The 141,236-nt window shown below is 40.9% G+C and overlaps 13 protein-coding genes and 2 pseudogenes across 16 annotated transcripts; 5 read left to right on the forward strand and 10 right to left on the reverse strand.

The window, feature by feature from the left end:
* The first annotated feature begins 401 nt into the window (after positions 1 to 401).
* On the forward strand, positions 402 to 2,685 carry LOC115669710 (linamarin synthase 2-like). Its single transcript, XM_056305092.1, has 2 exons — positions 402 to 1,121; positions 1,574 to 2,685. The coding sequence occupies exons 1-2, from the start codon at positions 605 to 607 to the stop codon at positions 2,518 to 2,520; spliced, it is 1,464 nt and encodes a 487-aa protein (XP_056161067.1). The 5' UTR covers positions 402 to 604; the 3' UTR covers positions 2,521 to 2,685.
* Positions 2,686 to 6,268: 3,583 nt separating this feature from the next.
* LOC130135579 (uncharacterized) lies at positions 6,269 to 9,384 on the forward strand. The gene is made up of 3 exons (XM_056305094.1): positions 6,269 to 6,572; positions 8,726 to 8,836; positions 8,985 to 9,384. The coding sequence occupies exons 1-3, from the start codon at positions 6,552 to 6,554 to the stop codon at positions 9,168 to 9,170; spliced, it is 318 nt and encodes a 105-aa protein (XP_056161069.1). The 5' UTR covers positions 6,269 to 6,551; the 3' UTR covers positions 9,171 to 9,384.
* An 814-nt stretch (positions 9,385 to 10,198) lies between these two features.
* Positions 10,199 to 12,793, forward strand: LOC115669185 (linamarin synthase 2-like). Its single transcript, XM_056305095.1, has 2 exons — positions 10,199 to 11,225; positions 11,680 to 12,793. The coding sequence occupies exons 1-2, from the start codon at positions 10,709 to 10,711 to the stop codon at positions 12,624 to 12,626; spliced, it is 1,464 nt and encodes a 487-aa protein (XP_056161070.1). The 5' UTR covers positions 10,199 to 10,708; the 3' UTR covers positions 12,627 to 12,793.
* Positions 12,794 to 13,614: 821 nt separating this feature from the next.
* Positions 13,615 to 18,422, forward strand: LOC115676879 (uncharacterized). Of its 3 annotated transcripts, none has more exons than XM_030599900.2 (3): positions 13,615 to 13,787; positions 13,973 to 14,842; positions 17,284 to 18,422. In XM_030599900.2, the coding sequence occupies exons 1-3, from the start codon at positions 13,647 to 13,649 to the stop codon at positions 18,028 to 18,030; spliced, it is 1,758 nt and encodes a 585-aa protein (XP_030455760.1). In that variant the 5' UTR covers positions 13,615 to 13,646; the 3' UTR covers positions 18,031 to 18,422. The 3 variants fall into 3 exon arrangements, with proteins under 3 accessions (XP_030455760.1, XP_030455763.1, XP_056161207.1); XM_030599903.2 differs by having other exon boundaries at positions 13,659 to 13,787; positions 13,942 to 14,842; XM_056305232.1 differs by having other exon boundaries at positions 13,660 to 13,787; positions 13,917 to 14,842.
* Positions 18,423 to 19,552: 1,130 nt separating this feature from the next.
* Positions 19,553 to 20,964, forward strand: LOC115676881 (wall-associated receptor kinase-like 20). The gene is made up of 2 exons (XM_030599905.2): positions 19,553 to 20,569; positions 20,673 to 20,964. Exons 1-2 carry the CDS (start codon positions 19,711 to 19,713, stop codon positions 20,795 to 20,797), a joined length of 984 nt encoding a protein of 327 aa, XP_030455765.2. The 5' UTR covers positions 19,553 to 19,710; the 3' UTR covers positions 20,798 to 20,964.
* Positions 20,965 to 24,850: 3,886 nt separating this feature from the next.
* LOC115676862 (uncharacterized) lies at positions 24,851 to 27,842 on the reverse strand. 2 transcript variants are annotated; one of them, XM_056305216.1, is made up of 6 exons: positions 27,342 to 27,842; positions 27,088 to 27,257; positions 26,795 to 26,926; positions 25,642 to 25,758; positions 25,445 to 25,512; positions 24,851 to 25,175 (listed from the first exon to the last, which is right to left on the reverse strand). In XM_056305216.1, the coding sequence occupies exons 1-6, from the start codon at positions 27,661 to 27,663 to the stop codon at positions 25,013 to 25,015; spliced, it is 972 nt and encodes a 323-aa protein (XP_056161191.1). In that variant the 5' UTR covers positions 27,664 to 27,842; the 3' UTR covers positions 24,851 to 25,012. The 2 variants fall into 2 exon arrangements, with proteins under 2 accessions (XP_056161191.1, XP_030455735.1); XM_030599875.2 differs by having other exon boundaries at positions 25,642 to 25,734; positions 27,342 to 27,837.
* Positions 27,843 to 32,264: 4,422 nt separating this feature from the next.
* On the reverse strand, positions 32,265 to 35,596 carry LOC115676858 (uncharacterized). Its single transcript, XM_056305217.1, has 7 exons — positions 35,121 to 35,596; positions 34,865 to 35,034; positions 34,577 to 34,708; positions 33,678 to 33,770; positions 33,477 to 33,544; positions 32,971 to 33,212; positions 32,265 to 32,485 (listed from the first exon to the last, which is right to left on the reverse strand). The coding sequence occupies exons 1-6, from the start codon at positions 35,440 to 35,442 to the stop codon at positions 33,050 to 33,052; spliced, it is 948 nt and encodes a 315-aa protein (XP_056161192.1). The 5' UTR covers positions 35,443 to 35,596; the 3' UTR covers positions 32,265 to 32,485; positions 32,971 to 33,049.
* A 1,757-nt stretch (positions 35,597 to 37,353) lies between these two features.
* LOC115676857 (uncharacterized) lies at positions 37,354 to 40,355 on the reverse strand. Its single transcript, XM_030599870.2, has 6 exons — positions 39,737 to 40,355; positions 39,483 to 39,652; positions 39,182 to 39,313; positions 38,264 to 38,356; positions 38,067 to 38,134; positions 37,354 to 37,813 (listed from the first exon to the last, which is right to left on the reverse strand). Exons 1-6 carry the CDS (start codon positions 40,056 to 40,058, stop codon positions 37,630 to 37,632), a joined length of 969 nt encoding a protein of 322 aa, XP_030455730.1. The 5' UTR covers positions 40,059 to 40,355; the 3' UTR covers positions 37,354 to 37,629.
* A 3,113-nt stretch (positions 40,356 to 43,468) lies between these two features.
* LOC115676863 (uncharacterized) lies at positions 43,469 to 46,322 on the reverse strand. Its single transcript, XM_030599879.2, has 6 exons — positions 45,776 to 46,322; positions 45,523 to 45,692; positions 45,216 to 45,347; positions 44,262 to 44,354; positions 44,060 to 44,127; positions 43,469 to 43,792 (listed from the first exon to the last, which is right to left on the reverse strand). Exons 1-6 carry the CDS (start codon positions 46,095 to 46,097, stop codon positions 43,630 to 43,632), a joined length of 948 nt encoding a protein of 315 aa, XP_030455739.2. The 5' UTR covers positions 46,098 to 46,322; the 3' UTR covers positions 43,469 to 43,629.
* Positions 46,323 to 50,361: 4,039 nt separating this feature from the next.
* LOC115676860 (uncharacterized) lies at positions 50,362 to 53,382 on the reverse strand. The gene is made up of 6 exons (XM_030599874.2): positions 52,726 to 53,382; positions 52,471 to 52,640; positions 52,171 to 52,302; positions 51,180 to 51,272; positions 50,979 to 51,046; positions 50,362 to 50,713 (listed from the first exon to the last, which is right to left on the reverse strand). Exons 1-6 carry the CDS (start codon positions 53,045 to 53,047, stop codon positions 50,551 to 50,553), a joined length of 948 nt encoding a protein of 315 aa, XP_030455734.1. The 5' UTR covers positions 53,048 to 53,382; the 3' UTR covers positions 50,362 to 50,550.
* A 5,162-nt stretch (positions 53,383 to 58,544) lies between these two features.
* On the reverse strand, positions 58,545 to 59,361 carry LOC115668756 (importin subunit alpha-9-like; annotated as a pseudogene).
* A 6,727-nt stretch (positions 59,362 to 66,088) lies between these two features.
* Positions 66,089 to 69,216, reverse strand: LOC115676859 (uncharacterized). Its single transcript, XM_030599873.2, has 6 exons — positions 68,575 to 69,216; positions 68,319 to 68,488; positions 68,045 to 68,176; positions 66,993 to 67,085; positions 66,794 to 66,861; positions 66,089 to 66,534 (listed from the first exon to the last, which is right to left on the reverse strand). The coding sequence occupies exons 1-6, from the start codon at positions 68,894 to 68,896 to the stop codon at positions 66,372 to 66,374; spliced, it is 948 nt and encodes a 315-aa protein (XP_030455733.1). The 5' UTR covers positions 68,897 to 69,216; the 3' UTR covers positions 66,089 to 66,371.
* Positions 69,217 to 97,754: 28,538 nt separating this feature from the next.
* LOC115669362 (scopoletin glucosyltransferase-like) lies at positions 97,755 to 99,594 on the reverse strand. Its single transcript, XM_030590585.2, has one exon. It carries the CDS (start codon positions 99,538 to 99,540, stop codon positions 98,038 to 98,040), a length of 1,503 nt encoding a protein of 500 aa, XP_030446445.2. The 5' UTR covers positions 99,541 to 99,594; the 3' UTR covers positions 97,755 to 98,037.
* A 1,703-nt stretch (positions 99,595 to 101,297) lies between these two features.
* LOC115669115 (scopoletin glucosyltransferase-like) lies at positions 101,298 to 103,231 on the reverse strand. The gene has a single exon (XM_030590427.2). The coding sequence runs from the start codon at positions 103,082 to 103,084 to the stop codon at positions 101,582 to 101,584; it is 1,503 nt and encodes a 500-aa protein (XP_030446287.2). The 5' UTR covers positions 103,085 to 103,231; the 3' UTR covers positions 101,298 to 101,581.
* Positions 103,232 to 105,732: 2,501 nt separating this feature from the next.
* On the reverse strand, positions 105,733 to 136,932 carry LOC130135603 (UDP-glucosyl transferase 73B2-like; annotated as a pseudogene).
* Positions 136,933 to 141,236: the final 4,304 nt, after the last annotated feature.

The raw sequence follows: 141,236 nt of genomic DNA on the forward strand, positions 1-141,236 counted from the left end.
TTGATGATTCGTCTGACATAGTGATCGAACAATCAAAGGGAAAGACCAGAAAAAAAAAAATCGCCCGAGGTAAATAGATAAAGGACCTTTGGGCTTTGATACCATGTTGAAGAAAAAATACTGACGAATGTATTCATTTTTTTTTTATTGTTACAATAAGTCTCTATTTATATACATCGGAAACCCAATTAGAGATAAAACCTATTTAATAGGTAGTTGGAAACTAATAAATAGCTGATAGCAGGATAACAACTAATACTAATTAATAGCTATGACAGCTAACTCTACAGCTAGCAAGTAACACATTCCAACAGTTTTGTCACGCCAGTGTCATCAATTCACAGAAAGAATCATTAGATGTAACTCAGGCTAATAAAGTGGTAAAGTCTCGCTGTCTCGTCTTTGCAAAGCTCCATATACGTTTCACTCTTAATCATCATCAACTTCCATCTATTTTGTTCTAAGACGGCTGTCTAGAGCTCTAAAATTCGACTCTCCAATCTCTCGCGATCGAAAAAGAAGGAAGACTGTCGGTATTAGTGATCCAATCGATATCAGACAATACTCGAGTCCTTTTGGCAAGAAATCAGAATAACCGAGCAATATGGAGTTGAATTATGCTTCAGCAAGAAAAAGGCCTCATGCAGTGTGTGTTCCATACCCATCTCAAGGCCATGTCACACCCATCATGCACCTCGCCAAGCTCCTCCACTCTAGGGGATTCCACGTCACCGTCGTCAACACTGAGCACAACCACCGGCGCTTGATCCGGTCCCATGGACCGGACTCCATGAAGGGCCTGCCCAACTTCAGCTTCGAGGCCATCCCCGACGGGTTGCCGCCGTCCGACAGCGATGCCACCCAGGACGTCCCCTCTCTTTGCGACTCTGTGAGGAAGAACTGCCTGGGCCCTTTCCGGGAACTCCTGGCAAGGTTGAACTCGTCTGAGGATGTCCCTAGAGTGAGCTGCGTTGTCTCGGATGGCCTCATGAGCTTCGCCATCAACGCAGCCCAGGAAATAGGAGTTCCTGAGGTTCAGTTCTGGACTGCCTCTGCTTGCAGCTTCATGGCGTATTTGCACTATAGAGAACTTGTCAGGAGAGGGATATTCCCATTCAAAGGTAGGTACTTTTGATTACCCTGCTCTCAATTTTTTCAAATTTTGTATATGAGAGTAGTTATTGTACTGTTTGATTTAATTTCTCTGCAATCTTGTCTTGTTTGGCCCATTTGATTGCTGAATAGTAAGGACTCGAGAGAAAGAATATCACGAACCTTTTGTACCTTTTGTGTCTGTGCTCAAACTTGAAAGTCAAGACTCATATTGGTATTTAGTACTTCGTGTTCCTTATATGAAAAGTGACAATCTGACTTGTTCAGCCCTGATTGCTCAACACAAGCAAGGATTGAGAGAATCAAAAAGCTCTTCTCCTGAGATTGAAACCAAAGTTGTAACTGAATATACAAGGACGCCAGATGTTAAACATTGCTCACTTTTCAACGAAACCTGTTGTTGGCATTTTGTACCTTGTGTACTTCATGTGAACGTGACAATCATGTTGTGAATTTCCAGATGAGAAATTCCTCAGCGATGGCACACTGGACACGCCTATAGATTGGATACCCGGCATGAGAAACATTTGCCTCAAAGACATCCCCAGTCACATCAGGACAACCGACCCTAAAAGCATCATGTTCGATTTCATGGGAGAAGAATCGCAGAACTGCCTAAGATCCTCGGCGATCGCTTTCAATACATTTGACGCCTTCGAGCGTGAGGTCCTAGATGCAATCGCCGTCAAATTCCCCTCCATATACACCATAGGCCCGCTTCCCTTGCTGGCAACTTGCCAGGAGAAGGAGGCTGAATCCGAATCTATAAAGTCAAGCCTGTGGAAGGAGGACACGGAATGCTTGCAATGGCTCGACAAAAGAGAACCCAATTCAGTCGTATACGTGAACTACGGCAGCATCACGGTGATGTCGAGGAAGCATTTGGAGGAGTTCGCTTGGGGGCTCGCGAACAGCAGCCACCCGTTTATCTGGATTGTCCGGCCCGACATCGTGAGGGGCGAGTCGGCGACCCTGCCACGTGAGTTCCTCAACAGAATCAGAGGCAGAGGAACGCTGGCAAGTTGGTGCCCGCAAAATGAGGTGCTGAATCACCCATCAGTAGGTGCATTTTTGACGCACTGCGGGTGGAATTCAATGATGGAGAGTGTGAGTGCAGGAGTGCCTGTGATATGTTGGCCATTTTTTTCAGATCAGCAGACGAATTGCAGGTATGCCTGCACAGAGTGGGGGATTGGAGTGGAGGTTGATCATGATGTGAGGAGGGAGGAGATTGAGGGCTTGGTGAGGCTAGTGATGGAAGGTGAAGAAGGGAAGAGGATGAGGGAGAGAGCTCAGTACTGGAAGAGGGAAGCTGAAGCTGCAACTTCCGTTGGTGGGTCATCATATGACAACTTTGAGAGGTTTCTTCAAGAAGCTCTTGCGTTCAAGAAAGTAGATTGTCCTTAAATCAAAGATCCTCTTGGATGTTGTAATTTAGTTCATGCTTAAGCTTACTTCTTTAGTTAACAATCTACATCTTATTAGTTTCCAATCTTTTGAAGTTAGAGATGTGTCAAAGGGTATGTACTCAATGTAATATTACAATTTATTATGGGGTGTAGTTAAATTATTGACCTGTCTTTTTAAATTTTCATTTATGAAAAAAATTATGTGCTAATTTATAGGCCGATATTGTATGTTTTATAAGATCATATATACATTGCGTAAGATTGAAGTCTAAGCGCATGACCTGGAAAATTTAAGAATGGTAGCGGGACGGGTTTGGGACGGCTGATCTTGCCTCAAAGTCGTCCCACTAACATTTAAGTATATCCTAAACCCGTACCATTTAAGTTCTCGAGTACTCTTCAGGTAATTGAAACCGCTATGATTATTATTTCCCTCTAATAGCGATTATGCTATTGGTGTAATGCAAATCTAGATTATGCGACACCTTTAATTTTAAATTCATGAAGAAATTCTATGAATCATAAAAAATAAAGTAGAAACGATGAATATTGCTAAAGGGATGTACATTGCATAAGTCGATTTCTATTTTGAGGTGCACACAGTTACTTAAGTGACTTTGTATATTTCGGAGAACTATGTTGGTGACATAGGCCTTGGGTTTGGGTTCCGGGTTACCCGCAAGACGAATCCCAAACCTGACCCCAAAAAATATGTGTGGAAATATCCTCGCCTTTTTTTTTTGGTCCGGCAAAAAAAAAAGCATACAAAATTACGAATTATTTGGGAAAAAAAGGGATAATGACTCAAACAGTTTCTGATTTTGACCTAATATGCAATATAATCCATCAACTTTTAATTTGTTCAATGTCGTCCTTAGACTTTTGGTACATGTACAATTTAACCCCTGAACTATATGAAAATATTCAATGTAATCCTTGAAATTGAATGAATAGAATGACTATATTAGATATTTTCATATAGTTCAGAAATTAAATTATACATGTACTAAAAGTTTAGGGATGGCATTGAACAAATTAAAAGTTCATGGACCACATTACACATTGAGTTAAATTTTATGGATCGCATTGAACAAATTAAAAGTTTAGAGACTATATTGCATTTGAAGGAGTAGGACGATCCCTCCACTCTATATTCTCAATGTCACACTAAAGGCTTCTTCAAATCCACCCATACTTATAGTTTTTCAACTTTTTCGTATGATATTTAATTTTATCTGCATAGTGATGTCATGGGACATGACGGTGTATTTGTGGAAGAGCAGACTTCTTCAATTGGTAATGTTGTACATGATGAATTCATAGTAGCATCCTGAGGTGTATACCTGGACTGTTCTAGTTTCCTGTTTGGGTTTCTCTTGGTCAACAAACTCGCTGAGGCAGCCTAATGTGGAGAAATTCTGAGGGAGTTGGAGACTTGGAAATTACTTTACATCTATGTGTGCTCGTTCTCTCTCTCTCTCTCTCTCTCTCTCTCTCTCTCTCTCTCTCTAGGGGCGGACGGGTTGCACACACAAACTCATGTGAAAAATCTATTTGATGCCCCTGGTAACATGTTTTCAACCTCTGTGAGTGTAATTTCGGTTGGAGGCATCTAGTAGAAGGTTCATTTTCCTCCCAATTTCTCGCTGTGTGTGTGGAAGTAATGTTGGGGAGGAGCGAATGATTGTATAGGTCCATAAAGAGGAGCCGTGGAGGACATAAGCCTGTAGGTGTTGATCACTTAAGTTTCCTTAAAATGGGGAATGGCATTGCCTCAGTTGTTTGCTGCTAGTTGTACTTTCCTCTCTTCTGCTGTCAATCAACTCGTTCTCATCTTAGATTCCCTTAGGACTTATCCTTTTATTATTGTTTTTTTTTTCACATTGCAACTTATTCTTGTTTTTTTCTCCTTTCTGTAATCCCTGTGAAGTTGAAATTTTAGATTTTTTACCATTCTTTCCGTTGGTAGGAAATAGAACTGATGGCATAGCAGTCCACTATTGGGATGAGGCTTGGTTAGCATTGTTGTTATTCCATCCTTGAGAGAGACCGACAATGCCTTCTTGGTGCCAAGTTCCTGCAACTTAAGTCTTGACTGAGTTGCAGAGGAGAAAGGGGAGAAATAATTACCGTTTTCCTTTTCATACGTGATGATTATCAGTAATGCTTAGTCTTAAAGCGGGGTCCCCAATCCTGCTACAACCTCATATATCGTTTCAAGTTAAATAAAATGTTCCATCTTGTACATAGTTCTCAATGGTAATCAGTGACACTTTGGTCTAATCTGAGCTAAAACCTCTTTATGTAAGTTTCACCATGGTTTTCGCATCAAGGACAACTCGGATACCCTGAGCATTGCAATTGATCCTCTGTTCCTATATCTCCAAGAGAGACAAATTAGAAATTTCATGCTAATTAAAAACGGTTATGTGAAAAGCTTTTCCTTTAGATGTTCATCTTTATCTAGTCAAATTGAGCTTGTCTTCCCACCTTGAAACTACTCCATCATTGAGCATGTGACATTCTATGAGGCAAAGCATCGGATGAATAAGGACATTCAAAAGTTGGGTAATCTCTGATCTCAGGTAACTGATCTCAAAGAACACATCTGTATGATACTAACGTCTTCCATTTCTTCAATCTATCTTTCATATGAAGCCAATTTAATACTTTACACGAAGAGCCTTTGTAAATAGATCGTCAAACTGACCGATAGACTTTACAAAGTCTGTTGCAATTTCTCCACAAATTAACTACTCCCTTATAAGGTGACAATCAACTTTGATTTGTTTAGTTCTCTCATGGAACCCTGGATTAGAGGCTATATGTACTGCAGCCTAATTGTCACGAATTAATTGGAGGAGTGTTGATCAGTGTTTAGTTTATTATGGATTTGGATTAGGGTTCAGGTTGGTGTATTTATGGTTTATGATTAGGCTTTCAGATTAGGTTTTCAGATTCTCGTGGCTCTGCCACCATGACAATGTTAAAGAACACAATTTTTTAGACTGAAAGAGTGTATACGTTAGACATGCAGCTGCTTCAGGTTGCTTCTCTATTTCAACAGCTTAGAGCTCGATATATATAGCAGAAAGTGGCCAACAAATCCATCTCTTCTCACTTAAGAGACACACCTTTCTTTCCCCATTCAGAGAAGTTCTTTCCCTCTTCCTCTCCCTCTGATAGTTCTTCTTCCCACCATCCTGAAACCATCCCCCTCTACCTTTGTATCCCAATTATTTTGTAATTTTTTCTTTGTCACTTTAATCACTTTTCTTTATTACATGTAAGGTTACCAACCCTTTCATGGTTGGTTAATCACTTAGTAGTCTTCAGATCACACTTCCCTTGAGTGCGGATTACCGCCCTTGTTGATGGTTTTCAGCTTAATATAACTTTCAATTACGCTATAACTTTCTTATCATTTCAATATCAGTACATATCACCTACATGGTTGGTTTTATCATTCTGCATATTATTTTATATATCGCTTTCGCCTTTTATAGAAAAGTGATTAAAGTGACTAAGAAAACTTACAAAGTAATTGGGATACAAAGGTAGAAGAGGATGATTTAAGGATGGGAGGAAGAAGAACTATCAGAGGGAGAGGAAGAGAAAAACTTCTCTAAATGGGGAAAGAAAGGCGTGTCTTTTAAGTGAAGAGATGGACTTTTATAGAGTGATGAACAGTAAAATTGCTACAGTGATTAATGGTGATGTGTTGGTCTCTTTCTGCTATAGTGTCAGCACCACTTCGGTCATGTGATCTTTTTAGTGATTTTATTCTTCATCTTCGCTAATCCCATAGCAGATGATAGTGAAGAAGATGAAAAATAAAATCACTCAAAAGAAGATCACATGACCGAAGCGGCGCCGATACTATAGCAGAAAGAGGCCGACAAATCACTATTCATCGCTGTAGCACTTTACTGTTCATCACTGTAGCACTTCGCTGTTCATTACTGGAGCACTTTCACTGTTCGTCACTGTAGCACCTGCTGAAATAGAGAGGCAACCTGAAGCAGCTGCATGTCTAACGCATTGATATTGGTAACATTTATATCATTCGACAATGGTTGTTGAATCTGCGTTCACTCTACCTTTCTGGAAGACCTCAAATTCCACCTGTTGCCATGAGGATGCTCACAAACTTTAATCTATAGATTTAAACCAGAAGCAAGTACAACACTCCTCGAATATGTAAGCAAGAGTGGCCTATGAGGCTGCCAATTATCTAACCAAAAGAATGTGGTCAAGAGTCTTACCTGATGGTTCATGTGAAACCGAAGAACCTCTAGTGTTGAAGATTTTCCTGCAGCGTGCGTTCATTTACCAGGGAGGCTAAAAGATCAAACACTTAGAGACTTCAGCTTCAACTATCTAATTATTTATGGATTTATTATTTGACCGGTGTAATTAGGGAAATGAGCCATGCTTCGGATCCAAGCATGTTACCTGTTGATCTAGTGAAAAGTTAATGCAGAATGGATAGGTTTTCCTTTGCTTTCTACAGGTGAAGTTAATGTAGAACATAGGAGTACAGGCCCAAGAATGCAAAGTAATGAGAGACAAATGGCATGAGAGCATAAAGATGATATTATTGAAGGCAGGACGCTAACTAAAATACACTCAAAGTCATCAATGTCCCTGTATCCCTCAACTCCAAGAAATCAACTATCCTTCAACAAACAGAAATAAAAGTCTTTCCTCCTGCCCATTCAACTATCCTTTTCCGCCACTGGTTCCTTCCCATTATTGATGTCAGTATCACCCGGTCAGACTTAAGTGATGCGCTTGAACTTAGTCCTATTGCTCCACATAATGCATGTGACTACTAAGTCTACATGTACAGCATCGTAAAGCTTGTAACTGCAAATGCGGTTTCATGCAGCGGGGTACTAGACCCCAGACTTTGGGAGTAATTGTTACCAAATTTGAGATGGCGGGCACTATAGGTTCTCACTAATTTACTTCTGCAGAAAGAGGCTAAGAAAATCATCTCATAATTGATGAAAGCAGCATATAGGAAATTGGACAGTAATCATTTGACAGAGATCGTCCTTTTGTTGTTCCAGAGAAGAGAATGTCAATCTTTACAGATAATGTGGATCTAGAATGTTAATAATTGAGCCAATCAACATTGGTGGGAGCTTGACATGCCTGATTATGTGTAAGAAGATGCACGCATCATAGTGGAATGAAGGGAATTTATACTTGATGTCATGGTATGGTGACTTATGAATCAATTTGGCAAAATTATGTGAGGGCATGAAGGGTGTAAATTAGGGCATGCAGATTTGAAAGAGTGACTATCTTGGGAATTGTATCTGTAATCTAGATACTGTAACCATTTTTACCAGCTCTCTCCAGTCTGAACTCGTCAAAGTCAGTCCTTCTGGTTGGAGGTATCTAGGAAACCCTGCAGTTGGGCCAATAACTATGCGTCCTCATTCAAATTTTGGAATTATATCGTCCGTCAATAGAAATCCATGAGATCACTTACAATAAGTACCTGGAATAGTGGATCAACTATGATTAGTAAAGTAAATGAGGCTCTGTCAATTTTATGACGAACACATGCTGTTATGTTTTTCTTTTTTTGTTGCTCTTATTTGACCAAGAGATTAGAAGAAGATTATATGTATCATTTTCTCACTTGGAAACATGCATATGGTTGCATTGTCTTAAGGAACTGATTTGGAGCACATCTATCCATACTTCTCCATAATTGATCCTGCTTTGATTCAAAGGCCAGGAAACATTCATTCTCACCAGGCAAATGCGGGGTGTTCAAAAGTGAGAAATGCACCCGCATCATATGGAGTCACTATAATATAAGACAATTGCTGAGTAGAACTTCTTGAGGATTTCTATTTACTTGTAAATGACCAGATAGGAAAATAAAAAATGCCCAAGGGTGAATTGGGCATTTTTAATCCATCAAATGGTCCAGGAATTGACAAAAAAAAAGCTGTTTTGGCATAGAGAGAACCCATGGTAGGCCACCTGGTGCCACAGACTCTATAGTGGAAATGCCTACAAGATAGAAAAGGGACGAGATGGAGTGTTTAAAGTCGAACTATTTACTAAAATTACTTTCCAGTTAATTAAAGTTCTTGCATCTCCCTTAGGAAGTAACTTTGCTTCCAAAATCATTAGAAAGGGTCGCATCTGCTCTAACGATATATTTTTTTTGTCTTAAGACTGCAGTTCTGGCTCAAAAGAATTCAGAGGCTACTCGTGCATTAGCAATGCCAGAAGACATTCTTGAAAAGGAGCTTGGTGAAATGCAGAAGGTTTTGCTGGAAATGCAGGTTTTTAATGACTTTCCAGACCTCGACTTAGTGTGAAAGATAAAATTATTCATCTCAGGACAATTCGATAGCAGTGGAATCGCGCATTTAGAAAATGACATGCTCTCTTCTAAGTTTACTGCTAATGTTCTTCTTTGACTTCCGGCAGGATCAGCAGCAGAAACAACTCGAGCTGATTCTTGCAATTGGGAAGACAGGGAAACTATGGGAAAGCCGACGGGGACCTAATCAAGAACACACAAATGAATCCACAAGTTTGCCTGAGGAAGGGTCGAAGCAGTTAGAAATCAACCAAACTAAAGCCCCTATGATGAGCAAGGGAACTGAATCGTGAACATCAGAGGATTGTGCAAGCAGCCAATGTAGGATGTTATGATCCTCTTGCGAATTAGCTATCATGGCCACGCTCCACAATTCAGGTCTATGAGGAAGGAACCGAAAAGATCTGGTTCTTTTCAAATGTGCATTTCTTGGTAAATTCCTGCATCATCATTCTTACGATAAGACAAATGATTGGGTTCGTGTTGAAAGTTGCATGTTTTTGTGAAGTCGTAACTCATTGTGATTCGATTATCATTGGATGCGGATCCGTAGAACCCTGCTATGGTTGTACAGGAATAAAGGGTTTAACGAATCATTTCCCTTGAGAAGTTTCTTGAATGTCTCAATGTCAATATACCCTGTTTTCAAGTTTGTCTTTTGAAAAGTTGCCATCCCAAAAATCCTGGTACAATCAAATTGACCGAAGACACTTGATGTTAGTTCAAATAATTGGAATGATTGATATGATAGTCATCCATTTGCTTTATGGAAAATTATTAATTCAGAATTTTTTTTTTTCAATTTTGGTTTCTTATCGTCCAAAAAACAAGTCAACGCAAAATATTTTCATAACCAACAACAATCTTTATCAAGACAATTATTCTTGTTAACGATAAAGATATTTTCGTCTGTTTAATTTTAAAAGCGATATCGACGATTAAAATTAAGAAAATAATTTTCAAATTACCGTAGTTTGCATAATAAAGAAAATAAGACATTTACCAGATAGCGGATCTTCCCTATAAGGAGAGAGGGAATAAAAAAAATGACAAGCCCTTCCAAGTATGCTAGAGCTGTTAAATTAACTTGTCTTTTTAAACAAATTGAGCCCGTCACATTGAACAAAACAATAGGTACACTACCTATAATGTATAGTACAAGGGAAGTTCCTGTGGTTTCCACTGAATTTTCGCTGTTCTTGGATTTTCTGCTGTAGTTGATTCCCTTTCTACCGTCTGTTCCTACGTTGTGGTCCCCAAATTTTTGGCCCGTCTTGTTCGAAAATCTTTAAAACAGGAGAACCCTTCTTGAAATCTCAATCTTCTGCCAAAGTTCTTCTGGGGTTTTGTTCACAGTTGTTTTATTTTTGGTTCTTGTTATCCTCAGCTAAGCAAAGTTGTCGTTTTCAAAATGACACCAAGCGTCAAGCGATCATGGAGCGGCGGCCCTTTCTCACCCCTCAGTCTAGGAGAAAATGCCAGGTAGAGAAAGGAACCCCATTTCAAGTATCTCCACAAATTGAGGCATAAAAGGTTGACTGTTTGGTATTAGTTTTGTCACATCAGTGTCATCAATTCACAGAAAGAATCATTAGGCTAATAAAGTGGTAAAGTCTCACTGTCTCGTCTTTGCAAAGCTCCATATACGTTTCACTGTTAATCATCATCGACTTCCATCTTTTTTGTTCTAAGACGGCTGTCTAGAGCTCTAAAATTCGATTCTCCAATCTCTCGCGATCGAAAAAGAAGGAAGACTGTCGGTATTAGTGATCCAATCGACATCAGACAATACTCGAGTCCTTTTGGCAAGAAATCAGAGTAACCGAGCAATATGGGCTTGGATTATGCTTCAGCAAGAAAAAGACCTCATGCAGTGTGCGTTCCATACCCATCTCAAGGCCATGTCACACCCATCATGCACCTCGCCAAGCTCCTCCACTCAAGGGGCTTCCACGTCACCGTCGTCAACACTGAGCACAACCACCGGCGGTTGATCCGGTCCCACGGGCCGGACTCCGTGAAGGGCCTGCCCGACTTCCGCTTCGAGGCCATCCCAGACGGGTTGCCGCCGTCCGACAGCGATGCCACCCAGGACGTCCCCTCGCTCTGCGACTCTGTAAGGAAGAACTGCCTCGGACCTTTCCGGGAACTCCTGGCAAGGTTGAACTCGTCTGAGGATGTCCCTAGAGTGAGCTGCGTGGTCTCGGATGGCGTCATGAGCTTCGCCATTGATGCAGCCCAGGAAATAGGAGTTCCTGAGGTTCAGTTCTGGACTGCCTCTGCTTGCAGCTTCATGGCGTATTTGCACTATAGAGAACTTGTCAGGAGAGGGATATTCCCATTCAAAGGTAGGTACTTTTGATTACCCTGCTCTCATTTTTTTCAAATTTTGTATACGAGAGTAGTTATTGTACTGTTTGATTTAACTTCTCTGCAATCTTGTCCTTTTTGGCCCATTTGATTGCTGAATAGTAAGGACTCGAGAGAAAGAATATCACGAACCTTTTGTACCTTTTGTGTCTGTGCTCAAACTTGAAAGTGAAAACTCTAATTGGTATTTAGTACTTCGTGTTCCTTATATGAAAAGTGACAATCTGACTTGTTCAGCCCTGATTGCTCAACACAAGTAAGGATTGAGAGAATCAAGAAGCTCTTCTTCTGAGATTGAAACCAAAGTTGTAAATGAGTATACAAGGACGCCAGATGTTAAACATTGCTCACTTTTCAACGAAACCTGTTGTTGGCATTTAGTACCTTGTGTGCTTCATGTGAATGTGACAATCATGTTGTTGTGAATTTCAGATGAGAAATTCATCAGCGATGGCACACTGGACACGCCTATAGATTGGATACCCGGCATGAGAAACATTCGCCTCAAAGACATCCCCAGTCACATCAGGACAACCGACCCCAAAAGCATCATGTTCGATTTCATGGGAGAAGAATCTCAGAACTGCCTAAGATCCTCGGCGATTGCTTTCAATACATTTGACACCTTCGAGCGTGAGGTCCTAGATGCAATCGCCATCAAATTCCCCTCCATATACACCATAGGCCCGCTTCCCTTGCTGGCAACTTGCCACGAGAAGGAGGCTGACTCCAAATCTATAAAGTCGAGCCTATGGAAGGAGGACACGGAATGCTTGCAATGGCTCGACAAAAGAGAACCCAATTCAGTGGTATACGTGAACTATGGCAGCGTGACGGTGATGTCGGGGAAGCATTTGGAGGAGTTCGCTTGGGGGCTCGTGAACAGCAACCACCCGTTTATCTGGATTGTCCGGCCCGACATCGTGAGGGGCGAGTCGGCGACCCTGCCACGTGAGTTCCTCGACGGAATCAGAGGCAGAGGAATGCTGGCAAGTTGGTGCCCGCAAAATGAGGTGCTGAATCACCCATCGGTAGGTGCATTTTTGACACACTGCGGGTGGAATTCAATGATGGAGAGTGTCAGTGCAGGAGTGCCCGTGATATGTTGGCCATTTTTTGCAGATCAGCAGACGAATTGCAGGTATGCCTGCACAGAGTGGGGGATTGGAGTGGAGGTTGATCATGATGTGAGGAGGGAGGAGATTGAGGGCTTGGTGAGGCTAGTGATGGAAGGTGAAGAAGGGAAGAGGATGAGGGAGAGAGCTCAGTACTGGAAGAGGGAAGCTGAAGCTGCAACTTCCGTTGGTGGCTCATCATATGACAACCTTGAGAGGTTTCTTCAAGAAGCTCTTGCGTTCAAGAAAGTAGATTGTCCTTAAATCAAATATCCTCTTGGGTGTTGTAATTTAGTTCATGCTTAAGCTTACTTCTTTAGTGAACAATCTACATCTTATTAGTTTCCAATCTTTTGAAGTTAGAAATGTTTCAAAGGGTATGTACTCAATGTAATATTGCAATTTATTATGGGGTGTAGTTAAAATATTAACCTCAAGTCTTTTTAAATTTTCATTTATGAAAAAAATTATGTGCTAATTTATAGGTCAATATTGTATGTTTTATAAGATCATAGATATATTGCGTAAGATTGAAGTCTAAGCGCATGACCTGGAAAATTTAAGAATGGTAGCGCGACGGGTTTGGGACGGCTAATCTTGCCTCAAAGTCGCCCCACTAACGTTTAAGTATATCCTAAACCTGTACCATTTAAGTTCTCGAGTACTCTTCAGATTATTGAAACCGCTATGATTATTATTTCCCTCTAATAGCGATTATGCTCTTGGTGTAATGCAAATCTAGATTATGCAACCACTTTAATTTAAAATTCTTGAAGAAATTCTATGAATCATAAAAAATAAAGTAGAAACGATGAATATTGCTAAAGGGATGTACATTGCATAAGTCGATTTCTATTTTGAGGTGTACACAGTTACTCAAGTGACTTTGTATATTTCAGAGAAACTATGTTGGTGACATAAGCCTTGGGTTTGGGTTCCGGGTTACCCGCAGGACGAATCCCAAACCCGACCCCAAAATATATGTGTGGAAATATCCTTGCCTTTTTTTTGTTGGTTCGGCAAAATAGAAAAGCGTGCAAAATTACGAATTATTTGAGGGAAAAAAAGTGGATAATGACTCAAACAGTTTCTAATTTTGACCTAATATGCAATGTAATTCATAAACTTTTAATTTGTTCAATGTTGTCCCTGGACTTTTGGTACATGTACAATTTAATCCCTGAACTATATGAAAATATTCAATGTAGTCCCTGGGATTACATTGAATTCACCCGATGGGCCCCCATTTCTTTTTCCCAGATAACGAAGCCCATCAAATTCAAAATGCCATCTTTCCCTCCAATCGTGCTCTTGCTCGTCTCTCTCGTTCGGATTTCTGATGTAGCAGCCGCCGGAACCAGTCACCCTGCCGCCCCCACGAGCCGCCGCGCGATCCGCTTTCCGGCGACCGCCGCCATCAAGCAGGTAGAAGTTCCGTTTATGTTGTTGGGTATGTTGGTTTTACCGGGAAAACTGCACTCCATACTGTACATTTGAAGGTTCATCCCAGCAAATTGCGCCCTCCATTTTTGTGATGTCTTCTCTGTTTGTCAGCGCGTTATTGGGTTTTTTGTAGCAGAGCCCCTCTCAAGCCTTCGCGCTGAAAACAGGTTATGTGCCGAGTGCTTGTTGAAATGCCGAACAGAAGGGGTGCCGCCGTGTGTGGGCAGTCCCCTCCCCTGAGACGATCTCCGAGGTTTCTCAGTCCGAAAAGCTCCACGGGATCTCGATGTACGAAGATTGGCGGGCTGAAGTCCGATGACGACCGGGTTGACCATTTGGATACGCCCGTTGGCTCGAAGCGAAAACGTTCTGAGGTGAATAGCCTGGTAAAAGACGACCCACGAAGAGTTTCAAGGAAAGCGACAGATCTCAGTGATGGTTTGAGGAAAAGCACGATTCCATGTAGTGGGTTGAGAAGATCTCCGAGATTTAATGGCGGGCTTAGGGAACAAGAACATTCTATGCTGATTACTCGGGTAAAAGATTACCCTGAAAGAAATTCAAGTGATGGCTTGGGGAGAAGTACAACTCCATGTGCTGGGTTGAGAAGGTCTCCTAGACTGAATTGTGGGGTTCAGGAGTTTCGCAGCTTTGATCAATCGTTGAGGAATTCTAATCAGCAGAATATAGCCGGGCAAGTTGAGAGGACTGACCATAGGCCAAAGAGAGAAAGTAGGTGCTTGTTGGGTAGAAAGACTGACGATGAGGATAAGAAGGATCCAATAGAAGATGGAGTTGTTAATAAATGTGAAGTATTTGTAGCAGAAACACAAAGAGGCACTAGACAATGTGTGCTTAGTCTACCCGTCCTTAAAAAAGAAGAAAATGGAAAATTTAAGACACTAACTGAGAGCAAACAAGGAGACGAAGGCAATAAGAATTGCCAGGGTTGGACTGAAGAACAAGAGGATGCATTACAGAGAGCTTACTTTTCTGCAAAGCCAACTCCACATTTTTGGAAGAAGGTTTCTAGATTTGTGAGTTTCTATATGCCAACTCTCATGGACTATTTTCTAGTAATTGTTTCTTTATGTTTTTACATAAATATTTATGTGCGTTTATGGTGGTGCTTATGATGTGATTTCTTTGCACATCTGCAAGGGCATGTGGCAAGCTCGTGTCTCTCATATCCAACTAGGTTTTTCTATTGCAAGGTTACATATTTTTTGGGGTTGGTTCACGAATCTTGTTATGATAGGATAGCGCTTCCTCATTCGAATAATCATTGTGGAATTTGTTAATACTACAGACTTGTCAAGGACGTTGCATGATCTTGATCTGTTTGGCATGACTTTGCTTGAAGTTGAGTGGCAAACCTTGGAAAATTTAGAACTTCTTCGCTTTTAAAATAAAAAGTCAGGCTATAGATTATAAGTGTAGCACTTATTTTTGACCAAAGATTAGGAGGTTATTTCAAAGATAAGTCACATGGATCTAACACCCCCTTATAGTTTGTTGAAATTGAGTGGATACCATACATTTTTCCTATAATAGGTTACATCCTATGTTATTTGGTTGTGTCTCCTAGCATTCTCAGTTGAAAAGAGTTTTAGCATTACTTGGCATGCTATGTGGAACATACCGCTCCTCCAATGTCATCTGGGGAAAGTAAATAGCTGTTAATGATTAATGGGGTCTATGGCGGGTAAATAAGGAACTTGTATGTAGGGAGTTTGTAATTAACTAAGGCATATCCACGCTTGTTGAGGTAATTCACTCCTGCAGATGTACATACGATAGAAGTTTCTGGAACTTATGTCAAGTTACTTCATGCAGAGGAAAGAAGATCATGCAATTGTTTAATTTTGGTGGAAGTTTAACATGCCAAGACAGCTGAAGTGAAAAATTAAGATCAATTTTGTACAAATTCAAGTTGATTTTGATATTTTGCAGTTTATGATACCTTACAAGTTCATATAATATGCTCTTGCAGCTATGCATAGAATGTCTAGCCTAGATTTTTGGCGCAATATGCAGGAAAGATCCACTCAGAAGGCACTACACTTAAAAGCTATTTTGTTAGGCGGCACCTCTTATGGGACGGTGATCTCAGAGATTTTTGAAAACTTCACCGTTAATTTGCAAAATATCCTTGTTATCTACTTTTCCAATAATTTGAGAGATTGTAGAAAAACTTTAAATATATATGTTGATGAAAACCGTAATGGCCCCAGTCACAAAACAGCATAACTACAGCACCAGTAGTCACAGGTAGAAGCAACAGCACTGGTAATATATAGTAATCAATCAAAATGCCTTCCTTGGTCTAAAATTTTGGAAAAATAAGGAAATTCTAAAGAGTAAGGAGTATACTTACAGCACTGCCATACGAGCTCTTAATAATTATTATCTAAATACTATCCCTTCAAGAACGAGTGTGGATTTTGCTTTTTAATTTATTTACATGAAAACCCTTTAGCTTGTTTTTACTTCGCTGTCAACTTCTTTATGAATGAGCCACTCCAGTCAAAAGGTAGGAGCTAGAATATGATGCTTAATGGACATGATGAGCTGACTAGCTCTGCCATCATTATGATCTTGCTCCAGAATAGATTAAGCATTGTACCAGTTTTGTGTGATTTTGTTGCGAGTTATATGGTTTTTCATTCTGCCATTATTGAATTCTGGACCTGGGTGCAAAAAAAAATTTATTTTTCTCTATTAAAAAGCATGTCTATGAGTTTTTCAAGTGACTATTATCATAAATAATATGAGTAGGTGATAAATATCCTTTCTGAGGCATCCACACAAATAGAAAGAGAACCCAAAAGATAACCAAGGACTCTGGATTGAGAATTCTTCGGATGTTAATCTATAACGAGTTAAAAATTTAATCATTTGAAATCAAATTGGATTTGAGAGGGATTTTCACTATTTTGAGGATGAGAAGCCGCAGGCCCATGGCTTCGATATACCAACTTAGTATCTTGTTTAGATTACACAAAAAATTTTTTTGTTAATTGTTGGGATTAATTCGGATTAACAGTCATGCTAACACATATGTTGCTCTAGTACTTTGAGTGTTCCTTCTTTTCGTCTCTTCGTTTGCATGTGAAAAGGGATACAAAAAGTCTGAATTTCATTCCCAGCAGGAATTTTGAGCATCATACATTATGATGACACCACCTTCATGTTTAAAATCTAGAGATTATGATGTTGCCTGTGCTGAATAGTGCTTTTCATAAATTGGCGTAAAGTTGCACCTGTTTACTTTTGCTGAGTGGTAATAGAGTTCACTTCGCTATATCGACGACATTATATCATCAGAGCAGCCATTTAGTGCAGATGTCTTGTTGGAATCTTTTTTTAAAAGCATTAATCATGGTGCTACCTGTATTTCTGCGGTATATTTTCTAGTAGTTCCTTGTGCGATACTTAAGTATGAAGATAATGCGATTAACAAGTAAAATGCTCACAGGTACCGGGAAAGTCAGCACAGGAATGTTTTGATAAGATTCATTCGGATCATCTAACCCCGACTCAACCTCGTCTCCGGTCCAGAGCAAACAGAAGGGTTGAATCTTACATCAAACGCTCTCCACTGTCAGCAAGCAAGATTCTTAAATCCCCTAAACCATTGATCAAGAGGCTCAGTTCTAAAAAGAAAAGTCTTCTTGCACACAAAACTGTCAGGCAGCTATTACAAAAGCAAAATCACTCGGACCAAACATGTGAAGCAGATTTTTTCTCTGTACTTGAGCCCAATGCGGATCCATCTACTAAAGAGTTGACTTCTGTACTTGTGACCCCAGATAATTTACAGAAAATGCAAGGATCTCTTCTGAAATGCCGTGAAAGGTCTTCTTCAGGCAATAAGAAGCCAGTCTCCAGATTTTGTAGCTCAAGTAGGATACCTCTGATGAGTCCTCCGGTACTAAAGCAGGTTAAAAACAGAGCATTGCATGAGAAATACCTTGATCAATTACATAGCAGGGAAGTGAAGAGAAACTCGGCTCTTGAAGTAAAAGTTACTTCCAGGGAAGCAAACAAAATAGAAGTCGATGCAAAGAAGATGGGTGCAGTTAAAGCTGCTAAGCATGCCTTACTTTCTGATGTGAATGATGCTATTAATCAGCTTCAACATCTACAAGGCAATGTAGCAACAGATTCTGATGAGGACATTCTGGATAGAGGGGATGATGACGATGACGACGAGGATGGATGAACATGTTCTAGTTATCTTCCCCTTATTCTTAAAGACATTAACTCCAAGCACTCGAGTATAAAAATAATTCTTGCTTCTGTTTGTTTTTCGTCTTAACAGATGCATCTGTCCGGCTAGATTTTCCTTCTGCTGTCAGGTTTAGACTCCTCAAAGATAAAGTTGACTGATTGAGTAAGGTCACTAGATTCTTGACGCACTAATATAGCTCAAGTGTTCCTCTTAGTATATTCACTTCCATCCTCTGTTACGACATCTTGAAAGAAGATGTTGCAATATCTTTCCATAAATGCACACATGCTCTAGAGTACTACTTCACGAGTTTAGGGTGCATCTGGTCAACACTGTTGTATATATTTTTGAACTAATAATTTTCACGTGATTGTTCAAACTCATACCTAAGAGCATGCTATTGGCATTTTTAAGGATGAGTTAGACTGGGGCAGTCTCATACACGTCCTTCTATGACATCCAGGATATGGATTTTGCTTTGTATTTCTTAATGTAGATTACCACAAATTAATGTTTACTGTGGTTGTTACAACTAGCAAGAGAGCATACAATTGGCATCTATACAGATGAGTCATAATAAGACTGTCTCATGCACTTGTCTGAGAGCACACAATTGGCAACATTCAGGATATGCATTTTTCTCTGCATATATGGGACGTTGACTCTTATTGCTGCTTAAGTTTTAGTCATGAACATTAGTCAGTAAATTGTTCTTAGCATATATATTGCGATCCGGTTTGTAAAATCAAGACCCTGGCTCGGAGGGCATGAGCATTTGGTTCTTCAAAGAAGCCCATGGTGACAGACATGGTAATCTGAATTACTTCTCTTGGTCATCTAGCTCTCTTGCCTAGAATTTGCATCAATTCATATAGCAATTGTCCTTTAAGACAGGAGGTTGAGTTCGTTCTTTTTCCAGAGGAGCAGTTCCGTTCCGCCGACTCCAGTGGGCCGCAAATTGGTTGCATTCGGTTGCGAAATTCAAGTTCTAGCCCTGTTCAAACCATGATTGAGACCCTAATTGTAAAATTCTATATGAAGCATTCGGCCAGAGAATGTTTTCATTGTCTCCGACAAGCCACGAATTGAACTACGTTTGTTAATACCGTTTGTGATATCCTCAGATTGTCCTTTTCATCTCTTTCTTTCCCATTGTTAGTATTTCTTTAGAAAAAATCAACTACTGTTGTCCTCTGGTTTGTGATATTGTCTATTGGAATTAGACACCAAATGGGAAAGTGCAAAACGAGACAACAATATTCGAAATCGTCTATGCACCAAAAATTTAGGGTAAATTAGTTTGACACCTCATTTGAAGCTTCTTACAACCTCTTGTAAGGAACTGACATGCAATAAAGCACTGATATGTCCACCCTATCAGTAGTTATGAAACCTTGAAATGACTGATTTATGCGAACATTAGCTTAATTAACCCTTTCAATTCTACATTGTTGGTGCTAAAACAATGTAGTCCACGTGTAATCTCATCGCCTAATTCATTTTACTAATTTTCGTGCTAAATATATTCTCCAAAAGGTTGATCCTGTCATTATGTAATGCTTAATTAGAACACGCCACGTGGCATCCCCACTGAGAAAACCTTGGATCCCACATGCCAAATAGTCCATCTAAGTATATGAGGACAGACGCCCACCTAATAGATCAAACCCAATGGAAAATGCTCTACTTCCCTTCCTCATCCTCACTCTCCTCCTCAATCTCCGGCCGGCAGAATCCCCCGATCCGGCATGTCAGAACACCTGTGGCTCGTTGACGGTCAAGTACCCCTTTGGCACCGGCTACGGATGCGGCTCTCCACGGTTCCACCCTTATGTGACTTGTGTCCACGTGCAAGACCACGACGAGCTGGTCCTCGCCACCCACACCGGTTCATACCTGGTAACCTCCATATCCTACACAACCTCCACCCTAATCATCTCCCCACCCTACATGTCCACTTGTACCTCCATGAAGCCCTCGCCCAACCTGGGTCTCGACTGGTCCGGTCCGTTCGAGCTCGGCTCCTCGACATTCGTCCTCCTCCATTGCAATCCCCCTGCTACTTCCCTCACCATCAAGGGCTCACCCATATGCGATAGCAGCTCCTCCAATCTGTGCGCTTCGATGTACGCATGCCCGGCCGTTCTCACCCTCGGGTTGCCACTGTTTTCCCCGACCAACACGTGCTGCGTCTATTCCCCGGCGAACTTCGATAGCAAGGGTGAGTTGGACCTTCAGGCCTTGAAATGTAGCGGGTACGCCCCGGTAGTGTCGCTTGGGGACTACCCGACCGACCCGACGCAGTGGGAGTACGGGGTGGAGCTGAAGTACACACAAGGGGCATTCGAAAGTAACCACATGGACACCAAGTGCCCAACTTGTGAGAACAGTGGTGGGGTGTGCGGGTATGATAACTCTCCAAGCCTTGCCTTTGTTTGTGTTTGTGGTGGTGGCTATAACACCACCACGGATTGCTACACATATAATCAGCTGGAGGGGATATTCTGGAGTTCAGCTTCTTCTCCAAGCAGTAAGATCATTATTTTTCTTTTTGAAAATTTGTTTTTCGGGTCATATTATTTTACCCTAATAACGGGAAAAAAATTATTTATGCACGTATGTCTCATACTCAGGGAAGGATCGTTGGAGCAGTTTGTTCTACAGTGGCCTGGTTTTGTTTGCTGCGGCCTGTTCGATGAACCAAAGCTTGAGAAGCTTCTTCTTGCAAGTTGGAATCAATCCACGAACGAATCTGTAAAGACGCAAAGATCATGTCAAAGTGGAGAATAAAGGCTTACTGTCGATTCTTCACATATGAGCGGGCATCTTCTCTACTTTTGCATGCATGGGTTAGGTTCTATTCTTTTGCTGTTGGACATGACATTTGCTAAGGATTTACTTAGTTAACCTTTTGCTTTGATTATCTACCTTAAACCTTATTTAATTAAATTTGTCTATTAGTTTATCACTGGTGTCAAAGCATCCCATGCATTCAAGTAAAGTCAGGGCTTTGTTTGTTTCGTGAATAACATTTTCTGGGAAAATATTTTCCTCATATTCCGGAGAATGGTTTGCTTAGGAAAATAAGTAAACGGAAAATATTTTCTTCGTAACGGAAAATGTTTTCCGTAAATTCAGAAAAATAATATCCTTTTTAAAAAATTGGAAAATATTTTTCAAAATATGGCTAGGTATTAATGCTTGGACCCGAAACTCTATACTTGGGCACGAAAATCCTAATGTTGATTCTCGGATCCTGGCGTTAAGGACCAGGTCTTCAACGGCGAGCCCCAGGACCCCATTGCCCACGCCCGGTCCATCGAGGCCAGCCCCGAAGCATTGTACCCCTTGTCTATTGTCTCGGCACCCGAGCACGGGTCCATAAAAGCAATGCTTGGGTCCTCGACACTCGAACTCTGATTCTCGGTACTCAGGCCTAGACCCACAAAGGCCATGCGTGAATTCTTGGCGCTTGGGCTCGGGTCCTTAGTTAATGAAATGTTCGTTCTTATAAAAATTTTAATAAAAAAATCAAATATTGATTTATTTATTTTTCTTTTTTTCTTTTCTCTCCTTTTCTTTTTCCTTCTTCTTAGGCCAATCACCGGGCAAGCTCGAGCCTCGCCGGCCGGTGGTGAGGCTTGTACCTCACCTGTGGCTAGTCGCCGGCCGTTGCCGTAACACTTGCTGAAAGAACACATGTTTTGTGTTTGAAAAAAAATTAATGTTTTTTAAAATAATTATTCAATGATTTAGTCTGTTTAAGGAGATGAATCTAAATTTTCATGAAAAACATTTAGTTTTTAAAAGATAAGAGTTAAGGACTCATTGTGATTTGAAGTGTCATATATTCAATTTACTTCTGAATTTTAATATTCTTCACTTGGCTATAATATAATTTACTGTGCTTTTCATTGAATTTTTCGGAAAAATGTGAGGTGGAAATCATTTTGGGTTTGTTTTATGATATAGAGAGAAATACAAAAAGCTAGGATAAGCTTAAAAATAACAAAGATGAAACTTTTGTTATTATAAATATCAAACAAGTAAGGAAACATTGGAATCGGGAACCATAAAAATCTTAATATAGTTATGTTATCCTAAAATATCCAAAACTTATTAAGTCAAGTAATCTAATGATACCATATAAATTAGCCTGTATTGGTAATTTGATAGTTTGTACATAATGCACTTCAACTTCTTTACAAATTTAATCTATTTGCAAAGAAAAGAACGCCTTAAAAATAGCTTAACCATATCATTTTCTCTAAGAAATATTGAATAGTCTTTTAAATACTCTTCTCATATAACTTTATTTGCATGCATTTGATGCATAGTAAAGAACGCATAAAAATAATACTACTATATCAAACTCATGAATTTCTTCTTATAAGTTGCTCCAGACTTAATACACAATTTTCTCATCTAATGATGCATTCATTTGATTGTTTCTTATGTTGAAATATTTTTTTAATTAATTTTTTTAGTTAACTTCCATCATAATTTGAATACCAACTCCTCAAAGTACCATCTTGGCAATTGGCCTAGTCGTAAAGGCATACTCCGAATTTCCTATGTGGTCCGGACAAACCTTGGTCCCAGGTTTGGATCCTACTTGCTCTTCATCTCGGAAAATTTCAGTTCAATTATGGAGGGCAAGTGGGCCTAGAAGAGCGCTCGACTTTGTACGTGTTTGCATCGTAGTCTACGATGATAGATTCGCCTTTCTAAGTGATAGTTATCCCTCAAACTGAACATTTCAATGGCTACTTCTCATGCATCTTGATAGCACCTTTTGATTACAACCCAATACTCGCCTCCTTTACCTCAGCCTCCTGCTACAGGAACTAACATCTTGACCTTCTCTACACCATCATCTGATGAAGTTCAGCAGGCCGGGCAAGTTAAATTGAAGCAAAGTCAATCTATATTAATCATGAGATCAGCTGTGTCTCCGTGGATGGGAGCAGAGCAATTATCCCATTAATATCATCACACGACTCTCAATGTCACGAGCGGTCCTCGAGCTTGCGAAAGGTTATCGAAATCTCCTCCAAAGTGGCTATGCCAATCACCGGCTTCATGTTTCAGCTCCATCAGCGACCGGTTCTCAGAATATTGAGAACCAATATGCCACAGAATTCATGTTGAACTCAACTGGAACGGGAGACAATGTTCATCACAATGGCATAAATTTGCTTCGTGTACCGTGAAAACAGCATTACAAGCAAACGTTGCAACACTAATCTGGAAAAATTCATGATGAACCAGAAAAATTCTTCTGTACTGAAATATCTCAAGGAAACAAGGAAATATTCCCCGTACTATCAGCCTTACTCTGCATAAATTCAATTTTGTTGAACTATGTTTCTTCTGATTACACAGCTTAAATTGATCACATATATGTAGATCCTATATAAAATTTGGACAAGCAAGCTGCAGAAGACTGATTCAACTACAAATTCATTGCCGACTCTCAGCCCACCTTCTGGCCACTAGTTTGATTTTCCTTCTTAGGTGAAAGGAATGGATTGACAAGGTACGCCTCGATGTGTTTGTACATCTCTTTTGCTTGGCGTGCACAAGTAAAGCTGTACATATACCTGGTTTCGTAGAAAATGAAATGCATCACGAGAGTAGGAAAGCCAAAATCTTTTTATACAATGAAAGCTATTAAAATCAAGTAACGAGACATTTTATACCTTTTTCTGCTATCCTACTTAGTAAACAACACTAGCACTCTCGTCTCTCATCTCGACTGTACCTATTTACTTCCCCTCCTTCTCTTCCCCTTTATGTAACTCTTATAATTAGAAAGAATATGTATGAGTTCACAAATACTTTTACTAAAACAAAAATAATGAGTTGCTATATCAAACTTATGAATTTATTCGTATAAGTTGCTCCAAACTTGTATAACGATTTTCTAATGTAATAATGCATTCGTTTGATTGTTTCTTATGCTAAGATGTTTTTCACTTAACTTCAATTATAATTCAAATAATAACTCCTCAAAAGTACCATCGTGGTTATTGGCCTAGTCGTACAAGGCATACTCTTAATTTGCTAAGTGAGCCAGAAAAACCTTGGTCGAGGTTTGGGTCTTAAACGCTCTTGGTCTCGGAAAACCTTTTTAGGAAGGGCACTTGGGCTTGGGAGAACCTCTGACTTTGTACCTGCTTGCATCTTGGTGGACTATAACGGTGGATTCGCCTTTCTAGGCAGTAGCTATTGCTTAAACTGGAGATTTCAAATTGGGTGTTAGAATTCCTATGGTAATGCCCAATGGAATCACCGATATTGGTTGCTCATTCCCAACCTGTTTGGTTATCAGACAAAATGACCCTCCGAAAATTCAGGGCAACGTCTAGTTCTTAAAAATATCCAGATTTACAATGGAACTTCTAATGGCTACTTCTCATGCATCTTGATAACACCTTTTGGGTCGAACCCCAACTCGCCTCACTACCTCAGCCTCCTGCTACAGGAACTAATATCTTGACTGACTCCGCACCATGATCTGATGAAGTTTAGCATCTATATTAATCATGTTAAGGGGTGGGTGCGAAAAGTTATCAATTTCTCCCTCGGTAGAGCGGTGACGCCAAGCACCTGCTTCATGATTTCAGCTCCGTCAGTGAGCGGTTCTCGGAATATGCCCCTGCTGAACTGGAATGGAAGACAATGTTCACCGCAATGGCATAAATTTGTTCCGTGTACTGTGAAATCAGTATTACAAGCAACCATTACAACAATAATCTAGCAGAATTCACAATGAACCCAAAAATATACGTCTGTAACGCAATATCTCGAGGAGAAAAAGGAAATATTCCCCATTCTATCGGCCTTGCTCTTCATCGGTTCAATATGTTGAACTATGTTTCTTCTAATTACATAGCTTATATTAATATGTATATAACTTGGACAAGCATGCTGCCGAAGGCTGATTCGACTACAAATTCATTGCTGACTCTCAGTGCACCTTCTGGCCTTTGGTTTTATTTGCCTTCTCAGGTGAAAGGAGTGGATCTATGAGGAACGACTTCATGTGTTTGTACATCTCTTTCAGCTCCTTTCCATTCATCGCATGACCACAATCCTTTATAACCACTAATTGTGCATGTTCATCCAAATGCCTGGCCAAAGTCATTCGAATGACAAAAAAAAGAAGCAGGAGGTTATTCCATCAAGAAAGTTTACCAAGAGCCATTCAGCAAAAACTGATCCTCCTGGAATTGGATGCACATTAACATTGAAAGTTCAAACTGAAGGGGTCTCAGTGATTAAGAACACTTCGGTTCTGAAGATTTGTTTTTATCCAATTATGTTGTCTATATAAGTGCTTGCTAGAGAGTCGAGCTTCTAAAGAAAGTAGAAAAACCAAAGCAAAGCGTGGAAGGGAAACCTCTTTAATCTGTGACCCAATTCCAATGGAAAGACTTTATCATATTCCCCCCAGATTATCAGTGTTGGCTGCATCAGGAAAGATCCATGGCTTGAGAGGATGTCCAAAGAAAAGAGAAGAACTTGGCAAAATCAATGTGAATAACTGAGTCAATTGCTTGAGTCCGATCGAGAGGACAGATTTCGAGAGAAAGAAACCTGAGTTATCTTGGGAAGATTAGACATCTTCCTATCTTTGTGTAAGGAAATGATCAGCCCTGTCCAATCTTGAACGTAATCTGTGCCCAGAAACTGCAAACAATCATGGGGACCTTTCTTGAAATGCCACAAAGCTTAAGCGACCGAGATAAACTTTTCCAAGATTAGCCCGTCAGAAACACCATCAAATAAAATCTAAATATTTAGCTTTTCATTAGTTTGTTGAAACAGCACAGCTGATATGAGAATGATGAAAGTGAGAGTCAGCACTTTGTATCACAACCCACCGTTTTATTTCTGCTAGCCTTCATAACTAGACATCTTGTGTAGTCTACGTTCACAAGAAACAAACTACTTGTTTTTTTTTTTTTTTGGTAACCGAGGTGTCCGGGCCAACTTGCGCGCACCTCGACTATTCGTCGGGGGAGACTAGCACAGCAACCCACCGCCATGGCCCCTCACTTAAATCACAAGTGCTCAGCTGGGGAATCGAACCTGGGACCAGTGCGCCTAACCACACAATCCCAAGTACGCCCTAACCAACTAAGCTACCCATGGGTGGGTAACAAACTACTTGTTCATTTTGTCTAGTGTCTGAAATGTTCCGTATAGTCGAGATTCGGGGACTAAACGACACCAATGCATTAATTCTAGACCTCAATTATGGGTTAGAGCAAACAAAGCTGCGATAGTCGAGGGTAGAATGCTGAATGGTGACTTTAGTTCGACCAAAACGTTCACGTCCTTGCACTTGTACAAACTCCCATAGTATCGACAAATAACATGGTGTTTACTCTGTTCTCTGATAGCAGAGGCCGTTCTATTTACAATGTAATCAGCCCGATACCTCCTAATCTTGAGCAATAAAATGTGAAGAAGACTACTAAGTATGGTCAAGAAGTCGCATACATGATAACATAAAAAGACAGGAGAGCTATGTAAAGATTCTACTTCCCCATTCAATGTAGCTATTACCTGACAATTAACTGTACAAACTTCATTATGAATCAGGAGAAGGAAGGGCGAGAATTTCGCTAGCAATGGAAATGAAAACTGAACACTTGGCATCAATTAAACTAAGATTCGTAGGCAATGTGCGAAAACACAAACATGCAGCTAAGATATTTGTAAGTGGGAATTTTCGTCGACTTACATCAATGAAATCCTGCATAAAGCAAGTGGGAATTTTTGTCACCGGCTTGTAAAAGAGGACCTTGAGCATCTCCTTCATCTTCTCCGGCGTCTGTGGTACCATGATACTCACGGCCTCGTCTATGCTCTTCACCTGCCAGACGAGATTGCCCAAAGACAGACTCAGTTCCATTATCACGAGTATCAAGAAACAGTAAGACCCGCACTGAACCCCACACAAGAAATACACACAAGTAGTTTCTGCAACGTTATCACCATTCAGGAAACGAGTCTATCTAATGTTTTTTCTCCCACCTGAAACATCCCATCTTCCATGTCCTTCTCGTCCAAACAAACCCCTGCACCGCACAGAACCAACTTCTCCACCATCTCCGGGAACTGCGCCGCCAAGCTATACGCCACGAACCCGCCGTAACTTCCCCCCACCACATTCGTCTTTCTCACTCCCTGAGCCTTCAAGACTCCTGCAAAACGGGTCAAATGCTGATCCGAGTCAGTCTTGCTGGAGTCATGTGCTATCCTGTCTATCAGAAAGTCGACGGTCCTACCTGCGACGCACTGAGCCTGAAGCTGTTCGGTCCGCTCCGGCCGGATCGTGTAGGAGTCGCCGAAGAACAAGAGATCAGGCACGTACACGTTGAATCTCTCGATGAAACGCGAGACGAACATGTTCCACTGCCACATTCCGCTGGCTCCAAGGCCGTGCAAGAGGAGCAAGTTGGGCTTGTTGGGGTTGTACGTCTTGGGGACCCAACAGTGCATGACGGTGCCGTCGCCGAGGTCGGTGATGGTCGATTTCAGGCCAGCCCGGGAAAAGGAGAAGCGCAACCATCGGTCATATGTGGCTGAAAAGCTGAAGCACTTTCCCATCGAGTTTTGGTTATCTTGTTTGCTCTTTTGTGGGTATGTTCTTGAGGTTTTCTGAGGAGTGGGTCGCTTTTGGAGGGCGGAAACGGGGTGGGTTTGATCAAGAAATGAAGAGGCTGTTTCCTTTTCTTCTCTATTAAGAATGTGATACCATTGGACTGTGCAGAGATGGCGATTAAGTCAATCTGCTAATGGCGGTATATCCTTTTGTCTGCTAATTTTTGGTGTTTACTGGGAAGAAGATTCAAAGGAGCTTCCTTGATGAAGCCGTCAAAAGTCAAAAACAGACAGAGATTTTGGAACAGCCAATGACAGGAGGACTTTGAAGCTCTTGGTTAGAACAGAGGTCATCAAAAGCAGGGGAAGGCAATAGCACTTTCTATAGAGATTATGATAAAATAGTAAATGTCTATTCATTAAATAGATTAAGCCAATCTCAATGGTCGATAACGTGGGTCACACAATGAGACTTACATTATTAACGGTTGAGATGATATTGGTCCATATGATCAATAAACCATACGGTAACTTCCAATCAAATTGTGGGCTTTTGTGCTTTTTTGCAAAGCATAATGGAACATTTTATTTTTCCGCTAAGATTCAAAATTACATGAAAAGGTTTTGTATAAAAAAAAATTATATGAGAATTTACATGTCCGATTATGTATATTGTAAAAATTTCAGATATTTTGAGTTATCAAAAAGTCAATGCGCATCCGCTACAAGATTTAAATTAAGCTAACAACAACAGTCTATTTGGGTGTGCAATTTAATAATAGTTTAGAAGTGTCAACTTCAAGAGTGCTCCGTAGATCAAGCATAGGTAGCAAGAAAGTTTGACTTTAATTGCTCATATGGCAAAAGAAAATTATTATATTAAAAAGAAAATCTTAGCATTTTCTCTTAATATTTAATAGAACTCCACTTAATAAGATGAGAAAAGACAAGACAAAGCAGGACCGAGCATCGGTCTAGGATTGACCTTAGATCGACCCTAGACCGGCCCAACCTGGCCGATCTTTGTCCGGTTCGTAAGGGGGCTAGGTCAATCCCGATCCTGAGATCGTTGGAACGTGAACTGTGCGGATTGGTTATTGATCTCGAGATTCACAAACCTTGTAATTTTTTTTTTCCAAACCCTAGATATATTACCTAAAGTGCACAACCCCTCTTTATCTTTTGCCTTCTCCTCTCCATCTCTCTAAGTCTCACTCTGACTCTCTTCCTCAATTTCAGATTCTTCTCGACCTTCGGCTCGATCTATCTTTCTCTCTCTCACTCTAGCAACGACTCTCTCCCTTTCTCTCCCTGCTCATTTATTCTTCGCTTGTGTAAATCATCACTGACAAAGGCTCTAAGATCTTAGCAATTTAGATTGATCATCATTCGCGGTCAACGTATGCGTCTTAAAGTTATATAATTCATGATTTATGCTACATATTTTGAACTTTTTATTGTTTAATTTTATTTCACGTATTCGTTTTCTATGGTTTGTTACTTTTGGCAAGTAGAGATTCATGTCGTTGCATTATCTTAGATTTGTATTTGATTTGTACTGGTGTTCACAGTTTGGTTGCTTACTCTTGTATTAACGAAGTAATTTCAAAGAATATTTTTTTTTTTGGTAACCGAGGTGTCGAGAGCTTACTTGCGCGTACCTCGACTATTCTTCGGGGAGACTAGCCAGAACCCACCACCATGGCCCCCACTTAAATCACAAGGCTGCTCTGGAGAATCGAACCAGGACCAAAGGCGCTTAACCATACAATTCAAGTACGCCTATAACCAATGAGCTACCCATGGATGGGTTTAAGAAAAGAAAGAAGAATACTTTTGTCCTTTTAAAAAACACAAAAAATGAAAAAAGAAGAAGAATTGGTTGGTCTCGGGTTGACCTTAGAACCGGATCAGGCCCCATAGGGTCGGTCCAATCCTCAATCCCAGGCTCAATAGGGTCGGTCCTCGGTCCCAAAAATTGGGAACCAATATTGTGTGGGTTGGTCTTTGAGTTAGGTGTTGGATCAGCTCAATTTGGACCATGCTCACCTCTAATACAAAGGGATTTAGTGTGGCAATATATTTTTTTTGGCCATTTACTAAATTAATTTGGAAATTATTTCGGGGTAAACGTGGCACAATCTACCAATTTAGGATTTTTATGACATGAAAATAAATTTGAGATAAATGTAATATGAGTATATTAGTTTGGGATTTTTTGTGATATTAGCCCCTTTAAATTTGGGAACAATTTAACAATACTCCTTACATTTGACATCTCATACAAATTATGTTAATGCAGTCCATAAAGTTTTTACTGAATGTGGCCAAGTAGATGATTAAACATTCATGGCACTTTGATGCCAGAAAACTCATATTGTGGGTTACCCATTTCACATTTCTTGAGCTTTTTATATGCACTTTACATCTATCTCTCGAGCTTGTGAGCCAATCTTACTGATTCTCTAAAACTTGTTTCTACTTTATCACTTATATTAAAAGAGCCCTTTGGGCAAGGACGAAGTTCCACGTCGCTTAATATGCACAAATTAGGATGCATGTGTACCTGGTTTCGCAAAAGGAAAGGCTATCTAGACCTATCATTTTGGCGTCCTGTGGGCCTCTATATGCACTTCACCTATATTCCTCAAGCCTGTAAACTAGTCTTATCAGTTACTTAGGCTCGTTCTTAGTTTATCACCTATCTTAAATATTAAAAAACAAAAAAGGAGAGGCTTCTAGACAAGGATGAAAAGATTTATAACGACAAAAGATTGATCATTTTTGAGCTTATTCTAGCAGTTTGAATCTCTCTCTGTATAATGAAACAAGAACTTAAAAGTCAAATAATCTGTTGATACTAAATATTGGATAGTTTTTTTAAACTCATGAAATTCGTATAAGTTGCTCCAAACTTGTATAACAATTTTTAAATGTAACAATGCGTTCGTTTTGATGTTTCTTATGTTAAGATGTTTTTTTACTTAACTTTGATTATTATTTGAATATTAAAAGCACCATTGTGGTGATTCGCTTAGTCGTGCAATGTATATACTCTTAATTTCCTAGGTGGTCCGGAAAAACCTTGGTCCAGGTTTGGATCTTAGTCGCTCTTGGTCTGGGAAAACCTTAGTTCATTTATGGAGGGCTCTTGGGCTTGGGAGACCGTCTGGCTTTGTACGCGCTTGCATTATGGTGGACTATAATGGTGGATTCGCCTTTCTTGACAGTAGCTATTGCTTAAATTAGACATTTCAAAATGGGTGTTAGAATCCCCATGGTAATGCCCAATGGGAATCACTAATGTTGATCGCTCCTTCCGAGCCCGTTTGTTTATCAGAGAAAACGACCCTTCGAAAATTCTCCAACTTTCAGAATGGACATTCTAATGGCTATTCATGCAATTTGATAACACTTTTTGGTAGTCATGGCCACGGTTCGGAACCGGCGGTTCCGGTTCGTGGTCATGTGTGAACCGGAACCGGCCGGTTCCGGTTCCGGTTCCGAACCGGCCGGTTCCGGTTCGTAATTTAAAAATTTAAAAAATAAATTATGAAATAAAAAAATAATGAATTATAAAAATATGAAATAATGAATTATTCAATATAAATTATAATCAAAATGAAAATTATAGGGGTAACCGACCGGTAAGACCGGTCCTTTAATTTTAGAACTAGGAACCGGACCGGCAAATTATGGAACCGGGAACCGGACCATTGGTTCGGTCCGGTTCTAGGCGATCCAATGGAACCCTTTGCTCTTAACTAGCAAAGGATCGTAACCACAAAAGGCATACAACTTCACATGCTCATGGCTTGGCTTGGGTTTTATAAACAACCCTTTTGATGGTCTCTTCATTTCCATTCGATGTAGGACTCTTGGCATTTGCATGAAGACAAGCCAAGAGTCTCACATTAAAGGTGTTCAAGGCAAGCCGAGAGTCCCACATCGAATGGGAATGAAGAGACCATCAAAGGGGTTGTTTATAAAACCCAAGCCAAGCTTTGTAATTAGAGTTCAATACACTTAAGCCAAGCATTGTAATTGGAGATCAATGCACTTACAATGCATGGCAATTAGATTTCAATTTTTTTTATAAAAAAAATTAAATAATGAATTTTTTTAAAAAAATATTCATTATTATTTTTTTAAAAAAAATAAATTGGAAGGTTCCGGTTCCGAACCGCGGGCCCGGGTTTGACCGGGCCTGTTCCGGGCCGGTTCCGAGCCAAAACCAGCCCGTGGCCATGACTACTTTTTGGGCTGAACCAAAACTCGCCTCACTACCTCAGCCTCCTGCTACAGGAACTAACATCTTGACCGTCTCTGCACCACCATCTGATGAAGTTCAGCAGCCCGGGCAAGTTAAATTGAAGCCAACCCATTCTGTATTAATCACGAGATCCGCTGTATCTCAGTGGATTGGAGCAGAGCAAGTGGCCCAGTAATATCATCACGACGAGGGTGCAAAAAGTTATCGAAATCTCCTCCAAAGTGGCAATGCCAATCACCTACTTCATGTTTTCAGCTCCATCAGCGAACGGTTCTCAGAATATTGAGTACCAATATGCCACAGAATTCATGCTGAACTGAAACGGGAGACAATGTTCATCATAATGGCATAAATTTGCTTCGTGTACCGTGAAAACAGCATTACAAGCAAACGTTGCAACACTTATCTGGAAAAATTCATGATGAACCAGAAAAATTGGTCTGTACCACAATATCTCAAGGAAACAAGAAGATTTCCCCATACTATCGACCCTACTCTTCATAAATTCAATTTTGTTGAACTATTTTTCTTCTGATTACACAGCTTAAATTAATCATATATGTTGATGTTGATGTCTTGTATTCTGCTATCCAAGAGATTATGAGGCGATTCCGAAAGGCCCCCTGACGACTGGACAGCAAGGGGGTCCCGCTCCCCGGTGAGCGGGCGGGGGTCCGAGGGGGCCGTCCCGGCGGGGGTCGCGGTGGCAGCGCCCCCGGGCTGCCAGAGGCGTTTTATGTTGAGTCATAGAAGGATTTATATGGGAAAGCTAAATATTTTAGACTATGTGGGCAACTTTGTAATTTGTGCCATGTGGGGTTTATATATATATTTAGGACGAAACGGGTCTCTAGAAGAGAGGCAGGGGGTGAGAAAGAGTGGATGTATACTTTTCTACGTTATTAGTGAAACGGATCTTTTCTCCCTGTGCACGTAGGTAGGTGGAACATCTTCCCTGCTAAACCACGTAAATTCTTGTGTTGTGCGAATTTTCATTACTCTCTTGCATCGTTGATAGAATCGAATTTAGATATTCGACAATATATATGTACATCCTATATAAAATTTGGACAAGCAAGCTGCAGAAGCCTGATTCAATCATGAATTCATTGCCGACTCTCAGTCCACCTTCTGGCCACTGGTTTGATTTTCCTTCTTAGGTGAAAGGAGTGGATCGATGAGGAATGCCTTGATGTGTTTGTACATCTGTTTTGGCTTCTCTTTATTTATCGCATGACCACAATCCTTTATAACCACTAACTGCCCGTTATCATCCATATGCCTGGCCAAATTCATTCGAACGATTAAAAAAAAGAGCAGGTTATTCCATAAGAAAATCTACCAAGAGCCATTCAGCAAAAATAGATCCTCCTGATATATGATGCCCATGAACATTGAATTTTCAATTGAAGTGGTCTTAGGTGATTAAGAATATTTTGGTTTTGAAGATTGGTTTTCATCCCAGATGTTGTTTATACAAGTTCTTGTTAGAGAATCAAGCTTCTGAAGATAGTAGAAAAACCAAAGCAAAGCGTAGAAGGGGAACCTCTTTAATCTGTGACCCAATTCCAATGGAAAGACTTTATCATATTCCCCCCAGATTATCAGTGCTGGCTGCATCCGAAAAGACCAATGGCTTGAGAGGATGCCAAAGAAGAGAGAAGATATAGACAAAATCAATGTGAATATGTAATGAGTAAATTGCGCGAGTCCGATAGAGAGGACAGAGATTTCAAGAGAAAGAAACCTGAGTTATTTTGGGAAGATTAGACATCTTCCTATCTTTGTACAAGGCATTGACCAGCCCTGTCCTTTCTTGAAGGTACTCCTTCCACATAACCTGCAGAAAATCATGGTGACCTTTCTTCAAATGCCATAGAACTCGAGTGATCGAGATAAACTTTTCCTAGATTGCCCGTGAGAAACATTATCAAATAAAATCTAAATATTTAGCTTTTCATAAGTTAGTTGAAACAGCACAGCTAATGCAAGATCGATGACAGTGAGAGTTAGCACTTTGTATGACAAGCAGCTGTTTAATCTCTAGGGTCTTCATAACTAGATATCTTGTGTAGTCTCAGCTCACAAGGAACAAGCTACTTGTTCATTTTGTCTAGTGTCCGGAATGTTCCATACAGTCGGGATTCGTGGATTAAATGCACCAATGCAATATTCCTCAACCTCAAATATGGACAAGAGGGAACAAAGCTGCGATAGTCCAGGGCAGAACGCTGAATGGTAATGACTCTGTATCTATAAGCAGAGGTGTTATTATTTACGCACATTTTTTTTTTCACTAAACATCACCATATGCATAGCCAACACTCCAGAGCTGCTAAAACAAGCCAAGAAGCATTCTTCAGTTATAGAATGTAATCCGCCCGATAACTCGTAATCTTGAGCAATAAAAATGTGAAACAAGTCTCCAATGAGCATGGTCAAGAAGTGGCTTTGTCAATAACATAAAAACACAGGAGAGCCGCGTAATGAATCTACTTTCCCACTCAATGTAGCTTTTAAAGGAAGTGAGCGAATTAGCAAAGTAAACGAAAACTGAACACTTGGAATCAACTGAACTAGATTCAGAGGCAATGTGCAAAACCACAAACGTGCAGCTGAGAGATTTAAAACTTTTTGTCAACTTACATCAATGAAATCCTTCATAATCCAAGTGGGCATTTTCGTTGCCGGTTTGTAAAAGACGACCTCGAACATCTCCTTCATCTTCTCCGGCGTCTGCGGTAACAGGAAACTCAGGGCCTCGTCCAGACTCTTCACCTGCTGAGACGACATTGCGCCAAGACTCACTCAGTTCCACTATCACATGCATGAAGAAACAGTAAGACGCACTGGACTCCAAAAGAAATGCATATAAGTTCCAAAGCAGTTTTTGCAATGTGATTGTCATTCATAAAACGAGACTATCTTGCTCACCTGAAACATACCATCCTCCATGTCCTTCTCCTCCATACAAACCCCTGCACAGCACAGAACCAACTTCTCCACCATCTCCGGGAACTGCGCCGCCAAGCTATACGCCACGAACCCGCCGTAACTTATCCCCACCACGTTCGTCTTCCTCACTGCCTGAGCCTCCAAGACTCCTGCAAAACGGGTCAAATGATGATGATGATTCGGTCTTGCTTGAGTCATGTGCTATCATGTTCTGTCAAAAAATCCACGGTCCCACCTGCGACGCACTGAGCCTGAAACTGCTCGGTCCGCTCGGGCCGGGCCGTGTAGGAGTCGCCGAAGAACAAGAGATCAGGCACGTACACGTTGAATCTAGCGATGAAGGGCGAGATGAACTCGTTCCACTGCCACATCGCGTTGGCTCCGAGGCCGTGCAAGAGGAGCGAGTTGGGCTTGTTGGGCTTGTACGTCTTGGGGACCCAGCAGTGCATGACGGTGCCGTCGCCGAGGTCGGTGGTGGTCGATTTCAGGCCGGCCCGGGAAAAGGAGAAGCGAAACCATCGGTTCCATATCGCTGCAAGGCTGAAGCACTTCACCATCAAGATCTGGTTCTCTTGTTTGCTCTTTTGTTGTTATATTCTTGAGGTTTTCTGAGGAGTGGCTCGCTTTTGGAGGACGGATTACATTGAGGAAATGGTGGGTTTGATCGAACAATGAAAGAGGGTGCTTTTTTTTATTGCTCATGAATGCGATGCCATTGGATTTAGCAGATATGGAGATTAAGACAATCTACTAACTAGGCATCTTCTTAGCCTGATAATTTTGGTGTTTACTGGGATGAGGACTAAAAGGAGCTTTCATGATTAAGACTTCAAAAGTTAAAAATAGATAAGAGTGGGTGCTTTAGCTTTTCCAAAGGAAAAATTAGGGTATTCAGCAAATTTGATTTGATCTGCATTGAGTTTTTAGTTTTTCCGGAGGGCAAGTTTGAGGGTTAATAAACTTTTTTTCCTCTTCCAAAATCGCCTTCACTAATATTGTCATTTTGTAGTCTCGCAATCATAAGTTTACTATTCATCTTCTCCGAGTTGCAAATGTGGGTCGCCAATGAAGCTCCGCTGAGGGTCAGCGAGGGTCACTGAGGTCGATGGTTGCGAGGCTCCGGCAAGCTGCAAATCTATTCGTGGAGAACTTCAAATCTGTTCCACTTGTCGAGATACATGAATCTATTCATCCACCCTAGCTCTGGGATTTGTTCTGTTGCAAGCTTACCGAGGTTGCGCATAGATTTGTTTATCGCGAGGCTCGCCAAAGTCGAGCGACCTCGGCGCGGTGTCGCCTGAGGTCACGCGACCTCAAAGCCCTCACCTAGGCTCGCAACAGTCCTCGTCTGAAACTTACTTTTGTTGCTTCTTGGTCGCTGAAGCTTCACGGGTCTCTTTTTTTCTTCAATGCTAAAAGCTTACTCTTGTTGCTTCTTTGCTTGAGTATCCTTTTTTTGTTTTATACAAATCTCTACTTTAAAGTTGTTTTACAAAAATTGCACCAGAACTCAATTATCCAAACGCTATTTGCCTTCAGTGAATACACATTGAGCCAAGGACAGGAGGATTTTGAAGCTTTTAGTTAGACAGGAAATAACACTTTCTATATTGATTACGAGAAAATAATGCATGGTCTATTCATTATATAAATTAAGCCCATCTCAATCATTGATAATGTGGGTCACACAAAATGAGATTCACATTACTAATGATTGAAACGATATTAATTCATGTGGGCCTTTTTGTTTGTGCTTTTTAAAAAGCAAATAGTACCATTGCGTTGATTGGCCTAGTCATACAAGGCATATTACTAATTTCCTAAGTGGTCCAGAAAAAACTTTGGTCCCATGTTTGGATCTTATTGCTCTCGGTCTCGGAATACCTTAGATCATATATGGAGGACAGTTGGGCCTGGGAGAGCCTCTGCCTTTTTACCTGCTTTCGTTGTGGTGGTTTACAACGATGGATTCACCTTTTTAGGCAGTAGCTATCACTCAAATTGGACATTTCAAAGTGGGTGTCAAGATACTGACGTTCAAGAAGAATTTCCAATGTGGGTCGCTCCTTTCCAACCCGTTCGGGTGTCAGAAAAAAACGACCCTCCGTGAACTTGGATCAACTTCAAGTTCTTATAAATATCCAGATTTCACAATGGAACTTCTTATGGCTACTTTCATGCATCTTGATAACACCTTTTGGGTCGAGCCCCTATTCGCCTCACTACCTCAGCCTCCTGCTACAGGAACTAACATCTCGACTGACTCTGCACCATGACCTGATGAAGTTTAGCATGCGTATCAATCATGTTAAAGGTTCAAAAAGTTATCGATTTCTCCTTCTACAAAGCAGCGCTGCCAATCACCTACTTCATGTTTTCAGCTCCATCCGAGAGCGGTTCTCAGAATAATGATATTCTGAGTACCAATGTGCCCCAGAATTCACGCTGAACTGCAAAGGAAGATAATGTTGATCGCAATGGCATTAATTTGCTTCGTGCATCGTGAAACCAGTATTACAAGCAAACATTACAACACTAATCCAGAAAAATTCGCAATGAACCCGAAATATGCGTCTGCAATGCAATGTCTCGCGAAAACAAGGAAATATTCCCCATACTATGGGCCTCGCTCTTCATGGGTTCGGTATGTTGAACTATGTTTCTTCAAATTACATAGCTTAAATTAATGCACATATATTGTATGGATATAACTTGGACAAGCATGCTGCAGGAGGCTGAGTCGACTATAAATTCATTGCTGATGCTCGGTCCACCTTCTGGCCTTTGGTTTGATTTGCCTTCTTAGGTGAAAGGAGTGGATCTACGAGGAACGACTTGATGTGTTTGTACATCTCTTTCAGCTTCTCTACATTCATCGCATGACCACAATCCTTTATAACCACTAATCGCACGTTGTCATCCAAATGCCTGGCCGAAGTCATTCCAACAATATAAAGAAAAGAAGAAGAAGGTTATTCCATCAAGAAAGTTTACCAAAGGCCTCCTGGAATTTGATGCACATGAACAATGAATGTTCAAACTGAAGGGGTCTTAGATGATTAAGAACACTTCAGTTCTGAAGATTTGTTTTTGTCCAATTATGTTGTTTATTTAAGTGCTTGTTAGAGAATCAAGCTTCTAAAGAAAGTAGAAAAACCAAAGCAAAGCGTGGAAGGGAAACCTCTTTAATCTGTGACCCAGTTCCAATGGAAACAGTTTATCATATTCCCCCCAGATTATCAATGTCGGCTGCATCAGAAAAGATCCATGGCTTGAGAGGATGTACAAAGAAGAGAGAAGATATCGACAAATCAATGTGAATAACTAAGTCAATTGCTTGGTCCGATCGAGAGGATAGAGATTTCGAGAGACAGAAACCTGAGTTATCTTGGGAAGATTAGACGTCTTCCTGTCTTTAAGTAAGGCATTGACCAGCCCTGTCCTTTCTTGGTGGTACTCCGTGCACATAACCTGCGGACAATCATGGTGACCTTTCTTGAAATGCCGCAGAACTTGAGCTATCGAGATAAACTTTCCCGCAAGAAACATCATCAACTAAAATCTAGATATTTATCTTTTCATAAGTTTGTTGAAACACCACAGCCGATGCGAGATTGATGACAGTGAGAGTTAGCACTTTGCATCACAAGCCACCGTTTAATCTCTACTGGCCTTCATAACTAGACATCTTGTGTAGTCTCAGTTCACAAGGAACAAAACTACTTGTTCATTTTGTCTAGTGTCCAAAGTGTTCCATGTAGTCGAGATTCGGGGACTAAACGACACCAATGCAATATTCTTAGACCTCAAATATAGGTTAGAGGGACAAAGCCGCGATAGTCGAGGGCAGATTGCTGAATGGTGATCATGGTCCGACCAAAAGTTCACAAGTCCTTGCACGTGTACAAACTCTCATAGACTCGACAAATAACATGGTGTTTACTCTATTCTCTAAAGCAGAGGCCTTTCTATTTAGAACCTAAGCGCCCGATACCTCGTAATCTTGAGCAATAAATTGTGAACAAGACTCCTACGAGTGTGGTCAAGAAATGGCTTACACGATCACATAAAAACAGAGGAGAGCCATGTAAAGATTCTGCTTCCCCATTCAATGGAGCTATTAGTCGACATTTACATGTACAAACTTCCATTATGAATCAGGAAAAGGAAGGGTAAGAATTTCACTAGCAAAGGAAACGAAAACTGAACACTAGGCATCAACTAAACTCAGATTCGTAGGCAATGTGCGAAAACACAAACTTGCAGCTGAGAGATTGTAACTTTTTGTCGACTTACATCAATGAAATCCTGCATAAAGCAAGTGGGCATTTTCGTCACCGGCTTGTGAAAGACGACCTTGAGCATCTCCCTCATCTTCTCTGGCGTCTGCGGTAACAGGATAGTCACGGCCTCGTCCATGCTCTTCACCTACCAGACGACATTGCCCAAAGACAGACTCAGTTCCATTATCACGAGTATCAAGAAACAGTAAGACCCGCACTGAACTCCACACAAGAAATACACGCAAGTTCCAGAGCAGTTTCTGCAACGTGATTACCACTCAGGAAACGAGTCTATCAAATGTTTTTTGGCCCACCTGAAACATCCCATCCTCCATGTCCTTCTCCTCCATACAAACCCCTGCACCGTATATAACCAATTTCTCCACCATCTCCGGGAACTGCGCCGCCAAGCTATACGCCACGAACCCGCCGTAGCTTGCCCCCACCACGTTCGTCTTTCTCACTCCCTGAGCCTCCAAGACTCCTGCAAAACAGATCAAATGCTGATCCGAGTCAGTCTTGCTGAAGTCATGTGGTATGCTGTCTGTCAGAAAATCGACCGTCCTACCTGCGACGCACTGAGCCTGAAACTGCTCGGTCCGATCGGGCCGGGTCGTGTAGGAGTCGCCGAAGAACAAGAGATCAGGCACGTACACGTTGAATCTCGCGATGAAGCGCGAGATCAACACGTACCACTGCCACATTGCGTTGGCTCCGAGGCCGTGCAGGAGGAGCAAGTTGGGCTTGTTGGGCTTGCACGTCTTGGGGACCCAACAGTGCATGACCGTGCCGTCGCCGAGGTCGGTGGTGGTCGATTTCAGGCCGGCCCGGGAAAAGGAGAAGCGAAACCATCGGTCCCACGTCGCCACAAAGCTGAAGCACTTTGCCATCAAGAGTCGGTTCTCTTGTTTGCTCTTTTGAGGGTATATTCTTGAGGTTTCCTGAGGAGCTGGTCGAGTCTGGAGGACGGATTAGATCGAAAGAAATGGTGGGTTCGATCAAGAACTGAAGAGGGTGTCTTCTCTCTCAAGAACGTGACGTTTTTGGATTGAGCAGAGGTGGAGATTGAGGCAATCTGCCAATTGGGTATCATCTATAGTCTGCCAATTTTGGTTTTTACTGGGATGAAGATTCGAAGGAGCTTCCTTGGCAAAGACTTCAAAAGTAAACAAGAGACAAGACTGGCCTCAGAGAGACAAATCCACGGGCCGGTCCCCCCCGCCCCCCCCCCCCCCCCCCCCCCCCCCCCCCCCCCCCCCCCCCCCCCCCCCCCCCCCCCCCCCCCCCCCCCCCCCCCCCCCCCCCCCCCCCCCCCCCCCCCCCCCCCCCCCCCCCCCCCCCCCCCCCCCCCCCAAAAAAAAAAAAAAAAAAAAAAAAAAAAAAAAAAAAAAAAAAAAAAAAAAAAAAAAAAAAAAAAAAAAAAAAAAAAAAAAAAGATGGCCTCAGAGAGACAAATGTCGAGGAAGAGCCAATGACAGGAGGACTTTGAAGCTCTTAGTTAGATCAGAGGTCATCAAAAAGTAGGGGCGGCAAGAGCATTTTCTACATTGATTATGATAAGTGTATGTGGTCTATGCAGTAGATAGATCAAGCGAATCTCAATCATTAATAACGTGGATCGCACGGTGAGACTTTCATTATTAACTGTTGAGATGATATTGGTCCATATAATTTGTAAGTCATATAGTAACTTTTGATTAATTGTGGGCTTTTAGTTTGTGCTTTTTAAAAAGCAAAAGGTAACATTTTATTTTCCTTTTTAAAATTTAAAATTATATGAAAAATCTCTGTACAAAAAAATTATATGAGAACTTACGTGCCAATTTATGTATATTGTAAAAGTTTCAGGTATTTCGAGTTATGAAAAAGTTAATGTGTGTCCATTGTGAGATTTAGATTAAGCTAATGGTAAAAGTTTATCCAGACGTGCAATTTAGTGATAGTTTAGAAGTGTCAATTTCACTAGTGCTCCATAGATCAAGCATATCTAGCAAGAAATTTTTTATTTTCCTAAATACTAATTGTTCATATGGCAAAAGAAAATCATTATATTAAAAAAAGCGTAGCATTTCCTTTCATTATTTAAGCTCCGTTTGTTTCAATGAAAATAAATGATTTGAAAAATATTTTCTTAAAAATGATCACCTGTATCGCTTACAAAAACGAATGAACAAATTTTTTTCATCGTTTATAAAAGTATTTAGACATAAATACCGCTGGTTTGAGCCCTAACTCGCCGGCCGCGCGGACACCTCGATTATAAAAAAAAAAATTATTATCAATGATGAAAATATTTTTCATTAAATAATTATTTCAAGCGATGCGAGTGATAATTTTTTGAAAAATATTTTAGAAAATAATTAATTTTCTGTAAAACAAACAGAGCCTTAATATAACTCCATTTAATAAGATGACGGAAGGCAAGACAGAAGGGAAATAGTGTGGGGAATTTTTATTTTTTATTTTTGGCCAATCATTAAATTAATTTGGAAAATCTCTAGGAAGTATTTACAATGATGAGGGTAAGGTTTGGAAAACATAGCAATCCCCATTTTCTATAAATGGTTTGGAACATATTCTAGTCAGGTTGCACTAAACCTCTTAGAAATTCCATAGATTTTTGCCTAAATATGTCGGAACCGACAAATATTCTGTGCAATGAACTCTGGGCAAAGAAAAACTCTATCTAACAATGGAGAGATAGATCATCAATTGGTCATGATAGCGACACTTAAAATTTGGGAAAAATTTAATCGTACATTCATGTTACATTTATCCAAAACTAATTTTTGTGTCACAAATATTCCAAACTTGAGCAACTTGTGCCATAATTGCCTCAGACTAATTTTTGCATCATAAAAATTATGGTTTTTAGCATATTTTGAAACTTGAGGAAGCTCTTAAGGCAAAATTAGCATATCTTAGCAGATTTCTCAATATAAGATTTTGATGATTTGTGACACGAAAGATAATTTCGGGTAAATATGACACAAATATTTTGTTTTCAGTCAGTTACTTGTATAAAAAGATGCCTTTGAGCAAGGACAAAGTTCCATGTCGCTTGGCGTGCACAAGTGAGGCTGTATATATACCTGGCTTCGCAGAAGGTGAGGTGCATCACGAGAGTATGAAAGCCAATAGCTATTTATTCAATGAAAGCTATTAAAATCAAGTAATGAGAGTTTTTCTACCTTTTCTGCTATGCTACTTAGTAAACAACACTAGCACTCTCGTCTCTCATCTTGACTGTCCCTATTTACTTCCCCTCCTTCTCTTCCCCTTTATGTAACTCTTCTAATTAGAATGAATTTGTATGAGTTCATAGATATTTATACCAAAACAAAATTGCTTCATTTACATGCATTTGTTGCATAGCAAAGAACCCACAATTCGTGTAAGTTGCTCCAAACTTGTATAATGATTTTCTAATGTAATAATGCGTTCGTTTGGGTTGTTTCTTATGCTAAGATGTTTTTCACTTAACTTTGATTATAATTCGAATAAAAACTCCTCAAAAGTACCACAAGGCATACTCTTAATTTCCTAAATGATCCAGAAAAACCTTGGTCCAGGTTTGGGGCTTAGGTGCACTTGGTCTGGGAAAACCTTAGCTCATTTATGAAGGGCACTTGGGTTTGGGAGAACCTCCAGCTTTGTACCCGCTTGCATCATGGTGGACTAGAACGGCGGATTCGCCTTTTGAGGCAGTAGCTATTGCTTAAAGTGGAGATGTCAAATTGGATGTTAGAATTCCTATGGTAATGCCCAATGGAATCACAGATGATGGTTGCTCATTCCCAACCTATTTGGTTATCAGACAAAACGACCCTCCGAAAATTCAGGGCAACGTCCAGTTCTTATAAATCTCCAGATTTTAAAATGGAACTTCTAATGGCTACTTCTCATGCATCTTGATAACACCTTTTGGGTCGAACCCCAACTCGCCTCACTACCTCAGCCTCCTACTACAGGAACTAACACCTTGACTGACTCTGCACCATGATGAAGTTTAGCATCTGTATTAATCAAGTTAAGGGTGGGTGCAAAAAGTTGTCGACTTCTCCTTTGGTGGAGCGGTGATGCCAATCACCTGCTTCATGTTTTCAGCCCCATCAGTGAGCGGTTCTCAGAATATGGACATTCAGAGTACCGATATGCCCCAGAATTCATGCTGAACTGGAATGGAAGACAATGTTCATAGCAATGGCATAAGTTGGCTTCGTGAACTGTGAAAGTAGTATTACAAGCAAACATTACAATACAATGAACCCAAAAATATACATCTGTAACGCAATATCTCGAGGAGAAAAAGGAAATATTCCCCATACTGGGCCTTGCTCTTCATCGGTTCAATATGTTGAACTGTGTTTCCTCTAACTACATAGCTTATATTAATGAGTATATAACTCGAACAATCATGCTGCAGAAGGCTGAATGCGACTATAAATTCATTGCTGACTCTCAGTGCACCTTCTGGCCTTTGGTTTGATTTGCCTTCTCAGGTGAAAGGGGTCGATCTACGAGGAACGACTTCATGCGTTTGTTCATCTCTTTCATCTCCCCTCCAGTCATTGCATGACCACAATCCTTGATAACAACTAATTGCGCATTTTCATCCAAATGCCTGGCCAAAGTCAGTAGAACAATAAAAAGAAAAAAGCAGGTTATTCCATCAAGAAAGTTTACCAACAGCCATTCAGCAAAAAGAGATCCTCCTGGAATTTAACGCCCATGAACATTGAAAGTTCAAACTGAAGGGGTCTCAGTAATTAAGAACAATTCGGTTCTGACGATTTGTTTTTATCCAATTATGCTGTTTATACAGGTGCTTGTTAGAGAATCAAGCTTCTAAATAAAGTAGAAAAGCCAAAGCAAAACGTGGAAGGGAAACCTCTTTAATCTGTGACCCAATTCCAATGGAAAGACTTTGTCATATTCCCCCCAGATTATCAGTGTCGGCTGCATCAAGAAAGATCCATGGCTTGAGAGGATGTCCAAAGAAGAGAGAAGATGTCGACAAAAACAATGTGAATATATACTGAGTCAATTGCGTGAGTCCGATGGAGAGGACAGAGATTTCGAGAGAAAGAAACCTGAGTTATCTTGGGAAGATTAGACATCTTCCTATCTTTGAGTAAGGCATTAAGCAGCCCTGTCCATTCTTGAGTGTACTCCGTGCACATAACCTGCAGACAATCATGGTGACCTTTCTTGAAATGCAACAGAACTTGAGTGATCAAGATAAACTTTTCCGAGATTGCCTAACCGACCCCCCGCATGCGCAAGAAACATCATTAAATAAAATCTAGAAATTTAGCTTTTCATAAGTTTGTTGAAACAGCACAACTAATGCAAGATTGATGACAGTGAGAGTTAGCATTTTGTATCACAAGTTGCCGTTTAATCTCTACTGGCCTTCACAACTAGACATCTCACTGTCATCAATCTAAGTTCACAAGGAACAAACTACTTGCTCATTTTGTCTTGAGTAAAAATAGTTCCTTATAGTCGAGATTTGGGGACTAAACAACACCAATGCAATATTCCTAGACCTCAAATATAGGTTAGAGGAAAAAAGCTGCGATAGTTGAGTGCAGAATGCTGAATGGTGATTTTTGTTCTACCAGAAGTTCACAACTCCTTGCACGTGTACAAACTCTCATAGAATCGACAAATAATATGGTGTTTACTCTGTTCTCTAAAAGCAGAGGCCTTTCTATTCGGAATGTAATCGACCCGATACCTCGTAATCTTGAGCAATAAAATCTGAACAAGACTTCTATGAGTATGGTCAAGAAGTCGCTTACACGATGACATAAAAAAGACAGGAGAGCCATGTAAAGATTGTTCTTCCCCAATCAATGTAGCTATTAGCTAATAACTAACTGTACAAACTTCCATTATGAATCAGGAAAAGTAAGGGCGAAGATTTTGCTAGCAAAGGAAACGAAAACTGAACACTTGGCATCAACTAAACTCAGATTCGTAGGCAATGTGCGAAAAAACAAATGTGCAGCGGAGAGATTTTTAACTTTTCGTCAACTTACATCAAGGAAATCCTGCAGAATGCAATTGGGCACGTTCCACACAGGCTTGTAAAAGACAACCTTGAGCATTTCCTTCATCTTCTCTGGCGTCTGCGGTAACAGCAAACTCACGGCCTCGTCCACGCTCTTCAACTGCGGAAGACATTGCCCAAAGACTCACTCAGTTCCATTATCACAAGTATCAAGAAACACTATGACAGGCGCTGAACTGCACACAAAAATTACACACAAGTTCGAAAGTAGTTTCTGCATCGTGATTAGTGATTACCACTCAGGAAACGAGTCTATCTAATGTTTTTTGGCCCACCTGAAACATCCCATCCTCTATGTCCTTCTCCTCCATACAAACCCCTGCACAGCACAGAACCAACTTCTCCACCATCTCCGGGAACTGCGCCGCCAAGCTATACGCCACGAATCCACCGTAACTTGGCCCCACCACTTTCGTCTTTCTCACTCCCTGAGCCTTCAAGACTCCTGCAAAACGGGTCAATGCTGATCCGAGTCAGTCTTGCTCGAGTCATGTGGTATCCTGTCTGTCAGAAAGTCGACGGTCCTACCTGCGACGCACTGAGCCTGAAACTGCTCGGTCCGCTCGGGCTGGGTTGTGTAGGATTCGCCGAAGAACAAGAGATCAGGCACGTACAAGTTGAATGTCTCGATGAAGCGCGAGATGAACATGCTCCACTGCCACATTCCTTTGGCTCCGAGGCCGTGCAAGAGGAGCAAGTTGGGCTTGTTGGGGTTGTACGTCTTGGGGACCCAACAGTGCATGACCGTGCCTTCGCCGAGGTCGGTGGTGGTCGATTTCAGGCCCGCTCGGGAAAAGCTGAAGCGACACCATCGGTCATATGCTGCTGCAAAGCTGAAGCACTTTGGCATCAATTTTTGGTTCTCTTGTTCGCCCTTTTGCGGGTATGTTCTTGAGGTTTTCCGAGGAGTGGGTCGCCTTTGGAGGACAGATTAGATCGAAAGAAATGGCGGTTTGATCAAGAAATGAAGAGGGTGTTTTCTTTGCTCTCTCAAAAATGTGGTACTATTGAATTGAGCAGAGATGGAGGTTAAGACAATCTGCTAGTTGGTTCCTTAGTCTGCTAATCTTGGTGCTGACTGGGATGAACATTCAAAGCAGCTTTGCTTGGTTACGACTTCAAAAGTCAAAAACAGACGAAGTGGCGCCAGAGAGACAATGGTTTTCGAAGAGCCAACGACAGGAGGACTTTGAAGCTCTTAGTTAGAACAGAGGTCATCAAAAAGCAGGGGAGGCAATAGCACTTTCTATATTGATTATGATAAAATGGAGCATGGTCTATGCATTAAATAGACTAAGCCAACCTCAATCGTTGATAACGTGGGCAATATGGTGAGACTTTGGTTTTTAACAATTGAGATGATATTAGTCCATACGGTCTATAAACCGTACAGTAACTTCCAATCAAATTGTGGGCCTTTTGTTTGTGCCTTACAAAAAAGCAAAATGTAACGTTTCATTTTCCCACTAAATTTTAAAATTAGATGAAATGCTTTTATAAGAAATATTATATGAGAATTTACGTGTCAGTTTATACATATCGTAAAATTTTCGGGTATTTCGAGTTATAAAAAAGCTAATGTGCATCCACCGTGAGATTTAGATTACACTTATGGTAAAAGTCTATCCAAACGTGTAATTTAGTTATAGTTTAGAAGTGTCGACTTCACGAGTGCTCCGTGGATCAAGCATAGGTAGCAAGAAATATTTTGATTTTCGTAAACATTAATTGCTCATATGGCAAAAGAGAATCGGTTTAATACGTTAAAAAACCTCAAACTTTGACTTCTGTCCCAATTTTACCTTTTGTCTCGTAAAAAACCTCAAACTTTAGGTTATATCCCAATTCTATCCTAATTTTTTTTTGTCCCATAAAAAACCTCTAACTTTAGGTCTAGTCCCAATTCTACAATAAACTTTTTTTGTCTTATAAAAAACCCTCAACTTTGGGTATTATATCAATTCTACCCTAAATTTTTTTTGTTTCATAAAAAATTCCATTTTTAGGTTCAATTTCAATTTCACTCGAAATTTTTTTGTCTCATAAAAGATCACCAACTTTTACTTGAGTCTCAAATCTACTCTCCATTAACCTTCCGTCAAAATCGTTCTTATGATTTTGCGCTCGTCGATCTCTCGTACTTTGGAGTGTTCCATCTCTTGCGGTCTAAGAGCTCGAGCTCGGACTCTCGAATAGCTCATGCCTGGGAGTTTTCCATCTCTCGGTTGTCAACGGCAGAGGATTAATGGGGACAGAGTTTAAGACTTAAGTAAAATTTTATGATTTTTTATGAGACTATAAAAATTTTATGGTAAAATTGAGACTAGAGCTAAAGTTTGGGGTTTTTTGTAGGATAAAAAATAGTTTAGGCTAAAATTGGGACATGTCCTAAAGTTGAGGGTTTTTTATGGGACAAAAAAAAGTTTATGGTAGAATTAAAACTGCACCTAAAGCTAATGGTTTTTTATGAGACAAAAGGTAAAATTGGGACAAAAGTTAAAGTTGAAGGTTTTTTAGGGTATTAGGCCTAAGAGAATCATTATATAAAAAAAATTGTAGCATTTTCTTTTATTATCCACTTAATAGTGTGGCAATTTTTTTTTCTTTTTGCCATTCGCTAAATTAATTTGGAAAATCTGTGGGAAGTATTTGTAATGATGCGGTCGAGGTTAGGAAAACACAGAGATCCCCATTTTCTAGAATTTTTTTGGAACATATTCTAGACAGGCTGTATCTAACATCCTAGAAATTCCATAGATTTTTGCCTAACTATGTGGGAAACTCCGGCGAATATTATGTGCAATGAACCGTGGGCAAAGAAAAACTCTATTTAACGATAGAGAGATAGATCATCAAGTGGTCATGATAGAGACACTTTTGAGAACATTTCAATCGTGCACTCTTGTCACATTTATCTCAAAATAATTTTCGTGTCAAAAAAATCTCAAACTTTGTAAGCCGTGCTACATTTACCCCAAACTAATTTTCGTGTTACAAAAATTAGGAATTTTAGTAGATTTTGCAACTTGAGGAAGCCTTTAGGGCAAAATTAGCAGATTTTAGCAAATTTCCCAATATAAGATTTTGGTGATTTGGGATTTTTTGTGATATGAAACTTAGTTTGGAGTAACTATGGCATATGCATACCGGCTTGGGATTTTTTGTGATTCATGATTAGTTTATTGTACATGCGGTTGGGTGTACCAATATGGGATTTTTGTAACAAGAAAATTATTTTTGAGGTAAATATGGTACCAGTCTATCAGTTTGAGGTTTTTTATGGTATTCACTCCTTCAATTCGAGAACAATTCAATTGTACTCCTCACATTTGACAGCTCCTACAAATTATGTTAATGCACTCTAATTAGTCTTTTCCCGAATGTGGCCAAGTAGATGATCAATTATTCATGGCACTTCAATGCCAAAGAACTTACTTATACAGTGACTTACTCATTTTGCATTTCTTGAACTTTTTATATTAACTTTCTATCTGTCGAAGCTCGTGAGCTAGTCTCACCGATTTTCTAAGACTTGTTTCTAGTTTATCACTTATATAAAAAGAGGCCTTCAAGCAAGGACGAAGTTCCACGTTGCTTGGTGTGCACCAGGGGTGAGCATTGATCTAAAGTCAACCCTAGACCGACCTTGGACCGGCCTAACCCGGCCGATCCTGGTCCAGTTCCTAGGGGGATTAGGTCGATCCTTGGTCCTGGGACTCCTGAACCCTGCACTATGTGGATTGATTCTCGGTCCTAGGAATTTAGGATTAGTCCAACACATACCAACCCTGTATATTTTATTTATCAAATGCTTTTGTCTACTCTAAACCTGGGGCCTCCTCATCTATTCTCTTCTTTTTTATGCAATTCAGTTTATTGTGTAAATTAGAAAGTAGAAAGAAATCTAGTTCTAATTAAAAAAAAAAAAAAAGAAACCCTCTTCGCTCGCCCACCTCAGCCTCGCTCGCCTCACGAGCGCAGCTCCGCTAGACAAACATACTAAGTATTAATTATGTGTGTTATTTGTTTTGTTTTCAGGTGTTCGAAAGGTGAAGCACTCATTTAAGAATGAACAAAATATGAAGTTGTATAATTCATGGATTATATTACGTATTTTGAACTTCTCATGGTTTAATTGTAAATAGCGAAGAACCCACAAAAATAATGAGTTTCGATATCAGACTCATGAATTTATTCGTAAAAGTCGCTCCAAACTTGTATAACGATTTTCTAATGTAATCATCCGTTCGTTTTGATTGCTTCTTATGTCACGATATGTTTTCTACTTAACTTTGATTATAATTCGAATAATAACTCCTTAAAAGTACCATCGTGGTGATTGGCCTAGTCGTATAATGCGTTCTCTTAATTTCATAAGTGGTTTGGCAAAACCTTGGTCCAAGTTTGGATCTTAGTTGCTCTTGGTCTCGGAAAACCTTCGTTCATTTATGAAAGGCACTTGGGCTTGGGAGAGTCTCTGGCTTTGTACCCGCTTGCATCATGGCGGACTACAGCGGCGGATTCGCTTTTCTAGACAATAACTATCGCTTAAAGTCTTTCAAAATGGCTGTCGAAATCTCTATAGTAAAGCCCAATGAAATCACCGATGTTGATCGCTCCTTCCCAACCCGATCGGTTATCAAACGACTCCGAAATTCTAACTTTTAGAATGGAAATTCTAATGGCTAATTTTCATGCATCTTGAGAACACCTCTTGGGCCGAACCAATCAGTACTCGCCTCACTACCTCAGCCTCCTTCTACAGGAACTAACGACTTGACTGACTCTGCACAATGATCAGATGAAGTTTATCAGCCCGGGCAACTTGAATTGAAGCAAAGTCATCTGTTTTAATCATGAGACTAAAGGTGAGAAAAGTTATCGAAATCTCCTTCTGCAAAGCCTGCTGCAAAGCGGCGATGCCAATCGCCTATTTCATGTTTCAGCTCGATCGGCAAACGGTTCTCGGAATATTGATATTCTGATTCCCAATATGCCCCAGAATTCATGCTGAACTGGAAAGGAAGACAATGTTCATCGCAACAGCATCCATTTGATTCGCGTACCGCGAAAGCAGCATTACAAGCAAACATTGCAACACTAATAAAGCAGAATTGACAATGAACCCAAAAAATGCATCTGTAATGATATATCTCGAGAATAAAAAGGAAGCACTTCCCATAGTATGGCCATCACTCTTCATAGGTTCAGTATGTTGAATAATGTTTCTTCTAATTACATAGCTTAAATCAATGTGTGCATGCTGCAGAAGGCTGATTCGACTATAAAGTCATTGCCGAATCTTAGTCCACCTTCTGGCCATTGGTTTGATTTGTCCTCTTAGGTGAAAGTTGTGGATCGACAAGGAACGACTTGATGTGTTTGTACATCTCTTTCGGCTTCTCTGCATTCATTGCATGACCGCAATCCTTTATAACCACTAATTGCGCGTTTTCATCCAAATGCCTGGCCATAGTCATTCAAACGATTAAAACAAAGAAGCAGATTATTCAGCAAGAACACCTACCAAGAGCCATTCGGCAAAAATAGATTCTTCTGGAAATTAATGCTCATGAGCGTTGAATGTTCAAACTAAGGGGTCTTAGATGCTTAGAAGCGTTTTGGTTCTGAAGAGTTGATTTTATCCCAGGATGTTGTTTAGACACATTCTAGTAGAGAATCAAGCTTGTTAAGAAAGTGGAAAAACCAAAGCAAAGCATAGAAGGAAAACCTCTTTAATCTGTGACCCAATTCCAATGGAAAGACTTTATCATATTCCCCCCAGATTATCAGTGTGGACTGCATCAGAAAAGATCAATGGCTTGAGAGGATGCGAAGGAAGAGAGAAGAGATCGACAAAATCAATGTGAATATATAATGAGTCAATTGCGTGAGTCCGATTGAGAGGACAGAGATTTCGAGAGAAAGAAACCTGGTTTATTTTGGGGAGATTAGACATCTTCCTATCTTTGTGTAAGGCAGTGACCAGCTCTGTCCTTTCTTGAAGGTACTCCGTGCACATAACCTGCAGAATCATGGTGACATTTCTTGAAATGCCACAGAACTTGAGTGATCGAGATAAACGTATCCTAGATTCCCCACGAGAAACATCATCAAATAAAATCTAAATATTTAGCATTTCCTAAGTTAGTTGAAACAGCACAGCTAATGTGAGATTGATGACAGTGATAGTTAGCACTCTGCATCACAAGCTGCAGTTTAATCTCTACCAGCCTTCACAACTAAACATCTCGTGTAGTAGTAGTTCACAAGGAACAAGCTACTTAATCGTTTCGTGGACTAAATGACACAATGCAACATTCCTCGACCTTAATATAGGTTAGAGGGAACAAAGCTGCAATAACCGAGGGCAAAACGCCGAACGGTGATTTTTCTTCGACCAAAAGTTCAGAGTCTTCACACGTGCATCAATTTTCATAGAATGGAAAAGTAACATGGTGTCGACCTCTGTTCTTTAAAAGCAGTGGTCTTTCTATTTACACACATTTGTTTTTTTTTTTATTCATTAAACATCCACGTAAACATAACAAACAACACAGAGCTGCTAAAGCAAGGAAAGAAGCTTTGTTCAACTAAAAAATGTAATCTGCCTGAGACCGAGTTATCTTGAGCAATAAAAATGTGAAACAAGACTGCCATGAGTATGGTCATGAGGAGGCTTAGTCAATAACATAAAAACACACGAGAGCCATGTAAAGATTCTACTGAGCCGTCCAATGTAGCTATTAGCTTATAAGTAGCTGTACAAACTTCCATTACTAATCAGGAAAAGGAAGTGCGAGAATTTCGCTAGCAAAGGAAACAAACACTGAACACTTGGCGTCAACTAAACTCAGATTCTTAGGCAATGTGCGAAAACGCAAACGTTCAGCTGAGAGATTTGTTACTTTTTGTCAACTTACATCGATGAAATCCTGCATAAAGCAAGAGGGCACTTTCACCACCGGCTTGTAAAACACGACCTTGAGCATCTCCTTTACCTTCTCCGGCGTCTGCGGAAACAGGAAACTCACGGCCTCGTCCACGCTCTTCACCTGCCGAGATGACATTGCGCCAAGACCCACTTAGTTCCACTATCACAAGTATCAAGTAACAGTAACACGTGCGCTGGACTCCATAAGAAATACACACAAGTTCCAAAGCAGTTTCTGCAACGCGATTATAATTCACAGAACGAGTCTATCCACTGTTTTTTGGCTCACCGGAAACATCCCATCCTCCATGTCCTTCTCCTCCATACACACCCCTGCACAGCACAGAACCAACTTCTCCACCATCTCCGGGAACTGCACGGCCAAGCTGTATGCCACGAACCCGCCGTAACTTATCCCCACCACATTCGTCTTCCTCACTCCCTGAGCCTTCAAGACTCCTGCAAAACGGGGTCAAATGCTGATTCGAGTTAGTCTTGTCGAGCCACGTGCTATCCTGTCGTTTCGGAAAATCGACAGTCCTACCTGCGACGCACTGAGCCTGAAACTGCTCGGTCCGCTCGGGCCGGCTCGTGTAGGAGTCGCCGAAGAACAAGAGATCAGGCACGTACACGTTGAATCTGGCGATGAAGGGCGAGATGAACTCGTTCCACTGCCACATTGCGTTGGCCCCGACGCCGTGCAAGAGGAGCAAGTTGGGCTTGCTGGGCTTGTACGTCTTGGGGACCCAACAGTGCATGACCGTGCCGTCGCCGAGGTCGGTGGTGGTCGATTTCAGGCCCGCCCGGGCAAAGGAGAAGCGGAAGCATCGGTTCCTGCTCTCTGCAAAGCTGAAGCACTTTGCCATCAAGATTTGGTTTCTCCTGCTTGCTCTTTCGTCGGTATATTCTCGAAATCTTTTGAGGATGGGGTTGCTTCTGGAGGACGGATTAGATCAAGAAAAATGGCGGGTCTGATCGAGAATTTAAGAGAGTGTTCTTTGTATGGTCAAGAATCTGACATTATTGGATTGAGCAGAGATGGGAGATTAAGGGAATCTGCTAATTAGGTATCTTCTTTCGTCTGCTAATTCTGTCGTTTACTGGGATGAAGATTCAAGGGAGCTTCTTCAAAAGTCGAAAAAAAGACGAGGGTCAGAGGAGGACATGAACATAAAACAGAGGTCATCAAAAGTAGATGAGGCAACAGCACTTTCTACATTGATCATCTACAAACAAATTGAATGTATTATAAATCGTGTACATCGAGCCCGTCTCGTTCATTGATCATACAACTCGCACGGCGAGACTTATATCATTGACGGTTAAAATAATAGGGATCCGTATAGTCTGTAGACCATATGATAACTTCTCACTAATTGTGGGCCTTTCACTTGTGCTTTTTGAAAAGCAAAAGCTGACTTTTTATTTTCCCACTAACATTTAGAATTTTACGAAAAAAAAATTCATATGAAAAAATTATATGTGAACTTATGTGTGTCAATGTTTATATATTATAATAGTTTGTGTTTTGAGTTATAGAAAAGTTAACGTGCCGTCCAGCGCAAGATTTAGATTAAGTTAAAAGTAAAATTCTGCCTAGAAATCCATTTTAATAATAGAAGTATCATTTTCACAAGTGCTCCATAGATACTTATTGTCAAGCATGGTTTACAAGAAAGTTTTCGTTCTCCTAGATATTAATTGCTCATTTGGCCAAGAAAATGTCAATATGTTAAAAAAGTCACGGCATTTCCTTTTATTATTTAAGGTTTGATACCATTAATTTTCAAACCGGTACTCCATGATACATTGATGACAAATTGATTTTCATCTCACCAAAAATCCGAAACTGATCTCATGATACATTCACCTCAAATTAGTTTTTATCTCATTAAAAATTCAAAACAGGTACTCTTGACCCAAATTTATCATTCGTTAAATTGAATAAGGTCAAGGCACGTGAATTTTCCATGTCGAATCTCTCTTGCAGTCGTTCGCCACAACATGTGTCATGAGGCATCAATATGGGATTTTTCGAGCAAGGGAAATCAGTTTGAGGACCTTTTCCTAGTATGAGAGGACTAGGAAGGAAAGACCTCTGGTGCACTAATTATTGTGCCCAATTTGAAATTTTTTGTAAGATGAAAATTACTTTCGAATAAGTCAATTATGAAGTATCGATTTAAGATTTTTAAAGATAATGACCCATTATTTAAAATAACTCAATTTAGAAAGGCGCCACAAGACAAGACAGAAGGGAAACAGTTTAAAAACTGGCTAAATTAATTTGGAGAATCTCTAGAAAGCACTCGTGTCGCTGTCGTCGGAGACAAAAGCTGTTGGGAAGCAAGTCCGGGAGTAATGATGCAATTAAGGTTGGGAAAACGTAGCAGTCCCCATTTTTTATTGTTGTTTTGGAACACATCCTAGACATGTTGCAGTTAATATATTGGTGATTCCATAGATTTATGCCCAAACATGTTGGTAGCTCCGAGGAATATTTTGTACAATGAACTCTCGGGAACAATCATCTGTTCACCTCGTACAAATCATGTGAAGCTTATTTATACTGTGACTTGCCCTTTTGGTGTGTCTAGTGCTTTTTATATCCATCTAGTGTCTGTCCCTCAAGCCCACGTACTAGTCTCGGTAATTCTCTTGAACTTGTTCTTAGCTTATCGCATATGTAAAAAGAGGTCTTTAGGCAAGGACAAACTCCCACGTAGCTTGTATCACACATCAATTTTGCAAGTATAGAGGAAATGGCACAATCATCTTCGTACCCAAAAGACTCAGCCTCAAAATATATAACCAATGTTAACCTATTATCAAAATATATATCTATTTGTATTTCTCATAAAACAGCAAGCTGATTGCAAGAGTAGAGTTCTAAAGTCCACAGAAAAGAATAGATACATCTCCGATTACTAACAAAGTAAACCTAATATATATCATTTCAAACATATACAACTATATCTATTTTAACCAAAATCTAAACTCCCAAAAATCCCCCGCTAATATCATTCTCGTTCTATTCGCCTATAGTTGAAGTGCCTGAAAGTGAATTGCATGAGCAAACCATTCCTCGATGATTAGTATAAATCTCTTCTAAGAAGATTGAACATCCACTATACACATTTATAAAATGGTACCGGAAACACATTTGTCCAAATCCTATTTATAATATGCACACAACATAAAAGATGAGTTATATCACTTTACTAAAGTTTTATACATGAAATATTCATTCGATCAACAATATCAAAGCACACTTCAATAGTCTATTTCATTGATCAATATAGTGCTCAATATCAAACTATGGCCACGCTTAACACATCGTCACAAGGCCTATCAAGTTCCCCCTTGGCATAGGTTTCCACCTATATCAATAGGTGGCTTTACCCAAATAGGACGTCTTAAGACAGTATACATGCACAGCCCCTTAATGGATTCAAAATATAGCGATAATCAGTACAAAAACCATTAACTCATCCTCCTCATCCCACAAAATCAATTCAAAATCCATTTCATAAATCGGGTTCACAAACCAAAACTTATGGCCTTTCACAATTGAAAATAATCAAGCAAAAATACATTTTTTATAACATTTTTCTAACCAATTCACAAATAATCAACTCGCCAACTATTTCAAAAATCTTTTAATGTGTCATTTTAAATAACCAAAAGAATTGTAAATGCCCATTTAGCAATAGGTAACGAATATGCTCTAAACACCACTTTTTTTTGTTTTAATAAATATCATATTGTGCGATGCCTCTTTCATAGCTTATACCATTTCTAATACCGATCATTTTCAAGACATGAGTTCATGTATCGTAGAAGCGATAAACAATGAAAGCTACCTTGAGCACAAAAACTCGAAATCCTATCAATTAAGTAAGAAACAAATATCAAAATCAAGTAGATGACTACTTTAACTAAGACTCTCAACTAGACTACGCTTATTCGATAATAAAACGACTTCGATGCGCCAACAAAAGCTCGCCCAAATTGATGTTCGCTATTGTCACACCCAAAAACCTACCAAGATGAGGGGTGACACGGCCGTCCTTCCACTCGAAGGACGCAGCCTCAAACTACAAGGAATCCGACTCCCAAAAAGTCCCAACGACATCGCTCTCGCTCTATTGGCTACTAACAAAGGAACCTGAAAAGATTGGGAAAAGAGAGAGGTGAGCAATCACAGCTCAGTAAACAGTGCGTATCTCTTCTAAGCAGATCGAGCAACCACTATGCATGTATACATAAAGCCATACCAGAAACTCGTACTTCAATCCAAAGATATAATATATATATATATATATATATATATATATATATATATATATCAATCAAATACGAGTTGTTTTATTTCATCAAAGCTTTATACAAGTCCCAAAATACACGTTTAAATCCATCATCACAATTCAAACTATCAATTGTCAAGTCCATTGATCAATCTCTATAAAAACCACATCAATGGTCCATTCCATTGACTAATATCAAATCACACATCAATGGTCTATTCTATTGATAAATCTCATATAACATCACACGTCGATAGTCCATTCCATCGACCAATCTATTGCTCAATATCAAACCATGGTCACGACACAAAACCTTGTGACAAGGCTACCAAGATTCCTCCCTTGGCAAGGTCTCCACCTACAAAGCCGGTGACTCGGCCCAGAAGGATATCCTAAACTCGGTATGCATACCCCAAAACCCCTCAATGGGTTCACAGTCATATTGAGCATCAAACAATCATCATCCAATATCAGAATTCCAATCCATAATACATTTCACAAACCAAACAAGTAACTTTCTCACAATACGGCTCATCCGCCAGAAATACATTTCGGCATTTCTTGAATCATTTCCGAAGTCATTTCATAAACTAGTTCATAACGTAATATACATATGTATTCTTTCATAATACATTTCCAAAACGATTCTCAAATCATTTCACGATAATCGATATATAAGCCATTTCCAGAAATGCTTTACCATGCCATTTTCAAATAATCAACAGGGTAGTAAATGCCCGATCCGAGCTTTTATGCAATAACAATGCTATTTAACTCATAACATATCTGATTCATATCGCTTTCGAAATATGAGTTTACAAACTCAAAGAAGAGATAGCACCACTCACCTGGAAACCCCAAAAATCATACAACGACGCTCACTCGAACCGACGATCTTGTAACCCTAACAATTAAACGAGAATTGATGTCAAAACCAAGTAAAATACTATGATAATTACGAAACGGCCAAACGACGCTTAAACGTTAACAGGACAACTCAAAAGCGCCCACAAATTGCTCATCCAAAACGATTATCCAAATCGTCCGCAACGCGAAACTTGAACGCGAAACTTGAACGCGAAACTTGATCGCCCTATAACTTCCTCCATCGAGCTTCGATCCTAGCAAACTTATAGTCAAAAGAAAGCCTGTTCCGAGTATTACAAAAGCCCCAGCTTGGCCATCTCAAAATCGAGCCGAAAACCGACGAAAATTGGCCTAAGAGCTTCTGGTCGCGCACTGTTCACTTTGCGCGGCCAACTTCAAAAATTCATATCCGGTAAACCGTAAGTCCAAATCAGGTTCCGTAAAATCCCACGGCTCCATAGCACCCTAATCTATCAATTCTATATATATGAGCAGCTCAACGACTCAAAAAAATCGGACTTCGCAGCTCTAATTTCCCAAAATACAGAATTTAAACCCTAAATCGAAAAACTTTCCGATCGGACGAACGAGGGGCGCAAGTACGTATCGGGCGTTGCTAATCGAAGTCGAATCGGCTTGGCGAGATCCCCGTAGCGCAAAACCCCCTTCTCTTTTCTCTTCTTCTTCTTCCTTCTCTTTTCCTCTCTTTCTCTCTTTCCCTTTTCCGGTGAGAGCTCTCGGTCTGCTCTCTCTTCCTTTTTAAGGAGCAGAACGTGCCCCTTTCTTTTCTCTTTCATTTCTATTCCTTTGACTTTTCAACCTTTTGCTTTTCTTTTCTTTTCTTTTCTTTTTTTTAAATCCAAATATTACATTCTCCCCTCCTTACAAAAATTTCGTCGTCGAAATTTGCACTTACCTCAATTAACAAACAAATAAGGATATTTGCGTGTTTTCTCGTCCTAAAAATTCCCAAGAAGCCCTTTCCGATTTTGTCATTGGATCTTTATATATATTCTCAATAAACTCCTCTGCTTCTTTAAGCTACCAGCACATCCCAAAGGTCCACCACGCTTCCGCTGCGCCTCTGATCAAAAATCAGTTTTGCTTTCTTTTCTATTTCAGGTTTATCATGCAAGCCTCATGTACACAATTGCAAGCTCAAAAGCCAAGAATTAGGGTCATTCTTGAATTAACTGGCCAATTTACCATTCTCATAATCCTCCCTGAAGTACTTGTCGACCAAACCTTTTGCCATATTTCGCAAGTCCTCATTTTCATGAAACTGGAACCTCTACATGGCTTCAATCCCGTCTTCTCGCTCTACAAGCTTCGACCCTTCACCATTAGGCATTCCCTTCAAAACCAGCTCTATAAAAAGTCCCACTCTTGCCACCTCAATATCAGCAGACCTTACTAGAACAATAAACCCTGAGAGGCATCCACCACCCACAAGTGAAATTAAGTGTTCCTGAGTGAGATAGGGCCTTGTATCCCTTCTGTTGGGCCAACACAAAGATTTCCCAGGACATATGCCACCTCCTTTCTTACATCAAATGGGGCTGATAAAACGAGGCGTAATGATCATGGCAATGCCTCACTCGAATATATTAACCTTTTGTGTTAACCATTGCCTATATTAAATGACACCCATGCTACTTCCTTCTTCAAGACTTGGTGCTCACTCTTTTTTGCATTGCACCTTTTCCCTAGTATGTAATAGCAGCCTTCAACTCTTTGACAACTGAGGAAGTTTGAGTTTGCAAAAGAGATTGCACCTCATTGACCACCATATCATTGCCAGGGGAGACATCACCTTCACCATCACCATCACCATCACCATTAGCACTGCCACTAACCCCAATCCTGCATAACCGCTTCGCACAAACTAATGATTCTCTTCTTTCTTTCCCCACAGCCGCAACTTGTCACCACCTCCTTTGTGCTGCAACATTGCCAACTGAAGACTTGATAGGATCTGTCCAGAGAGGCGAGACGTCATTGGCCATTGTTGAACACCAATGAGAAGCAAGAGAATTTAATCGATCGAGAGAGAGGGAGGTTGAAGAATGGCGCAACATGTGAACCTTTCACTGCCTTGTCGCTAGGTTTAGATCAAGCCTTCAGTAAGACGTAAGCACCTCGCTGTCATGTGATTTCAACTGTCTACAAGCATAAGCCCAACTTTACCATTTTCATCACCAAAATTCTGAAATTCCTTTTTCCGTCCACTTCTACTAATTATCACCAAATTTCACATCTATTGCTTACTCTTCCCATTTCGCATTGCTATCCTCAAATCAATACACTTGAAGATTCGCGCAAATCAACTCTTATTTATTGCCCGAAAACTTTCAAATACTTTTCTTGTCTTTACTAACACCTCAAGAAGAGATTATTGATAAAATTATCTCAAAATTTGTCAATCTAATATCATGGGATAATTAACTCTTAATACTCTCAAGACAAGATCCACTTATTCAAATTTCCAATCTCAACTATCTCCCCAAACAATTTATCCATAAATCTCATCTAAAAAATATTACCACCTAAGAGATCATCACTTACGATTGAATGTTTACAACTTCCCAAATCACTGAGATAAGAACATATCTAGTTTCCATTATATTCAATGGTCTCAAGTTCTCAACTTAAAGAATCATCACTTAAAATTATCTCTTCTTAATTCAAAGACTAAAACACTCGCCTCGTGTTACCATTTTACCGAAAACCACAACTGAAACTGATAGCCTCCACTAGTTCCACAAAAAAAATTTTAGAGTAAGATCATAACCTGCTATTCAGAAGTTCATAAGTTGATCGCACCTATTTACCATAAGTAAATCTCTGTCTCACATGTCAATTCAAGCTTATAACTTCTAAGATCAATTCTTATCATACCAAATATCGCCACATATCAAGACTTCCAATATAAATTCTCCTTTTCTAACTAAGAAAAATAACCTATCTCGACCAGCAACTTTTGCTCTTCATCCCTGTTCTTTGTCAGCGATTTCTTTAATTGTCCATACCTCGTCCAAAATATGCTCTAGAGGCAATTTGTCAAGTTGGGAAAGTATATGCTGTCTTGTGATCTCACCTTCCCGCCTGACTTCCGCATCAATTTGAATGAGCCCTGAACACTTGATAAAATGTTGTCTTCAACCTTCCAATTTCATCTATCAGCATTTCCCTTTTTACCGGCTGCTCAAGATTTTCACTCTCCAGTTCATTAATCAACTTATTGGATAATTTGGAGGCTCCAACATGTTTATCACATTCTAATTAAAGGGATAAATTCTTTACTTCCAAATCTCCAACAAACTTTTGCAAAATGAATATTTCAACTTGTGCATTTACATCTTTCTCCACTTCTTCCTCATTTGAATTTCTTCTTGCAAAAAGTGTACATAATTTTCCGAACCCGCCAAGCGTGCCCCACTTGATTGTACGTAAGTTGCACGTTCTTGTTTTGTAACTCATTCACTGTTTATCTGGAACATGTAGGGTCGAGACTTGCCTACTCCACTAGGGAGAGAACACTCTATAGCACCCATTAAAGCCCTTAATTTCTTCCCACAAAGACTTTACATCTCTCTCCAACTCCCTATTTTTGCCGGCCGACGCATCACGATTGCCTTCAGCTTTCAGATTTTCATCAACGGGTCTGCAAATGCCATCTACAAAAACTTCAGAATCCGTAACCTCGACTATTATATCATCTCCATTACTAAACGCACCCTCATCTACAACAATTTCCACAGTAAGAGATTCCTCCCTCTAACCTTGACCACCACAATCCCTAGCTCTAGCTAGATTTTCTTCCCGACCACCACTAATTCCATCTTCACCTATTGACACTACACTTTCTGATGCACTAGAGACTCAAAACTCCTTGTATTTTTGCTTATCCATGGTCGATGACAACAGATCCTATTCAAGAGTACACATCTTGAGTTGTGACTGGCCAAATATCTCCCCCTTTATTTTCTTACCAAAACCGCACATTGAAAACCTTAAGATACATTCATGGTATCAAAAGTAACAACTCGCTTGCCTTTGTTATCTCTTACAAGGCAAAGCACATTTCTCTAAATCAGAATTGACGGTCACCTAGATTCCAAAAGAAACATACACCATAGTATTCAATAAAAGACTAACACACTATAAACTAACACACAAGCTCACAACGTCCCAAAGACTTTATGTCCCAAAAATCATATCCTAAGCTCTGATACCAACAAATGTCACACCCCAAAACCTACCAAGATGAGGGGTGACACGGCCGTCCTTCCACCCTAAGGATGCAGCCTCAAACTACAAGGAATCCGACTCTCAAAAAGTCCTAACGACATCGCTCTCGCTCTATTGGCTACTAACAAAGGAACCTGAAAAGATTGGAGAAAGAGAGGGGTGAGCAACTACAGCTCAGTAAGCAGTGCGTATCTCTTCTAAGCAGATCGAGCAACCACTATGCATGTATACATAAAGCCATACCAGAAACTCGTACTTCAATCCAAAGATATAATATATATATCAATCAAATACGAGTTATTTTATTTCATCAAAGCTTTATACAAGTCCCAAATACACGTTTAAATCCATCATCACAATTCAAACTATCAATGGTCAAGTCCATTGATCAATCTCTATAAAAACCACATCAATGGTCCATTCCATTGACTAATCTCAAATCACACATCAATGGTCTATTCCATTGATAAATCTCATATAACATCACACGTCGATAGTCCATTCCATCGACCAATCTATTGCTCAATATCAAACCATGGTCACGACATAAAGCCTTGTGACAAGGCTACCAAGATTCCCCCCTTGGCAAGGTCTCTACCTACAAAGCCGGTGGCTCGGCCCAGAAGGATATCCTAAACCCGGTATGCATACCCCAAAACCCCTCAATGGGTTCACAGTCATATTGAGCATCAAACAATCATCATCCAATATCAGAATTCCAATCCATAATACATTTCATAAACCAAACAAATAACTTTCTCACAATACAGTTCATCCGCCAGAAATACATTTCGGCATTTCTTGAATCATTTCCGAAGTCATTTCATAAACTAGTTCATAACGCAATATACATATGTATCCTTTCACAATACATTTCCAAAACGATTCTCAAATCATTTCACGATAATCGATATATAAGCCATTTCCAGAAATGCTTTACCATGCCATTTTCAAATAATCAACATGGTAGTAAATGCCCGATCCGAGCTTTTATGCAATAACAATGCTATTTAACTCATAACATATCTGATTCATATCGTTTTCGAAATATGAGTTTACAAACTCAAAGAAGAGATAGCACCACTCACCTGAAAACCCCAAAAATTACACAACGACGCTCACTCGAATCGACGATCTCGTAACCCTAACAATTAAACGAGAATCGATGTCAAAACCAAGTAAAATATTATGATAATTACGAAACGGCCAAACGATGCTTAAACGTTAACAGGACAACTAAAAAGCGCACACAAATTGCTCATCCAAAACGATTATCCAAATCGTCCGCAACGCGAAACTTGAACGCGAAACTTGATTGCCCCATAACTTCCTCCATCGAGCTTCGATCCTAGCAAACTTATAGTCAAAAGAAAGCCCGTTCCGAGTATTACAAAAGCCTCAGCTTGGCCATCTCAAAATCGAGCCGAAAACCAACGAAAATTGGCCTAAGAGCCTCTGGTCGCGCACTGTTCACATTGCCCGGCCAACTTTAAAAATTCATATCCGGTAAACCGTAAGTTCAAATCAGGTTCCGTAAAATCCCACGGCTCCATGGCACCCTAAACTATCAATTCTATATATATGCGCAGCTCAACGACTCAAAAAATCGGACTTCGCAGCTCTAATTTCCCAAAATACCGAATTTAAACCCTAAATCCGAAAACTTTTCCGATTGGATGAACGAGGGGCGCGAGTACGTACCAGGCGTTGCTAATCGAAGTCAAATCGGCTTGGCGAGATCCCTGCAGCGCAAAATCCCCTTCTCTTTTCTCTTCTTCTTCTTCTTCCTTCTCTTTTCCTCTCTTTCTCTCTTTCCCTTTTCCCGGCGAGAGCTCACGGTCTGCGAACGTGCCCCTTTCTTTTCTCTTTCATTTTTATTCCTTCGACTTTTCAACCTTTTGCTTTTCTTTTCTTTTCTTTTAAATCCAAATATTACAGCTATACTGCAGTAGCTTGCAGGCCGAGCTTTGCTACCAACGCCGCGTTTCAAGTGGGTCTAGAGTCATAGCAAAGCTAACTTGGCATATATAAAAGGAAAACTCACCTCCAACCCAAAAGATGGACAAAGTCGAATGAAAAATGATGCCCAACAGAATGGTTCGAATCTGGTTCCAATAGTGCACCACAAACTTCAAAATTTCATCCAACCCAACCTTAACCCCAAATTGACTTTTGTAAAATCCCACGATTTAATGACAGCCTAAACTTTCTTTACAATATTATTTCACTGCTCAATAACCTCTAAAATTAACCCGACAACTCGTAATTTAACAAAGTTCGAAATTACAGCTTCAGTAAGGAATTCTCTCTTATTGAAGGAATCGAAGCTTAGATTTCTTAACGAGTGCTTCAAAACGACGTTAGTCCGGCACGTCAAGATGTTTGTGCCTTGTACTGAAGAAACCTCGCTTTTCTCTCTAGCAGTTCCCCTCTCTTTTCGGTTTTTCGTTTTCCCGACTCTCTTCTCTCTCTTTTCTTGTCTTTCATTTTCCTTTGAGAAATGGGCTGTAAAAGAAATAAAGAGGAGCTAAAGTAATAGCTTCATGGACTTAACTGAGATATAGGCTTGAGTCTCTTGGGCTTACATATATATTTTTTTCAAAAGAGGCCCATTTGTTATATTTTTTTTTTGGTCGAACATTTGTTATAGTTTAGGTGTGCACAGGTGATGCTGCATATATACTTGGATCTGCAGAAGGTAAGGCTGTCTAGATCCACCTTTTTGGCGTGCAGGGGGCTTTCATCTGTACTTCACCTATGTCCCTCAAATCTGTGAGCTAGTCTCACCAATTCTCAAGGCCTTGTTCTTAATTTATTACGTATAAATAAATAAAAAGAGGCTTATAGGCAACGACAGAGTCTGATATTGCTTGGGTGTGCACAAGCGAGCCTGCATATATGTTTGGTTCCCATGAAGGAGAGGCTATCTAGACCTACCATTTTGGCATGCCTTGAGCCTCAAATCTGCAAGCTATTCTCACCGAGAAGCAGTCAATCTTCCGTATCCTTCGAAGAAGATTTACAATGAAAGAGCCATTATAACCTAAGAAAATGGGAAAACTAAGCGAGTCTTTTCATGCTCCACTTCAGAAACCGCCATCAGAGGCATGGGGAAGTTACCCACTTCCAGCTACATAGATAATTTCTTTTCAAGAAAGTACGGTTACTGTTGCGGGATTGGATCTCTTATTCTAGGAAAAGAGATATTGTCAATATTGTATTTTTTATCTTACTACCTATTTAGGAGTGTTTTCCTATTTCAGGTTGCTTGTTACCTTTGTTGTAGCAACCTAATTCTGTATAAAAAGAAAGAATAATGGCAAAGCAAAACTCACGAAAAAAAGGAGAGAAACACCGTGAGAGATTTGTCCGAGGACGTAAGTTTATTGCTGAACCTCGTTAATTCTTGTGTGTTATTTCTTTTGTGATTATCTAAAATTCAACAGTTACCTACAGAGCTTCATGTGGGCTTTTGCACTAATATATCATATCAAGAGCCAGCGTTCCACTAACCTATTGAGCATTAACCCACCATAACTATTACAATATTATTCATTGGATTCTAGCACTCTCTTGAATGAATCATTGGTGGTATTTTTAATGGATGTTAGTACTTTTATGTATTCGATGTGCGTAATATCCCTACTGTCAATGCCCTTTGTTGGGATCTTATTGATATGCTGAATGCAAATAATTTAGCTAAGGAAGAAAGCATTTCAATACTCTTTAAAAAGCTTAATTAGATAATGAGTTTTGCTTTAATTGAGGGATTTCTAAACAAGAAGCTGAATGTAAGTCAAACTCGACAACTCAACATAATCATTCAACACTGCTTTAATTAAGGAATTTTTAAACAAGCACAGATTCACATAATGATTAACATCGCCATGCTGAACAATGAACTTTCCCCGGGCTGGACAAGCTTCGCTTAGACGAGACAGTCTTGTGCTTCTCAGGGCCAACCCTGATTTTGGTAAGAGCTCCTAATATTCAAATACTGAGATGAGCATCTCATCATTGTTTCGATTTCATTACCGGAACGTGGGAAGGAGAAGAAGAATAATCTACTTCCGGAAGAAATTGAAAAATTTCCTCGGGAATCCATGGGTAGGCAATCTGGTAAACTGAATTGGAACATCTCTGTAGCAAAAGTAAGAGAACGGAAAAGACTCCAAATCTGGTAGGTTCTACACGAAGGACTTGGTTCTCTCATGCGTCACAGTCCTAAGCTTCCTAGCAAAGCTTCTTGGCCAAGGACGAGCCCTTGCTGCGCTTGGTGAGTTGGAACACCAAGCCAACCTTCTTTCAATAGATTGTTTCCAAGGATTATATGGCGGATCGCGTCATTATAATTTAACGTACCACGCCAAATTTTGCTCGAACATCTAGTTCCTCGAACGAGACAATGTTTACTTTAGCACAACAGCTAGTTTTGGCCTCACGTGACCATCATCAGGAGAGCGACATCAACTCCCGATGAAATTGCACGCACAATGCCAACCCCACCTTCAGAGATTCCTTAATACGATAATCATTCCAGTAATGGATTTCTAGCACAAACACCCCGACGCCCACTCCCAGTAACAAGTTGTACCAGCCCTTTTGCACCTTCAAAGATCCTCTAAGATGATATTATTTCGAAGACGATAATCATCACAATATGTTGAACTGTGTTTCTTCTAATTATATCAATACGCATGTGTACAAAAAATTTGGACAAGCATGCTGCAGAAGGCTGACTTGACTATAAATTTACTGCCAACTCTCAGTCCACCTTCTGGCCACTGCTTTGATTTGCCTTCTTAGGATAATGGAGTGGATCAATGAGGAATGCCTCGATGTGTTCGTACATCTCTTTCGGCTTCTCTTTATTTATCCCATGACCACAATCCTTTACAACCACTAATTGCCCGTTTTCATCCAAATGCCTGGCCAAAGTCATTCAAAGGATAAACAAAGACACAGGTTATTCCATAAGAAAATCTACCAAGAGCCATAGAGCAAAAATAGATCCTCCTGATATTTGATGCACGTGAACATTGAATTTTCAAATGGTCTTAGATCATTAAGAACATTTCAGTTCTGAAGATTTGTTTTCCTCTCATGATGTTGTTTATCTAAATTCTTGTTACAGAATCAAGCTTCTGAAGATAGTTGAAAAACCAAAGCAAAGAGTAGAAGGGGAACCTCTTTAATCTGTGACCCAATTCCAATGGAAAGACTTTATCATATTCCGCCCAGATTATCAGTGTCGGCTGCATCAGAAAAGATCAATGGCTTGAAAGGATGCCAAGGAAGAGAGAAGATATCAACAAAATCAATGTGAATATGTAATGAGTAAATTGCGTGAGTCCAATAGAGAGGATAGAGATTTTAAGAGAGAAACCTGAGTTATTTTGGGAAGATTAGACATCTTCCTATCTCTGTACAAGGCATTGACCAGCCCTATCCTTTCTTGAAGGTTATCCTTCCACATAACCTGCAGACAATCATGGTGACCTTTCTTGAAATGCCACAAAACTTGAGTGATCGAGATAAACTTTTCCTAGATTGCCCGTGAGAAACATCATCAAATAAAATCTAAATATTTAGCTTTTCATAAGTCAGTTGAAATATCAACCAGAATAAAAATAAAAGTAAGTCAGTTGAAATGGCACAGCTAAGATTGATGACAGTGGGAGTTATCACTTTGCATCACAATCCGCAGTTTAATCTCCAGCGGCCTTCATGACTAGACATCTTGTGTAGTCTCAGCTCACAAGGAACAAGCTACTTATTCATTTTGTCTAGCATCCGAAATGTTCCATATAGTCGAGAGCATGGACTAGACAATGCCAATGCAATATTCCTTGGCCTCAAATATGGGTTAGAGGGAAGAAAGCTGCAATAGTCGATGGCACAATGCTGAATCCTAATTTTTGTTCAAACAAAAGTTCAAAAGTCCTTGCACGAGTATTGATTTTCATAGAATGGAAAAGTAACACTGTATTTACTCTGTTCTCTAAAAGCAAAGGACTTTCTATTTACGTACCTCCGTGTATTAAGCATCCACATAAACATAACAAACACTCCAGAGCTGCTAAAAACAAGGAAAGAAGCTTTGTTCAACTATAGAATCTAATCCTCCTGATACATCGTAAACTAGAGCAATAACAATTGTGACGCTAGACCACTATGAGCATGGTCAAGATTGGCGTAGTCATAACATGAAAACAGAGGAGAGCCTTGTAAAGATTCTACTTCACCATTCAATGTAGCTATTAGCTGATAATTAACTGTACAAACTTCCATTAGAAATCAGGAAAAGGAAGTGCGCCAATTTCGTTAGCAAAGCACACAAACTTTGAACCCTTGGCATCAACTTAACTCTGATTTCTTAAGCAATGTTCAAAAACACAATCGTTCAGCTGAGAGATTTGTAGCTTTTCATCAACTTACATCAATATAATCCTGAATAAAGTAAGTGGGCACTTTCTTCACCGGCTTGTAAAAGACGAAATCGAACATCTCATACGCTTTCTCTGCTGTCTGCGGGAACAGCAAAGTCACGGCTTCATCCACGGTCTTCACCTGCCGAAACGACATTGCACCAAGACTCACTTAGTTCCTCTATCACAAGCATCAAGAAACGGTAAGACACGCAGTGAACTCCACAGGAAATACACACAAGTATCATCAATAGAACTAGTCCGTCTAATGTTTATAGGCTCACCTGAAACATCCCCTCCTCCATGTCCTTCTCCTCCAAACACACCCCTGCACAGCACAGAACCAAGTTCTCCACCATCTCCGGGAACTGCGCCGCCAAGCTATAGGCCACAAACCCGCCGTAACTCAACCCTACCACGTTCAGTTTCTTCACTCCCTGAGCTTCCAAGACTCCTGCAAAAAGAGTCAATGTGCTGATTCCAGTCAGTCTTGCTCGGGTCATGTGCTGCGCTGTCGCGTCAGAAAATCGACAGGCCCACCTGCGACGCATTGAGCCTGAAACTGCTCGGTCCGCTCGGGCCGGGTCGTGTAGGAATCGCCGAAGAACACGAGGTCAGGCACGTACACGTTGAATCTGGCGATGAAGGGCGAGAGAAACTCGTTCCACTGCCACATTGCGTTGGCTCCGATGCCGTGCAAGAGGAGCAAGTTGGGCTTGCTGGGCTCGCGCGTCTTGGGGACCCAACAGTGCATGACCGTGCCGTCGCCGAGGTCGGTGGTGGTCGACTTCAGGCCCGCCAGATAAAAGGAGAGGCGGAACCATCTGTCCCTTATCGCTGTAAGGCTGAAGCACTTCGCCATCAAGATTTGGTTCTCTTGTTGGGTCTTCTGCGGGTTTACACCCCTTGAGGTATTTTGAGGAGTGGGTCACTTTCGGAGGACGGGTTAGGTCGAAAGATATGGTGGGTTTGATCAAGAAACGAAGAGGGTTTTTGCTTTTTTCTCAAGAATCTAATATTATTGGATTGAGCAGAGGTGGAGATTGAGGCAATCTGCTAACTGGGTATCTTCTTCAGTACGCAAATTCTGGCGTTTACTGGGATAAAGATTCATCGAAAGGAGACAAAAAGTTGGCCTCAAGAGACGGAGGTGGAGGAAGAGCCAATGACCGGAGAGGACTTTGAAGCTTTTAGTTAGAAGGGATAGGTCGACAAAAGTAAGTGAGACGGTCGCACTTTTCCATGGTGATTATCGAATAATATTGCACGGTCTACTAAAACAACATATCAAAGCCATCTCAATCGTTAATCATTTGAGTCACTATTGTTCATATCCAGCTTAATCGTGCATATCCTTATCGGTTTAATTACCTTAAAAAGCATCAATTTTAACTCGGATCCTAATTTTGATCCAAATTTTTTTATCTCCTAAAAATTCAAAGTTAGCTATAGTCCCAATTCTAATTCAAACTTTTTTTTTTGTTTCATTGAAAAGAACCCATTTTTAATTGGTACTTAAGTTTGGCCTCGTCAAATTTTTGTCCAATGATGCTGTTAAAGATGCGACGTGTCATTTCACGTGTCAATGAATGACACGTTTAATCATTAATGACACCATTGGGCTGAACTTGATGGGGTCCAAATTTGGGTACCGATTGAAGTTAGTGCTTTTTTAAGAGATAAAAGAAAATTTGGACCACAATTGAGGCCCGAGTTAAAGTTAGTGCTTTTTTATAAGTTCAAAAACAAAGTTTCGGCCAAAATTGGGACCTGAGCCAAAGTTTATGTTTTTCTATGAGACGAAAAAAGTTAAGGCCAAAATTAAAATCTGAGCTAAAGTTGATGCATTTTAGGGAATTGGGCCTATCATTGATTAATTGTATTTGATTGTAATTGATATTATAATTATCTTGTTACATTAGATAGTCATTCTAAGAAATCTATTAATAACTCTCTCTTCTGCCTATTCTCACCTTGGTATCTTAGCCAAGTTCTACCCTAGATTATTTTCACTCGTGCGACCTCTCGTTCGTCAAATTCCACATGTTGTTTCTAATCTGGCTTACACGTGAGAGGAGATATTAAAAATATCCCACATCGCTTGTTTACGAGTTTATATACTTTTTATATGCATGTGGTCTCCCTCCAATAAGTAGTTTAAGCTTTTGAGACAGATATAAAATTCTAACTTCGTGTCTTAGTTTGTAGAAGATGACCAAAACAAGCATTGCCTAAACACTCAAAAAATATTGTAATTAGAACCACTCTCATATAGGGACTCATCGGGATAATTGTATCTATAGTTCTTTACCAATCCTTTAGTGGTTTTTAAACCTTCATCTGGATCATCCAAGGATTCTCCACTCTTGGTTATTCTCCATTCTTCAGTTTGTCATTCCACCATTATGAGTCAACCTTCTTTTTACCTTCATGATTTTCATTATTACTCTACCATTGGTTTTTTTTTTTGTGAGCCTCGCTCTTATAGAGAAGCCATTGCTAATCCACTTTAACAGTGAGTAATGGCAAATGAGTTATAGGCTTTAATTCATACTTGGGATTTGATTGGTTTGCCCACTGAAAAGTTTATTGTAAGTTGTAAATGGGTATATAAGATTAGACCAAAGACATATGGTACTGTGGAACCCTACAAAACTTGACTTGTAGTAAAAGGCTTTACTTGAGAGTATGAAATTGACTATGATGAGACTTTTGCCCATGCTATACACCTTCTTCAAATTTTTCTTTCCATTACTTCTATTAAGCGATAGTCTCTATTCAAGATGAAGGTTAAAAATGCATTTCTCAATGGTAACCTTATTGAAAAAGTCTATGTCAAGTCTCCTCCTAGATATACTCATACTCCTCACGAAGCGTGTCAATTACGTCAAGAATTATTTAGACTAAAATAGACTCATCGTGCATGATATTTCAAGTTTAGCTTGACCAAAAAATGCCGTGGCTTTACTTTTAGTCCATATGACCATGTTCTCTATATTTGGCAAACATCTCATGAGCATATTCTGTTGCTTTTATATGTATACGATATGGTTATTACTAGTGATGATCATATTGGCATTACAAAGCCTAGTTTCTCAAGCAAAACATTTCACTATACTTCTTTCTCAAGTAGGATTTACCGATGGCAAGATTGCTATAACTCTACTTGAGACTAATGTCAAATTGATGACAAAGAAGGCACTCCTCTTCCAAATTATGCACTCTATCGACAAGTGGTTGGTAGGTTGGTATATCCCCTTTTTGCTTGTCCTGATATTGCTTATGTTGTTCATATTGTCAATCAGTTCATGATTACACCATGTATGACTCACTTTGTTGCAGTTCTTATTAATGCATAATTATATGTATTATGGGGTATTTATGTAATTATGTTTATATGTGTACCCTTTCTGTAATTAGTCACTCCTATAAATACATATCATACAACCCTAATTACGGTTGAGCCACCATAAACACTTTGTCGTTGTTTTCTCTCTGACTCTAAACATCAACATGGTATCAAAGCAGGAAAACAAATCGAATTCTTCAACATCCCTACCCCAAATCAACACTTCCTTTGCTCCAATTACTATCTCAACAATGTCCAATACATCTCTAAATTTTTCTTCTTCTCTACCATCTCTTTACCCACCATCTTCTTTTTCGTTAATCCCAATTTCCCATCGCCTCCCGATAATATTGCGCCCACTTTCCCCTCTTCTTCACTCTTCACCGTCGCTCCGATCTCTCGTGCTACTCAAATTACGGCTGTGCAATCATCCTCGTTGTCGCTTGTTCTTCCCAACATCACAAGTCTCGTCTCCATCAAACTCGATGCAGACAATTATCTTCTGTGGAAATCTCAGTTTGAATCTATTTTAATATGTAACGATCTGCTGGGCTATGTGGATGGTTCTTTTCCATGTCCGCGAAGCTTATCAATGATCGACCGGCACGTAGTGGTCAATACTTCCTATTCCACCGGTGAAGACAGATCAATGCGTTCGTAGTTTGATCAATTCGACCACAGCGAAATTTTCCGTGAAGTTCACGACCTTCGGACATCTCGGGATATTTGGCTTGCTCTAGGACAACGTTTTACCGATATTGCGGCCAAGGAAATTGGACTAAAATTGGATTTTCGAATACGTGAAGAAACCCGATCGTCAATGTCGATTATCTCCAACATCGAAGTCAATTGCGGACTCTCTCACCGCAATCAATTGCTCCGTCTCGACAAGGACTTGGTGATTCAAGCCCTCAATGGGCTCCCATCCGAGTATGATCCTTTTGTCACTATGGTCACAAACGGCCCTACAATTCTCTCCTTCGGTGATCCGCGGTCACGTCTCCTCATCCAAGAAGAACGATTTCTCCGAAAATCCAATGCATCATCTTCATCGATATTCATCATGCTTTGATTGGTCACACCACTTTCATACCCACCGTTTCGAGGATCTCGAGGTGGACGTAATTCTAAAGGTCGTAGATCCGGTGGGGACAAGGTGGACAATTCTCGCGTGATAAATCGAATTGGCAATCTTCCTATGATCGGTTTGGTTCGCAATCATTATCGGCTCCCTATGCCTCCTCCACCTCCTCCGGTCGGTCTCGTGGTGGTTCGAAGCCCTATGTTCCCCCTTTCACACCGGGAGGTATTCTCGGATCTAGGCCTCATCTTACTTGTCGGATATGTAACGGAGTTGGGCATACCGCACTACAATGTCGACAACGATTCAACCATGCTTTTACCACTACCGATCCGTCGGACTCGTTCTCGCCTCTCTCGGTTGGTGAGACCTCGATTCATCTTGGTATCTTGACAGTGGAGCGTCGGCACACATGACTAGTGATATTGGTAACATCCTAAATCCTAGACCTTTTTACGATTTGACAAAAGTCTCGGTTGGTGATGGTTGTTTATTGCCTGTTAAGCAAGTCGGTAAAGCCTTTTTACATACCGGTTCTCGATCTTTATTATTATCTCCCGTCTATCATGTTCCTAATCTTGCTCGCAATCTTCTCTCCGTTGCTCAACTTTGCCATAAAAATTCTTGTGCCATTGATTTTAATGGTTCATCCTTTTCTTTGAAGGACAAACAAACCGGGAAAGTTCTCCTCCAAGCTGATTCTTCTCATGGTCTTTATCCGATTTCCAACTCAATGGTGTCATCTCAGTCGCATCCTATCGTGGCTTCCTCTGCTTCACTCACTCGCTGGCATGCTCGTCTTGGCCATCCAAATAAACAAGTTTTGAGTCGTGTTTGCAATTCTAGTTCTAAGTTGATATCATGTGAGTCCTGTCTTGTAGGCAAGTCTCATCGATTGCCTTTTGAGTCTGTTAGTCATCGTGCATCTTTTCCTTTAGTTGTAATTCATTCTGATGTATGGACGAGTCTAATTTTCTCTAATTCTGGTTTCAAATATTTTGTGTTATTCATTGATGATTATTCTCGGTTCACTTGGGCATTTCCCATGAAAAATAAATCTGAAGTGCCTACACACTTTCATCGCTTTCATTGTTTTATCGAAAATCTGTGCAATGCCAAAATTAAATTTTTACAAACTGATGGGGGAGGTGAATATACCAGCAATGCGTTTCAAACATACCTACGTGAAAATGGTATTATTCAACGTTTTTCTTGTCCACAAACCCCATCTCAAAATGGTTTATCCGAACGCAAAATCAGACACTTAGTTGAAATGTCTCGAACCTTATTAATCCATGCTCATATGCCTTCTTCATATTGGGTCGATGCTCTTCTCACTGCTGTTTACACCATTAATCGACTTCCCACTCCTGTCATATCTAATATTTCTCCTTTCCACTGTTTATTTGAGTTCAAGTTTGATTACTCGTTCTTTCAGGTTTTTGGGTGTGCTTGTTATCCTTTTCTTCCGTCTCGTGTCTCTCATAAGTGGCACCTCATTACGTGCCATGTGTATTTCTTGGGTACGCGTCAAATCACAAAGGCTATCGTTGCCTTGATCGGTCAAGTGGTCGTGTTTTTATCAGTCGTCATGTTCGGTTTGATGAGGAGAATTTTCCCTTTTCAACAAAATCTTCAAATCATAGTCCCGTACCCCACTGTTCTACATCACCTTCTTCACTTTTTGTTTACTCCAATCAATCTATTCTTCCTTCTACTTCCTTTGGCCCTCAAATTTCTCATCCGCCTCCTTTTTCTTCTCAAGCCCAACCTCTTAATTTGCCTCTCTCCTCCTCTCGAACTACCGAATCTACTTCCAATTCTTTTTCACCTCCACCTCCCTCTCTCCGAACTCGGTCACTATGTCTCAACCTCACTCCTCTCCCGACAAAATTCCTCCCGTAATGCGACCCGCAAATCCCCTCTACATCTCTATCCAGCTCTACCACTTCCATTTCCTCTCTTCCGACTCATCCTATGCGACTCGTGCCAAATCTGGAATTTCTAAACAGAGGAAAATTTTTAATCTCTCTCATTCTTTTCATGACGAGACACCGACTTGCTATTCTAAGGCTATTCTTGACCCTCGTTGGAAAGCGGCCATGGCAGATGAATTTAATGCCTTGGTCACCAATCACACGTGGGATCTTGTACCACCCGATCCTTCTAAGAATTTAGTCGGTTGTAAATGGGTTTTTAAGATTAAGGAAAAATCGATGGAATGTGGAACGCTTCAAAGCTCGGCTCGTTGCACAGGATTTAAGCAACAATCGGACTGGACTATGACGAGACTTTTAGCCCAGTCGTTAAACCCACTACAATTCGGGTTGTTCTCTCTATTGCAATTTGCTCGGGATGGGCCATACGTCAACTTGATGTCAAGAATGCCTTCTTACATGGCATCCTTTGTGAGGAAGTTTACATGCGCCAACCTCCCGGTTTCTCTCATCCTGAATTCCCGAATCATGTGTGCCGTCTCCAGAAAGCCATCTACGGTTTAAAACAAGCTCCACGTGCATGGTTTCATCGCTTTAGTAGTTTTTTATTATCTTTGGGCTTCATGGCGAGTAAGGCCGATCCTTCATTATTCGTCTATGCTTCTTCTCGGGGCCGTGTGTATCTCCTGCTGTATGTTGATGATATCCTTGTCACCGGTGATACTCCTGAGTTATTACGGTCTTTGATTACTCGACTCTCACAGGAATTTGCTATGAAGGATCTTGGACCACTTCACTTTTCCTAGGCATTGAGGCTCATCACCGCTCCGACGGTGCGCTTTATCTCAAGCCAAGTATGTTGATAGTCTTTTGCGCAAGTTTGACCTTGTTAAGGTCAAGCCCGTATCTACTCCTCTAGCCTCGAAGACTCTATTGTCTCGCTAATGATGGTGAGGTTCTCGCTTCTCCGACGTTGTATCGACAAATGGTTGGTGCTCTACAGTATGTATCTATGACCAGACCAGATATTAGTTTTGCTGTTAATTTGGTTAGTCAATTCATGCATCAACCACGATTACCTCATCTCTAGGCCGTCAAACGTATATACCGATATTTAGCTGGCACCTCCACCCATGGCTTGCTCATTGAGCGGGGTTCTCCCACTTCCTTGACTGCTTATGCGGATGCGATTGGGCTGGATGCTCCGATACTAGACGGTCCACCTCCGGGTTTTGTGTTTTTCTAGGCACCAATCTTGTTTCATGGAGTGCCAAGAAGCAACCCACCGTGGCCCGTTCTAGTACAGAGGCGAGTATCGTCTTGTCGCTCACTTGTGTTGCTTGAGACTATTTGGATTCGTCATTTACTTCGTGAGCTTGGGGTCCCCCTTTATAATCCTCTCACCGTTTATTGTGACAACATCTCTGCCACCTATCTTGCTATCAACCCCTGTGTTTCATGCTCGCACCAAACACATTGAGTTGGATTACCATTTTGTTCGAGAACGGGTTGCTTCCGGAGATCTCCATGTTCGCTATGTGCCTACAACAGATCAATTGGCAGATATCTTCACCAAGGGACTACCTAGTCCGCGTCACGCGTTATTAAGATCCAATCTCTCAGTTGTTACACCTACTTCGGATTGAGGGGGAGTATTAATGTATAATTATATGTATTATGGGGTATTTATGTAATTATGTTTATATGTGTACCCTTTCTGTAATTAGTCACTCCTATAAATACATATCATATAACCCTAATTAGGGTTGAGCCACCATAAACACTTTGTCGTTGTTTTCTCTCTGACTCTAAACATCAACAGTTCTTCGGATTCTTCATTCCATTAAGTGTACCTTATTTCCAGGCCTACACTTTTTTTTACTTAGTTTACCTTAGAGTTGCAGTCTTATTTTGATGTTGGCTAGGCAAGTGTCCCTTTAGATCGTTGCTCCACTAGATACTATTGCTTTTTTCTGACTAAGTCACTTATTTCTTAACGTAGTAAAAAAAATCATCACAACTCAGATTCAGTACGGAAGTAGAATATCATGCTCTTGCTGGTACGAGATCAGAATTATTGTGGTTGTGATGGTACTATAAGATATGGAAATCCATCACAGTGGTGGGATAGTCATTTATAGAGACAACTGAAGTGTATTCAAATAGCACATACTAATATTTTCCATGAGCTCTCTAAGCATACTAAAATAGACTATCATTTTATACGGTGTCACATGCTTGGTGGAATTGTTCATCTCGTTTCTACTGCATCGGTCAATTAGATTGCTAACATCTTCACTAAGGCACATCAACGCAAGCATATTTTGGATTTTTTTTCTCAAAATTCTAGTTGATTTCTTCTACATCAAGTTGAGTTTGCGAGGGCACGGTAGAGATAATTAAGAGATTCTCCATATCTCCCTAGATTGTGCATATACTTCTTTGATTGTAATTGATATTGTAATATCATGTTACCTTACATAGCCATCCTATAACACCTATAAATACCTTGAGTACTCTTTTTTTGTGCTTTTAAAAAAGCAAAAAGCAACCTTAATTTCCCACTAAAATTTAAAATTATATTGAAAAAATTATTCGAAAAATCATATGTCATTTTACATGTCAATGTCTGTATATTTTACAAGGTTTTGGCGCTTTGAGCTATAAAAAGATAATGCGTGTCCACTGCAAGATTTAAATTAAGCTAAAAGTATAAATCTATCCGGACATTCATTTTGGCAATAGTTTAGAAGCGTCACCTTCAGGAGTGCTCCATAGATACTTATTATTAAGCATAGTTAACAAGAAAATTTTCATTTTCCTAAATGCTAATTGCACGTATGTGTCACTACCCTCCTACGTGCACGACCCTCCCTAAGTTTTCGTCGGAGGAAAATGGAAGAGGTTTAGGTGTATTGCCCAAAGGCGAGCCAACGGTCTCGATTAGGCGTTGGCTCTCTCAAGCCTATATACCTCACATGACGTTGGGTTCATATTAAGTTTGGATTAACCCAAGGGATTCGAGGAGTCGCCATTAGCCTATTGGGTCAGCTATAAACCAATTAAGATACAAGAGTTTTGTCTCATTTTCTATGTAACTAGAGATTTTCTAAGTTCGGGACCTAATTACACTAATCGTCTAATTAGCACCCTTTGGGTATTTATAACTCGGTGGGATTGTTTAGATCACACGTTTTTTTATCCTAAAGGTCGTTGAGTCGCTACGTGTTCATGCATATGTTCTTCTCCTAATCTTCTCTTTTTTTTAGGAGTTTATTATAAGCTTAAGGCTTATCCTAACCATACTAAAAAGGAAAAGAACAACCAGAGTATTAAAAGTGTGAGAACTAAACACCAAAGTATTTAAAAGCTCAAAGTAGAAGTGTGGAACTGAAAACCCGATACTTGTGGGCAAATAACATACATAGCCATCTTATAAAGCCCTATGACAGCAACCCCTATGAGCTAATTTCAAATTAAGTCCAATTTCTTGCCTAAAAGATCAACCTATCTAAACCTAAGCAATATCAAAGGTAACTACTAAAGCCCCTAAACTAAGATTATGTTAACTAAATAAAACTAAGCTACACTTAGCATTAAGACAAAAATAACCTTAATCAAGACTTCTATTTCTAGCCATTTTCTGATTTTTTGATGCTCTCCCTCACATGTTTCTATGTATCTCGCCTTGAACGTTCGAACCTTCGAAATAGAGACCCTTTTTTCCAACGCTCAAAAAACCCTTCTGTAATAAAAGAGCCACTTTTCTTTTTGCCTTCAGCCACCTGTCCCTTGTCCATCAGCCGAGAATATGAGGCCGAAAAAAATGGGTGAGGGTTTTCCTTCAGGGTTTTAGGTCATGGCGCAATCATGAAGAGTGTGAGCTAAAGTGAATAGATTGTGGGGTGCCAAGTGTCATGCTCTAGATGGTTAATCGGCTTCATAGGATGAAACTCTTTTAAACTGATCCGAGGTCTCTAAATTTTACTGTCTCTATATCGAATATCTAAAAGAGATTACAAACTAATGAAGTTTTAATTAGTCAATCAAAGGTTAAATTCTTTCGTTTGACAAAGAAGCCAACCCTTGGTCATTTTATGAAAATTTGAAATCTAAAGGCCTAATTCTACACGCCTATGCTAAATTATTACCTATATGCGGTTAAGGCACTAAGGACACCAATATAAAATTTTTTGGTCAAGAAACGAAGCTCACCACGATCGGGGATCTCGAATATCGTATTTTCTTACTTTAACCGTTGGGAAAATTTGGTAGGGTCAATATATTGAAAAAGCCACATCATCTTCTTTCATTTTGTCCTATTGCAAGAAGTTTGGTAGGGCAAAACTTTTGAAATGCGTATCTCATCGCTTTGATTTTTTGGATGATATTTCTTTTGATTCTACATAACATTTCGAGAGGAATCTCATGGAAAACATGAAATTTCTAGAAAATAGGAGGAATCAAGTTAATAGAAAGTGTCTCTATTATTTGTCCTATTGCTAGAAGTTTCATAGGGCAAAACTTTTGGAGTGCGTATCTTATCGCTCCGCCAACTTTTTTGGGAGATATTTCTTTGATTCTGCATAATTTTTCAATAGGAATCTCATGAAAAATGCAAAGTCCGTAGAAAATAGGAGGAATTAAGCTGTTAGAGCGTTTCTCTTGTTATTTTTCCTCAGAACACAATTTGGAAAGATGACGGACGGCAAGAGAGAAGGGAAATAGCTTGGCGATTATTGTATTTGTGTCGTTGTCAAGGGACTACAATGTTGTTGTGAAGTAAGTTCGGGAGTAATGATGCAGTTGAGGTTAGGAAAACATAGCAATCTCCATTTTTCATAATTGTTTTGGAACATAATCTATTGAGGTTATATTCAATAGAGAAATGCTTATGTAACTGTCCTAAATTTACTGTGAGAATAACAGTTTGTTTTGGGCCATAAATAAATAAATAAAAAATAATTAGAAAATATTATGAGGTCCACTCCTTCAAGAATTGGTTGCTCACAACATACTGTTAGAATAACAGTAACCCAAAAACTGTTATGGTAGCATAGCCATATTCAATATATTGGGGATTGCATAGATTTTTGCCCAAAAATTTTCGAAGCTCCGACCAATATTTGGGAAAAGTGTCAAAAAAGTCCTAAACCTTTTACATTGGTGCCGATTTAGTCATAAACTTTTTTTTTATGCCAATTCAATCCTAAACCTTTTGTATTGGTGCCAATTGAGTCCTAAACATTTTGCATTGATGTCAATTCAGTCATCAACCTTTTGCATTGGTGCCAATTTAGTCCTAAACCTTTTTTAGGTGCCAATTCAGTCTTAAATCTTTTGCATTGGCACCAATTCAGTCTTTCCGGCTAATAGCTATTCACATGTCGAAGAACTGAATTGGCACCAATGCAAAATATTTAGGACTGAATTGCACACAAAAAAAAGGTTTATGACTAAATTGGTATAAATGCAAAAAGTTTAGGGTTTTTATGACACTTTTCTCACCGATATTCCATGCAGAGAACTCTGGGCAAGGCTTTCAACTGGCGGTGATAACTCTATTTGATTGTAGAGAGATAGATGATCAATTTGATACCGACAGCGACCCTTTAAGTTCGGGAACAATTCAACTGTCCTCCTCTCATTTGACATACATCGTTTAGCAATTTCATGCCAAAGAACTTACTTATTCTGTGACTTGCCTTGCGCTAATTATATACTCTTCACATCTGTAGTCTCACCGATTCTTTGGGACTTGTTCCTAGTTTATCACTTACATAAAAATAGACCGTTGGAGAGGGACAAAGTCTAACACCGCTTGGGTGTGCACAAGTGAGACTGCACATTTACCTAGTTCCGCGAAAGGTGAGGCTCTATGTGCACTTCACCTATGTACCTCAAGCTCTGGAGCTATTTTCACCAATTCTCTAAGGCTTGTTCCTAATATATCATTTATATAAAGAAAAAAAATGAGGCCTCGGGCAAGTACGAAATCCCACATCGTTTGGGTGTGAAGAAGTGAGCCTATGTTTGGTCCAAGAAAGGTGAGTCTATCAAGACCTAGTGTTTTGGCGTGCCTTGAGCTCCTGTGTGCATTGCTTCAAAGAAGACCCATCAGTTGTCGTGCCCTTATCAAAAGATTGGTGCTTTGAAATTTGATTTTATGTTGCACGTCCATGTCCATTAGTCTTCCTTCCATTTTCTCCATGAATAACCTAATTTGCAGTTCAAATTTAGCTAACATTGATGTAAATGAAGAGGCAGTCTCCACTTCAAGAGGCAGCGAGAAGTTGCACACTTGCAGTTATATAGATAATTTCCTTTTATGAAATTGCAGTTATATAGATAGGTTGGTAAAAGCTTTTGCCCAAATATGTCATATCAAAAGCCATTGTGCCTATAGCCTATTGAGATTGGCCTTCCGTAACTACTAGGATATCATTCATTGGATTTTAGCACTCTCTCCAACAGATCATTGATGGTATTTTTAATGGTTATTCACGTCACGTGATAAGGAGGAGAAGAATCATCATTTACACCTGGAATGAATCAATGGGTAGGCAAGAGACAATCTGGTGATCTAAATGGAAACGTACTAGTAACTTGAGTAAAAGAAAGCGAAAACAACTCCAAAGTCAGTAGGTTTTACATGTTGGTTCTCCCGCGCATCCAACTTCATGTTATATATATTCGTGAGTTGCGATTTTCCAACCAACAATGTCCCTCGATCTCATTTGAATTGCCATCAGCCGCTGAGCTCCTCAGCCGCAATCTCATAGGAAAAGCGTTCCTTATCATGGGTGTAATCAATTTAAATTTCAGTGACATCATTATTTCCACAACCTAAGTGATGCTTTGATTTGATAATTCTTATGCAGAACAACTAAATTGGAAGTTTAGAATGAGGCGACTAAAATCCTTCTTTATGATGAGGCTTGCCTAAAATCGGAGAATGAGAGACCCTTGAAAAATCTTACTAATCTCATGAATCAAGTAAGATGTAAGTTGAAACCTAGTTACACATGTATCGCGAAAATGAAATTGCTTGCACTCGATGTGATATAGAGAATCAAAACCGATGCTATGCGTGCAATTATCTCTCTTCCACCAATAATCCTAATAACATAGTACGATGTGTCGGACTTGTGGATTGCATCGACTGGCCCGTAATAGGCCGAAGACCCTAATCCATTCACCAGCTGGTCCTGTGGACTTTTCAACTGAATCACGAGAATGTCGAGATCCGCAAAGGAAAAAAGTGCTCGTCGTTCTTCATGACATAAGCATCCACGTCGAAATCTCTCTTTTATTCTCCATGCAAACGATCATAGGGTCTCTTGTCAACCACTTCTATTGCACGTTTATTACATGGCTCAAGGTCAACTACAAAGTTATACTTGTTCATTACGATCTGATTTTTACTAGAAAAGAATTGAATAAACAAATTCTTGAAAATTTGCGACGCTACCATCATCTCGTGATACCAGAAAGCCAATAATAATTAGATGAATAGAAGAGAAATTATTAATTTGCCATAGATTATTAATATAAAATAAAAAAAATTGTAGCCTCTATTTGTCTTTATCTTTTGTTCAATTGAGTGTCTAAACTTATTTTTTGGGTTTAATCAAGTACATTGGCTTTTTTAGTGTGAAGGCTTTCTTAAAGTCGCAAAATGCTAATGTGGGCAGTAGCGCTGTTAAGTAGCAATGGTAGCTGTTATTGTGGATGTTATTGTGGATATCCGACGTAACCTTTTAAAATGATGCCAAATTATTAGAAAAATATTGAACAACGTCATTGCTACCACCACGAACTACTTTGCTAACTCAGTTTTCAGATCCATGGTCACGACCTCCAAATTCGAGGTAGTGGAGGCCGCACGACCTTGACTCGGAGTCGCAATGCACAGAGAGAGAGAGAGAGAGAGAGAGAGAGAGAGAGAGAGAGAGAGAGAGAGAGAGAGAGAGAGAGAGAGAGGTGCTGATGAACAACTACAATAAGATAATACTTATGTTAATATAATCACATCTTGTGTGCTTGAAATTTAATTTAACATCATAAGTAAACTTTTAAAATATAGATAAATATATTATGTAGTAAAAACTTTACACATAATAATATACATGTGGTTCAAACTCAAGAATCATGATTGACTTTTAAAGTTTTTTTACATTCCATCTAATTCGGATTTTGGGCGTATTTTAAGAATTCCGATGCTATCTACACTCATTGCATGGTCATTTATGAAACGAAACAATGTAATAGTATCGTATTGCTTAAACCACATAGCGTGATAGCTATCAAATTACAGCTTTATTTTATCATTGCAACGAAACGGGCTGTAATCATTGTCTAAGAATCAAATTTTCTATGAAGCTTCTTCAAGATGGTCCTTCTCTGGTTCTCTGCACTTTTGAGATGTTACCGTAGAGGAAGTGACGTTCATAGTGACGTTACTTGTGCACCCGAAAATGCAACACCCGTGAGGCCGTGACCCTTCATCCACTTCCTCACGAACTCAAACACCAAAAAGTCGATGAGCCATTTCGCATATAAGTGCATTCCCCCATCAAATATCTCTCACTGCACGACATAGGACTCTACACAGTTGGTAATTCTTTCTCTTGCTCAACATCACCAAAGGAAACGAAACACTTTGCAGGTCGAGGGATAGCAAGGAAGCCATATGTCGATTGAAGCACTGGCAATGGCGGGCGTCGCCACGTGAAATGCAGCATCAAATTGCAGGATTTCAATACAGATGCTGAGCCGCCTCCTCCACATCTGCTGGATGAAGACGACTATGCATTAAACTCCATTGCCGATGCAAGAGAAAATCGCCGAAGGAGTTTGGAGATTGATGAAGATCGGCAGATGAAGTTGAAGATGCTCGGATGGGCCAAATATGTTGCTTCCATGCTTGGAATTGCACTCGAACTCAAAAGGAAAGAGGGGTGACTTAGATAAAAAGTATTGTCTCTCTTTAGATAATTTTGGAGGGTTTTATTTATGGGGGTTCTGCAGCCATGTAATACCTCTGCGTTTGACTTTTAGTACTATACATTTGAAGGCTTATATTTGAATGACCATCGGATTGCTTTTTTATGTGATCACTAAAAGTGATCAATTCCAGGGTGAATACATTCTAGATAAGAAATTCAGAACCTACCATGTCAAAGCCGGTTCCCCATTGTTAGAATCGGGAACTGAACATGATCCAGGGTCGACTCGAGACCGGCCAATTTTTGTCTTTTCAGGTTTCATTTTTTTTTATTAAATTGCTCTATCATATACATATTTTGCAAAAGTTCTCATGTGTTAGAATGCTCAACCTCATTATTTTTTGCAAATTTTCTCAACTAAGAAACTCGGAGGTTTGGTTTTCAACCTGTTAAAAACCGGTTCTACCCAAGAACTGGCCTTGAAATTGGTTAAAGGTCAGGAGCCGGGAATCCAAACAATCAAGGTTGTCCCAAAGTTTTTACCTGGGAGCTGAATCGGTCCCCATGTAAACCTGCTTGGAACAAGCTGGGTAAGGCTAATTCAATTCGGTTTCCGAGTTGAATCGGTTCGATTTCTCACTCCTAGTGCTCATATAACCGAAACTTGATGTAGGTAACATGAAATGAGTTGAATAACTGGTTTCGGTAATAATCGGATCAATCAGTCTATTCTAGGCATGGTCTGCAAAACAAAAACTACGTGTTTGAGACAAGTTTAAACTGTAGATATAGCCTGAGGTTGAAAGCTTATTATTAGATCCGTTAGTTTTTCATTAGACTTGCAAAATATGGGGGTTGTCAACTGGGGGCGGTAAAAGTTATTGATATACAAAAAGTTAGTTTGTTATAGTATTCTCATCATCTAAACCCAAAGTTTACAGTATTTTCCTTTACTAAACTAGGGTTATGTGGCACGCGCTATGACGAGTGCATAATTATGTACTTATACAAGGAAAGAAAATGAATAGATATGTTAAAATGTAGGCAAGTACGAGATTAAAAAAAAAGCAACAGTAATTTAAGAAGTTAAAAGTGTTAAGAAAAAAAAAGTGGATGGAGATTTACTAAATGGGCGGGTAGGAGAGAAAGGAAGGGTAATTTTTGGAAAATTAAAAGTGAGACAAAATATCAAATACATATCTTGGAATTAGACTCGAAATGTTACATTTTGGGGCTAATTCCCTAAAAAAGTATAAACTTTAGGTCTAATGCCAATTCTTTTGACAAAAAAAAAGGTCTAATACTGATTCTACGAAACTTTTTTTTGTTGATGTTGTCTTGAATTCCATGAAGTTTCGATCGATTAGAGACTCGGAAAAGTTGATCGGGAAGTTTAGGAAGGCTTGGAGCTTGGAGGCTACACGTTTCCAGATATATTTCCTATCTACATGGGATTTCATGGGAAATAGTCCTAATTCAATGTAACTGGGATATGTCATGATGTTCCTAATATTTGGGAGATAATCACTAAAGATTTATTAATTAGTTTCCTAAATTGATAAGATCTTTAGAGTGGAATTTCTTAGGATTAGGGAAGTGGGGATCTGAGGATTTATTTATTCAACATTGTATATTGTATCAAATATGCTCAAAATAAGAAATCGTCTCTCTCTCCCGTGGACGTAGGCGGAATTTTTTTTTTTCCGCCGAACCACGTAAATCTCTATATTCGGATTATTCTCGTTTCATGTCATCTGGTTAGGGTGCTCTTCCGTACAAAAATTGGTATCAGAGCAATCCAGGTTCTCCATTCCTGTACTGTGACTTCTGACTAGATGGCTGGACAAGGTTCAACCGTTTGATTCAATATTGAATGATTCACCAAGAAGAATAATTTTACACTATGGCGAAGAAGGATGAAAGATCTGTTGATTCAACAGGGTTTATCAAAGGTTCTTCTGGAAAGATCGAACAAGCCGGCCACCATCATCGATGATGACTGGGCTGACATGGAGGAGAGGGCGTGCAGCGTGATCGAATTAAACCTATCGGACTAGGCCCTTCAATATGTGGCAGAAATCGAATCCACTCCGGTGGTATGACTTAAACTCGAAAGCATCTACATGATGAAATCTCTTACGAACAAGTTATTCTTGAAGAAGAGAATGTATTCGCTTCAGATGAGTAAAAGAGGAGATCTGTTGGAACACCTCAATGTGTTCAATAAGATGATTAGTGAACGTACAAGTTTGGAGGTAAAGTTCGAGAATGAAGACATAGCGCTTCTACTATTGGCATCGTTGCTGGATTCGTTTGACCACTTGGTGACTACGCTCCTTTATGGCAAGGAAACCCGGGAGATCAGAAAGGTGACTGTTGCCCTAATTTCAAACAATACCTGAAAAAGGGCAAGTAGTTCAAAATCTTCGGGAGAGGGACTCTTTGGGAAGGAGAAAAGCAGTCAAGGAAGAGGAAGATCAACGGATCGAGGATCGAGCCGGGGTCGATCAAAATCCAAGGGAAAGTTCAAAAGAAGATGCTACAAGTGTAACGAGGAAGGGCATACCAAGAGATTATGTCCAAATAAGAACGAAAAAAAGAAGAAGAGCTCGGATGAAGCAAGTGTAGCCGACAGCACTGAGACCAATGATGGGGACGTCTTATCCATATCCTTGGGAAAGGACACTTTCGAAGATTCGTGGATCTTGGACTCCGAATGCACTTATCATATGTGTCCTCATTGAGAAGCCTTTGATGAGTACAAGGCATATGATGGTGGTTCAGTTCTCATGGGGAATGACACTTCATGCAAGACTGTGGGAATTGGAACCATGAAAATCAGGATGTTTGATGGCATAATCAAAACCCTGGTGGATGTGCGTTATGTACCGGATCTAAGGAAAAATCTGATTTCATTGGGAGCACTTGCTCAAGGTGGAGTTTTGAAGGTGATAAAGGGAGCTTTGGTTGTTCTAAAGGGACAGAGGCACGGGAACCTATATTGACTTATAGGAACCACAATGCAAAGTGGAGCATCTGTGTCTATGGATGCTGGCACGGAGATAGATAACACCTATCTATGCATATGCGTCTCGGGCATATGGGGGAAAGAGAATTGATGGAGCTTCACAAGAGGAATGCACTCTAGGGTATGAAAACATGCAAATTAGATTTCTGCAAATTTTGTGTGTTTGGAAAACAATGCAGAGTACGGTTCAAGGTTGCAACTCATACGAGCAAGGGCGTGCTCGAGTATGTACACACGGATGTATGGGTCCTTCACCAGTAAAGTCAAAAGACGGGAAGGAATACTTTGTGACATTCATTGACGATTTCTCTAGGAAAGTTTGGGTTTACTTCATGTGACACAAAAGTGAGGTCTTTGACAAGTTTGAAGAATGAAAAGCTGAAGTTGAGACTTTAACGGGGAAGAAGCTTAAGTGCTTGAGATCGGATAATGGTGGAGAGTACAAATCGACACCGTTCATGGAGCTTTGCAAGAAAGAAGGGATTAAACGTCACTTCACAATTTCGGATATGCCCCAACAGAATGGCGTAGCGGAAAGGATGACCTGGACCTTATTAGAGAGAGCTCGGAGCATGAGGCTGAATGTGGGACTAAGCAAGGAGTTTTGGGCAGAAGCTATCTGCATGACATGTTATCTTGTGGATCGGTTTCCATCAACTCCAATTAAATGCAATATTCCCAAAGAGGTATCGATTGGTAAAACTGTCGATTATTCTAATTTAAGAATATTCGATTGTCCTGCTTTTGTACATGTACAGAGTTCGAAGCACTCAAAGTTGGATCCAAAGTTAAAACAGTACATATTTCTTGGTTACGAGAAAGGAGTGAAATGCTACAAATTATGGGATCCAAGTGAGAAGAAAGTTCTAACGAGCAAGGATGTTATGTTCGATGAATCTACAATGTTGAAGTGAAGCTGCATGCCACACGCGGCTTCTAAAGAGGAGAGTGATAAATCTATCATTAAGGTGGAGCTTGAAGTTAGAGAATCTACAGAGAATGGCAAGTCATCCGATGAAGCTCCGGAAGTTAAAGAAACGGTAAAAGTTCCTCGTACCATTGCAACGGGTCGAGGAAGGCGCACTCTCAAAGCACCGAAGAGGTACGGTTTTGAGGACATGGTTGCTTATGCTCTTACCGTAGGCTCCAGCGATCCGAGCTCCTATCATGAAGCTTTGAAAAGTGATCACAAAGAAAGTTGGATGACCGCGATGATGGAGTAGATGGAGTCATTACAAAAGAATGAGATGTGGGAACTTGTGAAGAAGCCCAAGGATTGGAAAGTCATTGGCTGCAAATGGGTTCTTCGAAGAAAGGAAGTAGCAATGGAGAAAAAGCAAGAGAGATACAATGCACGACTTGTTGCTAAGGGCTATGCACAGAAGGAAGGGATCGATTACGACGAGATATTTTCCCGGTTGTAAAATACACGTCAATTCGTGTTTTACTTGCTATGGTGGCTGCGTATGACTTGGAGCTCGAGCAACTAGATGTGAAGACGGCATTCCTTTATGGTGACTTGGAGGAGAAAATTTACATGGAGCAGCCCGAAGACTTCAAGGCGGAAGGGAAAGAGAATCACGTTTGCTTGCTCAAGAGATCACTTTACGGTTTGAAGCAATCTCCGAGGCAATGGAATAAAAGGTTTGATTCCTTTATGCTTCGTATTGGCTACATGAGGAGTGTGCATGATTCTTGTGTCTACCACAGAGTTTTGGATGATAAGTCGTTTATTCTGTTGATGCTCTATGTTGATGATATGTTAATTGCTACAAGAAAAATGAGAGACATCATTTCCCTAAAGTCTCAGTTAAGCAACGAGTTTGAAATAAAGGATCTTGGTGCTGAAAAGACGATCCTTGGCATGGAAATTTTTCGAGATAGACGTACAAGTAAGTTTTCGGTAAATCAGAAGAAGTATGCTGAGAAGGTCTTGGAGCAGTTCAACATGGGAAAAGCTAAACCGGTTTGTACACCCTTAGCAAATCACTTCAGATTATTCGAGAAAAAATGCCCTAGTTCACACGAGGAGGTTGTAAAGATGTCTCGAGTACCCTATGCCAACGCAATAGCGAGCCTCATGTATGTTATGGTGGAGTGCCACTGCCCATCACTAGAGAGGCTGGCGAGGCTCGCCCAAATCTAGGTTGAGGGCACCCAGATTTGGGCAACACCTGGCCTTCGCCTAGGGTAGGCGCGACTCGCCAGGCACGCCTGCCCTAGGCAAAGGGCCGGTAACCCTCGCTAGGCCCGGGCAAGCACTAGAGTGGGCCTAGCGAGGGTCACCAAGTAGGCGAGGGTAAGCACAAACTTTAGGTCTAACGCTGATTCTTTCTACCCAAAAAAAAAGTCTAATGCCAATTTTACCAAACTTTTTTTGTCTCATAAAAAATCACCGACTTTTACTCAAGTTCCAAATTTGACCCCTTTTAATTTGGAACCCTTAGTTGTCCAACGTTGCAACTCCACATCATCAATAAATCCCCTTCACTTCGATCACAGCTTGATTTTTTTTTATTGAAATCTCAAGTGACCACCACGACAAGTTTGGCTGACGGATGCTGCCTCTTCGTGATGGACACTAGCGAGGCCAATGGCAGGGCTGGCGTTAGCGTTGCTTGGGCAGAAGAAATTCTAGGCTACGGACACACAGAGAGTATCCAAAAAGCAAATAAGAAAAAGCCCAAGTCAAAGAAAAAGAGCTGACGTGTATATATTGCTGACGTGGAATTGCCACATTGGATTATAAATTAACGGAGCTAAATTTGGGATTTGAGTAAAAGTTGGTGATTTTTATATGACAAAAAAAATTCGGGCCAAAATTGATATTAGACCTAAAAGTTCGTGCTTTTTTAGGGAATTAGCCTTTACATTTTGTGTCATAATCTTCAATTTTTCAATAATTTAGGCACATTTATATGGAGGAAATCACCGTTCACATTTTTTCTTTTTCTTATCAATGAATTGATCTCTTTACTTGTATAACTCAGGGCAAAAGAACACTACAAGTGTCATAACTTGTGTACGACGCTCACTTTGGTGCCATAAGTTTTTTTTGGATCACTTTAGTGCTAAAATTTTTGAAAAACGATCACTTAAGTGCCAACTCCGGTGCCGTACACAATTTTTCGCCGGAAATCCGACGGGGTATTTTTTTTATTAATTTCTAAAGCTGACGTGGCTCGCCGGAGATTGGCACTTAAGTGATCGTTTTTCAAAATTTTTAGCACTTAAATGATCGTTTTTAAAAAATTTTAGCACTTAAGTGATCGTTTTTCAAAAATTTTAGCACTGAAATGATCCAAAAAAAACTTATGACACTTAAGTGATCATTTTTCCTCCGACTTGGCACCAAAGTGTTCCGAAAAAAAGTTATGGCACCAAAGTGATCTTCGTACACAAGTTATGGCACTTATAGTGTCTTTTTGCCTATAACTCAGTATTTTTTGAAAAAGTGATATTGGATGGGATTTGGTACGATACTTATGAAATATGAGAGATCTATTTCAATTAGATTGTGGTTTGAAAAGTAGTATTTCTCATGATGAAATGATATGGATTATTTTGATACCAAGCAAAAGTACATCGGAAACACATAGCCAAAATAGTTGGGAAGCACATAGAAAGGAAGAAAAATTAGGTGAACTCACCTAATAAACTGCATGGTTCCAAAGACTTTAGTTCGTGAAGGATTCTGGTCCTTGATTTCCGGACAGGGATATTCTCCCACTCCATAGCCATTAAAGCAAAGTTCTTTTTTTTTTTTTCATTTTTTTAAATATAGAAACGCGAATCTATTTTACGTTTTTGGACTTTTGGACGAAAAATAAAGAGATGAAGGCACCAAAGGTCCATAAATTATTGTGAAACGTTCAATCGGGTCCCTTAATTATTTTGTGTAATCGGGTCTCTACATAAAATGTTCAATCACATTCCTCACAATCTATATAAAATCTTGTTGAGATGCCTCAAGCCCCTTTGCGATTTCCGCCAGCTGTTGAGAACTGAATTTGGTCAAGCTGTCGAAACACGCAAAGATAACCGAGTTGGGCTTTTCGAATCTAGCCATCTTAAGCATTCATGGCTGCTGATGGATGCTTCCTTACCCCCTTAGTGCCTTATCAACAGTATCTCTATTGTAGAGTGAGACTGGACCGATATGCCAGGCCTTCCTTCCCAAGACATTCCTGTAATAATCGGCATAGTCCTTTTCGAGTTCGTCAAAAGCTGTTAAAAATGCTTCCGTAGCACTTTATCTCTGATTCAACCATTTCTTTAGCCAACGTGGAAAAATCTGTTTCAACTTCTTGTCTTGAATGATCCCCCCAGCTTATTCTTTGTCCGCTTTAATTCTCCAGGGAGGTGAGGACAAGGAAAGTTTCTGAATCAGATGAAACTCTCGTGTGGTTGATATAGTGCGATAGCTTCCCCGGTGCATATAGCAAAGAAACTTATCCCTCCAAAGACTAGCTTCGGAATTTACAACCGAGCAGCAACATCAGTAGCCCACGGAGCGGATATATCTGCTACTAGAGAATCCGTTCTATGTTCTTCCAGGATATACAAGATCGGCTCCTGGAGCAAGCTCAGGGCCTCCCAGAATATACCCACCAATTCCACCTGATTTTGGCTCGATATGACTGCACCTGTATTCTCCCAACCTTCTGGAAACCCTAGCTCAATCAATGGTAATTTGACAGTTTGGATGTCAAACTCCAAACCCAATCGATTGATTCCTTTGGTTTGTTTCGAAAAAAGGGTCTCACAGTAATGGCTCAAGGCCACATGATACCAGTGATGGACATGGCCAAGACCTTAGCGAAAATACGAAGTCGGTTACTTTCATTCTCAATAGAGAGCGAAAAAAGATAGATTCAGGCTTTGTGTTAATATTATGTCTCGAATTTGAATCCTATATGATTGGAGGATGTAAATTGGTTTGTCAACTGAATATCTTAGGAAATAAATTCACGAATTTGTAATTGGATTAGAATTCTTTTTGAAGGCATAAAGATATATATGTAATGTTGGAGATTTGTTTCTGTTGAAACAGAAAAGGATAATATCCACGTTTGACCGATTGACCGAGATTTGGGCAACTTTCAAGAATTGTGGACGTCAATTCTAAACGCCAAGTAGAATATAGGGGGGGTTTAGGTAAAAGTCAATTTTGTCACACCTTTCAAAGGCAACATAAAAAGTAGGGGTGCGCATCGGATCAACCTTGGACTGGCCCAAGACTTGCCCAACCCGGCCGGTTGGGCCGATCCTAATCCAGTTCCTAGGGGGATTGGGTCAGTCCTTGATCCCAGGACTGCTAGACTATGCATTGTGCAGATTAGTCATCGGTCTTGGGAGTTTATGGTTGATCCAACTCGAACCAATCCTGTATATAATATTATATATATAATATATGTTTTTGTCCACTCTAAACCCTAGCGCCTCATCATCTGATCTCTTCTTTCTTATGCAATTTAGTTTGCCGTGAAAATTAGAAAGTAGAAAGAAACTTAGCCCTAATTTGACCCAAAAAAAAAAACAAAAACCTCTTCGCTTGCCTCGGCCTCGCTCACCCGCCTTGTTCTCTTCTTTCTTATGCAATTCAGTTTGCCGTGAAAATTAGAAAGTTGAAAGAAACTCAGCCCTAATTTGACCAAAAAAAAAAATTGAAACCTCTTCACTTGCCTCGGCCTCGTTCGCCTGCCTCAGCCTCTCGCCTCACCTGGCTCGCCTTTGTTCCATCGCCTCACCTCTCGCCTCTCTTTGCTAGTCTTGCTCGCCTTGCCACTCGACTCTGGCCTCTCCTCACTCGCATCACAAGCGTAACTCACTCGACCAACATACTTTGTTAAGTATTAATTATGTGTGTTGTTTTCAGGTATTTGGAAGTAGAAGCGATCATTGAAGAATGAACAAGATATGAAGTTGTATAATTCATGATTTATATCATGTATTTCGAACTTCTTATGGTTTAATTGTATTTTACATGTTCATTTTCATGATTTGTTGCTTTTAGCAAGTGTGAAATTTATGTTGTTACCTTATCTTATATTTATATTTGATATGTACTAGTGTTCGTAGTTTGGTTACTTAATATCGCATTGTTAATAGATTTGTAATTTGAAATAGTTTGTTTGTCCTTTTAAGAAATACAAATAATCAAACAAAAAAATAATCAGTTGGTATCGGGTTAACCCTGGAATTGGACTAGGCCCATAGGGTTGGTTCGGTCCCAAGGTCAACAAGGTCATCCTCGGTCTCAAAAATTGGGAACCAATACTATGCGGGTTGATCCTTGAGTTAGGTGTTGGACCGGCCCAGCTTGGACCATGCTCACCCCTAATAAAAGGGCAAGGAGTTTTTGGAAGAGAGCTTGAGTTGTACGCACAGCAGCCGCACAAGAGGAAAGAAAAATTGAACGGTGAGCACTTTGGGGACACATGAGAAATAGAGACTGACGTGTTCCGCAGTTCCTGTTTCTTTGGCCATGCGAACGTGTTTGGACACGGTGATTTGTGCTGTGAGTTTTACATCCAATGGAGTTGTTTATTTATAAACACTTTGGGTTTTGGTGTAATCTAGGTGTGGAAAACACTCGAGCATGAGAGCGATTGAAACTCTGTAATTCTCCGATTTAATAGTGGATTATTTAATGCTGGCTCTCCTTGTGATATAGTTATCGGCACTCGGACGAACCACGTAAATCTTTGGTGTCCTTTATTATTCATCATTTATCTCTCTGGTGATTTCGCGTTGATATAATTGCAACATCTATTTCCGCGTTATATTTCAACACTTTGCTTCTCTATGCAGATTGCAAAGTTTTATGATGCTAGCTAAGTACTTGTTTGGAAAAATGTATGTTGGAAATTTAGCCAAGTCATCGATATGAATAGGCACGTGACCATAGGACCGGTCATTATTAAACACGTGAGCCATTATCGATGACCATAAGAATTGTTATTGATATTAAAGCACATCGATGACCATTAATTAGTTGTTGTTATACAACAACGTGTTGTTAGCGATAGTAGACAAGGATATCGATTTAAGAGGAGTAATGGATTATCGATTGTGGGTAAAGCAACGGAGTCTAGGAAATCGTGGAGTAACCAAAACACGATTTTAAGGGAGCAACCGCTTGAAGTCAAGATCATGGCATCGTGAGAGTATGGGCACAAGATTTTCGGAGATGGGGGAACATGGTTACAGAAGCAGGAGAACTGCTGAGAAACGGTCATGGCAAAACCATGATAAATACCATTGTTCGTTTATTGGAGACCCTCGCGAATGAACAAACAAATTTGCTATCTTTCAGTTATCTTTGCTTTATTGCATTGTACTTTTAGTTTCTAGACTCACATCATCGATTAAATTCTAGCGTGTTTCTTAGATGTAGTTTCCAAATTTGCGTCATCAATTACATTCCGATGTGTATCTTTACGCTGAGTGTTGCAACATTGATTAAATGGTTAATACCACGAAAAACCCTAAACTGGTACACTTGTGACACATTTACCCAAAACTATTTTTTTGACCATAAAAAACCTCAAACTGGTACACCTGTGACAATTTTACCCTAAACTATTTTTTTGACCACCAAAAACTCCAAACTGGTACACATGTGATAATTTTACCCTAAACTATTTTTTTGACCACCAAAAATCCAAAACTGGTACACCTGTGACAATTTTACCCTTAACTTACCACAAAAAACTCCAAACTGGTACATATGTGACAATTTTACCCTGAATTAAAATTTTAATATTATTTTTAATATTTTTTCGAATTTTTTTTATTTTTTATTCTTTTCTTTTCTTTTTTTTCATTTTCAAACTCTGGCCGGTCGCCGGACCAGGCGGAAGCCGGCGAGGGCGACCCTCGCCTGCGTCGGGCGAGGGCCGCCCTCGCCGGCATCGGGCGAGGGCCATCCTCGCCCGCCCAGGGCAAGGGAGACCCTCGCTCGACGCAGGCGAGGGTCGCCCTCGCCAGATACGGCGAGGGCGACCCTCGCTGGTATCGGGCGAAGGCCGCCCTCGCTGGTATCGGGCCGCCCTCGCCCAACGCCAGATCTGGCGAGGGCGACCCTCTCCTGCGTCGGGCGAGGGCAGCCCTCGTCTGAGTCGGGTGAGGACGACCCTCGCCCTGGGCAGGCGAGGACGGCCCTCGCTCGACGCAGGCGAGGGTAGCCCGACGCCGGCGAGGGCGGCCCTCGCTGGCTTCTGCCTCTGGCCGGTCGCAGAGTTTGAAGGTGAAGGAAAAAAAAAGAAAAGAAAAAATAAAAAATTCAAAAAAATAAAAAAATAATATTAAAAATTAGTTCGGGGTAAAATTATCACATGTGTACCAGTTTGGGGTTTTTTGTGGTATGTTCGGGGTAAAATTGTCACAGGTGTACCAGTTTGGGGTTTTTTATGGTCAAAAAAATAGTTTGGGGTAAATGTGTCACAAGTGTATCAGTTTAGGGTTTTTCGTGGTATTAACCCTTGATTAAATTCCTGCATTGTATCTTTGCATTTTCAAGCTTTGTCATTGATTAAATTATGTCGTAGTTTGTATACATTTGGTTTCAAGTTTTACTGTTGATTAAATTCCGGCACAATCTGTGTACATATAGGGTCCGTTTGGTTCGACTTTTCAAATGCTACTTGGGGAAATGCAAATACCTTTAGGTGAAAGTCACTTGGAGAAATGCAAGTGGTGTTTGGTAAAAAATCATTTGAAAGCCACTTGGGAAAATGCAATTGTGTTTGGTAAATTCCTTTTTACAAATGGGCTTTGGGAGGTTTTTTTTTTTTTTTTAAGTACCCTTCGCCGGCTCCGGCGAGCCAGATCTGGCGCCGGCGGCTGTCGCTCGAGGAGGCTTGAGGTCGCACGACCTCAGGCCATTGCCGCCTCGGTCGCACGACCTCAGGCGACGGCCGCCTGGGGTCGCGCGATCCAGGCGCCAGGCCGTCGCCGCCTGGGGTCGCGCGATCCAGGCGCCAGGCCGTCGCCGCCTGGGGTCGCGCGATCCAGGCGCTAGGCCGTCGCCGCCGGGGTTGCATGACGGCCTAGGTCGAGAGACCCAGAAGCCAAGCCGTCGCCACCGAGTCGCGCGACCCAGGCGACCGCGCCTGGGCAGTTGCGCGACCCCAGGCGGCCGTCGCCTGGGACGAGCGACCTCACCGGCCCCTCGCTGGCCACGCTTTGTTGAAGAATTTTTTTTTTTGGAAACAGTAAGCATTTGTGGAATGCCGAAAGCCCATAGCTGGTCCGGACCAGCTTTGGGCTTTGGGCTTTTCGGACTCGGAAAGTTGAACCAAACGGTTCAGCATTTTGGGAAGGGGCTTTCGAGGCCGAAAGCCCCTTCCCAAAGCTAAACCAAATGGGGCCTATCCTATTTGAAGTAAAGTTGCTGATTTTCTTGTCTACCTATAATATTTTGTGTCCTGAATCGACACGGAACCTGATAAAAAATCACAACTTTTGGTGAAAGAAATTTCGTTGCCAAATTCACTTTGCCCGAAACATTGTCTAAGATCATATATTTTCAGCAAAAGTACACCAGAAGTGCCATAACTTATGTACGGCGATCACTTTGGTGCCATAATTTTTTTCGGATCACTTTGGTGCCAAGTCGGAGGAAAAGAGATCACTTAAGTGTCAATTTGGCCGGAAATCCGACGTGGCATTTTTTATTAATTTTTGACGCCGAAGTGGCTCGCCGGAGGATGAGTCAATGTGTACAGTCAGCATTTTTTATTTTAAATAATTTTTTTAGCGTATACAGTCAGCATTTTTTTTTAAATAATTTTTTTCCTTTTTTTTTCCTCTTCTTTCCTTTTTCCTTTCTTTTCTTTTTTTTCTTTTTTCCCCTCGCCGGCCGGCCACCGGCGAAGCCTGGGAAGGGCTGGGCGAGGGCGGCCTTGCCCATGGCCGGCGAGGGGTGGCCTTGCCAAATCTGGGCGAGGCGACCCTCGCCGGCCCAGGCGAGGGCGACCCTCGCCGGATCTGGCGAGGGCGACGACCTCGCCGGCGGAGGGCGACCCTCGCCGGCGTTGGGCGAGGGTCGCCCACGCCTCTCGCCCGCCTGTGCGAGGGCTTCCTCGCCCGACGCCGGCGAGGGTCGCCCGACGCCGGCAAGGGTCGCCGGACGCCGGCAAGGGTCGCCCGACGCCGGCGAGGGCTTCCTCGCCCGACGCCGGCGAGGGTCGCCCTTGCAGATCCGGCGAGGGCAACCTCGCCCGGCCGGCTGTGGGGCGGCGACAAGCCTCGCCTGCGTCGCTTCCCTCGCCCTAACGTGGGCCGGCGAGGAAGCCATCGCCCGGGCTAGCGAGGGTCGCCTCACCCGAGTCGGGCATGGGCTACCTCGCCCGCCTGTGCGATGGCTTCCTCGCCCGACGCCGGCGAGGGTCGCTCGCGTATCCGGGCGAGGGGCGGCCTCGCTGTTGTCGGCGAGGGTCGCTCGCCCGTATCCGCGAGGCCGCCCGCCGGCCATGGGCAAGGCCGCCCTCGCCCAGCCCTTCCCGGGCTTCGCCGGTGGCCGGCCGGCCACCGACAACCGGCCAGCAAGGGGAGGGGAGAAAAGAAAAAAAAGAAAAGAAAGGAAAAAGGAAAGAAGAGGAAAAAAATTATTTAAAATAAAAAATGCTGACTGTACACGCTGACTCATCCTCCGGCGAGCCACGTCGGCGTCAAAAATTAATAAAAAAATGCCACGTCGGATTTCCGGCGAAATTGGCACTTAAGTGATCTCTTTTCCTCCGACTTGACACCAAAGTGATCCGAAAAAAAGTTATGACACTTCTGGTGTACTTTTGCCATATATTTTCCTACGCACCACAAAATACAGGAGAAGATAGGTCCTTGAAAGGATGAGCTAACTCGTTCCGACTTTTATCACGGAAAGGACAGTAAGAAATTTGGAATCACATATCCTCAGGTACACACTTGTGAGGAAGCACCAGAAATTTCTCCGACTCCTTCCTCTAATCTATGAATATGACCTGTCTTAAGCTTCTCACTGTGTTAAAGTTTGACGTCGACAATTGTTGACTTTAGCGGATGACAAATCGAAATTGCCGATTTGGTTTGAGTCGAAATACCTTCAAACCCAACTATGTATAAGGAAAATTACCGCGAGGACGTAAAGAATTACGACCTCTCTTATCTTTTCTCTAAAATTGTTGCCAAGTGCCAAGTTTTATACATATCACAAGATGAGTTGTACAACAGCCAAATATGTCATTAACATGGAACGACTAACGAGGTTGAGTTTGTCATCTTCTTCTTGTCTTTTTACTTTTGCTCGTCTTTCTTCTTTCTTCCTTGTTTTGTCCGTTAATGTGCAAATACAATCCTATGGAATATGAAGTTGCAGTGATCTCTCCGCCTGTTGTATCTCAAGGACAGATAATTCAGAAAAGGGAAAGTACAGAGGGCATCTTGCTATTGAATTGCAACTACGAGACTAACTTTAATTTCTTCCGCACAACCGAATACAAGATCATGTATACTTTTCCTATTACCTCAAAAGAATTGAACTCACAGCCTACACATTGAAAGATCATTTTTCTCTACGGCTAAAACACAACAGAAACCGTGGATGGAAGATTTCTATGTCTTCAGTTTCATTCTCCAGAACCGAAAATTCAAGATTGATTGCTTCAGGTCATGAATCAGATCTTCTTGTTTTGAGCCGATCTATGCAGTCTGAGCTCTTGAAGGAGAGCTCCCAAATCAGACCAAGAAGAGCCACCTTCTTCCACAGCCCCTCTCGCCATCTCTGCAAGTGCTTTCGCCCTCCTCCTCATTTCCTCTGCTTCCTCACCCACCAGGACTCTCTTCACTGCCTCCTCCACTCTCTCGCTCTTCACGCTGTCGCCGAACAACCTCACCCACTGCTTCACCCCGATGTCGATCCCAATCTTGAGCACCTGGGTCACAAACTTCTCGTTGAAGAATTGCTCCGCCGCGACCGGCCAAGTCACCATTGGCACACCGGCCGTGACCGCCTCCAGGGTCGAGTTCCACCCGCAATGTGTCACGAAACCCCCGATCGCCTCATGATCGAGAATCAGCACCTGAGGAGCCCAGCCCCTGATGATGAGGCCCTTGTTTCGGATTCTTGATTCGTACCCATCAGGCAACCACTCTTCTTTGCCTTCTTCCACATTCGGGTCCTTCTTCACCACCCAGATGAATTGTTGCTTTGATGCTTCTAGTCCGACTGCAATCTCGTGGAGCTGAGAAGCATTGAAATTTGCCATGCTTCCGAAGCAAATGTAGATCACTGAGTTGGGTTGCTTCGAGTCAAGCCACTTGAGGCACTCATGCTGGTCAATGGATGCTTGGTTGCCCCTGTGTGCTTTGTCCTCATTCTCCTTATTGCACAATGAAAGCGGGCCAACGAACCAGGATCGTCTCCCTAGGAATGTCCTGTAATGGTCAGCGTAAGCCGGCTCGAGCTCATAGAAGCTGTTCATGACAACTCCGAAGCTCCTCTTCTCCGATTCCTTCACCTTGATGCAGAACTTGGAGAAGTCGGTCTCTTCCCTAACAAAATCCGGCAGTTGCATCCTGGACAGTGTGATTTCTCCGGGGAAGTTGGGGATGACAAAGGGCTCCGAATCGCACGACACCTTCTTGTGAGGTTCAAAGAGCCTCACACATTCTGAGCCCGCAATGGAGAAGGCACTTGTCCCATGGAAAACGAGCCTAGGGATTCCGCACTTGGCTGCGATCTCGGTTGTCCAGGGGAGGAATATGTCGGAGATTAGACAATTGGGGGCATGTTTCTCTATCAGCAGCTCGAACTGTTGGTCCAGCATCATGATGGCTCTCATGAATTGCGTGCGCATTTCTCCCGTAGTGACCTTGTTCATATTGTCACAGTCTTCCGGCAAGCCAACCTCTTTCAGGGGCAATGTCACCGTGATGACATCGATGTCGAAGCCCGAATCCTTGGGTTTCGCGATGGATTTCGAGAAGGTGGGCTCGTCATGGGGGGTGGCGATGAGGGTGGACTTGCAGCCTCTGATGGCGAAGAGTTTGGCCATGTCGATCATCGGGATCATGTGGCCCGGAGCCATGAAAGGAAAGAAGAAAATGTGAAGCTGATGGCTTTCACTACCCATTTGGCCTCTCAGGAGAGTTTCTGCTACAGGAACGTATTCAGGCATGATGCTGGTGAAGCACAAGAAAGGTTTGCTTTTAGACTACAGACCTAGGACAAATATATAAGGAGGGGATCGGGGATAAAGAAAGGGTTGATGAGAGAGACAAGGTTTGATTTCTTCTCTGCTTCAGATGTCATATAAAATATATTTATTTAAATGGTGACCAGTTTCCTTGTTTGCCAAGAATTTTGGCATTAAAAAAAGAAAAACAAAAATGCTCAGTCTAGATTTGGAGTGATTAACAAAGATGAGTGGAAAATGCGTGTCTTCTAGCCAAGATTTACATAATCCTATTACGTCAAGCACGCAATTTGTAGGCCCATGACCGAAACAGATAAATTATTTAATTGCTTGTCGAGTTCTGCAGAGTCGTCATGCATGACCAATTGCACAAGACAGGGACGCCCATCGGAATTGGCTCCGGGACATCCAATTTGGAGGAGTTTCGTTACTTTCTGTGCAAGGAAAAGTCACTTCCGATAACTAAAACGTGGTCAATGAAGCTTCAAATTTGAAACCACTTGTGGGTAAAGCAACGGAGTCTAGGAAATCGTGAAGTAACCAAAACACGATTTTAAGGGAGCAACCGCTTGAAGTTAAGATCATGGCATCGTGAGAGTATGGGCACAAGATTTTCGGAGATGGGGGAACATGGTTACAAAAGCAGGAGAACTGCTGAGAAACGGTCATGGCAAAACCATGATAAATACCATTGTTCGTTTATTGGAGACCCCTGCGAATGAACAAACAAATTTGCTATCTTTCAGTTATCTTTGCTTTATTGCATTGTACTTTTAGTTTCTAGACTCACATCATCGATTAAATTCTAACGTGTTTCTTAAATGTAGTTTTCAGATTCGCGTCATCAATTATATTCCGATGTGTATCTTTATGCTGAGTGTTGCAGCATTGATTAAATTCCTGCATTGCATCTTTGCATTTTCAAGCTTTGTCGTTAATTGAATTATGTCGTAGTTTGTACATATTCAGTTTCAAGTTTTACTGTCGATTAAATTTCAGCACAATCTGTGTACATATAGTCCTATTTGAAGTAAAGTTACTGATTTTCTTGTCTACCTGTGATATTTCGTGTCCTGAATCGACACGGAACCTGTCCTTCTGATAAAAAATCACAACTTTTAGTGAAAGATATTTCGTTGCCAAATTCACTTTGCCCGAAACAATGTCTTAGATCATATATTTTCCTACGCACCACAAAATACAGGAGAAGACAGGTCCTTGAAAGGATGAGCTAACTCGTTCCGACTTTTATCACGAAAAGGACAGTAAGAAATTTGGAATCACATATCCTCAGGTACACACCCGTGAGGAAGCACCAGAAATTTCTCCGACTCCTTCCTCTAGTCTATGAATATGACCTGTCTTAAGCTTCTCACTGTGTTAAAGTTTGATGTCGACAATTGTTGACTTTAGCTGATAACAAATCGAAATTGTCGATTTGGTTCGAGTGGAAATACCTTCAAACCCAACTATGTATAAGGAAAATTACCGCGAGGACGTACAGAATTACGACCTCTCTATCTTTTCTCTAAAATTGTTGCCAAGTGCCAAGTTTTATACATATCACAAGATGAGTTGTACAACAGCCAAATATGTCATTAACATGGAACGACTAACGAGGTTGAGTTTGTCATCCTCTTCTTGCCTTTTTACTTTTGCTCGTCTTTCTTCCTTGTTTTGTCCGTTAATGCGCAAATACAATCCTATGGAATATGAAGTTGCAATTATCTCTCCGCCTGTTGTGTCTCAAGGACAGATAATTCAGAAAAGGGAAAGTACAGAGGGCATCTTGCTATTGAATTGCAACTACGAGACTAACTTTAATTTCTTCCGCACAACTGAATACAAGATCATGTATACTTTTCCTATTACCTCAAAAAGAATTGAACTCACAGCCTATACATTGAAAGATCATTTTTCTCTACGGCTAAACCACAACAGAAACGGAGGATGGAAGATTTCTATTTCTTCAGTTTCATTCTCCAGAACCGAAAATTCAAGATTGATTGCTTCAGGTCATGAATCAGATCTTCTTGTTTTGAGCCGATCTATGCAGTCTGAGCTCTTGAAGGAGAGCTCCCAAATCAGACCAAGAAGAGCCACCTTCTTCCACAGCCCCTCTCGCCATCTCTGCAAGTGCTTTCGCCCTCCTCCTCATTTCCTCTGCTTCCTCACCCACCAGGACTCTCTTCACTGCCTCCTCCACTCTCTCGCTCTTCACGCTGTCGCCGAACAACCTCACCCACTGCTTCACCCCGATGTCGATCCCAATCTTGAGCACCTGGGTCACAAACTTCTCGTTGAAGAATTGCTCCGCCGCGACCGGCCAAGTCACCATTGGCACACCGGCCGTGACCGCCTCCAGGGTCGAGTTCCACCCGCAATGTGTCACGAAACCCCCGATCGCCTCATGATCGAGAATCAGCACCTGAGGAGCCCAGCCCCTGATGATGAGGCCCTTGTTTCGGATTCTTGATTCGTAACCATCAGGCAACCACTCTTCTTTGCCTTCTTCCACATTCGGGTCCTTCTTCACCACCCAGATGAATTGTTGCTCTGATGCTTCTAGTCCGACTGCAATCTCGTGGAGCTGAGAAGCATTGAAATTTGCCATGCTTCCGAAGCAAATGTAGATAACTGAGTTGGGTTGCTTCGAGTCAAGCCACTTGAGGCACTCATGCTGGTCAATGGATGCTTGGTTGCCCCTGTATGCTTTGTCCTCAGTCTCCTTATTGCACAATGAGAGCGGGCCGACGAACCAGGATCGTCTCGCTCGGAATGTCTTGTAATGGTCAGCATAAGCCGGCTCAAGCTCGTAGAAGCTGTTCATGACAACTCCGAAGCTCCTCTTCACCGATTCCTTCAGCTTGATGTAGAACTTGGTGACGTCGGTCTCGTCCCTGACAAAATCCGGCAGTTGCATCCTGGACAGTGTGATTTCTCCGGGGAAGTTGCGGATGACGAAGGGCTCCGAATCGCACGACACCTTCTTGTGAGGCTCGTAGAGCCTCACACATTCTAAGCCCGCAATGGAGAAGGCACTTGACCCATGGAAAACGAGCCTAGGGATTCCGCACTTGGCTGCAATCTCGGTTGTCCAGGGGAAGAACACGTCGGAGATTAGACAATTGGGGTTATGTTTCTCTATCAGCAGCTCGAGCTGTTGGTCCAGCATCATGATGGCTCTCATGAATTGCGTGCGCATTTCTTTCGTAGTGATCTTGCTCATATTGTCACAGTCTTCCGGCAAGCCAACCTCTTTCAGGGGCAACATCACCGTGACGACATCGATGTCGCAGCCTGAATCCTTGGGTTTCGCGATGGATTTCAAGAAGGTGGGCTCGTCATTGGGGGTGGCGATGAGGGTGGACTTGCAGCCTCTAATGGCGAAGAGTTTGGCCATGTCGATCATCGGGATCATGTGGCCCGGGGCCATGAAAGGGAAGAAGAAAATGTGAAGCTGATGGCTTTCACTACCCATTTGGCCTCTCAGGAGAGTTTCTGCTACAGGAACGTATTCAGGCATGATGCTGGTGAAGCACAAGAAAGGTTTGCTTTTAGACTGCAGACCTAGGACAAATACATAAGGAGGGGTTTTGGAATAAAGAAAGGGGTGATGAGAGATAGACAAAGTTTGATTTCTTCTCTGCTTTAGATGTCATATAAAATATATTTATTTAAAGGGAAAAAACCACCAAAAACCCCAAACTTTGCCATCTGTGACACATTTACCCTAAAGCTTTTTGTTGACAGCCAAACAGAACTTTCTTTTTGTGACACATTTACCCCAATGTATTTAGTCCATGGGCATTTTCGTCTTTTCTGCTTTTTCTTTTTTTTTTTCTTTTTTTTTTCCTTTCCGGCAAGGGGGGGACCTCGCCGGCGTCGGCCTCGCCGGATCCGGCGAGGGGGGCCCTCGCCGGCGTCGAGCGAGGGCGGCCCTCGCCGGATCCGGCGAGGCCCCCTCGCCGGCGTCGGCGAGGTTCGCCTCGCTGGGCGAGCGAGGGCGGCCTCGCCCGACTCGGCGAGGTCGACCCGCGCGGCGTCGGCGAGGGTCGACCTCGCCCGAGCCGGGCGAGGGCCGCCCTCGCTCGCCCGGGCGAGGCGGACCTCGCCGGCGTCGGCGAGGTTCGGCCTCCGAGTCGGCGAGGCCGCCCTCGCTCGCCCGGGCGAGGCGGACCTCGCCGGCGTCGGGCGAGGTTCGGCTCGCACGGGCGAGCGGGGCGTCCTCGCCCGACTCGAGCGAGGTCGACCCGCCCGACGCCGGTCGACCTCGCCCGACGCCGGCGAGGGCCGCCCTCGCTCGGGCGAGCGAGGGCCGCCTCGCCCGATCCGGCGAGGTCGACCCTCGCCGAGTCGGGCGAGGCCGCCTCGCTCGCCCGTGCGCGGCGACCCTCGCCGGCGTCGGGCGAGGGACGCCTCGCTCGCCCGTGCGAGGCCGAACCTCGCCCGACGCCGGCGAGGGCGAACCTCGGCCGACGCCGGCGAGGGCGGCCCTCGCCGGATCCGGCGGCGCCGACGCCGGCGAGGCCCCCTCCGGAAGGAAAAAAAAAAAAAAAAAAAAAAAGCAGAAAAGACGAAAATGCCCATGGACTAAATACATTGGGGTAAATGTGTCACAAAAGCAAAGTTCGGGTTTTGGTGTCACAAAAAAAAGTTCGGGGTAAATGTGTCACAGATGGCAAAGTTTGGGGTTTTTGGTGGTTTTTTCCCTTATTTAAATAGTGACCAGTTTCCTTAGAATTTTGGCATTAAAAAAAGAAAAACAAAAAAGCTCCAGTCACTTACCAAAAAAAAAAAAAACAAAAAACCTCAGTCTACATTTGGAGTCACTAACAAAGATGACTGGAAAATGCGCGCCTTCTAGTCAAAGATTACATAATCTATTACGTCAAGCACAAAATTTGTAGGCCAATGACTGAAAGAGATAAATTATGTAATTACCTGTCGAGTTCTGCAGAGACGTCATGCATGACCGATTGCACAGGACGGGGACGCCCATGGGAATTGGCTCCGTGACATCCAATTGGGAAGAGTTTTCATTACTTTCTGTGCAAGGAAAAGTCACTTTGGATAACTAATACGTGGTCAATGAAGCTTTAAATATACACGTCACCTTCCAACTGCACCAGCGGGAAAAACACGGCATCTGTACCTATTTAAGTTCTACGACTTTTTAAAAGTACTCACTTAAATGAATCCGACGACTTTAATTTGCCGAAAAAAATTACGTGACTCGTCGCAGTCACTTATACGGACGTTTTTGAGAAGTTTTTGTACTAAAGAGATTGTTTATAAAGTTTTGGGACTGAATTGATTATTTATTAAAAATTTTCTCCAAAATTTATAAAATTAAGAAATTGACAAAAGGGCGGTGTGAGCCAAGAGCAAAAATCACAAAGCAAATATTCTAACTATGCCATTAATTTTCTTTGTTTCGCTGGTCTCAAAAGCAAAACTGTGGAGCAAACATTCTCTCCAAATAATTTCATTGAAAATCAAGAAAATATATTTGTTTTCCTAAATAATTGAGAAGTAAGTAAAATTTTCTTCACCTCTCGTAACTTTGCATTTGTGTCTTCTCTGACATTGCACTGTTTTGAGATTGAACAATAGAGCTAGGAGACTTGTGGAACTGGATTACTTTGCTTTGATCAATCGTGAGGATTAATGCAAGGGAACATTTGGGAACCAATTTAACTCCTAGTTCTCCAATGAAAAATTGATAGATTCCGGTCAAATTGTTTAGTGCGTCAATTATGCACCATACTATTTTTTAAATGTTTTGGGTGAAAACTTCAAAAATGATAATTTAGAGCCAAAACTTTATGAGATTAATTTAGTTCCAAAACTATTTGGTAAGTCAGGTCAAATATTTCGTCGCCGAAATCACTTAAGTGATCGTTGTGGCACTTAAATAATCATTTTAAAAATTTTGGTATCTAAGTAAGCATCTGATAACTGTTATAACACTGATACCGTCTAATACTGCATGCAAGGTAAGCTATTCTCAACTACAAATTGTTTTGGGCATTTCCGTTCATTCGTGCAAAGTGTAAGAACGCGACTTCTCTTGTCCAAATTAGTCTTTGTCAGCAATGGTAATGCATCGATGCATCGAAAACACTGAGGAAACATTCAGAACTAGAATATAATGGTATCCTAGACTAGGCTTCATTTTGATTTGCGAGTAGCTTTGTGCTGCCTGAGTTCTTCGATTAAGGAAGTCACATCTGAGTCAGATGATCCACCTTCTCCGACAGCCTTTCTGGCAATTTCGCCGAGCTTTTTCAACCTTCTGCTTATTTCCTCTGCCTCTTCACCCGCCATAACTCGTCTCACCAGCACCTCGTTGTCGTCTCTGTTGGAACAAAAAAGGAATAATGATAATTTTGGAAGTTTTGAACAGGAACACAAATAAAGACCGGAGGATGGAGAACTTATTGAATCGCAAATGCTTTTTCTTCGGGTGCAATTACAAATCTGAAGTTCACAACCTCTTATAGCGATTGGACGTGTACATAACTTAGATATTTGCTCTGACAACATAAAATGAGAAAAATAAGGAAGTCCACAAAGCACACAAACAAAGTCAAAAAGAAAATACACATAATAAATGCTTGAAGACCGGCGTGGAATGAGTTCTCCTAGCCTTCTTTGACTTCTTGTTGCAGAAGCTGCTCTTCTTCATTAAATGCTTGCATCTTCTTTCTCCTAATCGTGCTTCGCTGATTCGATTTCATCCTCCTCTGACGCCCACCATAAATCGTGCTTCGCTGATTCGATTTCATCCTCCTCTGACGCCCACCATAAATCAAGGTAATCCTTGAAGAATACCAACAACCAAATCTGTAGCTTAGAAACCAACATACTCAGATATTCAATAATCAATTTTATATTATTCTTACAATTTGGATATTACAAATTTGAATGCCGGGCAAAAGCGACGTACGAACAGGTGGAACATGCACATGCCATTGGTGCTGAAGCACACATGCTGCTAGCATGTAAGAAGGATGACTCGAGTATTGAAGATACCAACATATGGTACCTAGATACTGATTGCAGCAATCATATGACTGGCCGAAAAGAATTATTCTCGCAGCTGGACGAGACAAGTCGAGGTGAAATCAACTTCGGGGATAAATCAAAAGTTCCCGTGATGGGCAAAGGTAACATCAATATCAAGTCAAAAGATGGTACTAATATTACTATTGCGGATGTTTGCTTTGTGCCAGGACTTTTTTGGAATTTGCTAAGTATTGGGCAACTTTCCGAAAAAGGCTACAAGGTTCATATTGAAAATGGAGTTTGCACCATCAGAAGTGTGAACGACAAGTTGATCACGAAGGTGCAAATGACAAAGAACCGGATGTTTCCCCTGACTCTTCGGACGATGAATCTTTTGAGTTTTCAAGCAATGATAAAAGATAGCAACTGGTTGTGGCATCTTCGATTCGGGCATCTAAATTTTCGTGGACTAAAATTACTTGTCCAGAAAAAGATGGTGATCAGCATGCCTTTGATTGACTGTCCAGATCGCCCATGCGAAGGATGTCTTGTTGGAAAACAGCATCGAGAATTTTTTCCAATTGGAAAAGCTAGAAGAGCAAAACAACCATTAGAGTTGGTGCATAGTGACATATGTGGCCCTATTGAGGTTGAATCATTCGGACAAAAAAGGTACATGTTAATTTTTGTGGATGATTTTACCAGAAAAACTTGAATATATTTCTTGAGAGAAAAATTTGAAGCTTTTGGCAAGTTTAAAGAATTTAAAGTCTATGTTGAAAAACATAGTGGCTTTATTTTGAAGACATTGAGATCGGATAGAGGCGGAGAATTTTCCTCAAATGAATTTGACAGATATTGTAAAATTCATGGAGTAAAATGTCAATTGACTGCCAGCTATACTCCTCAGCAAAATGGTATAGCAGAAAGAAAAAACAGAATAATTTTTGAAATGGCAAGAAGTATGCTAAAAGCTAAAAATTTACCCAAGAAGCTTTGGGCAGAAGCACTTGCATGTGCTGTATTTGTGCTAAACAGATGTCCGACAAAGAGTGTTCTTGGAAGAACCCTAGAAGAGGCTTGGAGCGGCAACAAGCCAGATGATTCGTTCCTACGAGTATTTGGGTGCGTGGCATATCCCCATATACCAGATGAACGGAGGAAAAAGTTGGATGACAAAAGCGAGAAGTGCATCTTCATTGGCTACAGTGACACAACTAAAGGTTATAAGCTGTATAACCCAGTCACTGAAAAGGTGATCATTAGCAAGGATGTCCAGTTTTTAGAAGATGAAGCTTGGGGCTAGAACCAAAAGGGTGACCAAAAAAGCATTACCATCGAAGATGAACCATTGGAGGGAGATACAGAAAAACCTCCATCATCTTCGATTAGTGGTACTTCTTCTCCATCATCTTCGATTGGTGGTGCATTTTCTTCACCAACAGCAGCTTCAGAACCACCATTACGTCGTTCACAGTGACTGCGAGAGACTCTAGCAAAATTCAGGGATTATGTGGTTACAAGAAACAATGACAGTGATAGTAATGAAATCACTGATGAAACTATGGTAAACTTTTGTTTATTTACTGAATGTGATCCTCTATCCTATGATGAAGCAGCTGTAGATGAGAAGTGGATCCAAGCAGTGGATGAAGAAATCTACTCTATTGAAAAGAATGACACATGGGTGCTAACTTCTTTACCACCTGGTAAGAAGCCCATTGGTGTCAAGTGGGTGTACAAGACGAAGTACAAACCTGACGGTCAGGTGGACCGTTAAAAAGCTAGACTGGTTGTAAAAGGCTACAAACAAAAGCCGGGTATTGATTATTTTGAAGTATTTGCACCAGTGGCCCGAATGGATACCATTCGGATGATCTTAGCACTTGCAGCTCAAAACCATTGGATGATCCATCAAATGGATGTAAAATCAGCATTTCTTAATGGTGTCCTTGAAGAAGAAGTCTACGTGGAGCAACCACAGGGTTATGAGAAGAAAGGGCATGGAAATCAAGTTTACAAGCTGAAAAAGGCATTGTATGGGCTAAAACAGGCACCTCATGCTTGGTACACGCGAATCGACACATACCTGTTAGAGCATGATTTTCAAAAGTGCTCGTATGAGCATACACTGTATATCAAGTCAAATACTAACGGTGACATAATAATTGTATATCTTTATGTTGATGACTTGATATTTACAGGAAGCTGTGAAAAGATGTTTGCTGAATTCAGGGAGGCTATGACTAGCCAATTTGAAATGACAGATTTGGGATTGATGTCCTATTTTTTTGGGTCTTGAAGTGAAACAAGCAAATGATTGCATATTTATTTCACAGCAAAAATATGCTAATGATATTTTGAAGCGATTGAAAATGGAATCGCTCAAACCAATTCGGACTCCCGTGGTAGAACGGTTGGAGCTGAAGAAAGAAGGAACCGGTGAACTGGTAAATCCCACTTATTTCAAAAGCATTGTTGGCAGTTTGAGATATTTGGCCTCTACTAGGCTAGATATTACCTACGGAGTGGGAATTATCAGCAGGTTCATGGAAAAACCGTACCAATCACATTTGCAGGCAGCAAAAAGAATTTTACAGTATGTCAGTGGAACTCGTGACCATGGAATTTTATATTCTTATACTGACAATTTCAATCTAGTGGGGTACACAGACAGTGATTGGGCAGGTGATACCAAGACTCGAAAGAGTACTTTCGGATATGCTTTTTTTCTTGGATCAGGAGTCATTTCTTGGTCCTCGAAAAAACAACAAGTTGTTACACTCTCGACAGTTGAAGTAGAATACATGGCGTTAGCTTCGGCGGCATGTCAAGCAATATGGCTTCGTAGGACGCTGTGTGAATTGAAGCATGAACAAACATGTCTTAACAAAATGATGTGTGACAATAAGTCGGCTATTGCATTAGCAAAAAATCCAGTTTTTCATGGCAGAAGCAACCACATCGACATCAAATATCATTATATTCGTGAGCGAGTCAAAGATGGTGAGATTGAGGTTAATTTCTGCAAATCAGAAGATCAAATTGCAGATATTTTGATGAAACTATTGAAGGCGGATTCATTCGAAAAATTAAATGAGATGCTTAGTGTTGTTGAATTCAAAAATCAATTTTAAAGGAGGCTGTAAGAGTAATATAAAATTGATTATTGAATATCTGAGTATGTTGGTTTCTGAGCTACAGATTTGGTTGTTGGTATTCTTCAAAGATTACCTTGATTTATGGTGGGCGTTATAGGAGAATGAAATCGAATCAGCGAAGCACCATTCATGGTAGGCGCCGAAGAAGAATGAAGAGAAGAGGAGAAAGAAGATGCAAGCATTTAATGAAGAAGAGCAGCTTCTGCAACAAGAAGTCAAAGAAGGCTAGGGCTGCGCATGACAACTTGCCAAACAGTGTTTGATTCTGTTCTTTTGTTCCCAGAATCAGTTTGGGAACAGAAATGCGTTTGTTTAATTTTTTGATTCTGGGCACAATTTTGTCAAAAATTGTTCCCAGAATCAGTTTTAGAGCAGAATCAAGAATAAAAAAAAAGTAACTTCTTGATTCTGGGAACAATTTTGAGAATCAATTTTTTTTTCTTCTTCTTTTTCTTGGTTTTTAATTTAGCTTCTAATGTCTGGCCCGAGGACCGCCCTCGCCGGATCTGACGAGAATAAAATATTTTAATAAAAAATATTTTACCGGCCATGGCCGGCGACCAGGCCATGGCTATAAAAAAGAAAAAATTATATTTTTAATAAAAAATATTATTAATAAAAAAAATATTTTATCTGCCATGGCCGGTGACCAGGCCATGGCAAAAAAAGAAAAAATATATATTTTTAATAAAAATATTTTAATAAAAAATATTATTAATAAATAAAAAAAATTTACCGGCCATGGCCAGCGACCAAGCCATGGCCAAAAAAATAAAAATGTATATTTTTAATAAAAATATTTTAATAAAAAAAATTATTAACAAAAAAAATATTTTACAGGCCATGGCCGGCGATCAGGCCATGGCAAAAAAAAGAAAAATATATATTTTTAATAAAAATATTTTACCAGCCATGGCCGGCGACCAGGCCATGGCCAAAAAAAATAAAAATATATAATTTTAATAAAAAATATTATTAATAAAAAAAATTTTTTACCGGCCATGGCCCAAAAAAAGAAAAAATTATATTTTTAATAAAAATATTTTAATAAAAAATATTATTAATAAAAAAAATATTTTATCTGCCATGGCCGGTGACCAGGCCATGGCAAAAAAAGAAAAAATATATATTTTTAATAAAAATATTTTAATAAAAAATATTATTAATAAAAAAAAAAATTTACCGGCCATGGCCAGCGACCAAGCCATGGCCAAAAAAATAAAAATGTATATTTTTAATAAAAATATTTTAATAAAAAAAATTATTAACAAAAAAAATATTTTACAGGCCATGGCCGGCGATCAGGCCATGGCAAAAAAAAGAAAAATATATATTTTTAATAAAAATATTTTAATAAAAAAAATATTTTACCAGCCATGGCCGGCGACCAGGCCATGGCCAAAAAAATAAAAATATATAATTTTAATAAAAAATATTATTAATAAAAAAAATATTTTACCAGCCATGGCCGGCGACCAGGCCATGGCCCAAAAAAATAAAAATGTATATTTTTAATAAAAATATTATTAATAAAAAAAATATTTTACCGGCCATGGCCAGCGACCAGGCCATGGCCAAAAAATTAAAAATGTATATTTTTAATAAAAAAATTATTAACAAAAAAAAAATTTTACAGGCCATGGCCGGCGATCAGGTCATGGCCAAAAAAAAGAAAAATATATATTTTTAATAAAAATATTTTAATAAAAAAAATATTTTACCAGCCATGGCCAGCGACCAGGCCATGGCCAAAAAAAATAAAAATATATAATTTTAATAAAAAATATTATTAATAAAAAAAATATTTTACCGGCCATGGCCGACGACTAGGCCATGGCCCAAAAAAATAAAAATGTATATTTTTAATAAAAATATTTTAATAAAAAAAATATTTTACCGGCCATGGCCGGCAACCAGGCCATGGCAAAAAAATATTTTACCGGTCATGGCCGGCGACCAGGCCATGGCCAAAAAAAAGAAAAAATACTTTTAATAAAAATATTATTAATAAAAAAATATTTTACCGGTCATGGCCGGCGAGCAGGCTATGGCCAAGAAGGAAGAAAAGAAAAGAAAAAAAGAAAGAAATATTAAAATATTTAAAAATATTATTAATAAAAAGAAATTTTGTGGCGTTATCAAACGCATTTATGTTCTTTTTCTATTCCAGGGATGGAATTTTGGGCCGTTAACAAACGCCTTAAAATGCTCAGAATCAATTCCGGGCACAGAATCAAAAAGAATCATTTCTGAGCAGAATCTGTTCCCGGGCACAGAATCGTTGTCATGTGCAGCCTAGGAGAACTCATTCCACGCCGGTCTTCAAGCATTTATTATGTGTATTTTCTTTTTGACTTTGTTTGTGTGCTTTGTGGGACTTCCTTATTTTTCTCATTTAATGTTGTCAGAGCAAATGTCTAAGTTATGTACACGTCCAACCGCTATAAGAGGTTGTGAACTTCAGATTTGTAATTGCACCCGAAGAAAAAGCATTTGCGATTCAATAAGTTCTCCATCCTCCGGTCTTTATTTGTGCGCCTGTTCAAAACTTCCAAAATTATCGATAAAAGGATACTATAAGTGCCATAATTTATGTACGGAGATCACTTTGGTGCCATAACTTTTTTTCGGATCACTTTGGTGCCAAGTCGGAGGAAAAACGATCACTTAAGTGTCATAAGTTTTTTTTGGATCACTTCAGTGCTAAATTTTTTTAAAAACGATCACTTAAGTGCTAAAATTTTTTAAAAACGATCATTTAAGTACTAAAATTTTTGAAAAACGATCACTTAAGTGCCAATCTCGGGCGAGCCACATCAGCTTCAGAAATTAATAAAAAAAAATGCCACATCGGATTTCCGGAGAAAAATTGTGTACGGCACCGGAGTTGGCACTTAAGTGTTCGTTTTTCAAAAATTTTAGCACTTAAGTGATCGTTTTTCAAAAATTTTAGCACTAAAGTGATCCAAAAAAAACTTATGGCACCAAAGTGAGCGCCGTACACAAGTTATGGCACTTGTAGTGTTCTTTTGCCCAAAATTATCGTTATTCCGTTTTTGGTTCCAACACGAATTTATTGCATTTAAAATACTTGACTTTCAATTTGTCACGTGGTTTAAATTTTCCGGTGAAATTTGGATTTCCACCTCTACCTCGGCCTCCTCCGCAACCTCGACCGCCTTGATAGCCTCCTCGACTTGATGGAACGAACCGACTTTGCAATGCTTGCTTGGGATTTGAACCAATGGACTTTTGATTCATTCTTTGCTCATGCGAGCACAGTGAACCCATCAGCCGCTCCAACGTTAGAGTTGACACATCTTGCCCTTCCTCGATCGCTGCTACGACGTAGTCAAATCTTTCAGTCAAAGACCTCAAGATTTTTTCTACAACTCGAACATCTTGGAGTTCTTCACCATTAACACTCAATTGGTAAACGATGGTTTGCACACGATCAAAATATGCCGAGATTGATTCGGAGTCATTCATGCGTAAAGACTCAAAATCACCTCGAAGTGTTTGAAGCTGCACCCGTCGGACACGATCATCGCCTTTGTAGGATTTTTGCAAAATATCCCACGCTATTTTTGCGGTCTCCGCACTCGATATTTTTTCAAATATCGTTTCCTCCATAACTTGAAAGATCGCATATAATGCTTTCTAATCTTTCTTCCGTGACTCCACCAAAGAATCTTTCTCCTCCTTTCTTAAAGCCTCAAATGCTTTAGCATCGGCCACTTCGTTGTAGCCATTTTCCACTAGATTCCACAAATCTTACGATTTGAAGAGAACCTTCATCTGGACGGACCAGTTGTTAAAATTCTTTCCGTTCAACTTTGGAAGTTGCAATTGAACGGAACTATTGGACGTCATTTCTAGCTCTGATACCAAATGTTGGAACCAAAAAGGAATAATGATAATTTTGGAAGTTTTGAGCAGGCGCACAAATAAAGATCCGAGGATGGAGAACTTATTGAATCGCAAATGCTTTTTCTTCGGGCGCTATTACAAATCTGAAGTTCACAACCTCTTATAGCGGTTGGACGTGTACATAACTTAGACATTTGCTCTGACAACATTAAATGAGAAAAATAAGGAAGTCCCACAAAGCACACAAACAAAGTCAAAAAGAAAATACACAGAATAAATGCTTGAAGACCGGCGTGGAATGAGTTCTCCTAGCCTTCTTTGACTTCTTGTTGCAGAAGCTGCTCTTCTTCATTAAATGCTTGCATCTTCTTTCTCCTCTTCTCTTCATTCTTCTTCGGCGCCTACCATGAATCGTGCTTCGCTGATTCGATTTCATTCTCCTCTGACGCCCACCATAAATCAAGGTAATCCTTGAAGAATACCAACAACCAAATCTGTAGCTCAGAAATCAACATACTCAGATATTCAATAATCAATTTTATATTATTCTTACAGTCTCTACTCACAAAATCTGCATCAACTACGAAGTCGGCGTACCATTTAGAGCCAACGCCGTTCCCGATCTGCAGCACTCGAGTCACCAATTATTCGTTATGGAAATTGCTCAGCAAACTTTGGCCATGTGACCATTGGCACACTGGCACGTACTCTTTCCAATTTCGAGTTCCATCTGCGGTGAATCACGAATCCACGGGCTGACTCCTGATCGAGAATCGACACTTGAAGCGTCTACCCTCTTATGACTAGGCCCTCCCCATCCATTATATATTCGAAACCTTCTAGGGCACGCATGATAATCCTAATATTTCTCTATTTTTTTATTTTTTTATTTTCGGGAACAGGTTTGGAACAGAAATCCGTTTGGTAACGCAATTTCATTTTTCTATTTCTGAAATAAATTTCTACTTCAAAAATAGGTTTGGAATAAAAATAAGAAGTAAAAATTTTCTACTTTTCTACTTCTAGAACAGAAATAAGAAATAAAAACTATTATTATCGCTCATCCTCGCTACTAGCTGATCGCTCACCCTCGCTACTAATCGATCGCCTACCTGTCGCCCGCCGTCACCGGTGGTCACCTTTCGCCGCCCGCTAGCCGCCTCCCACCATTGTCCTCCGCTACCCACTGGCCGTTGTCCATTGCCGTTCGCCGCCTCCTGCCATTGTCCTCCGCCGCCAGCCCTCTCTCGCCACCGTCATCCACCACCTGCCGGTCACCTCTCGCCACCGTCTGTCGGCCACCTCCGCCGGCTGTCTGTTGTCCACCTCCGCCGGCTGTCTGTTGTCCTCCACCGCCGCTTGACGTCGGCTGCCTCCCACTATCGACCATCACCTCCCGCGGCCAATGGCCGCCTCCTGCCGTCCTCCACCGGCCACATCCCGCCATCGACTGCCGGCCGATTCCTACCGCCGCTCACCGTCCTCGACCGCCACTGGATGCCAATCGCCTCTCGCCATCAACCATCACCTCCCACAGTCGTCCATCGCCATTCACCACCTGTCGCCTCCTACCATCCTCCGCCGCCGCCGCCCTATGCCGGCCGCCTTTTAGGGCTAGGCATAGACCATCCGAGAGGGAGAAATTTTGTGTCGTTATCAGACAAGTATTTTGACTTAAAAACTCGACCATGGAATAGAAATAAAAAAATTTACTTTTAATTAAAAATTAATTTTTAAAATAGAATGGTTATTATTCCCTATAGTAACCAATCATGTTCTTATTTTTATCTTTCCCCACAATCCATGTGTTATATTGACTAAATGTAAGGGCAAAAGAAAAAAAAACTTTGACTAGTCAAAGCAAGGAGTGAGCGGCTGAAATTAAAGGAAGAAAGGGGCACTCAAAAGAGAGAGCGACGCACGACTAGAAGAGCAAAAGGAAAGAAAAGATAAGAGAAAAGAAAGGGAAAAGGCAAAGGAGAAGGGGTACACCACATAGAATTTGCTAAGCCGGATTTACCTCGAGTCGCAACGCCCAATAAGAATTTAAGCCCTTTATTTTTCTAATCAGAGTATTTTTTAAATTAAGGCACAAATTCGGAATTAAGTTAAATTTGAATAGCGAGGTCCAATTTAGGAGTTGTTAATATGAAAAATTTTGGGGGATTGATAGTTTAGTGTTGTAGAGCTGTAAGTTCTTTTGTAACTTGATTTGAACTTATGGTTTGTCTGAAATAAATTTTCGAAATAGTGGCCATTTGTCGAGCACGCGGTCATTTTTAGCATTAGTGATTTTTTGCCGTGGTTGACCGTTCTAGAGGTCCTTTGTTGACACATAGTGAGCTATTTGACTTCGAATAGCGTAGTTTAGTCGAGTTGTTAGTTATAATATAGTTTTACTTGGTTTTGACATCGATACTCATTTAATTAATAGGATTACAAGATCGTCGACGCATATAACTACGTTGTTTGGTTTTGGGCATTTTCAGGTGAGTGGTTCTATCGCTTCTTCGAGTTTGTAAACTTATATTTCGAAAACAATATGAATTATATATAATATGAGTTATGAAGTGGCATTTTCATGACATAAAAATCTAGATAGAGCATTTGCAACTTTTTAGTATTTGTGATGGTTTGAGAATGTTTTTAGAAAATCTATTGTGAAGTGTTTGTGTGTATGCTTTGCGAATCTGATTTGTGAAATCAATTATTAAATTATTTAATAAATACTTTAAGAAATGTATTTCTGGCGAATGAATTGAGTTGCGAAAAATTATATTCTTTGTTTTGTGAAATCGATTTATAATATTGATGCTACATTGGCTTTGTGGATTTTGGAGAATGATATTGTGGGTTTGTATTGATGCTTAGTATCTCCATGAGCCCATTAAATATTTTGTGGATATGCATACTAGTTTTAGGATATTATTGTGGGCCGGCTACCGACAATATATGTAAAGACCTAGCCAAGGGAAATCTTGATCGTCCATCACAATGCGTTAAGCGTGTCTATGATTAGATTTCTAAGTATGAAATTAGTCAATGGAATGTATCGTTGACGTGTGATTCAATGAAATTGATTAGCGGACTGGATCGTTGATATTTGTTTCGATATTATTGATGAATGGGTATTTTTACTATGTATATGGTTATGTTTAAGTAATATATAACTCGTTTTGATCATGTAAATTTGTTATATTCTAGAATAGTGTAAATGAGTTACGTTTTTGTGTCTTAAACGTGCATAGTGAATGTTTTATCTACTTAGAAGAGATGTATAACTCATTGGGTTGTGATTGCTCATTCCATTCATCTTAAATGTTTTCCAAGTTCCTCGGATAGTAGCCGATAGTACGAGAGCGCTATTGACGGGGACTTTTGGGAGTTGGATTTTGGGTATAGTCTGATAGAGTTGTATACATGTTTGTTGATAGATGTTGGGTATAGCTGTTATAGAAAATCTGCTGTTATAGCTAACTTGCTGATTTATTAGATATAATGTGGATAAAGATATATATGTTGAGCCCAACGTTCTTGGGCAGCAGTGGCTAGATCCGCTGAACAAGGTTACAAGTTGTCTTATATTCCCCCTACTTCGGTTGGGGGCAAACTGTTAGTTAATATCTCGGACGAGATTCTTGCGAATTCCAATCCAAAATGGAAGGAATGTCTTGTTGGTTATTATGTAGGCAAAAAGCTACCCTTCAAACTGACGGAGAATGCTTTCAAAAATGTGTGGGGAGCCCATGTAGTAGAAGTCATGGCCAATGAAGATGGGTTTTATTTTTTCCACATCCCAGATGAAGAAGTCAGGAGGAAAATTGTTGATGGAGGCCCAATCACCATTTCCAGGGTCCCCATGATTATCCAACAATTGCACCCGACCCTTAAGTTGCTGAAAAACCAGCACCAGTCCTTGCCTATCTGGGTAAAATTGAGAGAATTATCCTATGCATTGTGGTCAGCTGCGGGTATTAGTGCGGTTGCAAGTGCCATAGGTAAACCATTGTATGTTGATACTCATACTGAAAAATTGAGAATGATCTCATATGCGCGGGTTTGCATTGAGATCAAGGCAAATCATCCTCTGCCGGACACTGTTGAACTCTTCCTTAATGAGGAGAAATGGTCCATAGCTGTGGAATATGAATGGAGACCGAAATCTTGCTTGGTATGTGGAACTTTTGGATATACGTGTCCCCCTACCTCAGTAGCCACTGCTGATGCTCCTGTGGTCGGTCCAGCAGCCCAGGGACCTGAGACGTCTGTTCAGGAATCCCCTCTCAATTCGGAAGGGGAATGGGAAACAATTAGTAAGAGAAAAGGCGTAGGAAAGGCAAGTTCCTCTTATCCTGTGCCAGCCCCTGGTGAGAGTTCTGCCAACTCTATGCCCAAGGTTGGAAGCACAAAGGTCCAGCCCATCTTGCCTTCCCTTAAAGCAAGATCTTTAGCTTCTTCTGGAGAATCTTCGGACGCTGAAGACTCTGCCTCTGAGGTAGCCAGTGATACTGGCGGCGACCCTGAAGGTGATCTGCCTCCCGTTGTCCCTCCAACTTCAAAATCGTTGTCTGAATCCATCCTAGCTGGTGTCTTGGAGCGGGTGACTTCTAATCCTCCTCCTCCTATCACTAAGAAGGCTACTCCCAGTCCAGTTAGCAGTTCTAATACTGCCCCATCTACTACCCCGAAGCCTAAAAAGCGGATGGGGAAGAAAAAGCGGTAGTCCTCCCCTTCAGGTATTATGTTTTTTGGCGTTTGGAACATTAGGGGTCTCATGCATCCCATTAAACAGGCTGAAATAAGATCCCTTGTGAGATCCAATTTCCTTTCTTGTATTGGAATTATCGAGACGAAGGTCGTTCCGTCTCTTTTTGATAATGTTTCTAATGATCTGCTTCCGGGTTGGAAATGGACATCCAATTATACCTCATCCCCTAGGGGAACGATTTGGATGGGGTGGAATCCTCATGATGTGGAGTTGGAAGTTGTTTCGGTTTCATCCCAGGTTATCCATGGGCTCCTCCGAATTTTGGCTTTGAACAAACACTGTTATTTGTCGGTTGTCTATGGTGAACACACGTTTGTCTCAAGGCGTTCCCTATGGACGGATCTTATTCACTCAAGCTCTCGGTTTGCCTCTCATCCTTGGATTGTTACCGGTGATTTCAATGCAATCCGCTTCCACTCGGACAGGATTGGTAGCTCTAATGCGTGGATTCCCGCCTTTGATGAGTTCAGAATTTGTCTAGATCAAGCTGGTCTGGATGATCTCAGTTACACCGGATTTAAATTCACTTGGTCGACCTCCTCAGGCAAACAGAGGAAAATTGATCGTGTTCTAATCAACGAGCAATGGGCTACAGAATTCTCATTCTCTGAGGCTATTTTTCTAGCCCCTGGCGTCTCCGATCATACCCCTATGATCGTTAGGATTGTGCCTCCCAACTCTTCAAGGAAGCCGTTCAAATTCTTTAATTATTGGATGACCCATCCCTCTTATACAGAGATGGTCACTCGGATTTGGGAGTCCCGGATTTCTGGTTCCCATATGTTTGTCCTCTGTCAGAAACTCAAGCTCCTTAAAAGGAGTCTTAAACAATTGAACAGGGGTGCTTTCTTTGATCTTTCTTCCCGCACTGCCTCTGCAAGGGCGTCCCTTATGTCCACCCAAGAAGCTATTGCGGCTGACCCTTCTAACATGGACTTGAAGATCATTGAAAAAGAACAACTTCTGTCTTTCTCAACTTTAAGAATCCAAGAGGAATCTTTCTTCCGCGAAATCCGAATCAAGTGGTTAAAGGAAGGGGATCGCAATACCAGGTATTTCCACCACTTTGCTACTAAGCGGCGCCTTCAAAACCGAATTCTTTCGGTAACTGATTTTGGCGGCTCTACTATCTCGGACCCGGGACCGGTTCGTCAGCACATTATTTCCTATTTTGAGAATATCCTTGCTGCAAACCCTTCTGATTCTCCGCCTACTGTAGTTGAACTACAAGCAGTAGTGGAAAATACTCTCGATTCCAATCAGTCCAACTCCCTAGCCAGAGATGTTACTGACTTGGAAATTCTTGACTCGATGTTTTCGCTTGCCAAAGGAAAGGCCCCGGGTCCTGATGGGTTTAACGTTGATTTTTTCAAATCCTCTTGGGACATAGTGGGTCCTTCGGTCTCCTCGGCTGTTAAGGAATTTTTTCATTCGGGATCCATTCTAAAAGAAATCAACAACACCATTCTGACTTTGGTGCCTAAGACTCCAAATGCCTCGGCGATGAGTGACTATCGGCCTATTGCTTGTTGCAATACGATTTATAAATGCATCACCAAGATTTTGGCGAATAGAATTGCAGCGGTGTTACCATCTCTGATTAGCCCCCCACAGGCTGCTTTTGTCAAGAAGAGAAGAATTGGGGATAACATTTTGCTTGCTCAGGAGCTATTTGCTGGTTTTCATCATCAGCCTTATACGCCGAAATGTGCAATAAAAGTCGACTTCCAGAAGGCTTATGATACTTTGGACTGGGAATTCCTCCGTTTGGTAATGCAATCGTTTGGCTTCCCTCAAAAGTTCATTGATCTTACAATGGCATGTGTCACTACTCCAAAATTCTCTATAGCCATCAATGGAGATATACATGGATTTTTTACTAGTGGAAGAGGCATCCGTCAAGGTGATCCAATATCCCCCTACCTCTTCACTCTAGTCATGGAAATTTTCACCGGCATCCTCAACAAGCGATCCCGGACTCCGGGTTTCAAATTCTTCTGGAGGTGTAAGCCTACTAACCTGACACATCTCTTCTTTGCGGATGATGTTCTGCTGTTCTCTAAGGCAAACGTGGCTTCCACTAATCTATTAAGGGATGGCCTTCAAGTTTTCTCCGCCTGGTCAGGCTTAAAGCCAAATCAAAGCAAGAGTGAGATCTTCTTCTCAGGTGAGTCGCGAGTCTTAAGGGAATCCATCCGGCAATCCTTTGGCTTTACCGAAGGTAACCTTCCCTTTCGTTACCTTGGTGTGCCTGTTATAGCATCCAGACTCAGTAAGGCAGACTGTTGCTCCTTAGTGAATGCCATCACAGCTAGAGCGACATCCTGGTCCCAGCGTTTCCTATCATTTGCGGGCCGTTTGCAACTCATCAAATCAGTCTTGCACGCTATCCAAGTGTTCTGGGCAAGTGTGTTCAGTCTTCCGATGTCTGTTCTTTCCAGTATTGAGAAGATACTAAGACAATTCCTATGGAAAGGCCCGGATCTGGGTGCTGGTGGAGCCAAAGTTTCCTGGAATGATGTATGTCTTCCGAAATCAGAAGGGGGCCTAGGCATTCGACGTCTGGCAGATTGTAATAAAGCTGCGATGCTGAAGCATATTTGGATTCTATTCACAGACAAGGAATCCCTTTGGTGTAGATGGATACATTCCAACTTCCTCAAACGGAAAAATTTCTGGGTTGCTCCCAGTCCAACTTTCTGTTCATGGACCTGGAAAAAGATCCTCGGATTACGTTCGGCATTCCATCTTCAATTCAAATGGCAAGTTGGGAATGGCGCTTCCACTTCCTTTTGGTATGACTACTGGCATCCTAGAGGCCCCCTCTGCTATTTCTTTACAGACAGGGACATATACTCTTCGGGTATCCCCAGACAAGCGATGGTGCGAGATTTTAATTCATCCACCTGGCAAGTGTCCTTTGTAACACAAACATTCAACTCCTGGTCGGGAAGCTGGCCTGTTATGGCCTCGGATCGAAGGGATCGGCTATCGTGGCAAGGCCACCCCTCCGGTTTTTTCTCTTTCTCTTCGGCATGGGACCTTTTACGGTATAAAGGGCTCAGTGTTCCTTGGAGCTCGTTTGTTTGGGACAATGGTATTGCTCCGAGACACAGCTTCTTGCTATGGCTTTCTTGCCTCAACAGACTCCCAACTCAGGTGATGCTGCTGTCTTATCATAGAATTGCTGAAGGCTCATGTGCCTTTTGTCGTACAAGGCCCGACTCAATCGACCACCTATTCTTTGGGTGTGCTTTCACGGGCTCTCTCGCTCGATACTGGGCAGGTAATTGTAATTTATCTCTGACTGCTGGCTCGTGGATGAATATTGTAAGATGGGCTACCCGAGTCATTGGTGGACAGACCTTCCATCAACGTATTGCTCGTGCCTCCTTTGGAGCGATGTGCCATTGCATTTGGACTGAACGTAACAATATCCTTTTTAGGGATCGCAACCCCTACTTGCCTGCTATGCGTGCCCATCTGGCCAAGACTATAAGAGATGTGGCTGTTTCCCTTCAACCTGTCGTTGACACACCGCGTAACAGAAGACTTCAAGTCAAATGGGGTATTCCGGCCTCTATTTTCCAGTAACTCTAATGGCGTTAGCCTTATAGGTTTCTAATCTTATTTGGCCGCTGTTTTGGTGTAATTAGTGCTTCGCGCTTGGTGTATTTATGCCTTGTTTAGCTGTTACACCTTTGCACCAGTCGTGACACTTTTGTGTTGCCTCAGGTTCGAGGTTTTTGTGTACGGCTACTCCACTTGTAATTTGCGTGTTGAAAAGTCAATATATCTCTTACCATACCAAAAAAAAGATATATATGTTGATATCCGTTTGAGACTGCATCCTTCGGACGGAAGGATGCCTCAAGCCCCTTCGCCAATTCCACCAGCTGTTGAGAATTGAATTTTGGTCAAGCTGCCGAAACAAACGTAGATAACCGAGTTGGGCTTTTTCAAAATCTAGCCATCTTAAGCATTCGTGCCTGCTGGGGATGCTTCCTTACCCCTCTGTGCTTCATCTACACTATATCTCTATTGCATGGTGAGATCGGACCGAAATGCCGGGCCTTGGGGAAACATTCCTGCGATAATCGGCATAATTTCTTTCTAGTTCATAAAAGTCGTTAAAAATAAACTTTGGAGTGAGCAAATATCGGATTTGCTTCTAACGAGGGCAAACAGAAATCAACTACAGCTTATGTGATAGAAGTAAGACAAATAAAGCCAGGGAAGACATTGAACTCAATCAAGTCTGGACACGGACGTTCATTGATGCCGCTCAGGAATTTTTATCGAACAAGTTGTAGACATTGAACGCTATCTGGGTCAAACATGAATCTGAACTGAAATCGGGGGTAATCCAAGGCAAACCCAGAGTACCGATCAAAGCAAATTCAGAGAATCGCAGATGCAAACGACAATCACAAGGTGAATAAATGCTGAAGCAGGAACACCACACATCAAACGAGATTGAGAATGAGCATGCACGGTTGGCGCATCGGTCGTGATCAAGTGATAATCGCAAACAAATTAAGCACAAAAAACGCTGAGGATCCAAGCCAGGGAATGAGAAACGAACAAGTACAGAGCACTTCGAACAGAGGAGGCTTATGAAGCGGTCGTGGAAGCGGCAAGCCACGGCAGCGATTGCTGGCAGACTGAAGGCGATAGAGAGAAACAATGAAGCCACTGGAAATTCGAGAAAAGACAGAGAATTAGTACTACCAGCTGAATCAAACCAGGAAGCAGGAGGAGAGAAGACTTTGCTTTCATTCTCGTTGTCGTAGTCAAGTGAAAGAGAGCTTGAAGCCATGAATCCCGAGCTCGATCGAACTCCATTTATGGCCGCTGCAGATCGCTTTTCATGGAGCAGCGGAGCCTTGAACGGCCGGTTTGAGCTCTCTGGCTCGGTAACAGGACAGAACAGAGGACCTGTCGCGCGGCCACCAGAGGAGGCAGCTCACGACGGCGATTGGCGATATTTGAGCCTGTGATGTTTAAGCCTTGGGCCCATCTGGCCACTTTCCTTGAAATTGATGGGCTACACAAATTAATTTCATAGGTCGTTGCCGTTTCGCTCTTCCTTATATGAAGGTTTGTTCAGAAGCTTCAAGTCCAGATGCAATCTCCATAAGCTGCTGAGAAATGTAGTTGGCCTCGCTGCCGAAACACACGTAAATGACAGAATTGGGTTCCTTGGAGTCTAGTCATGTCAAGCATGCTTCCTTTCCTCTAAGCGCTTCATCTTCCATGTCCTCATTGCGGAATGAGATTGGACCAACACGCCGTGCCTGCCTGCCTGAGGCATTCCTGTTATAATCCACACAATCTTTTTCGAGCTCGTAAAAGCTGTTAACAACATTTCCAAAGCTCTTTAGCTCCGATTCACATGCTTCACCGAACAACTTGGTGAAATCTGTTTTCACGTTCTTTTTAAAGAAAAGCCGGAAGTTGATGCCTAGTCAGCTTTATCTCCCAAGGGAGGTCAGGCACAAGAGAAGCATCCAAGTCAGATGGAACTGTCTTGTGGTGTGTTCATATAGTGCTTCATAAGTGCACATGGAGAAGAAACTTAGAGCTTCAAAAACTACCCTAGGAGTCTCATCACACGCAGTAGCATCATCTGTAGCCCATGGAAAGAACATATCTGCTACGAGGCAATCAGGTTTGTGTTCCTGCAAGAGTGGCAGAAGCAGTTCTTGGAGCATGGTTATGGCCTTAAAGAACTTACTTGTCGTTTCTCTACTATCGCCGTTGGAACTGAAGTGATTGCATCAATATTCTCGCAGCCCTCGGGCAACCCTGCCTCCACTAAAGGGAACCGTACGACTTGGATGCCGATATTTAGACCAGAGCACTTGATTCTCTCAAATTTTTTCGAGTAAAGAGTTAGGTTACTGTTATGGCTAGTGATATATAACTGAGAGGGAGTGAATAGGTTATATATTGATAGCTGATAAATTTTCACAAAATAAATAGTGTTAGTTAATATATGCAGGAACGGATTGATACATGTAAGAAAAATTGCTAGTTTCAAGTGCGGTGCTTCTATCAAACAATTAAAACAAGTAGAGGGATAAAGATAAATGTGCACCGATTTATAATGGCTCGGCTTAGATCCAGTCTACATCCACTTTTTCTTAGACTAATAGCCACCAACAATGCTGGATCTTACTAGTAGCTTTTCAAGTCATTACAATTGTAGCTAAAACTTGTTATACCCAAAGCTGGTAGATCACACTACCAAGTTACACACACTACTACAGCACTCGTACACTTCCCAAACGATTTATCATCCGTAAATAACTCAATTGATCATAGAATATGTAAAGTGTTCTTGTAATTCTCGTAGCTCGTCTCTAGTTGTCAATCTTCAAGTTGACCGTTGAATGATCTTCAAAAAAATCAATTTAGCCGTTGTAAATTGTAAGAAGATCACTAGAGATCCATTCGCCCTTCCAAACAAATTTCCCAGCAATCTTATTGCTTCCAAGGATAGGGTCTCCATATTGGGAAATAATCCTTGTCTATGGTATAATGGATAATTGATTGGATTCCAGACTTGTGATTGACTGGTAAATTCCTTTAGATGCGTGAGAATATCTGGGTCTTCGTTTATTATGCCACGTGGTCAATAACGATCTTTTCAACTTAGTATAAGCATTAGTTTCAATCAACCTTCTGTGATTCTGCTCAGTCATCCAGTTGGCAATTAATGGGTCCATCACTCTACATCGGTTCTCCTGAGCACATATGAGGCTTCCACAGACCAAGTCCTACTTGTTCATTCCAATTGGATTCTTACTGGAAAAAGAGAAAAAAAATGGGGAAATACTACAAATTCTTGAAAATACGACGTTACCATCTTCTCGTGTGGCCAGAAAGCCAAGAACAATTAAGAGGATATAAGAGGAATTTTTTTTGCTAGAAAGGGTATAAGAGGAATTACAAATAGCCACACATTAAAAAAGTGCAACCGTTGTTTATCTTTATTCTTGGAGCACCTAATTTTTTTCTCAATCAAATAGCTTAACTTTTCAAATGCAGACCAGTGCGAGGGTTATCGTGGGCACGAGCGTCATTTAGTAGGAATTCAAGAATGGTCTTCACAGGTGGTTTCTCTTATTTTCCAACCAACAATGTCCCTCGATCTCATTTGAATCGCCATCAACCTTCGAGCTCCATAGCCTCAATCTCATAGGAAGCCGCTCTTGATCACAGGCGTATCATTTCCGCGTTATTTCCACAACCTAAGTGATGCTCTGATTTGATAATTCGTATGCAGAACTACTAAATTGCAAGTTTAGAATATATGAGTCGACTAAAATCCATTTTTATGATGAGGTTAACTTATAATAGGTGACTCAGAGACCCACGAGAAATCTTACTAATGTCGTGAATTAGGTAAGATATAAGTTAAAACATAGTCACATATGAATCGCAAAAATGAAATCGCTTGCAGTTGATGTGATATAGGGAAGCGAACCGATGCTATGTGTGCAATCCGCTCTCTTCCACCTAATACTAAAAATACACTACGATGTGTGGACTCGTGGCCTGCGTCGACCGGCGGATAATAGACCGAAGAGATTTAATCCATTCACCAAGAAGTCCTATGGAGTTCGGACACCGGCGATCGATTCAACCCGACCCATTATCATCCCCAACCCGAGTCATTAGGGCTTTTTAATTTTTTGGTGGAATGGTACTTTTCTTATGCTTTTTTATTTTTCGGCTTTTGCACTTATTGACTTTATCACGAGAATGTCGAGATCCTTGAAGGAAAAAAGTGCTCGTTGTATCGTCGATTCATTTGATGACATGTTTTTCATGACATAAGCGTCCATGTCGTAATCTCTCTATCGTTATCCATGCATGCGTTCGTTAGACTTTTCAGTTCAAATCCTCGAGCCGTTAGGTCACTTGTCAAGCACTTTTTATTGCAATTTCTATCATATGGATCAAGGTCAAGGTCAAAGTTTTAACTCTTAAGCAACCAGACTTTTCTCAATTTCCTTTCCAGCCAATTTCTCAGTTCGTTTTTCCTCTTTCGATTCATGGATTAACCCGGATGTCTCTCGATTATTTATATACATTACAATCGGATTTTAACTAGGAAAGAAAAAAAAAATAGGAAAACACTATAGGTTCTTGAAAACACGACACTACCATCGTCTCGCGTTATCGGAAAGCCGATAATTGTTACTGGTTTTCCAAGAATCAATTTGCTAAGAAGCTTCTCCAAAATGGCCCTACTCTAGTTCTCTGCAATTTGGAGATGCACCGCAGGGGAAGTGACGTCCATAGTGACGTTAATTGAACGCCTGAAAATGCAACACCCGTGACCATGAGGCCGTGACCTTCCCTCACTTCCTCACGAACTCAAACACTCAAAAAGTCGTTGAGCCACTTCGCATATAAAGAGCGCATCCCCTCCATCATATATCTCTCACTACACGACATAGCTCTCTAACACATTGGTGGTCCAGTCTCTTGCTCAACATCACCAAAGGAAAACAAACGCTTCGCAGGTCCAGAGATATCGAAGAAGCCATATGTCGATTGAAGCACTGGCGATGGCGGGCGTCGACCACGCGAAATGCAGCATCAAATGGCAGGATTTCTGTATGGAACCCGAACCACCTCCTCCGCATCTGCTGGATGAAGACGATTCTTCAAACTCCGTTGTCGATGCACGAGATTATTGCTGGAGGAGGAGTTTGGGGATCGATGAAGATCGGCAGATGAAGTTGAAGATGCTCGAATGGGCCAAACATGTTGCTTCCATGCATAAAATCGCAGTCGAGCTCAGAAGGAAAGAGGGTCGACTTAGATAACGATTTTTGTCTCTCTTTAGATAATTCGGAGGGTTTCTTCACGGGCTCCTATCGCTATGTAATACCTCGGTGTTTGACATTTGGTCCTATGCTTTTGAAGGCTTATGTTGGAATCGCCATCGTTATGCAATTTGATTTGCTTGGTGTTAGATTGTGCTCATACAACTGAAATTTGAAAGCGAAATGGTTAATTATGAAGGTAACATAACACGAATTGCTTGTATGAGACAAATTTAAATTGTAAATATAGAACAAGTTTGAAAGCTTACTGTTGAATCTATTAGTCTTTCATTTAAGGGTAAATATTACGAAAAACCCCAAACATGTACACTTGTGATAAATTTACTCTCCATTAGTTTCCATTATATTTTATAGTCAAATTGCTGAGTGACACGTGACAGTTGACAGGTATATCAGTTTGAGGTTTTACCCCTCCTTTTGTCTCAAGTTTACCAATTTATGATTTGTCGTGGTATTAATCCAATTTAACAGAGGGTAAAATTGTTGCGAATGTACTAATTTAGATTTTTGGTGGTCAAAAAATTAATTTGGGGTAAATTTGACGCAGATATATCAGTTTGGAGTTTTTCGTAATCAAAAAATTAGTTTTGGTTAATTTTGTCACCGGTATACCAGTTTGGGGTTTTTAGTGGTATTAACCCTTCATTTAACTTACAAAAATAGGGGTTGTCAACCGCGGGGATTAATATTATCGATACATTTAGTTATATAGTTATGTTATTATTAAGCTTATCATTTAATTCCAAAGTCTACAAAATCTTTCATATACTAAACGAGGGTTAAGGCACACGTTGTGCCTCTATGCATAATTAGGTAATTATCTATGAAAAGAAATGGGAAGATATGTATGAAATAGGTGAGTGTGAGATGAAGAAAGTAATAGTAATTTAGGAAGTCTAAAAGTGAAGTGAAAAAAAGAAAGTGGGCGGCTCTTCATTAAATGGGTGGGTATGAGAGAACAAAGCAAGGGTAATTTAGGAAATCTAGAAGTGATAGGAAATGATGTTTTAACTTGTGTATATTGATATTTCAAATTCATATCTTAGAATTAGACTCATAATGTTACATTTCTTGTCATAATCTTCCATTTTTCAATAATGTAAGCACATTTCTCTAGAGGAAAATTGAGAATTTCGCTAGTATATGGTAGGGTATGGGTTTCAAGTTCCTTTGTGTGGTACAACCATAGAAGTTTATCTTATGAGCGATCTAATTCAATTAGATTGTGATTTGAAAGTAGTTTTTGGCAAGACGAAGATATGGGATTTAGCTTTGATACCAGACTAAAGTAGAACGACAGCACCTAGCAAAGATAGTTGGGAAAACTTACAAAGGAAGAAGCAAGATGACAAGGAAGGGAAGAGAATCATGAAAAAAGAGAGAGCAAAGGAGGAGAAACCAACTCTTAGCAACAAATTAATACTATCAGGGACAATTATCCAATCAATCCTAAACCTATTATACTGATAATAATTCAGTCCTAAACTTTTCAAATTTACCAATTTATTTATAAACTTTTGTGCAAAATTCCAATGTTGTCCTCCAGCCAATCTGTCAAGAAGCATGACAGCAATGTTCTTTCTAGTGATAATTAGAGTGTCGTTTGTCTTGTAAAAATTCCGGTATATTTCTTATGGATAAAGTACATTGAGCTGAAGTATCATCATATTTGTTAGCTAATACATGATGGGAAATTGTCATTGAAGAAGATTATTGGTGCAAAGAATCCAACAAATATGTTAAACCAATGCTATGGCAATGCTTTGCCTCAGTTGGCCTCTATAATTAGTGATGAGGAGACGACACAGTAAGACAATTTGAGTTACAAGGAGACTATAAGAGACCATTGTTGTTTTGAATATCAGCCTCCAAGTGGGGGATTGATGAAGTTATGGAGTCTGATAGAGAAAAGCACTTTAAAGCACAGAGAAAGTATTGTTGCTAAGGGTATATAAGTAATTGCCACTATAGTTTTCTATGCCCAAGACTACTGCTATATATTGGGACAATTTCTCTTATAATGACGAGATTGTCTAATGCAGCACCAAGGCTTTTCCCCTTTCTGATTCTAAAGGGGTTTCCACGTAAAATTTCCCGTGTCTTCTACTTTGATTTATTCTTTTTTACTTTCACGCTCCCAACACTTATTTCCACAAGCTAAAGCTCCGTTTGTTTCACTGAAAATATTTTTCTCATTTTTTTGTATTTGGTTCACTTAGAAATATGAGTCAATGGTAAATATTTTCCTAGTCAATTAAAAACCCATGCTTAATTCAGGAAAATGATTTCCTTTTTAAAAAACCGGAAACGATTTTTCAAATATATGACTAAATATGACACTTGGACCCGAAATTCTACGCTTCAGCAAGGAAATCGCAATAACGGTTCCCGAGTCCTCGGCGTCTAGGACCTAGTCTCTGATGCCCAGGCCCAGATCCATCGAGGCCAGGCTCGGACCCCGGTGCCCATGCCGAGGTCCCTGGTGCCCGCACCCAAGTCCATCGAGGTCTAGCTCGAGACCTTGGTGCCCGGGCCCTCGACGCATGTGCCTGGGTCCATTTAGGCCGTGCCTGAAGCCTCAATGCCCATGCTCGATGCCTCAACACTCGGACCTAGGTCCACAAAGGTAAAGTGCAGGATCTTTATACCCAAGCTTGGATCCCCAAGAACCTAAGCCCAGGTCCACAAAGGCCATGCCCGAGTCCCTAATGCTCGAGCTCTTGTCCCTGACCTTCAAGCCGAAGTCTACAAAGGCCGTGTTTGGGTCCACAACACTCAGGCTCAAGTCTCTGGTACTCGAGCCAAGGTCTATCAAGGCCAAGGCTCGAGACCCCAGTGCTTGTGCCTAGGTCCATTGAGGCCGAGCCCAGGACCCCAGTGCCCATGCTCGAGTCCATAGAGGTAGGGCCCAATGCCCAAAGGCTCGAGCCTTGATCCATCAAGGTCAGGCCCGATACCCAAGTGCTCGTGCCTCGACCCCCAGCACCCAGATCGTGGTCTATCGAGGCCGGACCCGGGACGCTAGTACCCGTATTGGGTTCCCCGACTACCCATGTGCAAGTTACCAATGCATGAATAGTGCATATCGATTTAGGAAAATCAAATTAGATTTTCTATACCAAACAACGAAAAATATTTTTCAGTTCATTTTCAGGTTTTAGCCAAACACCGAAAAATATTATCATTTTTAACAAATATTTTCTAGAAATATTTCATTTTTCGCAAAACAAATGGAACTAAAGTTATTCTTTAGCTTGATAATCCATTTACCAACAAGTCCATTTAACCCGACCCGTGGTCATCCCCAACCCGAATCATTAGGGCTTTTTCACTTTTTGATTTTTTTTTTTTTTTGGTCAGATCACTTTTTGGTTGAATGGTACTTTTCTTATGCTTTTTCTTTCGGCTACTGCACTTTTCAACTGTATCACGAGATTGTCGAGATCCGTAAAGCAAAAAAATGCACGTTGTCTTGACGCCAAATTTGATGATACGTCCTTCATGACATCCGCAGCCACGTCGTAATCTCTCTTTTGTTCTCACTGCACACGATCATTAGACTTCCCGGTTCAAATCATCGTGCCGTCAGGCAGGTTTCATGTCAAACACCTATATTGCACGTTTATTATATGACTCGAGTTCAACTGCAAAGTTCTACTTGTACATTAACATTAAATTCTTACCTAGGAAAGGAAGATATAATTAAGGAAATACTATAAAAGTATACGACACTACCATCATCTCCTGTTTACTGAAAGCCAAGAATATTTAGATATATATATATATATGAGAAATGACTAACAGCCACATATTTTTACCATATATTGAAAATTTGCAACCACTGTTCATCTTTTATCCGTTGCTCAATAAGTATCTAATTTGTTTTTTTCAATCAAATAGCTTAAATTTTAGAATGCAGATCAATGCAAGGATTCCCTTAAAGTCATGGACGGAAGATTCTACTATGGGCAGCAGAACGGTTTAGTAGTTGTGTTAATTGTTTGTATTGTTATCCAATGTGGCCTCGTGAGATGATGCTGCATCAGCAGAAAATGTTGGACAGTCAAAATTGTCCACGTTCTCTCTCTCTCTCTCTCTCTCTCTCTCTCTCTCTCTCTCATATCGCCCAAAAAAATTAACCTTTATATTTAGGAAAAACTTGGTCCACCATCGGCTACTACTAATTGTAACTCAAACCATGTACCATAACCACTCACAACCTCATCAGCTGGTGGCGCCAATGCATCAAAAGAGGTTGACGAGAGAGAGAGAGAGAGAGCATGGTGCCAATGGCAAGTGGCCGATATGGACATCGATGGCAAAGATGGTGACAATGGCAACAGCAATAATAAGGGTGGACCATAAGGAGAAGGAGGAAACAAAAAGGAAACATAAAATGACCACCCCTCCCCTCGCGTGATCCATATGGGACAAGCCTCCGAAGGAAGAATTCAGAGAATGGCCTTTACGGTTGGTATCAACTAACAAGTTACTTGATAAACTCCCTGCCGCTCCGAGGGAGTTTCTCTTTAAAACACCCTACTGAAGTGGTTCAAACTTTGATTTCGTTGTTGACAATCCAGCTCTCCCTAAAAGTAGAACTCAAGTGGTGACATTTTGTGAGTGTCAACTTATAAATGACTTCATACGTTCTCTGTCACAACGTGGAACTTATAGTAATACAACATTGTCAATGGAAAGTTCACTGAAACATCAAAATGTAAGTTCAAGTATCAATTTATGAAGTGATAGAATTTGCGCATCAATATCCCAATTTTCACAACGTCTCATTTGTTCCGTGGCATAGCAAACATTTCAAAATCCCATGGTATACTTATTAAGATGGTTTCCTCATCGTTATCGCAAGAAAGAAAGAAAAGGAAAGAATGATCTCATACGTGACTATAGCTGAAACTTACCCATTAAATCATGATACTGAAATAGGGTTACGGTTTTCTCTAACCGTGCTTCTCATTGATGGATTACAAGTTATGTGGATACAATAACTCACATTCATATTTAACTAAACGTAGATGGTAATGATACCATGTTTATGACCAATCAACCACAAGATTGGTTGGAGGAAAATTTTCCGCAAACATTGATGGACATGGCTATAGAAACATTGGCTTGTGAAAATGAACCGCAAATACTAAGATTTTCACTAGAATTATAGCTCTATTACATGTTGATTGCTTATTATAGTGTTTGCTTGCAGTAATAGCTATTACGGTGCAAGTGTCAAAGCTATAACAGTTATTACATGGATCCTTGCTGTGTAATAGTTATTACGATAGCTATCCCTAAAATATCATTGTCTGTTTTTTTCCCGCATACTCTACCAATGTCCGATTGTTACTTATATAATAGTAACATCAATTCTAATTATTCTGACTATAAAACATATATGTGATTATTACATAAAATATTGAACAATAGGTAAAAATTTGCTGAAATAATAATTATGTTGTCTTGATGATACATATTTACTTATTATATTAAAATTATTAATGATTTAATATTAGCATAATGTTATTTGCTCACTATTAGTTATGATTATCTAATTTTTCACAAATTCAATATAATTCACAATATACTCAGTATCTCAACTACTAGTTATATTAAGGTGCATAAATTGTTACGCAATTATTACTTTAATCATAGTATCAGTTAAGCTTAAATCATAATCATAAATTAGTTATTAAATAATAGAAAAATTCTATGTATTAAATTGTAATATATGTGATATTACACTCATGATTGGCTATTAAAGTGATAATTACCACAGTATTAAATTTATTTTAACATAATCACATGTTATGTGCTTAGATTTTTTGAAAATCATAAATAAATAATTAATATATAAGTAAATGTTTGTTGCAGTGAAAATTACATATCTAATCATTTAAATGGGGTATCAAACTCTTGAATCCTGATTGACTATTAAAGTCATAATTGTTATATTCCATCTAATTCGAATTTTAGGAGTAGTTTGAGAATTCTGATACTTTCCCCGCTCATTACGTATGTCATTCATGAAACCAAATAGTGTAATAGTATTGACTTTCTAAAACCAAACCGAGTAATAGCTATGAAATTACAGCCTTATTTCATTGTTGCAACCAAATTGGCTGAAATAGTTTTCCAAGAATCAACTTGCCAAGAAGCTTATTCAAAATTGTCCCTCTGTACTGTTCTGCAATTTGGAGATGTACAGCAGGGGAAGTGACGTTCACGGTGACGTTAATTGAACGCCAGAAAATGCAACACCCGTGAGGCCGTGACCTTCCCTCACTTCCTCACGAACTCAAACACCCAATAGGTCGATGAGCCATTTCGCATATAAAGTGTGCATTCCCCCATCATATGTCTCTCACTACACGACATAGCTCTCTAACACATTGGTGATTCAGTCTCTCGCTCAACATCACCAAAGGAAAAGAAACGCTTCGCAGGTCCACGGATATCGACGAAGCCGTATGTCGATCGAAGCACTGGCAATGGCGGGCGTCAACCACATGAAATGCAACATCAAATGGCAGGAATTTGGTATGGAACCCAAGCTGCCTCCTCCGCATCTTCGGATGAAGACGATGCATCAAACTCCGTCGTTGATGCACGGGATTATCGCCCAAGGAGGAGTTCGGGGATTGATGAAGATCGGCGGATGAAGTTGAAGATGTTAGGATGGGCCAAAAAATGTTGCTTCCACGCACGATATTGCACTCGAGCTCAAAAGGAAAGAGGATCGACTTGGATAAAGATTTTTGTCTCTCTTTTGATAATTTTGGAGGGTTTCTTCACGGGGTCCAATAGCCATGTAATACCTCTGTGTTTGACTTTTTGTCCTATGCTTTTGAAGGCTTATGTTGAAATCGCCATCGTTATGCTTTTTGATTTGCTTGGTGTTAGATTGGGATCATATAACTGGAATTTGAAAGCGAAATGATTATTATGTAGGCAACATGACTCGAATTACTTGTGATATCCGGAATTTTCGAAATAGTATTTATATGATATTCGGAAATTTTCGTATGTTGTAATGATACTTAGACTTTCAAGCTAGGTATTATTAGTTTAGATATTCGGAAATTTTGGGGATTGATAGTTTAGTGTTGTAGAGCTGTAAGTTCTTTTATAACTTGATTTGGACTTACGGTTTGTCCGAAACAAATTTTCGAAGTAGTGGCCATTTGTGGAGCGAGTGGTCATTTTTTGCGTTAGTGATTTTTTGCCGGGTTGACCGTTCTAGAGGTCCTTTGTTGACCCATAGTGAGCTATTTGACTTCAAATAGCATAGTTAGTCGAGTTGTTAGTTATAATATAATTTTACTTGGTTTTGACATCGATACTCGTTTAATTAATCGGATTACGACATTGTCGATGCGTATAGTTACGTTGTTTGATTTTGGGCATTTTCAGGTGAGTGGTTCTATCGTTTCTTCGAGTTTGTAAACTCATATTTCGAAAACAATATGAATTATATATAATATGAGTTATGAAGTGGCATTTTCATGGCATAAAAATCTAGATCGAGCATTTACTACTTTTTAGTAATGTGATGGCTTGAGAATGTTTTTAGAAAATCTATTGTGAAGTGTTTGTGTGTATGCTTTGCAAATCTGATTTGTGAAATCAATTATTAAATTATTTAATAAATACTTTAAGAAATGTATTTCTGGCGAATGAATTGAGTTGCGAAAAATTATATTCTTTGTTTTGTGAAATCAATTTATAATATTGATGCTACATTGGCTTTGTGGATTTTGGAGAATATTGTGGGTTTGTATTGATGCTTATTATCACCATGAGCCCATTAAATAGTTTGTGGATATGCATACTAGTTTAGGCTATTATTGTGGGCCGGCTACCGACAATATAAGTAAAGACCTAGCCAAGGGAAATCTTGATCGCGTTCATCACAATGCGTTAAGCGTGACCATGGTTAGATTTCTAAGTATGAAATTAGTCAATGGAATGTACTATTGACGTGTGATTCAATGAAATTGATTAGTGGACTGGATCATTGATGTTTGTTTCGATATTATTGATGAATGGATATTTTTACTATGCATATGGTTATGTTGAAGTAATATATGACTCGTTTTGATCATGTAAATTTGTTATATACTAGAATGGTGCAAATGAGTTACGTTTTTGTGTCTTAAAGGTGCAAAGTGAATACTCTATATGCTTAGAAGAGATGTATAACTAATTAGGTTGTGGTTGCTCATTCCATTAGTCTTAAATGTTTTCCAAGTTCCTCGGATAGTAGCCGATGGTACAAGAACGCTATTGACGGGGACTTTTGGGAGTTGGATTTTGGGTATGGTCTGATGGAGTTGTATACCTGTTTTTTGATAGTAGGGGTGTCAATGGGTCGGGTCGGATCGGGTCGGGTTTTCATGATACCCGACCCGACCCGAAACAATGAATATGTGTGCTTGGCCCGACTGAACAAGACCCGAACATGATATAGCCACACAATCGGGTCGGTTCGGGTCATGTTCGGGTCGGGTCGGGTTCGTGTTTTGGAAAGAGGGGAGTATGAATTGGAGTCCGGGAGGATGAATTGCCTCAGGCTCTGCAGTGCATTAAGGCAAAGTATGAAGGATACACTCTTAAAGTTGGCGTGGAGTGGAGTGGAATGAAAGAAACAAATACATGAGGAATCTGATCCTCTTGAAAGTAGAGTCATTGCCAGTGTTCTTTTTCCGGTGAGGATTTCCTCTGAATCCCTCACTCCAAGATGGTTGCGAGGTTGATATCTACAGAGGTTCCGAGCGTGTCATAATCGGAGGATCCCTTGCCGATTTGGCGGAAGGAACCGAAAAATCCTAGATTTGGAGATGTACATTGTTGCTGATCAGACATCAATTTCCATTGTTTGGAGACATCGATCTTTTCATTGTTTTGGTGGGGACATCTATAGAGGGCTTATAGATGATTCGTTCAGAATCGGTGAGACATATGCAGAGAGAATTTATGAGGGATCGTTGTGGACTTGCTCCTTCCACATTTTGGAGCTTCGAACTATGAGATCGTTTTCTTATCGAGGGAAGAAAATTTAAGCATCATGAACACAAATCCTACGAAGCAAAGAGGAAAATTAACGACTGAAGCTAAGAACATACACCTCCAAATGCCACTCAGTGTACGAACTAGTGCATATATCGATTCAATTCCGTGATCAACAACCAAATCCTACCTAAAGAAAGGAGAAAAAAACAGGAACGGATAGGATGAACCAGATCGCGACGAGATTCAACGCGGAGAGCGAATGAGGCGAGGCAAAGAAGAGCGAGCGAGCGACCGACGAGAAGATCGGAGCACGAGGAGGCGGAGACAGTCGGTGCTGGTGGCGACGGAGAGAGGCCCGCGGCGGAGATGAGGGTGACGACGAGGAGAGGCGGTCGAGCTCGTCCATCATGACGGCGAGGTCGTCGTCGATGCAGCGGGAGATGAGGGCGTCGAGGTTGGAGTCGGGGAGCTGGTACTTGAGGGCGAAGGGGGGCGCGACGGCGAGGGTGGGGGAGACGGGGGAGGCGGCCGCGGAGGCGCGGTCGATGGTGACGATGCGGGTCTCGCTGCTGCGGTAGAAGAGGGACTTGGAATGGGGGCGTGGGGCCACGCCTACGCTGTAACTGCACATGAAGCGGAGCTTCAAGGAGGCGGAGGGTCGCGGCGGCGGCGGCTTCATCGCGGCGGAGAGAGACGTGGAAGAGAGATTGCAAAAGAGATCGCAGAAGAGGTGAGAGAGGGAGAGAGATGTGGAAGAGAGATGTAAGGGTTTCTTGTTTGGGTTTTCTTGTTTGGGTTGGGCTTGGGTACCCAAGCCTAATAGATCCAAACAATATCCAATTTTTTTATTGTTACCCAAACAAGTTGAGACCCAATCCGACCCAATAAGACAATTTCATATTCGGGTCGAGTCGGTTCGTGTTTCGGTTCGGGTATTGTGTTTGGTTTTGACACCCCTAGTTGATAGATGTTGGGTATAGCAATTATAGAAAATCTGCTATTATAGCCAACTTACTGATTTATCAGATATAATGTGGATAAAGATACATATGTTGATATCCGTTTGAGACTGTGTCCTTCGGGTGGAAGAATGCCTCAAGCCCCTTCGCCAATTCCACCGGCTGTTGAGAATTGAATTTGATCAAGCTGCCGAAACAAACGTAGATAACCGAGTTGGGCTTTTTCAAAATCTAGCCATCTTAAGCATTCGTGCCTGCTGGGGATGCTTCCTTACCCCTCTGTGCTTCATCTACGGTATATCTCTACTGCATAGTGAGATCGGACCGATATACCGGGCCTTCGGGAAACATTCCTGCGATAATCGGCATAATTTCTTTCTAGTTCATAAAAGTCGTTAAACATAAACTTTGGAGCGAGCAAATATCGGATTTGCTTCTAACGAGGGCAAACAGAAATCAACTACGGCTTATTGTTGGAGATGAGATTTGATAATATTGAAGATTTGGATGATTCTGATTGAAACACTGATCCTAATTGAGACTCAATTGATTCAGTCAATCTGTGATTAGCTTAGCAAAATGGGAAATTGTAATCTTGTATATTATTTCCTTTTTTTTCTTCATTCTAGCATTATATATAGAATTTCCTCCATTTTATTTGTTTTCTGTCATGGTATCAGAGCGGTCTTTCTTGACCTAGCTTCCGCAGAAAAATCCTTCGAATTGCCTCCGTTTTTTTTTTTTTCTGATTTGCTGTTGCAAGTTTAGTCCTGCAAAACAGATCAGCAACCGGAAAGGAATTCATTGACAATACCATGCCCAAGAACCCTTCAATGGAGGACAGTTCTAACTCACCTGAAAATCAAGCCTCGGAGCAAATTGATTTAACTGAAGAGGAACGATCTTCTGCCGATCTTGCTGCTACTACTGCTGCTAACTCGGATCTTACTATTACTGCTACTCAGATTCCCAGCCCGGTCCAATGGCCACCAGTCCAATGGTTTCCGGTGCAAGGCCCATGGGCCGTCGGGCCAAATCAGTCATGGGCCCAATACACGTCACCAGGAGAAGGAGCTTCAAATCATGGAAATCAGCCCAATAAAAGTGGGCCGACGCCGGGTCCGGGTCATAGATCCGAATCCATTCCGACGAGTCCAGGCGGAAATCCCTAACCGGTATTGGGACCCGGTTTCATGCCCTATGTTATTCCGACTAGCGGTGGCCGCCCGGAGCCCGGCGACCCACTCTACACATCACCGGCCGACGGACCAGAATTGCGACTCATCAACATGCAACTCGCCGGACCAGAAAATTATAGCTCTTGGGCTCGAGATTTCCGACGAGCCTTGGTTACGAAGGATAAAGATGGGTTCCTTGACGGAATCGTACCCTTCCCGTCCAACGATCGATTGCAACGTCACTGGCGCAAATGCAACCAGCTCGTCCGCACATGGATTGGGAATTGTTTGACCCCTGACGTTGCAATTGGACTACCACCGACTGAAGACTCGAAGACGATTTGGGATAATATCCGAGAAATGTACGGAAAACTTGACCGAGCCAAGATTTTCTCACTGACACAGGCTCTGTCGGAATTGAAGCAAGGAAACTCGTTGGTTACCGCTTGCTTCAATCGACTCTCGGCTCTGTGGAATGAGCTCGAGGCGGTCGAAGAGCAACTCGAAGGACCAGAAGAGACACTACGACAGTACCGGACCATAAAGGACAGAGAGAAGACGACTCGATTCTTGCTGATACTCAACGAAAGTTACTCACCTTTCCGCTCGCAAATCCTCGCCATGGACCCCGTACCGTCGCTTGGCCGGATCTATCAATTGGCAGTCCAAGAGGAAAGCCAACGATTGGCCGTGGCAGAACATGCACGGGTAGGTGAAGGTGTCGCTCTTGCTACTTTCCCATCTGGCGCTACTCCGACGGAACTGATGCATGGAAGCCGTGGAGGTCTCGGTTTTTCTGGGTCTGGACGAGCAGACGAAAGCCATGGAGGTCTTGGGTCTTCTGGAGGTCTTGGGTTGACTTATGGAGGTCTTGGGTCTTCTGGACCTCGACGAACGGCCACTGCAACTAGGGAAAATTATGGAAACCCTAAAAACATTATGACGGATGGCTGGGATCAACGGATGAAATCTAATGGTTGGGATTCGCGGACAAGATCAGACGGCTATCTTTTTCCCTTCAGCTCGACCGAATCCAATGGCTCTCATCAGGCCACGTTGATGCCTGCTTCTAAGACAACCAGCGGTCCACGAAGTGCCACATCATCAAAAGTTAGTGGGCAAAATTTCAAAGCCAAAGGTAAATATTGTGAATATTGTAAACGCCCACATCATACTATTGATACATGCTGGAAACTACATGGAAAACCGAATGATAGAGACAAAAAGGAAAAAGAATTTTCCGCTTACCAGGTTTCAGCACAAAAAATCGATGGGGCACATCAGACAATTAATCAGGACCAGTACCAAAATATTATGAGAGCTCTCAGTCAGTTGAAGGCCAACGACAAGGATGCGAATTTCTCAGGTACTCTTATTTGCAAGGCGAATTCCATTTCAGTTGATGCGTGGATAATTGATTCGGGTGCTAGTGACCACATAATTTGCAATGAACAATTATTTTCCGATGTTCATAAAGGATCAAAATCTTCTGTGTCTGTACGCCTTCCAAATGGGAACGTCACCTACGTTACCAAATTGGCACAGTTTTTATCGGTCCAAATTTTGTCCTTAAAAATGTCCTATATATTCCTAATTTTGAATTCAACCTCCTATCTGTTTCAAAAGCCTGCAAAGATAATTCTTGTCGTGCCATATTCAATTCCAAAAATTGCTTCTTTCAGGACCATTCGACTGGCAAACTAATGGGCTTGGGTAATGTTGCACAAGGATTATATTTCTGGATTGATTACTCGGGAGATTTAGATTTATTGAATAAAAGCATTTCTTGTAATGTAGCCACTGGCAATAAAAATCTCCTTCTTCATAAACGTTTGGGTCATAGTGCACGTTTTCCCCATCCAAAGTGTCCAATATGTCCATTGGCTAAACAATCTCGAGCATTTTTCCCAATCAGTACGTCCCGAGCTAACAGTGCTTTTTCTTTACTTCATATGGATATCTGGGGTCCCTATCATACTCCACATCGCGATGGATCTCGTTTTTTCCTCACAATCGTTGATGATTATACTCGAGCCACTTGGGTTTTCCTTATGCAATCCAAGAATCAAACTTTTTCCAATTTGTCGAAATTCATTTCTTTAGTTAAGAATCAATTCGACAAATCTGTACAGCGAATTCGTATAGATAACAGGCGGGAATTCTTTACTGCTTATTGTATATCTTTTATATCCTCTCATGGGATACTGCATGAAAGTTCTTACACTTACACTCCCCAACAAAATGGGGTTGTTGAGCGCAAACATAGACATCTTTTGGAGGTAGCTCGAGCACTCAAATATCAAGCTTCGATTCCCGAAAATTATTGGGGAGATTGTGTGGTCACTGCAGCCTATTTGATTAACCGCATGCCAACTCGAATACTTGATGGACGGACTCCTTTTGAAATGCTTTATGGAAAACAGCCAGGAATTGATCATCTTAGAATATTTGGCTGTTTATGTTATGCAACAACTGTGGGCCCTCGGGATAAGATGGATCCCCGCGCCACACAATGTATTTTCATGGGATATCCCTCTCTTCAAAAAGGGTACCGAGTTATGGAGATTTCTACAGGGAATTTCTTTATCAGCGGAGATGTTATATTCCACGAGGATGTATTCCCTTTTCAAGAGATGACGTCTTCATCATCTCTCTCTTCCTCGGACAACCGTCGTTTCTTATCCGACGAAGATTTATCTATGACTTCCCAACATATTCTCATAGCACCGAAGCCTTCTGTACCGGTTATGAGGCATACCTTGAATACAGTGGCTGATTCACCAGAGTTATCATCTGAGGATATTCATTTGCCCGATTCATCAGTAGAATCTTCACCACAATTTACT

The sequence above is a fragment of the Syzygium oleosum genome, unplaced genomic scaffold, assembly GCF_021117445.2.
Source record: "Syzygium oleosum isolate NSW1041296 unplaced genomic scaffold, Sole_v2.1 Sole_v2.35, whole genome shotgun sequence".
Lineage (NCBI taxonomy): Eukaryota > Viridiplantae > Streptophyta > Magnoliopsida > Myrtales > Myrtaceae > Syzygium > Syzygium oleosum.

Bases quoted from the DNA above. Each gene is read 5' to 3' on its own strand.
- LOC115676858 (XM_056305217.1), bottom strand. From the start codon at position 35,442: ATGGTGAAGTGCTTCAGCCTTGCAGCGATATGGAACCGATGGTTTCGC. The intron at 34,709-34,864 runs GTGAGCAAGATA...TCGTCTCAGCAG, and splicing joins TGGAGGATGGTATGTTTCAG to GTGAAGAGTCTGGACGAGGC. The intron at 33,771-34,576 runs GTAAGTTGACAA...GATTTTCTGCAG, and splicing joins TTATGAAGGATTTCATTGAT to GTTATGTGGAAGGAGTACCT.
- LOC115676879 (XM_030599900.2), top strand. From the start codon at position 13,647: ATGCCATCTTTCCCTCCAATCGTGCTCTTGCTCGTCTCTCTCGTTCGG. The intron at 13,788-13,972 runs GTAGAAGTTCCG...CGCTGAAAACAG, and splicing joins CGACCGCCGCCATCAAGCAG to GTTATGTGCCGAGTGCTTGT. The intron at 14,843-17,283 runs GTGAGTTTCTAT...AAATGCTCACAG, and splicing joins GGAAGAAGGTTTCTAGATTT to GTACCGGGAAAGTCAGCACA.
- LOC115676863 (XM_030599879.2), bottom strand. From the start codon at position 46,097: ATGCCAAAGTGCTTCAGCTTTGCAGCAGCATATGACCGATGGTGTCGC. The intron at 44,355-45,215 runs GTAAGTTGACGA...GATTGTCTGCAG, and splicing joins TTCTGCAGGATTTCCTTGAT to GTTATGTGCACGGAGTACAC. The intron at 44,128-44,261 runs GTTTCTTTCTCT...TTCTTGATGCAG, and splicing joins ATCTTCCCAAGATAACTCAG to CCGACACTGATAATCTGGGG.
- LOC115676881 (XM_030599905.2), top strand. From the start codon at position 19,711: ATGGAAAATGCTCTACTTCCCTTCCTCATCCTCACTCTCCTCCTCAAT. The intron at 20,570-20,672 runs GTAAGATCATTA...TCTCATACTCAG, and splicing joins TTCAGCTTCTTCTCCAAGCA to GGAAGGATCGTTGGAGCAGT.
- LOC115676857 (XM_030599870.2), bottom strand. From the start codon at position 40,058: ATGGCAAAGTGCTTCAGCTTTGTGGCGACGTGGGACCGATGGTTTCGC. The intron at 38,135-38,263 runs GTTTCTGTCTCT...TTTCTGATGCAG, and splicing joins ATCTTCCCAAGATAACTCAG to CCGACATTGATAATCTGGGG. The intron at 37,814-38,066 runs GTTTCCCTTCCA...GACTTCGGCCAG, and splicing joins CTGGGTCACAGATTAAAGAG to GCATTTGGATGACAACGTGC.
- LOC115669115 (XM_030590427.2), bottom strand. From the start codon at position 103,084: ATGCCTGAATACGTTCCTGTAGCAGAAACTCTCCTGAGAGGCCAAATG.
- LOC115676859 (XM_030599873.2), bottom strand. From the start codon at position 68,896: ATGGCGAAGTGCTTCAGCCTTACAGCGATAAGGGACAGATGGTTCCGC. The intron at 68,489-68,574 runs GTGGGCCTGTCG...CTCTTTTTGCAG, and splicing joins TCAGGCTCAATGCGTCGCAG to GAGTCTTGGAAGCTCAGGGA. The intron at 67,086-68,044 runs GTAAGTTGATGA...GATTGTCTGCAG, and splicing joins TTATTCAGGATTATATTGAT to GTTATGTGGAAGGATAACCT.
- LOC115676862 (XM_056305216.1), bottom strand. From the start codon at position 27,663: ATGGGAAAGTGCTTCAGCTTTTCAGCCACATATGACCGATGGTTGCGC. The intron at 26,927-27,087 runs GTGGGAGAAAAA...CTCGTCTGGCAG, and splicing joins TGGAAGATGGGATGTTTCAG to GTGAAGAGCATAGACGAGGC. The intron at 25,176-25,444 runs GTTTCCCTTCCA...GACTTTGGCCAG, and splicing joins TTGGGTCACAGATTAAAGAG to GCATTTGGATGAACATGCAC.
- LOC130135579 (XM_056305094.1), top strand. From the start codon at position 6,552: ATGTCTAACGCATTGATATTG. The intron at 6,573-8,725 runs GTAACATTTATA...TTTTGTCTTAAG, and splicing joins TGTCTAACGCATTGATATTG to ACTGCAGTTCTGGCTCAAAA. The intron at 8,837-8,984 runs GTTTTTAATGAC...GACTTCCGGCAG, and splicing joins AGGTTTTGCTGGAAATGCAG to GATCAGCAGCAGAAACAACT.
- LOC115669710 (XM_056305092.1), top strand. From the start codon at position 605: ATGGAGTTGAATTATGCTTCAGCAAGAAAAAGGCCTCATGCAGTGTGT. The intron at 1,122-1,573 runs GTAGGTACTTTT...GTGAATTTCCAG, and splicing joins AGGGATATTCCCATTCAAAG to ATGAGAAATTCCTCAGCGAT.
- LOC115676860 (XM_030599874.2), bottom strand. From the start codon at position 53,047: ATGGCAAAGTGCTTCAGCTTTGCAGAGAGCAGGAACCGATGCTTCCGC. The intron at 52,641-52,725 runs GTAGGACTGTCG...CCCGTTTTGCAG, and splicing joins TCAGGCTCAGTGCGTCGCAG to GAGTCTTGAAGGCTCAGGGA. The intron at 50,714-50,978 runs GTTTTCCTTCTA...GACTATGGCCAG, and splicing joins TTGGGTCACAGATTAAAGAG to GCATTTGGATGAAAACGCGC.
- LOC115669185 (XM_056305095.1), top strand. From the start codon at position 10,709: ATGGGCTTGGATTATGCTTCAGCAAGAAAAAGACCTCATGCAGTGTGC. The intron at 11,226-11,679 runs GTAGGTACTTTT...TGTGAATTTCAG, and splicing joins AGGGATATTCCCATTCAAAG to ATGAGAAATTCATCAGCGAT.
- LOC115669362 (XM_030590585.2), bottom strand. From the start codon at position 99,540: ATGCCTGAATACGTTCCTGTAGCAGAAACTCTCCTGAGAGGCCAAATG.